Raw genomic sequence first — 137,361 nt, 5'->3', positions numbered from 1 at the left:
TTTCTCCTAGTCAGCTCTTGTATGCTTTGTGTGCATATGTTCATTGCTTACAATGTTTTCTTTTTTTTTACTATTTTTATTCTTTAATAAAACCAATTTTAATTATACGACTGCCTGTTCCTTTGAGAATTTTTCTCCCAGCACTATCCCTTCACCTGCAGCTAGGGTTGCCACTTCCTAGTTGAGAATCTCCTGGAGATTTTGGGACAGAGCTTAGGAAGGCAGGGTTTAGAGAGGGGAGGGAGCTTGGTAGGAGTGTGATACTATAGAATCCACCCTCCAAAGCTGCCATTTTCTCCAGTGGGACTGATCTCCATAGCCTGGAGATCTAGTGTAACTCTGGGACATCTCCAGGCCCAACCTGGAGGTTGGGAACCCTACATCCAGCACAGATCTTAAAGACAGTTGAACCATCAGCTCTCAACAGATAGGAACAGTACAGAACCAGAACCCACTCAACACTGCCAAAAGCACCACCCGCCAGTAGGAGATGCTTATATAGCAATAGGAAAGAGGGAAACACCTGAGTCTCTGCTCACGTCCTGATTTTGTCTTCCCACTCAGAACCCTCAATGGAGCGGAGGTCCAGGGTTTAGAGAGGTCAAGATGAAAAATTTGCTCATCACTGATGTAGAGACTCCTGTCAGGCCTCTCTTTCAAAGGGCCTTTGGAGTGATGAAAGGGAGAAAGACTTTCTTTTGATTTTTTTTTAAATACAGTTTTAAGAAGTTGTTGTTCATTAACGGCTAGATTGGAGCCCAGTAGCACCTTAGAGACCAACAGGATTTTGGGGGTATGACTCAAAGCTTTGACTCTTTTTTTTTTTAATTGCATATTTTTTATTATTTCATTAATAAGTAGATATACAAGGGAAAAAATAGGGAAAGGGAAAATAATATTATTTACATATCATTTTGTTGGTATCTAACAATCTCTACCCCTCTTTATAATACCGTCTTCCATATTTTCTTAACATAGTAGTAATTTGATTTGACTAGCTCTTTTGTCTGGTGCTTTTAATATATTCATAAAAGGATTTCCATCTCTCATGATTCTCTCGTGAATTATCTTTCATGTATTCTGTTAATTGTGCCATTGTAATATATTCTAGGGACTTGTCTAACCATATTTGAAGTTTTGGGATCTTATTAGTTTTCCAAAGTGATGCCAGAACGACTCTCGCCGCTGTTACAAGATATTTTCATACGATCTGTTGGTCCTCGTTCATGGTATCTGGTGCCTTATTCAGAAGAAAGCTTTGACTCTTGAAAGCTCATACCGCCCCCAAAATCTTGTTGGTCTCTAAGGTGCTACTGGACTCCAATCTGCAAATAAAAATCTCCATTGGCTGCATTGATCCTAGGCTTGAAGCTGAAGAGTGGAGTGGAAATGAGATTATACCCTCCTCAGGCTCCTCCCCAAAAAACTCCTGCCGGTGGCGAAGAAGGACCTGGCAACCCTACGCCTCATCCAGTGCCCCAGGGTTGCCAACCTTCAAGTGGGGCCTGGCTATCTCCTAGAATTACAGTGGATTCCCAGAGAACAGAGATCAGTTCCTCTGGAGAAAGTGGCTCCTTGGGGGGTTGGACTGGATGGCATTATACCCTGCTATCTCTCCAAACCCCAGGCTACACCCCCAAGTATCCAGGAATTTCCCAACCTGGAGGCAGCAACCGTACGGTGACACGTCTGGTGGCCGTGAGTTCCATGGTGTAATTATGTATTTTGTGAAGCAGCTCTTTCTTTTGTATCACCTGAACAGTCTGTCATGTGCACTGGGAGGAAAATTCCTCTCCCTCTCCTAAGTTCCAGTACTACTGGGGAGGGGTGTCTTTCTGTTGCCTTTCTCCCAAATATGCACAATAGCACAGCGTCCTATTAAGATCTCTCCCCACATACACAGCCTAAAAACCACATTAGGGATGCAAGCCTCCAGGTGGGACCTGGGGTTCCCCCGGAATTACAGCTCAAATTAGGGTTGCCAGGTCCCTCTTCGCCACCGGCGGAAGGTTTTGGGGTCGCAGCCTGAGGAAGGTGGGGTTTGGGGACGGAGGGAGGGACTTCAATGCCATAGAGTCCAATGGCCAAAGCGGCCATCTTCTCCAGGTGAACTGATCTCTGTCGGCTGGAGATTAGTTGTAATAATAGCAGGAGATCTTCTGCCACCAGCTGGAGGTTGGCAACCCTCGCTCAACTCCAGACTACAGAGGTTAGTTCCCCTGGAGAAATGGTATTGTAGTATCGAGGTCCATATCCTCCCCAGGCTCCATCCCCAGACATTCAGCAGTTTTCCAATCTGGGGGGGTTACCGCACTTTGTATTCCCAGCGATGTATTAAGAGTTTGAAAATGTTTTAAAAAACATCGCTTTAAAAGGGTTTTTGGATACTACGGCTTATAAATGGTTGGAAAACATCTTCACAGCTAAAGGGGCCAAACAAAGTGCGAACAGTATTTTTTAAAACGTTTTCAAACTCTTAATACATCGCTGGGAATACATAGAAAGCGCGAACAGTGTTTTTTAAAACGTTTTCCAACTCTTAATACATCGCTGGGAATACACAGAAAGTGCAAACGGTATTTTTTATAACATTTTCAAACTCTTAATACATCGCTGGGAATACACAGAAAGTGCGAACGGTATTTTTTATAACGTTTTCAAACTCTTAATACATCGCTGGGAATACACAGAAAGTGCGAACAGTGTTTTTTATAACGTTTTCAAACTCTTAATACATCGCTGGGAATACATAGAAAGTGCGAACGGTATTTTTTATAACATTTTCAAACTCTTAATACATCGCTGGGAATACAAGTGCGGTAACCCCCTGGGTCTGGCAACCCTAATCAGGGCCAATTTAGGTTTGGTGAGGCCCTAAGCTATTGAAGGTAATGGGCCCTTTGTATATAGAAATGAGCAAACCAGTGATATTTTAGTGATACCTACACTGTTGCTTTGAGTAGGTTTTATTTTATTTGTTTTTGTGATACCTACACTGTTGCTGTGTGTAGGTTTTATTTTATTTGTTTTTGTATCTTATATTTTGGAAATGTACATCCAGATTTTTTTTAAAGGGATTTTTTTCCCTTTAAATTTTTTTGGGGGTTCCCAAGAGAGTGGGGCCCTAAGCTATAGCTGTATCTGAAGAAGTGAGCTGTGGCTCAGGAAAGCTCATACCCTACCAGAAAATATTTTTGTTGGTCTTTAAGGTGCTACTGGACTCTTGCCCTTTTCTACCAATGAATGAACAAACAGCCCTCCACCTGCTCTGAGAACTACAACTCCCAAGTGCCTCTAGGGACTATACTTAAAGACAGATAGATTCACATTCCAGCTGTATCTGAAGAAGTGAGCTGTGGCTCAGGAAAGCTCGTACCCTACCAGAAAATATTTTTGTTAGTCTTTAAGGTGCTACTGGACTCTTGCCCTTTTCTACTAAGCTATAGCTTGCTTAGCTTATACGTAAATCCGGCACTGACCCCTAGTAATATAAGGGATCTCCCCCAAAGCAAAACTGCAAAAAATCAAACGGAGAAGGATCGCTGGTCTAACACAACAGATAAGCTGCCGCGCCCACAAGGGTTAATTCCATAGAGTGTCCCCCAGAGACCCTTTCCGAAAAGGGCAGAGCGGCTCTGCGGAAGCCTCGCCTGTGCCGGCGGGGGGGACAGAGAGAGAGAAGAGGATCCGAGCCAGGATGCGGGATTTGACAAGTCCACTTCCGGTTGCGGCTCCTCCTCCCCCCCCCCCGGCAGGCTGGGAAACCCTGGGAAGGAGGGTGATTTTGGGGGGACTTGGTGAGTTGTTTGGGGGGGAGTTGGGGGGGGAGTTGGGGAGGGGAGGCTTAACCTTTAAAAAATTGCATCAAAAGAAGAGGAGTGATTGGTGGGGGGGGGAGAGGGACAAAAATATGGGAAGGAGAACAGGTGAGTTGCCACCTTCCTCACCTGTCCAGGCAGAGGGTTTGCGGCTGCCAACTCTTAGACTGGCCCCTGCAGCTGTGCCTTTAAGAGCAGCTCACTCTGCATCGGGGAACCGCTGCCAATATTTCACTATGTGCTGATTTTCGCCACTCAGATCTCTGTTAAAGGCAGAGGAGCGGACCAGGCTTGACAGAGGATCCCCCCCACCACCACACACACACAGTCAGTTGACAGCCCTTGCTGGTGAGAGGGATCCCCCCCACCACCACACACACACAGTCAGTTGACAGCCCTTGCTGGGGGGGGGGGGAAAGGCATCTCTCTCTCTCTCTCTCTCTCTCTCTCTCTCTCTCTCTCTCTCTCTCTCTCTCTCTCTCTCTCTCTCTCTATGTATGTATGTATGTATGTATGTATGTGTATATATGTATATACATGTATATACATATGTATATTTTGCCTGGATGGTGCCAGTGTGACGAGAGATTTTATATATCTATATCTATCTATCGATCTATCTATATCTATCTATATCTCTCTCTCTCTCTATATATATATCGCTATCTCTCGTCACACTGGCACCATCCAGGCAAAATTAAGGATCCGTTTCAAGGCGGTGGGGCTAAGCGCATGCTAAAATCTCTGTCCTTGAAGCTGCCAGGAGCTGAACATACATGTCTTGGGCTGGCTCAGCGGGGCGGAACAAAAATGTGGCTGGTCTGGTTTCTCCCCGCCGCAGCGTGGCTCAGGCAACGATCCATCCCATCCCATCCCTCTGGAACGCTTTGCCAGGTGGCAGATCTGGGACAGAGAAAAGAAAGTATTTCTTTTTTTTTTTATGGGATTATCTGCTACAGGCTGCTACCCCGGCCTCTGGTTTAGAGGGTCTTAAAAAGTGATGCCCTGACCTGGATGGCCCAGGCCAGCCTGATCTCGTCAGATCTCAGAAGCTAAGCAGGGTCGGCCCTGGTTAGTATTTGGATGGGAGACCACCAAGGAATACCAGGGTTGCTGTGCAGAGGAAGGCACTGGCAAACCACCTCTGTTAGTCTCTTGCCATGAAAACCCCAAAAGGGATCGCCATAAGTCGGCTGCAACTTGACGGCACTTTACACACACACTAAAAGTGATTAGACCTAGTCAGACTCAGAAACCATTTAGACATGGGGAGGGGGGCAGGCTCAGTGGTAGAGCATCTGCTTGGCACGCAGTTGGTGCCAGGTTCAATCCCTGGCCTCTCCAGTTGAAAGGATGAGGTAGACCAAGGATCTAACTCAGTAAAAGGCAGGTACGTGCAGGGAGCAGGCTGTGGGTCAGTGGTAGAGCTTCTCCTTGGCATGCAGAAGTCCCTGATTCAACCCCCACTACCTCTGGCTAAAAAGGCTCATGTGTTAGGCGACATGGAAGACCTCTGTCTGAGGCCTTTGACAGCCATTGTCAGACAAGTCAGAGTAGACCTTGATAGACCAAGGGGTCTGCTTTGGTATAAAACATGCTTTAAAGCATGTTTAAAGATGGGCTAAATGGAATTTCCATGTTCAGAGACAGTGTACATCTGAATCCAAAATGCTGGAGGACCAAACATTCTGGGGAGCTCTGTGGCCTTTGTGGTGTATTGGTTAAGAGCAATGGTTTGGAGCGGTGGAGTCTGATCTGGAGAACCAGGTTTGATTCCCCACTCCTTCACATGAAGTCAGCTGGGTGACCTTGGGCTAGTCACAGTTCTCTTAGAGCTCTCTCAGCCCCACCTACGTCACAGGGTGTCTGTTGTGGGGAGGCGAAGGGGTGATTGTGAGCCGGTTTGATTCTGCCTTAAGTGATACAGAAAGTCAGCATATAAAAACCAACTCTTCTTCTTCATGCTTACTTGTGCGATTCCTGGAGGCACTTGTTGGGAGAGAGGGCCTTGGCCTGATACAGAAGGACACTTGTGATGTTCCTATGGAGAATTCCTGCATTTGATGCCCCTGTTAAAGTCACAAAATGGTTGGTCGTTACATCTTGAGCCAATGTGAGAGGGTAACAGTTTGTCTTTTTGAAGTGGATTTGCAAAGACCCGGGTTCAAATCCCCACCTTGCCTTGAAGCTCCTTGGGCCAGTCACTCAGCCCAACCTACCCCACAAGGTTATTGTGAGTATAAAATGGAAGAGGGGAGAAACACGCATACAACACTTTGGCTACTTGGAGGAAGGGGGAGGATAAACATCTAACAGAGGGCTGTCAAACATAAGGCCCGGGCGGGGGCATATCCAGCCCCCTGAGAGCTCTTATCCAGTCCACGAGCCAGACGAGGCAGCCATCCCCCCATCTGGGGGGCAGGGCATGTCCCAGCCCGACCAAGTGACATTTATGCCATATCTGGCCCTTGTAACAAATGAGTTTGACAACCCTGATCTAACATATGAAAAGAAACCATATCCAGGGTAGAGGCAAACGTGTTTCCTTCACCTCTCAAATGAATATTTATGTGCACGACCTTGGGGACCCTGGCCAGGTGGAAAGGCAGTGTAGAAATGCTTTAAATAAATAAACGATACCAATTTGATTTATTACTTTATTTACCTCAATATGTGTAATTCTCAACATGGCTCCATCCATGGATTTTATATATATTGACAACATATACTCCACATTTTGTCCCAGTTGGAACCCAGCGTGGCTTCCGTCATTCTCTTCCATTTTATATTTGCAACCGCCCTGTGAGAGAGGTTAGGCTGAGTGGCTCTGACTGGCCCAAGATCACCCAGCAAGCTTCCATGGAACTCCTAACTCTAATTTTAGTACCTTTAATATTTTTAATTTTTATTTACTTCGTTTGTACCCCCACCTTACTCCCCAGTCGGGACCCAAGGCAGCTTGCATTGTTCTGCTCTCCTCCATTTTATCCTCACAACAACCCTGTGATGTAGGTTAGGCAGAGAGGGTGTGACTGCCCCCAAGATCACCCTGCAAGTGGGGATTTGAACTTGGGCCTCTTAGATCCTAGCCTGACACTCTAACCTCCCCACCACGTTGAACAGAAAAGACAGATTTTTCTACAAGCTAGGGGAAAGTCCGAGGTTGATAGAAAAATCTGAAATCTGAATCTGTCTGTCTCAGTAGAAAAGAGCACCTTAAAGACTAACAAAATTTCTGGCAGGGTATCCATCTATCCTGGGGAGATTCCCTCTCCCAGTCATAGAAACGGTGCCTGTACATTTAAGAACTGAATGCGCTCTGAGTGGCCATTATGGGGGTTGCTAGGCAACCACAACAATATTGCCAGTCCTTCCTTTTTTTCAGAATTTCAAACAAACAGAGCAGGGATTTCATATTCCTGCACTCCTGTCCTGGAAGACGAAGGCTGTTACTTCTGTGTATTTATATCTCCCCTTTCTGATCTGCCCGTTTGCTCTCTGGTATGAATTCTCCCGTTAAGAGGTTGAGTGTTTTAGCCTTTCGGTGCATAACAGGGAGGGACGGAGGAGGAGGGAGCATCAGCCAAGTGGAGGATAAGTTTGCTCACGTGCCTGCATGCATCTTCTTTTCATCCAGGGAGAAGGTCCTCGCTCTGCTCTTGAACACAGCACCTCTCTTTCACTCCCCCCCTTTGAGAGCCTTGGATGCTGAAAGATTACCTGGGGATGAAGACGGAGGAGCAAAATCAAGGAGGCCCCAGAAGCATGGAGGGATCAGAGAGGGCCAGGAGAAGCCCTCAGGTCAGCCAGAGAGGCTGCATCAGGGAGTTCTTGCAAAGGATGCCCCCACAACAGATCAAAGAGGAAGCCGGGGAAGGTCTCCTTCAGCGCTGGGAAGTCCAGTGGCAGGAGTTCCTGAAGACCATGGAATCCTCTCACGCAGGCTGGGGGGTCCCGCAGTTGCTGGAGGAACCTGCACCCTGGGACGACACCAAGGCCTTCCTGGCCTCCTTTGAGCAAGTGGCCGAAGCCTGCCAGTGGCCCAAGGAAGAGTGGGCAGCCCGTCTCCTGCCGGCCCTCAGTGGGGAAGCCAAGCAGGCGTATAGCAGGCTGGACCCACAGGACAGAGAGGATTATGGGAAAGTGAAGGCGGCCATCTTGCGCGGGGATGCCATGAGCAGAGAGAAGAGCCGCCAGCACTTCCGGCATTTCTGCTACCAGGAGGCCGAGGGGCCGAGAGGGACGTACAGCCGGCTCCAGGAGCTCTGCTGTCGGTGGCTGAAGGTCGATAGGCACTCCAAGGAGCAGATCTTGGAGTTTTTGATCCTGGAGCAATTCCTGACCATCCTGCCGCCAGAGGTCCAGGACTGGGTGAGGGAACGAGGGCCAGAGACCTGCTCCCAGGCGGTGGCCCTGGCCGAGGACTTCTTATTGAGGCAGCGTGAGGCTGAGCAGCAGCAACTGCAGGTGAGAGATGCCTGGGAGGGTCATTATCCTGAAGGGTCCACCTCTCTTTTAGAATGGGCAGTTGCAGATTCAGGGATCCGGTCGCCACATTCCCCATTCCATCTCCTCAGATCAGTCATTTCCAGATAGTGTTGTGGAGCACCCTTTTGGGCCATGATCGATAGAATCGTAGAATCATAGAGTTGAAAGGGACCACCAGGGTCATCTAGTCCAACCCCCCTGCACAATGCAGGAAATTCACAACTACCTCCCCCACACACCCTCAGTGACCCCTACTCCATGCCCAGAAGATGGCCAAGATGCCTTCCCTCTCATGATCTGCCTAAGGTCATAGAATCTGCCTAAGGTCATAGAAAGATGCCCTCTCTCTCATGATCTACCTAAGTTATAGAAGGATGCCTTATGTAACTAAAGGATAACACCTGTGCACACAAAGGAGGCTGCCTGATGAATTTCTATGTGTTATACTGTTCTAGCTTGCTTCCTCCGAAAACTGAACGGAATCCCACTGCGATTGTGTTTTGGTAGGGGACATATCGATCAATCCCTTCCTCAGAGACACAGCAGAAATACTCTGATAGAGAGGAGGGTCCTGTTAGGCCCCTGCACGTGTTGCTTTTGTGAGCTTCTTCCAGTCAGGATGGACACTTATGAAGTAACTGATGCAGCCTCCTTTATGGGGAGTTGTTCCCATTCTTAAAATATGCCTTTTGAGTCAGGTTAGAACTTTTGAACCGATTTTCAGGCATCTCTCTGATTTTATTTGTTTGGTTTAGAGATTTCTATTCTGCCACACAACCCATCAGGCTTCCAGGGTGGCAGACACCAAGTATAAAATCCAACAACCGGTCTTTTAATATATTTTTTTGGGGGATGGGGGTCATCTAGGCACAAAATGTGTAGTTCTAAAAGAACATTTGTGAGGTAGGAGGGAAATCCTCAGAACTGGACATTTGACAGCCTCTGAATGTTACTGTAGGAAAACAAATGCAAGGAAAAGGCACAGATGTGCTACAGAGTCATGCGCCACGCTCACTAAGGGCCAGCACATTCCATTGTGCAGTTCCACTGTTTCCGAAAAGCCCTGCCCAAAGTGGGGCAGTTGAGGGGAAGGGCAGAGCAGAAAAAGCCCATTACTGGTAGTCTTCGGTGGTTGCCCTTCAATTCAACCTCAAGGTTCATGCCTCCAGCCAAGTTCTGGATTTGAAAAGAAAACGCCAGTTAAGTGACTCTTAACCCCACTCCTTTGATGAGATCGGACTAGCCTGGGCCATTGAAGTCAGGGTACTTACTGCCTGTCTACACCATGTCAAATCACTGTTTTTGCCTTTAAAAATCTTGCTGCTTTGAGTTACTCAGATTGCTATTTTTCAGGGTTTAGCTCCTTCCCAGAAGCAAAACATAAAATGAAGGAGTGACTGCACCATGCCATGAGGACATAGAATCATAGAGTTGGAAGGGACCACCAGGGTCATCTAGTCCAACCCCCTGCACAATGCAGGAAATTCACAACTACCTCCCCCCATACACCCCCAGTGACCCCTACTCCATGCCCAGAAGATGGCCAAGATGCTTACCCTCCCATGAACTGCTTAAGGTCATAGAATCAGCATTGCTGACAGATGGCCATTGCATTGCTGACAGATGTGTAGCAATGACTGTATATGAGCACCAAGGTTGCATGCAGGATGCCATGGGCCATTTCACACCCTACTGCTGTTTATATTTTGGAATATATATTTTACTTAATCATTAACTTATTGTGGGACCGTTAATACCTATGTCAACTGACCTGGATAGCCCCAGGCTAGCCTGATCTCCTCAGATCTCAGAAATGTATGTTCAGCTGACCTGGACAGCCTCAGGCTAGCCCAATCTCATCAGATCACAGAAGTTAAGCAGGGTCAACCCTGCCTAGTACTTGGATGGTTGTGACATGGAGGCAGGCAATGGCAAATCACCGCTGAAGGTCTCTTGCCTTGAAAACCCTACAAGGTCGCCATAAGTCAGCTATGGCTTGATGGCAAAAAAAAATCCTCACCTGGTTGTTAAATTACCAGGACCTACTGCAGAGTAAATTATTAGAGCCTACTACTGAGCGGTAGAGCCCCTGCTTTGGATGCACAAGTACTTGAGTCAGCCCCCAACATCTTCCATTGAAGAAGCTTGGGCTAGGAAGTGTCAGAAAAGACCATTTCTGACCAAGAGCCTGGAGAGCCAGTTAAAGTCAGAGTGGACAGAACTGAGCTAGCCAGCCCAATGGTCTGACTGTACAAGGCAGCTTCATATGTAATTGTAGGGAGAAGGAATAGCTTAGTGGTAGTGCATCGGCTTTGCTTGCAGAAGGTCCCAGGTTCGATCCCCATTATCTCCAGTTGAAAGGATGAGGTAGACCAAGGGTTCAGTGAGGTAAGGACAGGTTCATTTGCAGAGGGGGCCATGGCTTAGTGGTAGAGCATCTGCTTTCTGTACAGAAGGTCCAGGTTCAGTCCCCAGATTGTCTAATTGAAAGGATGAGGTAGACCAAGGGTCTAGCCCACAAGTTTACAAGGTTGGAAGATACCACAAGGGCCATCCAGTCCAACCCCTGCCACGCAGGATCCCACAATCAAAGCACTCCCGACAGATAGCCATCCAGCCTCTAGCTCAGTAAAAGGCAGGTTCATTTAGGGAGGTGGGTGGAGCTCAGGGCATCTGCTTGGCATGCAGAAGGTCCCAGGTTCAATCTCCAGTGTCTCCAATGGGAAGAATGAAGCCCAGGTTTGATCCTGCCCTCTCCATTAACGGGACCTCAAGTAGCAGGAGTAATGGAAGACCTTTCCGGAGACCCACCACACTTAGCTTAATGGACCCGTGGTCCAACTCTGTATAAGATAGTCTCATGCATTCTATCCCTGAAGGAGATCTTCCCTGCCATTCTAGGTAACATCGCCGTTTCAGGAGGTGGTTCTGAGCTTCGAGCCAGAACCAGTGTCGTCCGGCCATGCCCACCGGCAACTGCATGGGGAGGCAAAGGTGGAGCCCAAGAGTGGAGATGCCTCCATGCTGGGTAAGAATTTCTTGGGCCTCCAAATTACCAGGGTGCGGTGGGGGGCGGATGTCTTCAGGTATGGCTTCTTTCTGGCCAGGCACCTTTCCAGAGCGTAAGAGCCAAATCTCCCGTTTCTGGCTGAGAAAAGCAATGTCAGGAAAAAAAAACCTCCTAGAAATCATAGAATCATAGAGTTGGACGGGATCACCAGGGTCATCAAGTCCAACCCCCTGCACAATGCAGGAAATTCACAACTACCTCCCCCCCTCACCTAGTGACCAGAAGATGGCCAAGATGCCCTCCCTCTCATCATCTGCCTAAGGTCACAGAATCAGCATTGCTGACAGATGACCATCTAACCTCTTCTTAAAAACTTCTCTGGATGCCCTAGCTCCGTGTTGGCGAACCTATGGCACACGTGCCGGACTTGGCACGCCGAGCCCTCTCTGTGGGCACGCGCAGCCGTTGCATCTGCCTTCCCTGGACTCCTGCTGCCCAGCTGGGCGGCGGGGGCTTTGAACTGCTCCGCGCTGCCTGCAGGTAGCGCGGAGCAGTTCAAAGCGCCCCCCCTTCCCTGGACTCCCCGCCACTCCAAAGCGTCCCCCCTTCCCTGGACTCCCCGCTGCCCAGCTGGGAGTAACCCACCGCCCCCCCTTCCCTGGACTCCCCACCGCCCAGCTGGGAGGAAACCTCAGTATTCAGGTTAAATTGCCGTGTTGGCACTTTGCGATAAATAAGTGGGTTTTGGGTTGCAGTTTGGGCACTCGGTCTCTAAAAGGTTCGCCATCACTGCCCTAGCTATTTTGCACCCGTGTGACGGCAGCATCTGGTGCATATTATTTGCTTGTCCGCTTTTTACTGTGTAGGCCTTATGAAAGAAATGAAAATAGCAAGTAGATTTTATTAGGAGCTGGTTTCAGGGGGTGGCCATGTTGGTCTGCAATAGAAGAGCTAGAATTGAGTCACGGTAGCACCTTAGATAATTCACAGTGGGTAGCCGTGTTAGTCTGTCTGCAGTAGTAGAAAAGAGCAAGAGTCCAGTAGCACCTTAAAGACTAACAAAAATATTTTCTGGCAGGGTATGAGCTTTTGTGAGCCACAGCTCTGGTATCTGAAGAAGTGAGCTGTGGCTCACGAAAGCTCATACCCTGCCAGAAAATATTTTTGTTAGTCTTTAAGGTAGCACCTTAGAGCAGGGGTGTCAAACATAAAGCCCTGGGGGCCCAGATTCAGGCCCCTTGGGAGCTCTTATCCAGCCCGTGAGCCAGCCATGGCAGCTACCCCCACCCCCGTCCTAATCTGGGCTGGCAAGGCATGGCCTGGCCCGACCAAGTGATATTTATGTCACATCTGGCCCTCGTAACGAATGAGCTTGACACCCCTGCCTTAGAGACCAACAAGATTTGGGGGGGAAATCAGCGTTGGAGAGTCAAAGAAGAAAAAAAAGAGTTGGTTTTATATGACGACTTTCTTCGCCACTTAAGGAAGACTCAAGCCGGCTTACAATCACTTTCCCCTCCCCTCCCCACAACAGACACCCTGTGAGGTAGGTGGGGCTGAGAGAGCTCTTAATAGAACTGTGACTAGCCCAGGGTCATCCAGCTGGAAACAAATCCAGTTCACCCCATTAGTGTCCTCCGCTCATGTGGAGGAGTGGGGAATCAAACCCAGTTCTCCAGATCAGAGTTCACCGCTCCAAACCACCACGCTTAACCACTGCACCATGCTGGCTCTCCTTTCTGGCCAGGCACCTTTCCAGAGCATAAGAGCCCAATCTCCCTTCTCCTGGCTGAGGAAAGCAAAGTCAGAAAAACCCCTCCTAAGGGCCTTTGTCAGATACAAGTAGGAATGGATCTCTGAGTTCCTTCTTTGCAACGCCCCTCTCACCTTCTACTGGGATATAGGAACTCAGAGATCTCCATTCCAACTTCTGTCTGGCGATGGGAGTTTTGACTGTCAAAAGCTCATACCCTGAAAATCTTGTTGCCCTCAAGGTGCTGCTGGACTCAAATCCAGCTGTTCTTCTAGGAGCTGGATTTTGTGCACACCCCACTCTTCAGTTTCCCTTGGGTCGTTTTTGAATTTCTGTCCTGCTGCATATTGGGGATGGCAGGAAAATATCCCTCCCCCAGTCGGACCCTCCTTCCAGCCATCCAAATTCATTACCCAAATGTGCAGAAGGAGGGGAACAGGGCTGACTTTTGCCCAAGCTCCTCCTCTTCCTTGTCACTGTACCTCATCAGATCAGAGGGAAGGAAGTATAAAATTGACTTGCGGAACTCGTTGCCACAGGATGTCGTGATGGCCACTAGTTTAATGGGCTTTAAAAGAAGGTTAGACAAGTTCACGGAGGAGAGGCCAATTGATGGCTGCCACAATGACGAAGTGTAACCTCCATGTTTAGAAGCAGTAGCTCTCCAAATAGCAGAACTTAGGGGGCGTAACAACAGGGGGAAGCATTGGCCTCTGTGCCGTACTTGTGGACTTCCCATCTGGCTGATGTGTGAATGGTGGACTAGAGCTGCTCTAATGTTCTTCAAGTTGATCTTTCCTCCTTGGCTATAGACAATTGAAGTAGATGGACCACCGACTGGACTCTCTATAAGGGGTTAGATTTGCATCCACTAGCACCTTAGAGACCAACAAGATTTGGGGGGTATGAGCTTTCGAGAGTCAAAGCTCCCTTTGGCTCTTGAAAGCTCATACCCTGAAAATCTTGTTGGGTTTCTAAGGCGCTGCTGGCCCTGACTTGAATAGCCCCAGGCTATCCTGATCTTGTCAGATCTCAGAAGCTAAGCAGGGTCAGTCCTGGCTAGTATTTGGATGGGAGTCCTCCAAGGAATACCAGGGTCGTGTCGCAGAGGCCGGCAATGACAAATGACCTCTGAACGTCTCTTGCCTTGAAAATCATATGGGGTCACCACAAGTCAGCTCAAATCTAGCTCTTCTGCTGCAGCCCGAAATGACTCCCCTTGAATATCTATAAGAGAATGTACAGTAGCGAGTACCTGTCCACAGAGACCCATATTTTCTCTCCCTTTCATCCAGGCAGTAAAGAATGGATGAGCCTTGAGGGAGAGGAAGGGTATGCAGCAGAAGAGTTGGAGCGATTGCAACCGCACAGGACATCAGCATGGAGAGGAGGGGAGGACGTCACCCAGTTCTGCCAGCTGGAAAACACACCCAGGACTCAGCAGGAAACCCACCCCATGCAGGAAGTCGATCCGTCTGGTCCGTTTGGAGGATCTTTCCAGACTCTTGAGGAAGATGCATTCCAGCGAAGAGTCCACACTGGTAAGAGACAAAATATCTGCAATGCTTATAGAAAAAGATTCGGTCCGAGCTCGGTCCTCATTAAGCACGAAAGCATTCACACGGGAGAAAAGTCGTTTAAGTGCTCAGACTGCGGGAAAAGATTTGGTCAGAAATTGCAGCTGATTGGGCACCGCAAAAGATGTGAAAGTGAGAGGCCCCACAAATGCACAACCTGTGGGAAAAGGTTTTCTCGCAGCTCGTACCTTAACACTCATCAGAGAATCCACACTGGGGAGAGGCCATACGAATGCTTGCGCTGTGGGAAAAGCTTCAGCCAGAAAGCTAACCTTAATACACACCGTAGAATCCACACGGGCGAAAAGCCGCACAAATGCTTGGTTTGTGGGAAAAGGTTTTCTCGTAATACGTGCCTTAATAGACACCAGAGAATCCACACAGCACGTTAGCTATACGGATGCTTGGACTTGTGGGGGGATGAAAATTTTAGGGGAAGATTGGTATTGCTTATGGAGAACCAGTTTGGAATAAGTTTTGGTCAGAAACTATGTGATTTTTGACACTGTACAATGCAGAAACAACAACCTGTCTCCTATATTCTAACAACAACTGCTAACACAATAAAGAATATTCTTAATTTCCTCCATGGCTGTTTTGCTTTTTTAACAACATTTGGGGGAGGGAATGGGGTGAAGGTGCTTTCAAGGATAACCTTGTCCAGTATTTTCTGAAAGCCCAAATTCACTAGAAGCAGCCCCCCCAAAACCTCCATTAAAACAACCAAAATTCATAATCTGTGCGCAGAGATATACATTTAAAAAAGGCTCATGGCATGATGGATTTGTATATATTTATTGGTGATATTTATATAGCGCCTCATATTATGTCTTTCTGAAGCAGGTCACAGTGCTAAAGAATTAATCAGATAATCAAAAATATCAACATCATGAAATCAGCAGCAGATAAATCCACAAAGCTCAGCCCTGTTAAACATCAAAAGACTAGCTGGAAAGAGAATTTTTTTTACCTATCCCTAAAGAGAAGCCACAGAGAAGCCAATAAAGGAAGCCACAGCCCTCAATTTGCAAGATCTGAGCAAGGCTGTCAAAGATAGGACATTTTGGAGGACTTTCATTCATAGGGTCGCCATGAGTCGGAAACGACTTGACGGCACTTAACACACACACACACACAAAGAGAAGCCAGCCCTGACCTGGATGGCCCAGGCTAGCCTCATCTCGTCAGATCTCAGAAGCTAAGCAGGGTCAGCCCTGCTTAGTATTTGGATGGGAGACCACCAAGGAATACCAGGGTTGCTGTGCAGAGGAAGGCACTGGCAAAACACCTCTGTTAGTCTCATGCCGTGAAAACCCCAAAAGGGGTCGCCATAAGTCGGCTGCGACTTGACGGCACTTTACACACATACAAAGAGAAGCCAGTGAAGGGGACAGGCAAGACTTCTTCAGGAAGTGAATTCTAGAGAAATGCTTTCCAACTTCAGGACAGAAGGTTCCAGGGGACTGCAGAGTTATTGGAAAGGAGTCGTGAATTCACATGTGCTCTAAGAATTGTCATTTTAATCTTTTTATCATTATGTATTTTCTCAATCAATGGATACTAATAGTTCAACTGCTACTATGTGAGCGGGAGTCTGTGAAATTGTTTGATATTAAAAAGGGTCCTCATACTCAAAAAGGTTGGGAACCACTCTTCTAGAGTATAGCACCCATTACCAAAAAGGCAGATCCCTGTGTCCACCTGAGAGAGTATCTGAGCAGGTCCTCGTTAGGGTTGCCAGGCTCATGCCTGAGCCCCTGGGAGACTTTTGGGGGTGAGGCATAGTGGAAAATGTGTTGCGCAAGGCGGCCATCCTGGAAGTAACCATCACTGTATTGAGCAACCCTCTAGGAGTTTTTCCAGTCTCTATGGTAAATGCCATAGAGATTGGGGGATTCCTAGAGCATCACTCAACACAGTGCCATCTTTCCCGCTGCTCCATTTAGTATGGGTTGGGGAGAGGGAGCATGGCTGGGCAACTGCCATCCCTAGTCCTTACGAGTGGATTTTAAGCAGCAAGAAAAGGACTCATATGGGAGGAGCTTTCTTTCTTTAATGATGAGGTCATGGTAGCACATCAGCAAATCCAACACTGGTATATACCACTGGTATATACTGGCTGGCTAATACTTCATTGCTACCATATCCTTCTGTCTCCCTCTCTGTGTTGGAGACACAGGTCTCCAACAGCTGGTTTGCCTGGGAAGAGGGTGATGGTTAGACCCAATGAACCTCTTTTTACTGTATTCCTGTGCTCTCCTGGAATCATGCCAAGCAAGCAAATGTGAGAGATTGCCCTTACTATTCAACTCATTCTGCAGTTTTAGTGTGTGTTTTTTCACAATGTTTTCTGGGTTTGCTGGTCACAGCGAGGGGCTCTGGAGGACCCAGAAGACCCCCTGAGCCGCTGGAAATCTAACACATCACCTTTTCTGGATTCTGTATTTCAACTGGCACTGGCTACAAGCTTTTGAGCCCATCTCACGACCAGAGTTCGATCCCGACGGAAGTTGGTTTCAGGTAGCCGGCTCAAGGTTGACTCAGCCTTCCTTCCTTCTGAGGTTGGTAAAATGAGTACCCAGCTTGCTGGTGGTAAAGTGTAGATAATTGGGGAAGACAATGGCAAACCACCCCATAAACATAGTCTGCCTAGTAAATGTCGGGATGTGACGTCACTGCATGGGTCAGGAATGACCTGGTACTTGCACAGGGGACTACCTTTACCTTTACCAGTAGTCATGAGGATGAGTTGTGTGCTGAATTCTGTGCCCAGTACCACACTGGGCCGCCTCTCTGAGTTCCTATGGAATCTTTCTCCTGGTTTGTGAGTACATGCAGCTGCTTTGAATTGAGTCAGATCCCTGGTCCATCGAGTCCAATTTTGTGGTGGGCAGGGGCTCTCTGGGATCTCAAGCAAGGGTCTTTTCCAGCACTTCTACTTGAGATCCCCTTTTAACTGGAGGAGTCGAGCACTGAATCTTAAACCTTCAGTATGCAAAATCTGGTGCTCTTTCATGAGCAAGGCTACTCCCAGACGAGATGTCTGGTGATCTGCAAAGCAACTTTTTTAACATTAGGATTTCTACCCTATGGACAGCAGACCATGGGTGGAGAGTTGCATTTTTGTACCCTTCTCTTAGTGAAAAATACCTTTCAAGTAGAAAATTAGCATGGCAAGCTCAAGTCTGGGCCCTTTCTCCCTGCTGTGCTCATTTTCTGTTTACAAGGCAGTTTTTTTATGCAGAAGAATGTTCACAATCGAGATTCCCCCCCCAATCTGAAATGGTGCATTCCATTCTACCACCACCTTATTCACTGGCCTGTGGACAGTAGGGCCAGAGAAGCAGACAGATCGAGGAGTGAGGGGCGTGGAGCTCAAGAAAGCCAGGATTCTGCTCAGTTTATGGCATCCTTCTAGTTTTCTAGGACTGAGAGCAAAGAGTACACTTTCAGAATGACATTGTGATGGAAAGTGCCGTCAAGTCACAGCTGACTTATGGCAACCCCGTAGGGGATTTTTTCAAGGCAAGAGAACGTTTGGAGATGGTTTTGCCATTGCCTGCCTCCACGTGGGCTGAGAGAGTTCTGAGAGAACTGTGAGTAGCCCAAGGTCACCCAGCAGGCTTCATGTGGAGGAGTGGGGAATTGAACCCAGTTCTCCAGATTAGAGTCTTCTGCTCTTAACGACTACACCACACTGGCTCTTGACATTATAAAAACCCAAATAAGTGAAGTTAGCTCAATGGTGGGGAGATCCGAGTTCATATGGATTAGTATGTCTAAACTGCATGTACTTTATCCGGTATGTAAACAGTTCAAAACACCCTAATTATGAGACAAGGCTGAACATAGAACATATTCACTATTGCTGCATCATTGAGTTGGTTAATCAATTACACTAATAAATTAAAAGGTGCCTCGATTAGTAAGGGTATACCAAAATAGAAAACCTATGCTGAAACTCTTAATAGTGCAAAAGAGAACAGCACGATGGCATCAACAACGAAGTGTCTCAGAACCAATAAACATATTATAACTCATACACTAAAATCACATAATTTAATAACATAAATAGAAGACCATCTACACTCTAAATTCATAAGTATGTATCACAACAGGTTGAAACAAAGTTAGAGCAGCTGAACCTGCCCAGATCCAAGGTCGTAGATGCTGTTGTAGCTTGCTCAGAAGAGGAAGAATTCAGGGTTGTGAATTCTCCTAGCTTCACCTATGCAATGAAGTGTCTTCCAGGTATTAGTATTTCTTAGAACTGTCAAGCAATGGGCGTTTGGGGAGGGGCTAGCTATGGCTCAATGGTAGAGTGTTTACTCGGCAGGCAGAAGTTCCCAGGTTCAATCCCCGGCATCTCCTGTTGAAAGGATGAGGTAGACCAAGGGTATATAACTCAGGTATAGGCCGGTTCATTTAGGGAGGAGCCACATGGCTCAGTGGCAGAGCATCTGCTTGGCATGCAGAAGGTCCCAGGTTCAACCCCGGCATCTCCATTTAAAACAATCAAGTAGAAGATGTGATAGTCCTTGACCTAAGACCCTGCAAAGTCACTTCCAGTCTGAACAGACAAGACTGACCTTGATGGACCGAAGGTCTAAACTGGTATGAGGCAGTTTGAGTTGAACAGCTGACGGGGGAAAAGAGGGAAAGGAAAACCAGCTAGTTCACATCCCTGAGATTTTAGAGAATCCTGGAGGGGGAGATTTTGAGGGGAGGTGTAGGATTTCCAAGTTGCTGTAGCCCTCCCATGATTCCTCAGGGACTTCCAGTTTGTCCCTACATATTGGCTGGCCCCTGTGGGGATGATAAAAATTGCACAACAGGGCCACTCACAGAGACGGGGACTTTACCTGCTCAAGAGACTTCCTAACTATGCAGGGAAATTCAACTTTGTAAATTAAACAACAGAAGGAAGGGAGAGAAGAAAATTCTTTTATAACGGCACGATAAGGATTGAGCATGTTCCACGAAGCATGAAAAGTGGACAGCAGCTGGGAGTCAGTTAAAGGAACAATTCCAGGGTGGGGTGGGGTTGTGGAAGCCTCTGAGAGCACAGAGATTATTGGCAGGAGAGATTTTGGGATACCTTTTCCCAAAATGTTTATCCCTCTCCTGCAATTCCGCTCAGTCCTTCGGCTTGTTTACATATGGGATTTTTATCCCATCCTTTCTCCAAAGAGCCCAGAACACCATACATAGTACACACACACACATTGTGTGGTAGGTCTGAGAGCCTTATGGAAGAGTGGAAAGAACTCACAACCACCTTCAGTCACCCCTCCTAAAGGAAAGGAGCCATCATGGAAGCTTTATATCCACCACTGGCACCTGGTTGGCCCACTGGGGTTACCTGACACCCCAGGCTAGGAGGAGTTCTTTCTCGGCCACCGTACAGCAGGGCTTTGACAGACTGCTGGTCTAAATGGCCAGAAAACATGAATTTAGACTGAAGAGTTTGATTCATGCTGAACAGAATTACCGGGGTGTGTGTGTGTGTGGAGCCCCTAAATAAAACCCATAAGCCCCCACCCTACTGTTTTAGAAAACTGTAACGTGGCAGAATGGCTGGCTGTTTGCCCCCCTCCCCCAGCTTTCTGGAAAGTCACTGAGGGGGACTACGGGAAACAGAATTCCAGAAAATGTATTGTACATGGCCGTCTCAAATAGCTAAAACATAATAATACAACAAATAGTAGTACATACATACAATTAAGAGCCCCTCAGCGCAGTGTTAAGCTGCAGTACTGCAGTAAAAAGCTCTGCTCACGACCTGAGTTCGATCCCGACGGAAGTTGGTTTCAGGTAGCCGGCTCAAGGTTGACTCAGCCTTGCATCCTTCCGAGGTTGGTAAAATGAGTACACAGCTTGCTGGGGGTAAAGGGAAGATGACTGCGGAAGGCACTGGCAAACCATCCCGCAAACAAAGTCTGCCTTGGAAACGTCGGGATGTGACGTCACCCCATAGGTCAGGAATGCACAGGGGACCTTTACCTTTTTTACCTTACATACAGTTAGCTCAAGCATAGCAATATAGCAATAGAAATAAAATAAATCAGTGACTAAAATATTTATACTGCCTTCTTGCCAAGGGGGAAAAACTCATCCACTGAGTAGAAAAGAGCAAGAGTCCAGTAGCACTTTAAAGACTAACAAAATTCCTGGGAGGATATGAGCTTTCGTGAGTCACAGCTTACTTCTTCAGAACTGTGACTCACATCAGCTCATACCCTGCCAGAATTTTTGTTAGTCTTTAAGGTGCTACTGGACTCTTGCTCTTTTCTACTGCTACAGAAAGACTAACAAGACTGCCCATTGTGATCTATCATCAAGGGAGGTTACTAACCTGGACGGGGGACGGGGACTGGCGGGGGGAATATCCTGTGCCCTTCAACAGATATTTAATGAGTGGAAATGGGCTGCTGAAGCTTTTCACAGCATGGAGGTCAGTAACATCCACTTGGCATTTGCTTGCAGATCAAATGGTTATTAAAGAGACAGCTACAGGGACCAGTTGAAAAGGGGGCAACCTAAACACCCAGCGACATGCAGTTTCTCAAGGATTCCCATTTGCACCTTGGGGCTTTGGCCTTGCTATTTGCAGAGACCTGTGGAATGGGAGCTGGCAGTTATGGCCCTGCCCTGACTTGGATGGCTCAGGCTAGCTTGATCTCATCAGTTCTCAGAAGCTAAGCAAGGTAGGCCCTGGTTAGTACCTGGAAGGGAGACCGCCAAGGAATATCAGGGTTGTTGTGCAAAGGAAAGCAATGGCAAACCACCTCTGTCTCTTGCCTTGAAAACTCTACAGGGTCGCCATAAATTGGCTGCGACTTGAAGGCTCTTTACACACACACAGAGTTCTCCTGTTAATGGATAAGATGCCCCTTTTTAGATCAAAGTCAAGATCTACGAAAGACAAGGGGTGCGGGTAAGAGTTGGTGCAGATCCATATCGAAACCGGCAAAGTACACACATTCCCTGGTGTTCAGGCCCTGGCATCTCTGGTTAAAAAGATCTGAAGAAACAAGATCTTAGAGCAATAGGCTTATCTGAGTTGATGGTATTGATCTAAACGGACACCGGTCCAGTTTTGGTTTGAAGTGCTAGTCTTTCTCACTCTTGTGATCCAACCATGTCCACTGCTTTATTCTGTTTTTCCAGAAATCTCTGCTGTTAGATTCAAACATTTTTATCATACGTTGTAATTCGCTTGCAGATTGACTGATGAATAGTTCTGATGCATGTTTGCCTTCTGCCTGGAGTCCCAGAGGGAAAGGTGGACTATAAATGAAGCTAATAATAATTGTGAATTAAAACAAAACAAAACACAACAACCCTGCAACCCTGCAAGGAGAAAACCAGTTTCACAAGAAGATGTCAAAGAAAGGCATTTTTCTCCTTGGTGTGCAATGGTTTTACCTGCAGGGATGCAAGCCCCAGTGGTACGTGAGAATCAGTGTGGTATAGTGTTTAACGGATTAGACTAAGGGCTAAGGATACCCAAGTTCATATCCACACTCAGACAAGAAAGTCTGTTAGGGCCAGTTGCTCTCTCAGCTTACCTACCTCTCAAGGCTGTTGTGTAAATAAAAAGGGGCAAACCATCTATGAACCTGAGCTTGGCTTTTAAAAAAGTATAATTGACAGATAGGTAGGAATATTTAATATTTGTCACCTGCTTTTCCTTTTAAATGAACATTTCCAAATCAGTTTAAATGGAATGATTAAAAAAAATAAAAAAGGTCAGAAAACAAAGTAAAAATTTCAACGTACACCACAGGTGAAGCAAGACAAAAGAAAAAAAAATCTAGGTGAGGGATTGAACAAGATGTCAATCCATCCCACCAGCAACCTGTAATACCATCTGAGGACACTACCATCTTTTTCCTACTGCATATGTAGCCCAGACATCAATCTAGGGGGCTTCAATGTATTCCATTGTTTTCCTAACAACTGACTTGGAATGCAATCAGACATCATAATAAACTGTGGTTTGTTTAAACCATGGTTTGTAACAGCAAACTGGTCTACCAGATGTCAATGTCAAATCCCAGTTTGTCTACTACTTGTCTCTTCTCTGGCTCCCAGCAGAGAGGAACTCAGACAGGCGGCTCTGCAGACAGGCGGCCTTCAGTGGCAATCTGATCAAGAAATCAGAGTTTATTAATTCAGACATCACAACAAACTGGGGAGACCGCGAACATTTGTGGCGAACAAGGTTAGGCGAGTGAACATACCGAGTTCGGTGACCATGATCACTCATGGACTAAGCCTTTGAAGTCCTTGCCTCACCACTGTCCGGCATGAACATCTGCGGAACAACTTCACCACTGTGCAGTCATGGTGGGGTTTCAGGAAGCAATTTTCTTCCAGGCCAGATTGCCCAGGGATCCCAGAGGTTGTTTTTTTTTTTGGCCATCTTTTGGGCATGGAACAGGGGTCACTGGGAGTGTGTGTGAATTTCCTGTATTGTACAGGGGGTTGGACTAGATTGCCCTGGTGGTCCCTTCCAACTCTATGAGTCTATGATTCATTTTGTTCTGCCTTGCAAAAATATCCTTTGATGCCTGTTCAGTAGGTGAAACCGATTCTCTCCTAGGGTCATGGATGGTGAGGTCATTAAATGACATGGGGAGGGGGGCAGTACAATGACTCTGATAACATGGGCTTACAAAAATACCAAATGGTATGACTTAAATTTTTTTTTTAAAAAAATTATAATCACTGGCTGATTAATTGGATCACTGCTTATTTATACTGGCTGCCAAGCAGTGAGGGAAAGGGAAACTAGCACTCTCATGTGTGCTGGTTTCACTGTACCACACTGTTTCAATACATGAAAACAAACCTGATGAACAGGTTCAAGCTCCTTGCAAACAGCTGAACAGCCCATCAAAACATTGGTCCTCTGTGTGCAACCAGCAAGCAGAATGTGAGTCAAATGGGCAGTGTTCAGGCATCTTAAAACAAACAAATTAGAAGAGCCCTGTTGGATCAGACCAGCGGTCCATCTAGTCCAGCATCCTGTGCCACACAGTGGCCAACCAGTTACTCTTGAGGGCCAATGACAGGGTGGAAAGACTGAGGCCTACCCCTGATAGTGCCTCCCAGCACTGGTATTCAGAGGTTTACGTCCTCTGAATGTAGAAGTTCCCTTTAGTCACCAAGGCCACTGATGGATCTATCCTCGATAAATCGGTCTAATCCTCTTTTAAACTTGTAGTTAAGAAACCAGCTACAAACCCTGGTTTGAAATCTTGGCTTCTTTTATTGCTCTTCTGACAGATGTTTGGCAAGCAAGTGAGAATGGTGGGAGAATCAGTATCCAGGAAATCTTGGACCAAGCGGAATCACAAAGGGCATCTCCAGGAGGAGCAAAAGAAAACTTTTCCCGGGGCCAGCAACCGGCTGAATCCTCTGAGATTCTTCATAGGGCAAAGACGCCTCAAGAAAACCAGCTAAGGAACCTCACAGGTAAATCTGTGTTTTGTGGGGTGCGCAAGGAAATCCTTGATGACACCTCGCTAATGCCTAAACCCAAGACTTTCCCTGTGAGTGAAACAGCTTTAAAACAAAGCTCAGACGGGGAGACGCCATACCAGTGTACTGAGTGTGGCAAATGCTTCGGGCGCAGGAAACACCTGATCGTGCACCGAAAGACCCACATTGGGAACACCCTCTATGACTGTTCGGCGTGCGAGAAGAGGTTTGCTTGGATATCGGATCTCACCCGCCATCAGAGAATCCACACCGGGGAGAAGCCCTATGCTTGCCTGCTGTGCAGCAGACAGTTCAGCTCCCACTCCAGCCTTATTAATCATAGGAAAACCCATGGAGGGGAAAGGCCCTTCCAATGCCCAGACTGTGGAAAGCGGTTTGTCTGCAAATCGCACCTCACGAGACATCAACGAGTCCACCTTGGCAGGAAATCGTACGCTTGTTCCGAATGCGGCAAAAGCTTCTGTCAGCTCTCGCTTCTTATCCTCCACAAAAGCACGCATGCCAAAGAGAAACTCCTTTCGCAGCCCCTGGAGACACTGGACTTTCCGCCTGAATCTCTGTGACATGTGGAGGTTGAATCGATTGTATGGGTCTCCTCTTAACTGCTTGCAATCCTTCGCATTTTTGTGCCACCTTTTTGAGATCTTCCTCTTCAGGGCCAGACTACACATTTGGGTTTTTGAAGAGTTGGGTCCAGGTTCCCCTAACCCAGCTTGGGTTCCCCACAGCCACACGGCAGATGCAGGAGATGGCTTTTAAAAAATAAAGGTGAGGCCAAACAGGCTTCCCCCCATGGTTGGGGAAAAGGTCTCCTGCCTTTATTTTATTTATTTATTATTACATTTATATCCCACCCTCCCCGGCACTGCCAGTCTCAGGGCGATTTCCAATAGATAATGCAATAGGCACAAAACACATAAATCTGGCAGCATTTAAAATACAGAATAAAAACTGAAAACCGCCATTTAACAAAGAGGCCCTTGCCAAGGGGGTTTGCCAAGGTATCAATCAGAAGGCCCGTCACCTCCAAGGCCCAACTGGCCTAAGCCAAGGAGACACCGACAGTGGGGATGGAGGAGGAACAGAAGAAGGAAGGAAAAGATAAGAAGGGTAGGAAGGGGAAGGAAGGTGGGGAAAAGGCAGAAGGGCAAGGCAGCCGGCCTTCTCCCTCAACCGTTTTTCCATGTCGAAACAGCTCCGGGGGTGGTGGTGGATTATTTCCCCATCTTTGCTGCTCTATGTGCATACAATACTCCATGGGGAGAAGCAAAAATGGGGAAATCTCCCCCTCAGAGCTGTTTCAGCCTGGGAGAATGATTTGGGGGCGGGGGAGGCAGGAGTCCCTCCATCTCCCGTGGTGGCGTTCCAAGCCCGTTTGGGCTTGCCTTTACTTTTAAAAAGCCGTTCCCCCACATCTGCTGTTTGGCTGCGGGGAACCCGACTTGGGTCCAGGAAATCCAGGGAACCTGGACCCAATGCTTTAAAAACCCAGAAGTGTCGTTTTGCCCTCACGGGTTAAGAACTCTACAGAATCCTGTTTGTTTTTATTCAAATTTGACCTCTGAATTGTTTGCTAGTCCTACACATCTTTGTGTCGCTTTCCTGTTTGATACCTCCATTTCTTAATTCTGTTCTTAAGAGGCAAAATTTCGTTCGTTCTGGTTACAACGCTGGCCTGGTTTCCCCCCCTCTGCCCATCGTGGTGTTGATGTCAGCTCTGATATATCTTCCTTTCTTCAGGCTCTCCTTTTGAGGCTAGGAATAGGATTAAACGTTGTCCATCTTGATTTTAACGCTATCGGCAGTCTCTGATACGGTACAGATTTAGTCCAGTTAAAATTTTAGACTTGAAAAGTGAACCGTAGGCTTTTTGGGGGGGGGGGGGGAAGCCCGCCCTTTTAGTTGATGACACTGTGTACAGCACTGTGAAAAGGATGATACTGTACAAATAGTAATAATAATAAATTCAGAATCTTTTTTTTTTTTCCATTTGTTTTTTTGGTTTCGAAAGCAGAAGCTCAGTGGGAAAAGCACAGCTGGGAAAAGGGATTTCCAGAATTTCCCGAAAAAGATGTGTAGGAGACGGCTCTAGCCGTGGTACAGGAAGATGTGCTTCGTCTTTGTTGCTCAGAGGACTTTCTAATGTCCTGGCCTGACCCACTGTACACAATATGTGCGTAAAGTGCCGTCACCTCACAGATGATTTATGGCGACCCTGTAGGGCAGGGGTGGGGAACGTCAGGCCCGGGGGCCGTCTAAGGCCCTCGAAATCATTTGGTCTGGCCCTTCATGGGTCCTGGCTTATCTCTAGCTCAGAAGGATGCTGCCCTGCCTGAATCTCTTGGGCCCAGCTGGGGACACCAGAGCTCAAAAGCGAGTCACTCTATGTGGCAGACACTCAGAGCCGTCTCTGGTCATGCCTCTTGGCTAAATGTTTGACCAAATATAGCAGGCTAATTTTTAAGTTGATAATTTTGTATGGCCCCCGAATGATATTATAAATATCCAACTGGCCCTTGGCAGAAAAAAGGTTCCCCACCCCTGCTGTAGGGGGTTTCCAAGGCAAGAGGCGTTCAGAGGTGGTTTGCCATTGCCTGCCTCTACTGCGCACAGAAGCTGAACAAAACAGGCCCTCCACATGACACGGGGCTGCCAACAGGCCTGGAGAAATCCTTCGTGCCTCTTCAATAGAGGTTTCCTGCGTGGAAACGGACAGCTGCAGCTTTTCACGGCATGGCTGCCCAAGAAGATCCCATTCAGCCTCCGTTAAAGGGCGGGACATTCCCCCCACCCCGGTTCTTGTAGGTTATCCGGGCTGTGTGACCGTGGTTTTGGTATTTTCTTTCCTGACGTTTCACCAGCAGCTGTGGCAGGCATCTTCAGAGGAGTCACACTGTCCTTCAGATACCAAGACCACGGTCACACAGCCCGGATAACCTACAGTGGGGGGAATTTGACATTCCCCCCTCCTTCTTGTTCGCTGTGTTTGGTCCTCCCTGCCTGCTCCTTACCAAAGCAATGCCAGAGAGTGCAATAGGAAACCACAAACCATGTTCTTAAGACAGCTTCAGACCACACATTCATAGTAGAAAAAATATAGGTTTATTATAAGGCATAGAGAAGAGTAACAATAACCCACAGAGATACACACAAACAAATAACATGTAGCAAAGTACTTTGGGTCGTTCCAAAGGAGAGAGAAAATGCTTCTCCCTGGGAAGGACAAAGAACTGGGGTTTTGGGTTGTTCCTTTATAGAGAGGAGAGGGGGTCCCAAATGACCCCTCCCTGACACATTCTTAGGAAATGAGTTTTCTGCAAATCATAACTAAATTGTTTAGAAATATCTTGTTCCATAATAATTCTTTCAGTGTCTGGGTCTGCTATCTGATTGTCCATCAATGTTCCAAAACAATCTTCATGGCTGATGTCAGCTAATAGCTGCTTTCTGAAAGTCAGGTCTATAGGTGATAATGTATGGGGTCAATTTCAACCCAAACTCTTTTAATATAGATTACTAATATTTTTAATATAAACTAATGATCAATACTGAAAATTCTCGCGACACCTACAAGAACAATTAACTCTGACCTTGAAAGCCTTCGACAATATTTTTTTTCTCCCTCCGCAAAGGTGGCGACCATACACAAAAGCTGTCGTAGACCAAAATCAGGCTCTCAGTTCAACTGGTCCCTTACGGTCTACTCTGACTAGAAACAAGGTGCCCAGCCTCAAGCAAAGAAAGATCCCGCATCCTTTGAGGAGGTGGTGGTGGGAGAACAATTAAGCTTCCCCCACAAACTATTCCTGTGGCTTATTTGGTTGCCAGGTGAAAGGGTGTGGGGAGATTTAAATCCCCACCTGCCATTAAAGTGATCTTTTTTTTAAAAGTTATTTAAAGCTTCTGTGAACAAATAAAAGACATTCATTTGTGTCCCTCCGGCTTTTTCCCGAAAGCTGTGGGTTTTGATTTCCCCCTGCTGGTATCTCAAGTGCAATTTCAGAATGCCCCTTTTTTTTTTCCTGTTTTTGCCGTTGTCACACCTGACTTATGGTGGCCTCATACGGTTTTCAAGGCAAGAGACCTATGGAGGTGGTTGGTCATTGCCTGCCTCCGCGACACGTCCCCTGGTATTCCTTGGAGGTTTCCCATCCCGACACTTGCCAGGATCAACACCGAGGCCCAAGGTCACCCAGCAAGTTTCCATGGCAGGGTGGGGGTTCGAACCTGGTTTTCCCAGATCCCAGTCTGTCTTGACACCTTAACCACTACACCATGCTAGCTCTCTCTCCCTTGTCTTACTGCCAGGATGTTTGCATTTCCATTGGTCTTTGTGGCATATTTTAATGCTGCACCCTGTTATTTTATTGCTGGTTTATTGTTGGGGACTAAGCTTGTATTCTAATTTCTTTATCCTTCCTCCAAGGCATTCAAGGAAACACACATCCCTCTCTCCCCCTCCAGTTTATCCACTTCACAATGATCCTGCGAGGTAGGCTTGGCTGAGTGTGTGAGAGCAGCCCCTGGTCCTCCAGGGAGTTTCATGGCTGAGTGAGGATTTGAACCCGAGTCTCCCTCCCCTTCCAAGGCTTGCCCTAACCCAACCTGTACCCAGGAAGAAGTCTCCTCGGAAGTAAAGAAGTGTCCCATAGTTCTCACTATGCCCGAGGCTTCGTCTATTCTGGAAGTTGCAGGGGAAGAACCCCCCGCTCCCAACTTCAGTCTCCTGTTCGTGTTTCCCTTGGTAGCAGCAGACCAGGAATGCCCCCCCAAGTGGACCTGGCCCCCTTCCTATAGATTCAGAGCCCCCCCCCCCAGCACCAGAGATGGCGGTGGGCCCACGTCAAAGCCTAGATTAGGTGGAAAGTGTGTGCGTTTGGCAGCTCGGAGCCTCCCAAATTCTACCCTTTCAGATGCAGCCCTCCAAATCTTATTTACATCGAGACCCCGTCTTTCTCCTCGGATGGGGACCCAAAGTGGCTTACGTTGTTCTCTTCTCCTCCATGTTCTCCTCACAATGTCCCCATGAGGCAGGTCAGGCTGACAAGGTGTGATTGGCCCAAGGTCACCTAGGAAGCTTCCGTTGCAGAAGAATAGAAGACCTGCTGGATCAGACCAAGGCCCACCAAGTCCAGCAGTCTGTTCACACAGTGGCCAACCAGGTGCCTCTAAGAAGCCCACAAACAACATAATTGCAGCAGCATTATCCTGCCTGTGTTACAAAGAACATAATAGGACTGCTCATCTGATCCTGGAGAGAATGGGCGAGCATCATAACTAGTATCCATTTTGACTGGTAGCCATGGGTAGCCCTATCCTCCATGAACCTGTCCACTCCCCTCTTAAAGCCTTGAAAGTTGGCGGCCATCACCCCATTCTGGGGAGCTGGCTGAAAAACAGGAAGGAAAAACAGGAAGCAGAGAGTAGGAATCAATGGTCAGTTCTCACAATGGAGGGAAGTGAGCAGTTGTGTAGGGACTGGTGCTTTTTAACCTGTTTATCAATGACCTGGAGTTGGGGGTGAACAGTGAGGTGGCCAAGTTTGCAGATGACACCAAATTATTTAGGGTGGTTAAAACAAAAATGGATTGTGAAGATCTCTAAAAGGATCTCTCCAAACTGGAGGAATGGGCATTAAGAAGGCAAAAGAGATGTAATGTGAGCAAGAGTAAAGTGATGCATACGGGGGCAAAAAATCCCAACTTCACATGTCCACGGATGGGATCTGAGCTGGTTACCCTTTAAGCAGCACCTTCAAGTCCAATGACATTTTCCAGGGTATAAGCTTTTATGCTCTGACCTGGATGGCCCAGGCTAGCCAGATCTCAGAAGCTAAGCAGGGCTGGCCCTGGTTAGTACTTGGATGGGAGACCACAAGGAAGTCCAGGGTTGCTACGCAGAGGCAGGCAATGGCAAACTACCTCTGTTCCTCTCTTGGATTGAAAACTCTGTAGGATTCATCATGAGTGGGCTGTGACTTGACAACAACTCACAGACATACACTTTCATAACTCAACGCTCACATCATCAGATACTAGTGTTCTGAATCAACCAACAGCTGTGCTGTACCGGGAGGAAACTGAAAGTGAGCTTTGACTCCCGAAAGCTTATGCCCTGGACATTTTTTTTTGATTTTTAAAAGGCTACTGGACTGGAACCGAGTTGCATTAATTATTGAGAATCAGAAACCTGCTCAGTAGCTATTCTCAGTGAGGCATACATATTTTAAAGAAAGCAGAGCTAAATAAACCCAGCCCCTTCTATCTGCAAAGCAAGATACAGTTAGGGCCCCTCCAAGATCCACCAGCATCTGTACCATAGAGAAGCTGCTTTACATGCAGATGGTCCCTGGTTCAATCTCCAGCATCTCCCCTTAAAGGATCTCAGATAATATATTTGGGGGCTACTTGCCTCCGCCAGTGTAGACAAACTGAGTAAGGTGGTGCACAAGGTCTGAAGACCTAAGTAGCCCTGGTATAGAAGAAATAGCTTTTATACCCTTCTTTTCTCTACTGTAAAGACTCTCAAAGCAGCTTACAATTGCATGCCCTCCCCCTCCCCCTCCCCACAACAGGCACCTTGTGAGGTTGGTGGGGCTGAGAGAGTTCTGAGAGAACTGTAACTAGCCCAAGGTCACCCAGCAGGCTTCATGTGGAGGAATAGGGAATCTAATCTGGTTCTCCAGATTAGAGTCCACTGCTCATGTGAAGGCATGGAAAATCCAACCTGGTCCACCAGGTTAGAGTCTGCCGTTCATGTGGAGGAACAGGGAATTAAACCTGGTTCTCCAGCTTAGAGTATGCCACTCTTAACTAGTACCCCGGGGTGGTTGTCTTATGCTTAAATAGACACACATGTGCACACACATACAGCAAATAATTTTTATTTCAGCATGAAAAAACAAACAGATTTCCTTCCGCTAGAGGGCACCTGTCTTGACCAGACAAAACGTCTTCCCAGTTTGACAGAACGCAGTCCGACGACAGCTTATTGGAGAAGAGTTGCAGAGTATTGCCACGGTATTCAAAAAACAAGGTTGAACAGTGAGTGGTGACAAGCACAGTCCCCAGAGGGGGAGGGAGAGGAGAATGATGCCACCAACAGGGCACAAACTCCCTCAATTTAAATGTGGGCATTCCAGGACGATGAACCCTCTTGTAAAGACAGCCACAACCCTTGGTTCCAACACTGCTTGGCCTTACTGGCATTTTTGAAAATGGGCATAGAATGGCCAAGGTGGGGCCTCTTGGTAACAGTGCTGGTTTCTTTGGGTCTGCTCTGCACTCGAACTTCGCCGAGACCCACTTTTGACAGTGTTTTCAAGGTTTGGACATCAAGGGCTTCTCCGTCCCGTGAGCCGAGAAAAAGGGATGCTGACTTTAATCCCGAGACCCAGATTTGATGGGACTTAAGCAGTTTGCTTCCCTTGAGAAAAACAACTCTTTTTCTTAACGACATACCCTAACCTTTGAAGTGCAGACAATCCCCTCTTTTGAACATAAGAAGGGCCCTGCTGGATCAGACCAGTGAGGGTCCATCTAGTCCAGCATCCCGTCCCACACAGTGGCCAACCTGTTCCTCTGGAGGGCCACAACAAAACAAAGAGGCCACGGCCTTTCCCTGATGTTGCCTCCTGGCACTGCCTCTAAATGTGGGGGTTCCCTTTAGTCACCTTGGCTAGTAGCCGCTGATAGACTTGTCCTCCACGATAGGCTGTAAGTTAATATTTTCCTTTGCAGTCCCCACCTTTCTCTCTGGGACTTAAGGCAGATTACCAGCAAGATAAAAAACTGTCCATCAGCAGATTCGCCAGCCCTTCCCAACTGCCTCTGTGCATTTTTGTGATCATCTTGTTTGTTGGCTACTGCTAAGTTTGCCCAACAAAAATTTCTTAAAACTAGTTCTCTCTATTGACAACTAAAGAGAGGGGGGGGGAGGGAGAGAGAGAGAGCACCTCCCCAACTATGAATCTACGTAATGGCACAGTAAATTTTTCCAGGATGATACCACTTTCTGCAAGAGACAGAAATCCTACCCTTGAATGGGGGGGGGGGGGTTTAATTAAGCTGCAACCAGAAAACTACCAGATCAATGAGAAAGGTTCAGCTTAGCCTTATTCCTTTCATCCCTTTTTTGAGTAAAGAAGACCCATATAGCCCTGACCTGGATGGCTCACGCTAGCCCCATCCTGTCAGATCTTGCAAGCTAAGCAGGGTTGGCCCTGGTTAGTTGTTGGATGGGAGACCACCAAGGAATACCAGGGTTGCTACACAGAGGTAGGCGATGGCAAACCACCTCTGTTAGTCTCTTGCTTTGAACACCCTATGGGGTCACCATAAGTCAGTTACAATTTAACAGAAGAAATAAATAAATAAAAGGTTGAGCATCCCCCACCCCGGGAATGGGAACATTCTGAAATGCAACCTTTTCCTTCCCCATCAGACTAAAGTGGTATAATCCAAAGAAAATTTACCACATGATTTTCTGCCCTGGCGCTTAGTTAGTAAAGAGAACAAATGGATTAAAATCCTTTTAAAAGCTGCTTTTTGGCTATGGCTTACTCTTCTTTCTGCCCCTCCCCCCCACACTAAAACACCATAACTCTTGCCTAGCATCAGAAGCTTGGGATTGTGGCAAACTTCAATACCTTCAAGAGCAGAAGCCAGGTTTTGCACGCTGGATCATGAAACTGAGATTTTGATCTGTTCTCCTCGTTTTGTTGACAGGGAGTGGGGGACTCCACTAAACCCTCAGCATCTGAAGTCAGCTGGTGCCTTCCTTACAGGGGTAACATCAAGACTGATTTTTTCTCAGAAAAGGAATGAGGTGGTAGAATTCTTGATGGCTTACAGGCAGCAAAGAAATAAAGATCAAATTAGCTGGGTTCCAAAAAGAACTAAAACATAAATGAAAACCAAAGTTTCTCTTTTTATGTTTCAAGGGACGACTTCCCTTAAGCTCTGCCCGGCCCAGTGCAAGTCTCAGAGAGTTCCTCTCTCTTTCTTTCTGGAAAGGAGGAAATATCTCTGAAGAGTCACAAAGCTGGCCCAGGATGGAGACCGCCACGATCCACCTGTCCTCAAGTATTCTTCTGCGTGCAGCCTATAATTAACAGTAACTAAGCATCTCAGTTTGGATTGACTAGCAAAATCCTATTCATTTTTAAAGGATAAGGCAGTAGGAAAAGAGGAAGACCCAACAGGAGATGGATTGGCTCAAGCCATGTCCTTCTGTTTGCATGATCTGAGCAAGGCTGTTGATAATAGGATTTTTGAAGGTCATTCATTCATAGGGTTGCCACAAGTCAGAAGCAAGTCGATGGCACATTAACATACACAAGTATCTCAGTTTGGATTGACTGGCAAAAATCCCAGTTCCTTTTTAAGGGGATGCTCTGATCTGGGAGAAAGATGTAGCTATTTTTCCATGAGTGCTGGAAGTGCCTTTCCCCAAGAAATAAGGAAAAAGTACCGTAAAAGTACCTCGCCTTGTTAAGAAAGGAAAGGTAGAGAGGTGGTGGTGAGAGTACTACATGACCTACGGAAGTTCATCCCATGGAGATGTTCAGGAATTCCCTTCGGCGTGGATTCTCTGATGACTAATAAGGTTTGAGCTCTGAGTGAAACTTTTCCCACAGTCCAAGCAGCGATACGGTTTCTCCCCTGTGTGTGTTCTCTCATGGGCAACGAGACTGGAGCTCCCCCGGAAGCTCTTCCCACAAACTGAGCACTGGAATGGTTTCTCACCTGTGTGGATTCTCTGGTGGGTGATGAGGTGGGACTTGTAGCTGAAGCTTCTCTCGCACACCGGACACTGGAAAGGCTTCTCTCCAGTGTGGATTCTCCGGTGCGCGCTGAGACGGGAGCTGACACTGAAGCTTTTCCCACACTCAGTGCAGTGGTATGGCTTCTCACCAGTGTGAATCCTCTCATGGCTCACCACCTCCGAACTGCGCAAGAAGCTCTTCCCACAGTACGAACACTTGTAGGGCTTTTCGCCGGTGTGAGCTCTCTCATGTGCGAGGAGATCCGAGCTCTCACTGAATGTCTTTCCGCAGTCCAAACAGACGAACGGTCTCTCTCCAGTGTGGCTTCTCTGATGTTTCCGAAGGCGTGAGCTGACACTGAAAGTTTTCCCACATTCTGAGCATTCGTACGGCTTTTCTCCCGTGTGGATTCTCTGGTGACTATTGAGGTACGAACTCTGGCTGAAGCTTTTTCCGCACTCCAGGCACTTGTATGGTTTTTCTCCCGTGTGGATTCGGTGATGGGTAATGAGATTTGATATGTCGCTGAAGCTCTTTTCGCACACCGTGCATTGGTATGGCTTGTCACCTGTGTGAATTCTCTGGTGGCTAACCAGACCCGAGTTGCGTCGGAAGCTCTTGCTGCAGTATAAACACTTGTACGGCTTCTCTCCCGTGTGAGTTCGCTCATGAGCAATCAGTCCTGACTTCACGCTGAAGCTTTTGGCGCAGTGGGAACACTTATAGGGTTTCTCTCCCGTGTGGGTTCGCCTGTGGGCTATGAGACTCGAGCTCACACTGAAACTCCTCCCGCACTCGGAGCACGTATATGGTTTCTCTCCCGTGTGGGTTCTCTCGTGGACAATGAGGCGGGATCGAAGGCTGAAGACCTTACCGCAGACTGAACACTTGTGAACTCTCTCTCCAGTGCGATCTGAACCTTGGCCCAGGTTTCCCTTGAGGACTATGATCTTTACAGGCATTTCGCCCTCCTGGGCTTCCTCTTCAGTAGAGGCTTCACGGAGGTCTTTGCAGCCCCCCAGTAATGGAATGGATTTGCGCACCCTCTTCTGTGGGGGCTTTCCCCGTGGCTTCAGGGGCATCTGACCATTGGATGCATCTCCCTCCTTGCACAGCAGGGGAAGTGTCTCAACGCTGACCACAGACACCTCGTGCGGCTCCTCAGTTTCAGTCTTCTCTGGATGGGGAATCTCCACATTGTTTTCACTCATGTGTGAATCGTCTGAGGGAATATGAAGAGCACAAAATCAGAAGATACCTGGGGGAGCAAACCACTCCAACTTCCTGCAAGTCACAGACCATCATTGGGGGCGTAGACCATCTAATACATCACCCCGCCACCTACAGATGACTTACTTACCGATTTTAAATGTTTATATATGCCTCTTTCCACCTCAAGACTGAGGTGGTTCACAACTGCTTAACTCAGTAGCAGCTACTCACACGATAATAAAAACAAATTAATTAATATTACAGTGCTATTGGGAAAAACCCCAGAAACTAAAGTTGGGAAACAAAATCCATATACCCTGAAAGATCTAAAGGTAGCACAAAAGGGGGAAGGGAAAGTTATTCCACAGCTGGGGCCATCACTGAAAAGACCCCCACATTTGTCCCTTTTATCCCATGCTTCCTCATTCCCCTACTAAAGTTATTCCTTAAAAAGGATGGGAACTTGTGAAATTTTAATGGGGCAGCAAAATAATTTTTCTGATGGACCTTGCTCCCTCATGTCTAGTGGGAGGGATATGCAAAATCAGCAGAAAGTATTCACATATGCTGTGTTGTGCAGGATTGCCCCTCTCTGAGGCACATCATTTACATTGGCATGGAATTTTGATTTCTTCCTGCAAGCAGAAGGGCAGCAGAACCCTCCAGACAAATGGAGACCTTACCCAAAGAGTTGCTGTCGTCTAGAAGGCTCTCCTCTTTGACCTCCAGGCACAGCTGTTTCTGTTCAGGGTCCAGTGGAAGCCCATCTGCCTTCGGGGAGGCCACGCTTGCCACCTCTAACAGTTCGGCTGCCTGAAAGAGCAGGAATTGGGGCGTGAGTGAAAGTGCCGTGAGGGCGGAAGTTCCTGGAAAGCTCCTGCCTTTCAACTCATCCTGGGCAACCTTCAAGGAGGCTCAGAATTACCTCTTGCAACCAGAGCTGGGCAGAAACGAAAGCTCCATTTCCTTCCAAACCCATCGTAAATTGTAGCATTCATGGTGAGATGCTGAACAAGCTTCATATCTAATATTTGGCTGTAATCCCTACAGCAGCCTTGAGAGGTATGCCATTTGTTGTTGGCCTCATGGATCAAAGAGGCCAGAGAGAGAGAGAGAGAGAGAGAGAGAGAGAGAGAGAGAGAGAGAGAGAGAGAGAGAGAGAGAACGAACCATGGAGTTGGAAGGGACCACCAGGGTCATCTAGTCCAACCCCCGGCACAATTTAGGAAATTCACAACTAAAGAGAGAGTGAGAGAGAGCAACTTGCCTGAGGTCACTTACCTGAGATTCAAACTGAGGCAGTTTTGGTTCGTCACTTAAGCCTCGTATATATTTAATCTCAGAGATGGAAGGGACCACCAGGGTCATCTAATTTAACCCCTTGCCAAATAGGAACTACAGCTATAATTTCCCTAACAAATAAGTATCCAATTGACGTTTAAAAACCTCCAATGATGAAGGAACCACCGCATCAAGGAGGAGACTGTTCCAGCATTGAACACACCACATGGTCAGAAAATTCTTCCTCAAATTTAACTGACACCTCTTTTCTGTAATTTATATCCATTAGTCTGAGTCCTGTCATCTAACACAACTGAGAACATATCTGGATCACACCAGCATGCTCTCTGAAGCGCCACCTGTTTTTCACATACCTTTAATGCAAAAATTAAGCAGGTGGTACCTGAGGTATGAGCTTCTGAGTTCACCAGAATGCACAAGATGAGTTTAGGGAAGAGCAATTGTCCTTAAACATATATTCATTCTTAATCATTCTTAAACTCTTCTCATTCTTAAACTTATTCTTAAAGAATAAGGCTTGGCTTCCTGCCCTGAAAAACCTCCAGACTAACAAAGGCTACAGTCAACAATAGCCATGCAGATTAGCTTTGGATTTCACACATTAACAAATCACTTCAAGATACAATGGTTCCATATTAACATACCACACCCTCATTAGCACATTATCTTGATACTTACAGGACAATGATTAGCACATTACTTCTGCAGGACAGTACTCAGCTCAAACCCAACCCCTCTCTGACTCTCCCTACACCCTTGACACTGAGAGACACTGTCCTTCAGTGTTACTACTCTGAAGATGCCTGCCACAGCTGCTGGCGAAACGTCAGGAAAGAAAATTCCAAGACCACGGTTACACAGCCTGGATAACCTACAAGAACCAATGAACTCTGACCGTGAAAGCCTTCGACAATACATAGTTTTTGTTAATTTGGGGGTTTAAAAATCTCCTCCCCCGTCCATTCTATAACAGAGGAACAACCAAGTACTTTACAGAGCTGTCATAAGTTGTCAGGCTAGGTTTTCGTTTGCTGCTATCGAATGTAGCTTCCTGAAAAATGGATACCCTCACACAGAATTTTGCCTGTTATTTACTGAATTACCCAATAGAGACAGGAAGTCACCAGATACAAACAATCCCAGAGAGTGCATCATTTCCTGCTGCTGCCACCGCTCAATCCCACGAGACTGCTTGTTCGCAAAGGTCTTACCGGTGCTGCTGGTGCCTCAGCCTGTCGCTGCCTCAGCAGGTATTCCTCTGCCAAGATAACTGCCTGGGCACAAGTCTCCGGACAGCCATCTTTGACCCAGCTCTGGAGCTCTGGAGACAAGATGGCCAGGAATTGCTCCAAGATCAACAGCTCCAGGATCTGCTCCTTGGTGTGTCTCTCCGGCTTCAGCCACCGATGGCAAAGGAACCAAAGCCGGCTGCAAGCCTCACGAGGCCCGTCCGCCTCCTTGTACTGGAAGAGCCGGAAGTGCTGCCGCTGGACTTCAGTGCTGATAGCATCCACCCGCAAGATGGCTGCCTTCACCTTGCCATAGTCCCCTACATCCCTGTCCTCCAACCGAACTTCTTCGAGGCCCGGCATGAACTGGGCCACCCACTTTTCAGTCTGGGCGTTAGTCGCCTTCTCGACAGAGGCCGGAAAGATATCATCCCAACAAGGGGGGTCTGGTAACTGGGGGATCTTGAGTTCCGAGTGAGAGATCTTCTCTGTCCCTTTGGCGTCATTCCACTGGACATCCCCACAGGCAGGGGGCCCTTCCATTTTCACTTGGGCAACATGATTGCTCATTTCGATGTCTTCCAAAACATCTCCAGAGACCAACGGGGGCTGTGCATCCATCTTCTCAACCGCCGGCTCAGCGGGAAAACATTCCTGGAGACTCAGGGGGATGGTCACCTCCTCCTCCTTGGAAGTCATTCCGTCTCCTCAAATCAAGGAGGGCTTCAGGCCTGCTCTGTCCTCTCTGACAACTTTTTACCCCTTGCCACTTCAGTCACTTACTGCCAAAGGTAGCACGGGGTGGGGTAAGAAGAGGCCAACCATCAGCTTCTGACGTCAGCCTCACAGGTGGTCTGCACCATACAAAAGCCTAATTTAAAAAGAAAAATGGGGGAAAAAATCATTTCAGCAAACTACTATCACTTTAACACACTCGCAGAGAAGAAGCATACAAAAAGATTTGTTGACAATTTTTAGGAGCCATGATTCCTTTTTTTGCAAATAAGCTAATTAAGAAACAAAAGTTAAAATTTAAAACAGAATGTTTAGTTAATACATCTTATCTGCCTTTCCTCCAAACAGATGCAGCCGACATACACTTAAGAACATAAGAAAGGCCATGCTGGATCAGACCAAGGCCCATCAAGTCCAGCAGTCTGTTCACACAGTGGCCAACCAAGGGCCTCTAGGAAGCCCACAAACAAGATGACTGCGGTAGCATTATCCTGCCTGTGATCCACAGCACCTCATATAATAGGCATGTTCCTCTGATCCTGGAGAGAATAGGTATGCATCAAGACTAGTATCCGTTTTGACTAGTATCCATGAATAGCCCTCTCCTCCATGAACCTCACCTACCTCACAAAGTGCCTATTGCGAGGGGGAAGGGAAGGAGATTGTGAGCCGCTTTGAGACTCCTTATGGTAGAGAAAAGCAGGGTATACACACCAACTCTTTTACTTAAGGGTCTGACTCGCCACTCAGTCCCCAGGGGCAACCTCAGTGGCAGCCACGGCTGACTGGCTCCTCCATGGCGAGCGCTGCAAAATCCTCGCGCGCCCACTGCATGGCGGCCTCACACTCCCTCGGCGGGCAGCAGTTCCTAAGACTGGCTGCGCTCTGCCTCCTCTCAGCACGGAAGCTTCTGTTTTATTGGAATCAATTTAAAGATTACACATACATTTTAAAAGATTGGTTTGAGCCGCTGCGGCCATTAAAAAAACAACACAGAGGGCAAAGATTAAAACTATTTGTTGCATTGTGCAGTGAGTTGAACTAGATGACCCCGGAGGTTCCTTCCAACTCTGTTTCAGGCCAGACTTAGGTTTAGAAAGATTGCAGAGGGCCATTTCCCTACGATCAATGGTACCAAAACGGCTATTGTTTTTGCAGCAGACAGGCAACTGAAAATTGGAACCCATGCAGTCAAATATGTCCCAACTAGTATAGAGGGAAGCCACCTGTTCAGCACCACAGCAGAGTGGTGATGTGAACATGCATCACCCTCACTGCAGGACAAGGCTCTAGCCACTACACCACACAACCTCTTGTGGAGAGGTATGAGCTTTTGTGAGCCACAGCTCACTTTTTCAGATATAGCTAGAATGTGAATCCGTCTGTCTTTAAGTAGAGAGTGAATTCAGACAAGCATTAGTATGTAAATGGTAACAGTATGTAAATGTGAATAGCAGGCGTGATGGGATTAGGTGTGGTATGCAGAAGAGTCTGTGATGTCCAGGGGAGAGATGGGTGTGGAGAAATCAGCATTGGAATGCTGATTTCTCCACACCCATCTCTCCCCTGGACATCACAGACTCTTCTGCATACCACACCTAATCCTGATTTCTCCACACCCATCTGTCCCCTGGACATCACAGACTCTTCTGCATACCACACCTAATCCCATCACGCCTGCTATTCACATTTACATACTATTAACATTGACATACTAATACTTGTCTGAATTCACTCTCCTCTACTTAAAGACAGATGGATTCACATTCTAGCTGTATCTGAAGAAGTGAGCTGTGGCTCACAAAAGCTCATACCCTACCAGAAAATATTTTTGTTAGTCTTTAAGGTGCTACTGGACTCTTGCCCTTTTCTACTACTGCAGACAGACTAACAAGGCTACCCACTGTGAATTATCTTCTTGTGGAGACACCTTCGAAAAACCTGAGAGAAGCGCTACCTTGGGGATTGTTGCCAAGAGTCCCCCACAACAGGGCAACCTGCTGTGTTTTGTTTTGGGGCCAATAGCAATTATCTGGAAATGTATAATTTGCCAAGATATACGAGCTAACTGTTCAGTGCTCCATCTTGCAAGATGGGCATAGAGACCAACAAATTTGAACAGTGCAAAAATACGCACCTGACATCTTTCCTTTGGCTTTGGGTGGGGGGGTATGAACAGATCTATGTAGGGTGAATGCAATCTGGAGAAACAGATGTGGGGAATTTTACCTCCCCCCCTTTCGGGGGATGTTCACAGGAAAAACTTAATTCCAGCCTTGAGAATGAGAGGCAAAGTCGTATGTTCATTTCAGCTGCCTCCCAGTACAATCCTAAACATAGTTACACCCTTTAAGCTTCAGTGGATGTCAACAGGCATACCTCTGCTTGGCACTAATTCTCCCTGGAGGTAGATTGGTATAACTCTCCTTAGGACTGAATTCCCCCTCACCTAGCTCTGCTTCTGCCACCTCTTTACAAACAGTATTTTTAAAAAATCAACAAACGCTTCTTGTAACAAACCTTCCCTCCCACTACAATTCCTTGAGGATGGTTTTCATGTGTGTGTGTCGTCAAATCACAGCAACTTATGGCGACTCCGTCGGGATATCAAGGCAAGAGACATTAGGAGGTGGTTTGCCATTACCTGCCTCCACGTGGGTTGAGAGAATTCCAAGAGAACTGTGACTGGCCCAAGGTCACCCAGCAGGCTTCACATGGAGGAGAGGGGAATTGAACCCGGTTTTCCAGATTAGAGTCAGCCACTCTTAACCACGTTAACAAACTGGTCATCACAAATTACAGTGTGCGCAGGCATAAGGAAGAAGTAGAAGAAGAGTTGGTTTTTATATGCCAACTTTCTCTACCACTTAAGGAAGAATCAAACCAGCTTACAATCACCTTCCCTTCGCCTCCCCACACCCTGTGAAGTGGTGGGGCTGAAATAGTGTGACTAGCCCAAGGTCACCCAGCTGGCTTCATGTGGAGGAGTGGGGAAACAAATCCAGTCCACCAGATTAGCCTCTGCCGCTCATGTGGAAGAGTGGGGAATCAAACCTGGTTCTCCAGATCAGAGTCCACAGCTCTTAAACACTACACCACGCTGGCTCACTGGGCTAGTCACAGCTCTCTTAGAGCTCTCTCAGTTCTACATACCTCACAGGGTGTCTGTTGTGGGGAGGGAAGGTGATTGTAAGCCAGTTTGAGTCTCCCTTAAGTGGTACAGGAAGTGGGCATATAAAAACCAACTCTTCTTCTTTTCTGGCTTTTTGTTTTAATGTACACTCAGCCACTCCAGGTGAATGCAGACATACAAAAAGCCACTAGCATGAAAAGGCCTCAGAGTGCCAAATGTACGCGTTCAAACTGCTTTTTCCACACTGGTGGTGGTGCCGTCAGGTTGCAGCTGACTTATAGAGACCCCGTAGGGTTTTCAAAGCAAGAGATGTTTGGAGATGGTTTGCCATTGCCTGCCTCCATGTGGTATGAGATAATTCTGAGAGAACTGTGACTGGCACAAAAGTTACCCTGCAGGTATAATGCGGAGGAGTGGGGAATTGAACCCGGTTCTCCAGATTAGAGTCTGCCGCTCCTAACCACTATACCACGCTGGCTCTTTCCCACATTATGGAATATTATGTCCGTCTTCCCTTGTAGTGTCCAAGAGGAAGTCAGATTTTGCCCTCACAGAAAGTTTCTCCCCAAGTAATGGCTGCCTTCCCACCCACCATGGGAAATGATGGCAGCCAGTTCTATATTCAGGGGACACTTATTTATGCATGAGAAAGCAAAGGGGTCACCACTGGAGTGGGGGGGGGGGAGGAGGTAGCCTTGCTTTTTGGCCCAGGTAACACCAGCCCCTAAAACCACTGAGAAGCAAATCTGCTCCTAGCTGCAGAGTTCTGAAAATGTGCATGCACACTGGTGTGAGTATTGCATTGCATACAGCATAATTAACACTCCCCCCGCCACTTTCCCCATGTGTGTTGTGAACACACAGACACACTGGACACCCTCACAGACCAGCATCTAAATGGGCTACCTGCCAGCCACTGAGAATCAATTATGCTCCCAAATCCACATTTCCAGCTTGATCCTGTCTGTTGGTCACATGTGGAACAGGACATCGGGAGGCTCGGCAGACAGGCCGAGAGCCGTTTTTTAAAATTAAGGACATTTCTATTACTCCAGTCATCTGCCAAAAAAAGCCACAACAACAACACTGGGGATATTTATTTTATTTTAAATATTTATATACCTGTCTTTCTCCCAGGCAATCCAGGACCCAAGGCGGGATATCTATCCATTTAAACTTCCTCTTATCCAGATGGGAGGGGGCCAGCATGGTCCAGTGTTTAAGGTGTCGGACTAGGATCTGGGAAACCCAGGTTCGAATCCCCACTCTGCCATGGAAGCTTGCTGGGTGACCTTGGGCCAGTCACACACTCTCAGCCTTGACCCTGGCAAGTATTCGGACAGGAGACTTCCAAGGAATACCCGGGGCATGAGGCAGAGGCAGGCAATGGCAAACCACCTCTGGGCTTTCCCCCCAAAAAAATTTCTGGAAGCCAATTATGAGAACAATTTGGAGATTTTTAAAGGGGTGGGGAACAGCATTGCAAATCAGCTGAATTCTGGGATGCTATTACAGTTAAATATTCTTCTCCTCACCCCATATACCAAAAGTGTATTTAGAAGTTTTTTCTTAAAATCATACAGTACAGACCCAAAGAGTGATTGCTTTTTATTTTTAAGAACTGGAAGCAGACTCCTGTCTTCTCAAAACAAAAACGTAACGGTCAATATCCCTCCAAAGGAAACCAATGCGTTTTTTAAAAAAAATCCTAACAGTGACAGCATGGTGTTGTGGTTAAGAGCAGCTGGCTCTAATAGGGAAAACGGGGTTCGATTCCGCATTCCTCCATACAAAGCCTGCTGAGTGACCTTGGGCCAGTCACAGTTCTCTCAGCCCACGTAGAGGCAGGCAATGGCAAACCACATCCCAACATCTCTTGCCTCAAAAACCCTATGGGGTCGCCGTAAGTCAGCTGTGAATTGATGGCACTTTCCATCACCACAACACAGTTAAACAAAGTGATAATTTTTTTTAAAGGAACAAATTTCATAAAGACGAATTATAAACTATCCCCTAAAAGATGTTTCACGGAACCTTGCGTTTTGTACCGTGCTAATGATTATAACACATTGGCAAGGTCAGATGTTTTATTTATTTACATTTATACCCCACCTTTCTCCTCAAGGGGGACCCAAAGTGGCCCAGATCATTCTCCTCTCCTCCATTTTATCCTCAGAACAACCCTGTGGGGTAGAGTAGGCTGAGAATGTGTGACTTATGCAAGGCCATCCAACAAGTTTCTCTGGCAGAGTGGGAATTGGAACCCAGGGCTTGCAGATCCTAGAGCGACACTCTAACCACTACACCACACTGGCTCTTGCACCACACCATCTCACACAGAGAATGCTTAAAAGAAAACAGTCCTGGCCAACTCTAGCAAAACCCGGAAAAAATCTTGCTCCTCTCAAATCCTAACAATAGCCCTTTTAAAATATTGTCGAAGGCTTTCACGGTCAGAGTTCATTGGTTCTTGTAGGTTATCCGGGCTGTGTAACCGTGGTCTTGGAATTTTATTTCCTGACGTTTCGCCAGCAACGGTGGCAGGCATCTTCAGAGGAGTAACACTGACACAAACAGGACACAGGGTCTTATTCCAAGACACTGAAAGACTGGACAACTCTACCAACTATTTTGTCAGATTGCACAGAGAAGCCATTGAAATTCATAAACATCAGCACAACTTTAACAGAAAAGAAGAGAGTTTAAGAATGAATAAGGCTTGGCTTCCTGCCCTGAAAAACCTCCAGACTAACAAAGGCTACAGTCAACAATAGCCTTGCAGATTAACTTTGGATTTCACACATTAACAGATCACTTCAGGATACAATTGGTTCCATATTAACATACCACACCCTCATTAGCACATTATCTTGATACTTACAGGACAATGATTAGCACATTACATTTTGCAGGACAATTACTCAGCTCAAACCCAATCCCTTTCTGACTACTATATATTACTCTTCCTACACACTTGACACTGAGAGACACCGTCCTTCAGTGTTACTCCTCTGAAGATGCCTGCCACAGTTGCTGGCGAAACATCAGGAAATAAAATTCCAAGACCACGGTTACACAGCCCGGATAACCTACGAGAACCAATAGCCCTTTTATTTGCAAAACGAGGAGACCACCAAAGGCTAATATAGTTCAGTGTCCTGTTTCCCACACTGGCCAGCTAATAGCCCTTAGGGAAGGCCGAGAATTCTGCATGAGGGCAAATGTCCTTCGCCTGCCATTCCGCCCTTCCAATACGCTGTTCAGGTAGACTGCACCTAACCAAGGAAGCTTTATTTAGGCACCACGGTTCAGACCCACAGGCTGAGAGCACCAAGCCACTGCCTACAGTCCCCTCCCGAGTTTACAACTTGTTTTTTTTTTTTTAATTTCAATATTTATATTCCACTCATCTAATGGAGGGTGGGAGAGAGAGTGGAAGCAGCAATCGATCTCCTCCTCTTAGCTGCTCCGTTACAGCCGATAATCTATTAGTGTGTGCAGGACTCTGGAAAAGAAAACGTACCTAAATACAATCTATTTCACAGTGGGCAGCCGTGTTAGTCTGTCTGCAGGAGTAGAAAAGGGCAAGAGTCCAGTACCACCTTAAAGACTAACAAAAATATTTTCTGGCAGGGTATGAGCTTTCGTGAGCCACACTCACGAAATATTTTTATTTATTATCAATTGATTAATTATTAAAATTATATATATGTATGTATATGTGTGTGTGTGTGTATATATATATTAATATGCAGGTGAGCATGAGTGGCTCATGTTTTTTTCCCTCCCCCTCCTTAACTGTCCAAAAATATTATTTCTGAACCTGAACCATCTCCCCACCCCATTAATTAATATCTCACCTTTGCAAAATATATTAATATGCAGGTAAGCATGAGTGGCTCATGTTTTCTTTCCCTCCCCCTCCTTAATTGTCCAAAAATATTATTTCTGAACCTGAACCACCTGCCCACCCCATTAATTAATATCTCACCTTTGCAAAATAACTCCCTTTCTCCGAGACTTCTGCAATGCAAAAACCTTTCTTACTTGGACGCCAGTTCAATAGTGAGCCCTTCGTCCACCCACCGCCGCCTCTTTCTCCTCCTCCACCTCCCCCCGCCCCAAACAGGAAGGAACGTACTAACAATCTAACCTCCCCCCCACCCCGGTCCAGTTCCTCCCGCGATCTCTCTAGCAACTGCAAACTCGGTCGCTTTAACCCTTCGTGCGCCCCCAACGAATCCCTTAAAGCGCTGCAGGCAAGGGGGGGATCCCAAATCTAGAGCAGTGGTTCCTAACCTTTTTTTGACCAAGGACCACTAGGACTTTTTTGTTCGGTGCAGAGACCCCAAGGTTCAAAATAAAAATTCCGAGAATTTGAAAATAAACTTTAATCATAACTGTTAGTTAAACATTAAACTTAGAATAATATTTGCATATATATATTTTTATAATAGAGAACTTTTAATTGAAAATATTGATTTATTATGGGTTTATAACTTTGTTTCGTGGACCTTAATTTAGTTCTCGCGGACCCCTGGGGGTCCACGGACCCCTGGTTGGGAACCAGTGATCTAGAAAGAAGGGTTTTGCGTGGTCTAAGTTTTGGACCGCCGAAGCTCATTTTGTCAAATGCATGAGCCGGAAAGATTTTGATACAGGAAGAAATTTTTTTTTTAAAAAAAAGCATGTAAATAATAATCATGTTAATTCATGGTGGAAATAATTCACAGTGGGTAGCCGTGTTAGTCTGTCTGCAGTAGTAGAAAAGGGCAAGAGTCCAGTAGCACCTTAAAGACTAACAAGAATATTTTCTGGTAGGGTGTGAGCTTTCGTGAGCCACAGATCACTTCTTCAAATCTGAAGAAGTGAGCTGTGGCTCACGAAAGCTCATACCCTACCAGTAAATATTCTTGTTAGTCTTTAAGGTGCTACTGGACTCTTGCCCTTTTCTACTGCTTTCAGTGGGTTCGACAAGGAGTGACTGTGCATAGGGCTTGCGTTGCGGATTGCTTAAGTGGAGCTGCCGCCTAGAAAACTCCTCCGCAATACATTTGCAAGCCTCCAAGGTGTCACAAGACGCTTTGTTACCTAAAGGGCAATTACTTTGGGTAATAAGCGCGCCGTGCCCATGTCCCAGACAAGCCCAAGATTATTCATGTCGCATCTGCATACCAGATTTAACAGCTTCGGGCTAGCCTTTTCTTCCCAGGTGAAGTATGACAACTTTTAAGACTAGTACTGGATGTCCAAGGCAGATTTTTTTTTTTTTAAAGCCTGCAGGTCCCAAAAATTGAGCAATATTGGGGCGAGGCGCTGCCAGTGCCGTGGCTGACGTGCATTTTAACAACAATCACGCCTGTTGCCTGTTCTAGGGTTGCCAACCTCCAGGTGGGCCCTGGAGTTCTCTCAGAATTACTACACAAGGCTACACAAATCATTTCCCCTGGAGAAAATGAATGCTTGGGAGGGTGTACTCTATGGCGTTATATCCTGCTGAGACCTCTCCCCTCCCCAAACCTCACCTTACTCAGGCTCCACCCCCAAATTCACAAGAATTTCCCAACTCGGAGCTGGCAACTCCAAGTCTCCATTCCTCTCCTCTGTACTAACCCATCCAACGGATCCATTTCCTTTGGCCTTTCCCCGGCCGACTTTGTTGTGCCTGCCGGAAGAGCCAGCATCCAGTGTGTTACGTGCCGTCAAGTCGCTTCCGACTCATGGCGACCCTATGGATGAAAGTCCTCCAAAATGTCCTATCTTTGACAGCCTTGTTCAGATCTTGCAACTTGAAGGCTGTGGCTTCCTTTATTGGGTCAGTCAATAAGGCCCCCTTATGCACGTGCAATGTGCCGCAGCCCAATCCACATCTCAAGGGAGCAGTTTTTTGTTAGGTTCTGTTTGGGAAAGCATGTCTTCTCTGCCAGGGTTTCCCACCTGCACATGCGGCCTGAAGTTCTCCAGCTTTGGAAGAGTCTAGGAGAAACACAAGTCCTAGAGCACTGGTTCCCAACCGGGGGTCCGTGGACCCCCAGGGGTCCGCGAGAACTAAATTAAGGTCCGCGAAACAAAGTTATAAACCCATAATAAATTAATATTTTCAATTAAAAGTTTTCTATTATAAAAATATATATTCAAATATTATTCTAAGTTTAATGTTTAACTAACAGTTATGATTAACGTTTATTTTCAAATTCTCGGAATTTTTATTTTGAACCTTGGGGTCCCTGCACCGAACAAAAAAGTCCTAGTGGTCCCTGGTCAAAAAAAGGTTGGGAACCACTGTCCTAGAGGGACATCACGTTGCCACTGTGCTCCCTCCCTGAACTCCACCCTTCCCAGGCACCACGCCCAAATTCCCATGAATTTCCAAACCAGAGCAGTGGTTTGGAGCGGTGGAGTCTGATCTGGAGAACCGGGTTTGATTCCCCCACTCCTCCACATGAGCTGCGGAGGCTAATCTGGTGAGCTGGATTTGTTTCCCCACTCCTACACACGAAGCCAGCTGGGTGACCTTGGGCAAGTCATGCTCTCTCAGCCTCACCTAGCTCACAGGGTGTCTGTTGTGGGGAGAGGAAGGGAAGGCGGCTGTAAAAGTCGGTATACAAAAAACAACTCCTCTTCTTCTCTCCAAGAATATAGATGAGCTAGGTGAATCCAAGTCTGACTATCTGCTATATGTCTATCTCAACGTTTCTAGAAGCAGTTCAGAGCAGGAGAGATGGTTCTCCTTCTCCGACTGTATCCACAGTACAACCCTGTGAGGTAGGCAAGGCTGAGAGCAATTGGCCCGAAGTCATCCAGTGAACTTTCATAGCTGAGTATGGATTTGAACCCAGCACTGCCATCCTAAGAAGAATCAAACCATCTAAATCCAATGGGCTAAAAAGGGTGTAATTCTGATTAGATCTGCAAATGCCCCAGCTCCTAACTCGGTACTCTAACCATTACACAGCACTGCCTTCCAGTGTTGATATATTGTGTTTCTTTTTGTAAGTGCAGAGCCCGCTGTGTGTAAACAGTGGTAAACAACCACTGCCCGTCTCTTGCCTTGAAAATCCTATTACCCTGGGGTCGCCATGAATTGGTTGCGACTTGGCGGCATACAATCATTATTATTAGTTGATTGTGGGAAACAGTATTTTAACCTTTACACCAGACTGTAGGAAGCAGAGGAAGTATATAGGCTTGCCAATCTCCAGGTGAGGCCTGGCGATCCCCTGGAACTACAACTGATCTACACAGATCAGTTCCCTTGGAGGAAATGGCAGCTTCAGCGGGTGGGCACTAAGGCATCACATCCCTGTTGAGCTCCCTTCCCAAACCCCACCATTCCCAGGCTCCACTCCCAAATCTCCAGGTATTTCCCCACCGGGAGCTGGCAACCCTAGGCAGCATCCCGTTTCCCACATGACCCCAGGTACTATCCACGAGCAAGGCATGAAGGCAGTATTCCTTCCCTGTTCTCAAGCCACTATCACGAAGAGGCACGCTGCTTTTGAACACGGACATTTCATTCCTATCGTAGCGATCCACCGTTGAGAGAACTATCCTCTGTCTATTCCCTTCTTAAAAAACATACATCCTTTTGGGAAGGCAGTAACTGAGACGAACAAACGTAAAGCAACAAATTTACATATTTTAATTTGAAAGGGAAAAATACCCCCGTGATCGTTGGCAAAGGGAAAAAGAAAAAGAAAACTTGATCAGAGATAAAAGCATGGGAACCGATTCTCTCTCAGTCACAGTTTTTTCTCTTCATGACCCGCTTCGGACTGGCCCCGAAGGCAGCGGGTGAGGATCCGGGGACATCCTCGGGGCTGGGGATCAGCAGAGGAGGGAAAGGATCGGGATCTGAGGGGAAGCTGGTGGAAGGGCCAACGAAAGATGGAACCTTGTCAGGCCCGGTATCGTTTTGTGCCTCCACAGAAACGTGCACCCCAGGTTCATCGTGTCCCGGAGAATGCAGTGGCGTCGTGTTGCTGCCGGAAGTATCAGCCTGCTTCTCACCAGCGTTGGGAATGGAATGCTGAGCAGACCGGGGGGTGCTGAACCCTGGGTACATATTGCAGCTCGGAAAAAGGCCCGGAGAAGGATACCGCTGGGCCGAAAACGCAGTGGCAATGGTCTCCATAGCAGAGGTTTGCCTTCCCATGAGATCTGCCAGGGTCTGGTGGGACCGCTCGATGGCTGCTATCATGCGGTGGGTGGTGGCCCGGTCCTGCTCACGTTCCTGCTTCTCCAGGCGCCTCTCTTGCTTGTCTTCCGCCCTCTCCTCCCGCCTCTTGTTTTCAAACACCCTCAGATCCTGCTGGTGCAGCTGCCTGAGGGTGTCCACCAGGTCAGGACCGGACTTGGAAGTGGAGGACTCGGCCAGGCGCCGCGTGGACTCCAGGCGCTGCCTCCAGTTGCGCTCCCGCCGGAAGCGCATGCGCTCAGCGTTGCCAAGGGGGAACCGCCGGTTCTCCTCTCCAGCATCTGCAGGAGACAAAGAAAGTGCCGTCAATAATCCGGCTTTCTGCTGAGTCAGACCCTTGGCCTATCAAGATCAGTCTTGTCTACTCTAACTGGCCATGGCTGTCCAGGGGTCTCCGGCAGAGGTCTTTTGCATCACCTACTACCTGGACCTTTTAACTGGAGATGCCAGGGATTGAACTTGGGACCTTCTGCACGCCAAGCAGATGCTCTACCACTGAGCCTTCTATTGCCCCAGAAGGTCAGACCAAAAACAACGGGTTGAAATTAAATCAAAAGAGTTTCCATCTAGACATTGGGAAGTATTTTCTAACAGCTAAAGAGGTTCCTCAGTGGAACAAGCTTTCTCGGGAGGTGGTAAGCTCTCCTTCCCTGGAGGTTTTTAAGCAGAGGCTAGATGGCTATCTGTCATCAATGCCGATTCTACGACCTTAGGCAGATGATGAGAGGGAGGCCATCTTGGCCATCTTCTGGGCATAGAGTAGGGGTCACTGGGGGTGTGGGGGGGAGGTAGTTGTGAATTTCCTGCCTTGTGCTGGGGGTTGGACTAGATGACCCTAGTGGTCCCTTCCAATTCTATGATTCTATGATCCACAGCCCCTCCCTAAATGAAGGTTCCTTCAACTGAGTCAGACCTTAGGTTGTACAAAATAAGAACAATTCTATAAGTGAGTGTAATTTATAAAGGTCAGAATGTTCACGTTTCTCAGAGTAACATTTTTCTGTATACAGGCACCTATAATAACACTTAGAATTTATGCTATTGATGCTCGCCTGCGGGGACTTATGGACCCAACTGGTTTCCAGAATGCTCTGGACCTGCTTGCAGTTCTCTCCATGAGCTACCTGAGGCCTGGACTTTAGGGCTGTAGGGAGCCATCGACCAAATTGCTCCCCAACATCCAGTTGCCAGGATCTTGGCCCTAGCCTCATGTCAGGATGGCGTAGTGGACTGGTTAGGTGACAGCTGGTTGAAGTTAAATCCTTCAAAAACGGTGATCATGTGGTTGGGGTAGGTCCCGGTCCCAGGGATGGCCCAGCTTTCCCTGAACTTGACGGAGTCCAGCGCTCTGCAGTGGACGCAGTTAGGAGATTAGGGGTGTGGTTCTTGTCTTCCCTTACCTTAAACAAACATTTATCCAGGGTGGTGAATACAGTGTTTTATTACTTATGCCAGGTCTGTCCGCTGGACCCCTATCTGTCCCCCTCTGCCTTGCCACTGTGATCCATGCAACGGTCACTTCCGGATTAGACTACTGCAATGGGCTCTACGTTGGGCTGCCCTTGAAGATATTTCAGAAGTTTCAGACGGCCCAGAATGTGGCTGCTAGATTGCTGAATGGGTCTCCCTGGTCTACACATATAACATCAATAGTTTGGCATCTCCACTGGCTTCCCATCAGCTTCTGGTGCCAATTCAAATGGCTGTGGTTTGACCTATAAAGCCATAAACAGTTTGGGACCATCTTACCTGTGTAACCACCTCTCCCAGTATGACCCTCTTTAAATCATCATCACAGGGCCTTTTACAGGTGCCTGGCTTGAGAACTGCCCACCTGTCAACTGCCAGGGCAAGGACATTTTTAGTGGTGGCCCCTCCTCTCTGGAATCAGCTTCCCGGGGAATAGGGATACCTGAAATCGATGCATATTTCCCCACCACTTCCTGCTCTCTCTGCCATCTCCCTTGCATCAAATTTTAGACAGTTAACTATTCAGGACAGGGCGCCTGACTTCTCCTAACCTGAAAAATGTTTAAACACTTTAGGGATGCTACACGAATAATAAGGGATGCCAGAATATGAGTGAAGGGTTGCGGTCACTCACCAACCACCTGGACTTCAGCAGGAGTTTCTTTGGGAGGCAGCAATGGAGGATTAACCCTTGGAGGGGTTTCTACTTTTTCCACAATCTGTGCTTTGGCATCCTTCGACACTTTGGGGATTAGTGGTGCAGGCTCAACCGGGGTCACCTGCAGCTCTTTGGAAGACGCGGTCGGCACAACATATTGTTCCGGGGCTTCCGCCTCCTGAGCCTCTGGCGTGGGATTGGCAGCTTCTCGTGCGATTCTGGTGGCAGCCATGGGGTTTAGAGGCAGCCGCTTCCGCCGCTTGTCCAGCCGCTCCACCACGCCAGCGCCGCACACCTTGCCGCAAACAATGCCTTTCCGCAGGCACAGGAACTGCTCCAGGAGCTTGAAGTAAGGGGCGGTTTTGGGGGCCCGGCCGGAATTAAGATTCCCGCACTTGATCTCCTTATAGCCCCTCTTGAGGTCCTTTGCCCGGCTGCGGCACTGTTCTGCGTCGCGCTCAAAGCCCCGCTCCCGCAGCCGGTCTGCAATCCAAGCAAACAGCTTCATGTTGCGGTACTGCTGCCCCAGAGCAATCTGAACATCTTCCGCTTTCCAGATATCGATGAAGGCGATGGTTTCCTTGCGGGACCAGGCATCCCTCCGGCGCCGGGGCTCTGGAGAGGGAAGGTTCACGTCCGAGGGGCTCGGAATGGACTCAGCCATTGAGAAGTGCTCCACAGCCAGCTGAGAACTCTCAACATCCGCCTCCATCCGTGTGTGCTGGAGAAACATGGAAGGGAGAAAAAGACAGATTGGATGACAGTTTAAGGGCCCAAAGGCCCTTAAGGAACCCTATAGGCATCATTTGTATACATGAGACACAGTATGGTGTAGAAGATGAGTTGGTTTTTATAAGTAGGTGAGGCTGCGAGAACTCAAAGAGAACTGTGACTAGCCCAAAGTCACCCAGCTGGCTTCATGTGAAGGAGTGGGGAAACCAACACAGTTCACCAGATTAGAGTCTGCCGCTCATGTGGAGGAGTGAGGAATCAAACCCAATTCTCCAGATTAGAGTCTACTACTCTAGGATCTAAGAGAACCCGAGTTCGAATCTCTAATTTACCACAGTAGCTTCCTGGTTGACTTTGTTACACACACACTCAGCGTAACCTATCACACAGGGTTGTTGTGAGGATAACATGGAGAGGAGAACGACATAAGCCACTTTGGGTCCCCATTGGGGAGAAAAGCAGGGTATATGTGAATTCAATAAACAACATTTACCTGCTTACATGTCATCCTCACAAATTGGGATAGACTGCAGGAGACTGCAAGGACACCATGGTCAGTCCCCAGAGGGGTGCAGTGTGGGCTGTATGTTGAGGCATGCACCCCACCACCAATGCAAGGACACCAATGTAAAGGTCCCCTGTGCAAGCACCGGGTCATTCCTGACCCAAGGGGTGACGTCACATCCTGACGTTTGCTAGGCAGACTGTGTTTACGGGATGGTTTGCCAGTGCCTTCCCCAGTCATCTTCCATTTACCCCCAGCAAGCTGGGTATTCATTTTACCGACCTCGGAAGGATGGAAGGCTGAGCCAACCTTGAGCCGGCTACCTGAAACCGACTTCTGTCGGGATCGAACTCAGGTCGTGAGCAGAGCTTGGACTGCAGTACTGCAGCTTACCACTCTGCCCCACGGGGCTCTTACCACCAATGTAGTCCGAAGCAAAGATATATTACGTGTATGGAGTTTGGAGGGGGGTTAAGAAAGGCTCAGCATCTTGGCCGGCCCAAGCATCTTGCAAAATAAAGTCACTACACAAAACCCTAAGAAAGCTCTCATGATATACACTAAGTTCATGAGAATCAGGAACCTTCAACACAAGACCCAGAAGCAGAAAACAGCAACACAGAACTGAAATTCAATTAAGCCTTTCAGACAAGTAGGGACAAGAAATCTAAAACCTAATTTAAAAAAAGTATTTTGAAGCAATAACTGAAAAATCAAATGCCCCCCAAAGACCGTGGAATGCATCTGAACACCATCACCAGCTATTGGACAGTACCCGGCAAGTCAATTCCTCATTTACAATTTGCTTCTTGGCCCAGAGATAGAAATCTTTTCCCCTGCTCAAATGAGGCTTCAAGATACCACAACGTTTGTCCTAAAATAATAGGAAATAGTAAAAAAAAAAAAATTCTGAACAGAGTGGAACCCAAAGTTTTAGGGTCACGAGAACAGGAAGAAAGCCACGAGGGAATACATGAACAAAATTAACCTGATCCAGCCAATAAAATTGACATGGTTCCCCAGCAGCAGGGAAGCTGGATATTTTCTGTCCTTTTCACCAGGGAACGTAAAAACCAGCATGGTGTTGTATAAATGTGTTAGAAAGACAGGGTCCTTACTGCATTTCAGCCTACCCTACCTCAGGGGGCCATTGCGAAAAAAATGGGACCATCCCCAAGTATGCTATCCTGAAAATGCTAGAAGTAATTCAAGATAGGGATTATGTCGTTATACATGAAGAACACCCCTTTAAGATACATTTCATTGAAAGAATGCATCTGTCCCAAGGGCACCCAATGAGTTACTCAGCTGAGCCAGTGGTGAGAACCAGATCTTCCTATCCAATTGGTTAGCCGGACTTTCTTTGAAAGCAAAAAAATCAAGATGGGGAGCTTGGCCAGCATGCCGCTTTTGAGGTAACCACAAAGAGATCTGAGAAATGCCAGACTCCACAAAGACACATTAAAAGGTCCTTTTATTTATTTATTTATTTATTTATTTATTTATTTATTTAATTCAATTTCTATCCCACCCCTCCCCAGCTACGTTGTGCTCGGGGCAGCTTACAGTATATTCAACAATTAAAATACGTTACAATTAAAATCTCTAGTACTACAGTATATTATAGTACTATAACCTCCAGCAAAATTTCATGCGGAGGGTCACCCTTCAGCTCACCCAATGGACATGCCAACCAGCTCTCACCTTACGATCCCACTGCTTGGCTTCCTGTTGTATCTGCAGGAAATCCTCGGCCAGGCCCACCGCTTGGGCGCAGGTCTCGGGGCCATTTTCCCTCACCCAGCTCTGGAGCTCTGGCGGCAGGATGGTCAGGAACTGCTCCAGGATGAGAAGCTCCAGGATCTGCTCTTTGGAATACCTTTCGGGCTTCAGCCACCGGTGGCAGAGGTACCAGAGGCGGCCGCAGGCCTCGCGGGGCCCCTCGGCCTCCTGGTAGCGGAACTCCCTGAAGCGCTGGCGATGCGTCTCCCTGTTGAGGGGGTCCCCACCAGGGATCTCCTCCTTCGCGGCCCCGAAACCTTTCCTTTCAGCATCCAGAACTTTCCGGGGGAGCCCGTCCTCTCGAGACCACTGGCCAACTTCCTCTGCTCCCTTGACAAATGCCAGGGTCCCCTTTGTGTCGTGCAATGTCTCCGGGTTCCCTCGACCTGATTGAGGGGACTGCCCGGCCTTTGGCAGGTCTTCCAACTGGGACTCCCAGCACCGGGAGAGCCCCTCTTCAGGCTCCTGTTTGACCTGTTGAGGAGGGGCCCAACCGAGCAGCCCCCGCGTGGTCCTGAACTGGCTGGCATGCGGACCTTTCCCCTTGCCCTCCAATCCCACCAGTGGCTTGAGGCCTTCCAAGTCTCGGTCCTCCATTTTCATTCCTGGAAGAAGGACTTCCGGTTCTTCAATGGAGCTGTGAGGTCAACCCAGCCTGGGTTGCTCAGACGGGCTCCCCTTTTCTTAGGCCCTCATGTCTCCCCGCCGACCCCCAAATAGTAATTACAGGTCGTAGGTCAGGGTATGTTTCTTTCAGTGAAAAAGAAAGCAATCACAATCCTGAAGACGGGAAGTTACACAGCAGGTGGGGGTCTTTGAGGCCTACCAGGCTGGGCTTCCCCCTAAGAGAAAAAGGCATAAAATTATTAAGGCGGCTACAATCCAACAGTTGGGAGTCATAACTTTAAAAAATAAACAGTTTGATCGACATGAGTTAGCTGAGAAGAACGAGTCAACCGTTTAAAAAAATTAAAATAAAAGTCCGTTCCAAAGTTGCAGATGGCAAGCATCAACTTGGAGAATCCTGTTACAGAGGAAGGGGAACACGTCTTCTAAATATTTATCACACCAGCACCTGGGAAACACCACCTTGGGAGAGGCATTCTCTTCTATAAAAGAGAGCAGGGGAAATGCTCTTCTAATCAAAACTACAGGTGGCAAGCACCACCGGGCAGAGGCCGGGCAGTCCTCTCATTCACGTCGAGGGAACCCAGAGACATTGGACGACACAACGGGGACCCTGACATCTGTACAAGAACAGGGATCCCACTGCTAAGAATGCCTCTTCCTATAACACAAGTGTGCATCCTCTAAAAATAAAGAAAGCTTGGACCTCTGTTTAGAACTATTGTCCCCCCCCCCCCCCCGTGTGAACATTGACGGAGACCTTAACTAATCCACTAAAATTACAGTGTTAATTGAATAAAAGTCGTTGCATTGTTCTGATCAGAACTATCCATACAACTGTCAATATAGTGAGATTACTAAAGTGAAGCTTTAACTGATAATTTCAAACGCGTACACTTAATTGGGCAAGTCTTTAAAAAAACAGGAGAATCAAGAATTCTGTAGCCAAGTAAAGGGGAATTCTGAGACCTTCATAAATCATGCAGATCAGCATAATTAATATTGCAGAGGGTTGAAGAACACTGAGACAAGCATAAGACAAGCATGGCAAATTCTGCTTGCATCTTACACTGCCCCAAACCCAACTTTCCATCCTTCAGGGCTATGAACAGACCCAGGTGTGCTTTCAGACATTTATTTTAAAGGTTAGCTGTCACTTTGACTTTACAGCTAAAGCAGCATATAAATAAACTAACTGTGTGGTGTTGTTTTTAATTAAACCCTGTTCTCAGGGAGCAAACAGTTGTGCCCAACAAAAATTTTATCAGTGTTTTGTATTACTTCGAATTGCAGTTGTGAATTGCTGTGTATAAAAAAATATTTAAAAAAATACACAATCTGCACAAATTAAGGATTCATGGAGCCTTTTGGTTGAATCCTTGAGAGCTTTGGTGGTGCCCAGGGGGAATCTGTTCTGCTCTGCTTGTTGACATCAACAGACTCAGAAGAGTGTAACTCTGCACTCTTCCTTTTCAGGACCAGGACCAGGATCGATCCGATCCAGTCTCTCCACTTTAGCAGAAGAGGTCAGGCAGACATTTCTGGGAAGGCTGCAAGAGAGGGCCTGCAGCTCTCCCCCTGTTGTTTATCCTCAAAGGTATCCTGCCTTACACATGGAGGTTCAGCTCTTAGCTACAGTGGCTGCTAATAGAATTGTAGTTGACAGATCTTTCTCAGTCTTCATAGGAAGGTAAGAACTACCATGATGAATCACGCAAACCCCCAGTATTATGGCCTTTGGATGTTGGGAGTGTACCCCAGCTTTTCAAGAATCTTAGGCTGCCGCCGTTTCTCAATCTTTCAGTGCTGCTTTATTGTACATCGTACACTAGCAGCATTTCAGTACAGTAAATTCTTTCAGTACATTGTAAATTTCAACTTTTACAACACTCCAAGAACTTCCTTTTAAATTGACATAAATAAATAAATACATACATACATACATACATACATAAATGTATTGACGGAGCTGCTGAAGACCTGTCAGGTTACTTTATTAGATTTCCTTTTTTTAAAAGCTCACTCTTCTTCCAAGAAGCTCAGGGTAGCATGCATCCTTCTCCATTTTTTCCTCACAACAGCCTTGTAAGGTAGGTTATAGGCTGAACAACCGGCTCATAGTCACCCAGTGAGCCTCATAGCTAAGGAAGAATTGGAACCCAGACATCTCCTGTCCTAGCCCAACACCTTAGACCAGGGGTGTCTAACTCAATTGTTAACAAGGGCCAGTTATGACGTAAATGCCACTTCGCCGGGCCTCGCCTCGCCAGTCCCGATGAAGAGTGGGAGGGGTGGCTGTCTCAGCTGCATTGCGGGCCGCATAAGAGCTCTCAAGGGGCCAGATTCCGCCTGCGGGCCTTATGTTTGACACCCCTGCTTTAATTCACAGTGGGTAGCCGCGTTAGTCTGTTTGCAGTAGTCAAAAAGGGCAAGAGTCCAGTAGCACCTTAAAGACTAACAAAAATATTTTCTGGTAGGGTATGTGGCTCACGAAAGCTCATACCCTACCAGAAAATATTTTTGTTAGTCTTTAAGGTGCTACTGGACTCTTGCCCTTTTTGACCCCTGCTTTAGACGGTGTGTCACACTGGGCCTTAGCAATAATTATTCCAAAGCTTCAAGAAAGAAGGAACATGTAACAGTCTTCCTTACTGAAAAGATAACCTTCTGCTAGTCAAAACTGAAATAAACACAATACACCAAAGAGGGTCTCTTTTATACGCACACTTGCTTATATGAAAAGTTTTGACAGATCACAAGGACTTTTCTAACTCCTGATTTAAAAAAAAGAAGAAGATAAAATGTGTTCTTTGTTATAACAGGGCTTTCAACAAAGCCAAAATGCCAAGAATGTAAAGACTGACGTGGTAAGAACAAAGGGATCAGAAAGGAGCTTTAAGAAAATGTGTAAAATTAGGGACACTTATCCCTCCTTTTTTTAAGCCCAGCAATTCTCCCCTATTGCAGCCGTTCCACATATTCTTTTTATTACAGGCAAAAAAGGGGGTAGGGAGCAGGGGGGGGGGAATCCTTAAATATTCTATTAAAAATAAAACCGATAGGACCTTGAGATGTATTCTTACACCCCTCTCCAAAAAATACTTATTTCTGTAGGGAACTACATCACGATGGGTAGCCGTGTTAGTCTGTCACTAGCGGTAGAAAAGAATAGGAGTCCAGTAGCACCTTAAAGGCTAACAAAATTTCTAGCAGGGTATGAACTTTCGTGAGCCACAGCTCACTTCTTCAGATACTTCAGGTATCTTTTTTTTAATATATATTTTTTTATTTTTATAACATACAAAACAAAACAAATACAATAATAATAAAATAATAATAATACAAAAGAATATCAGTTATATAATCTACTTAATACATTCAAAATTAAAACATTACAAAATTCAAAATATCCTTTTGACCTACCACCCACCAAAAAAGTGACCCATCACCGGACTTCCGGAGAAGTTTAAAAATTACACTATTAATCATAAAATACATAGAAATTAAACTTGTTGCTATAACTCATTAACTAAAATAGTAAAATCCATTTTTGCCAGTTTATCCCAATATGTGACGGCCTTCGCCCATGTTTCTTTAAATTCTTCCATATCTTTTCCATGTAGGGATTTCGTTAAGATACTGCAGGTATCTGAAGCAGTATCTTCAGGTATCTTTAGGTATCTGAAGAAGTGAGCTGTGGCTCACGAAAGCTCATACCCTGCCAGAAATTTTATTAGTCTTTAAGGTGCTACTGGACTCCCACTATTTTCTCCTTTAGGGGACTGTTACTGCTGCCTCTTCCCGGGGAACCAGCCCAAGTCTCCCCTGCCAGCGCGTCACCGCTGCCACCACCCCCCTTCTCTGCTCAGCCCTGCCGGCAATCTTTGCACAGTCAGAAAAACAGTCCCCCAATAACTTTTTTTTAATATAAATTTTTATTAATTTTTATAACATCAAACAAAACAAATACAATAAAATTTATATAAAAAAGAAAGAAAAATTACAAAAAGAAAATACAAAAGAGCATCTTTCTATACTAACTGTTACATTCATGATGACTAAATTATAAGATCGAAAAAGATACCCCTTCGCCCTCCACCCACCTTAAAAAAGTGACCCATCACCCGACTTCCGAAGAAGTGTCTAAACAGTTTTTATATTCACAGTGGGCAGCCGTGTTAGTCTGTTTGCAGTAGTCAAAAAGGGCCAGAGTCCAGTAGCACCTTAAAGACTAACAAAAATATTTTCTGGTAGGGTATGAGCTTTCGTGAGCCACAGCTCACTTCTTCAGATACAGCTAGAATGTGAATCCATCTGTCTTTTAAGTAGAGGAGAGTGAATTCAGACAAGCATTAGTATGTAAATGTTAACAGTATGCAAATGTGAATAGCAGGTGTGATGGGATTAGGTGTGGTCTGCAGAAGAGTCTGTGATGTCCAGGGGAGAGATGGGTGTGGAGAAATCAGCATTGGTAATGAGCCATGAATGCTGATTTCTCCACACCCATCTCTCCCCTGGACATCACAGACTCTTCTGCACACCACACCTCATCCCATCACGCCTGCTATTCACATTGACATACTGTTCACATTTACATACTAATGCTTGTCTGAATTCACTCTCCTCTACTTAAAGACAGATGGATTCACATTCTAAGCTGTATCTGAAGAAGGGAGCTGTGGCTCACGAAAGCTCACACCCTACCAGAAAATATTTTTGTTAGTCTTTAAGGTGCTACTGGACTCTGGCCCTTTTTGACTATAGTAATGCTTGTCTGAATTCACTCTCCTCTGCTTAAAGACCGATGGATTCACATTCTAAGCTGTATCTGAAGAAGGGAGCTGTGGCTCACGAAAGCTCACACCCTGCCAGAAAATAGTGTTGTTAGTCTTTAAGGTGCTACTGGACTCTGGCCCTTTTGGACTACAGTTTTTTTTATTGCAATTCCTATTAACAGCCTAATGTAAAAATATTAAAAACCAGTTTCTATAACTCGCTCATTAAAGTGGTGAAATCCATTTTTTGAGTCCCCCCCCCCCAATAACTGAGGGCGCCAGTAAGGGCACGCGGCGGCTTCACTTCCCCGCGCCGAGCCTGCGCCAAGAGGATGCCGCGCATGCTCCAAAGGGGGAGGGGGGGCCCGGCTTCCCAGCCGGCTGGACAGCGTCACGGGACCAGCAGCCGGCCCCGCCCCCTTTTTGCTGTTGCACCCCACCGGGCGAACCGGGCTGGCTGCGCCGCCCGAGCTTTTGCAACGCCTGTCTTTGCAACGCTGGGGCTCCTGCTGCTTTGCTGCGTAAAAGCGCAATGGGGGGAAAAAGCCAAGGGAAAGCCTCTTTTAATTATCTTTTTAAAATGAGGACGGGACAGGAGTGGAACTCAAGGAAGAGGCAAAGGAGAAAGGGGGGGGGGCGAGAGGCAAGGGAGAGGGGGGCAGGAACGGGGCCCATCCCGGCCCCCTCCACTCACCCCTCCTGCGCCTCTCTGCAGAAGGCAAACTTCTCTCCTCCGGCTCCTGGGAAATCCGGACTCCAGTTTCCCACGCGCGAGGGGGAAGGCGGAGGGAGGGCGCGGCGCAGGAAGGGGCCGGGTTAGCCCCTGGCATCGCGAGGCTCTCGGTTCGCCCACCGGCCTCTCTAGGAATCGGAGTGAAGCCCCCCCCCCACTCTTTCCGCAGCTCGTCTAAATGCAAAAGGGATCCGGCTTTGGACCCGCAACCCTCTCGCTTATCCTTTCCAGCAATAGTCTTGTGCGCCTTCCACAGCCATGGGGAGAATGTCTATGCATCGCTACTGTGGGGAAGGGCTGCACCTGGGGCATTGCTGCCTGCTGTGTGTGTGTTAAGTGCCGCCAAGTCGCTGCCGATTCATGGCGGCCCTATGAATGAAAATAACTCACAGTGGGTAGCCGTGTTAGTCTGCTTGCAGTAGTCAAAAAGGGCCAGAGTCCAGTTGCACCTTAAAGACTAACAAAAATATTTTCTGGCAGGGTAGGAGCTTTCGTGAGCCACAGCTCACTTCTTCAGATACACCTGGAATGTGAATCCATCGGTCTTTAAGTAGAGGAACAGTATGTCAATGTGAATAGCAGGCGTGATGGGATGAGGTGTGGTCTGCAGAAGAGTCTGGGATGTCCAGGGGAGAGACGGGTGTGGAGAAATCAGCATTGGTCATGAGCCATGAATGCAAGGTCTTTATTCAGCCCAGGTCAATGCATTGACTTTAGTTTGAATATCAACTGTAATTCAGCCGTTTCTCTTTTCAATCTCCCTTTGAAATTCCTTTGTAAGAGAACTGCTACCCTTAAATCTGCAACAGAATGTCCTGGAAGGTTGAAATGTTCTCCCACTGGTTTTTGAATATTGTGGTTTCTGATGTCAGACTTATGTCCATTTAATCTTTCCAGCAATAGTCTTGTGCGCCTTCAACAGCTGTTTGCAAAGGGGAGAATGTCTATCCATCGCTACTCTGGGGAAGGGCTGCACCTGGGGGATTACTGCCTGCTGTGTGTGTGTTAAGTGCCGTCCAGTGGCTTCCGACTCATGGCGGCCCTATGAATGAAAGTCCTCCAAAATGGTCCTATCTTTGACAGCCTTGTTCAGATCTTGCAAATCGAAGGCCGTGGCTTCCTTTATTGAGTCCGTCCATCTCTTGTTGGGTCTTCCTCTTTTCCTGCTGCCCTCCACTTTTCCTAGCATGACTGTCTTTTCCAGTGACTCTTGTCGTCTCATGACGTGACCAAAATACGACAGCCTCAGTTTAGTCATTTTAGCTTCTAGGGTCAGTTCAGAATCTAGAACCCACTGATCTAGAACCCACTGATTGGTTTTTTTGGCAGTCCACGGAATCCGTAACACTCTCCTCCAACTGCCTGCTACGTTGCAGTTAAATGCACAGAGTTATCCCAGGTTTAAAGACAATGGCCGCGGTAGATCTTAACCAATTTAAAACGCCCCCCCCCCCCACCGGCACTCCTTTTAGCTCCTGTAGCTTTAAGAGGTGAGTGACAGGAGGAAATGTAACAGGTAAAGCTGTCCTTATCCCTATATCAGGGATGGGGAACCTCAGACCCTGGGGCCGTATGTGGCCCCCGAGGACATTTTTTGTGGCCCTCGGGAACTCTGGGGCCCTGCCGGAGAGGACCTCCTCTCGCCGACCAAGGGATGCTTCCCCCAAGGCTGTCCCCTACAGCCGCGGCATACAGGAACGCCGCGGCACATTGTAAGCCCCTCTCGCTGCCTGTCGGCTGTTGAGCAGTGAGTGGGGGGAAGGCCGGTGGCTCCCGGCAGCAGAGCATGCATACAGGAGCCGATCGGGCTTCGGGGGGGGGGGGGCTTTTGTGGACTCTAAGGGGGGGAGGGCATGGAGACTGGGGCCCTGTCGTGCAGTGCTCTGTGCGCCGCCGTGTGTGTGCGGGTGGGGGAGGTGGGGAGGCTGGGGCCCAGTCATGTGGTGCCAGCGTTTGCGGTTGTGTGTGTGTGTGTGTGGGGGGAAGGCTTTTCTCTCTTTTCGTCCTCTTTTTCTGTCACTCTTTCTCCTTTCCTCCTCTTTCACCTTCTTTTTTGTCTTTCTTTGTCTCCTTCCGTCCTTTTATTTCTTTCCCTCTGTCCTTTACTTTCTTTCTCCCCCTCTCTCCATTTCTTTCTCCCTTTCTCTCTCCCTCCCTCCCATTTCCTCTTTCTGTTTTCCTTCCTCCCTTCCTCCTTTGCCCATCGACTGCAGGCTGCACCCCCCTGGTGCCTCGTTTGCTCGGGCCCACCTCTGGCTGCCCTCCCGCCTGGGAGGAGGGAGCGGGGGCACCCTGCAGGCCTTCTCTGTGTGGCCTCCCCTGGGATTGCCAACCTCCAGGTGGTCAGTACAGGAGCGAATATGTTAGAAAATAGCAAAATGTATTGCAACTATATACAATTGTCTCAATGACCATCAACATACACAGACAGTTAGTGTCAAAAGCAACAAATAAGTGGTAAGTAAAAGTGAATACACTTCAATTAATAGTCCTTCTATTATATTCTTTTTCCACAGAAGCAGGTATTGATGGATGTAAGGATGTCAGCAGACAAATGTTCTCCAAGAGGATACGATTGTTTCAAAGTCACGTCTTCATCAGTCCTTCATTACAAAAGTCTCATAATTTCCTATGTTATCATCCATATTAGACAGTCCCCGTAGGGTAAACCTTTCGAGGTATTGCAATAATAAATATCCCAAGCAGGGTAAAATACAGAGATCCTTCCACCAGGGGTAAGGTCTGAAACAAGCTTTGAAACAATTAATACCCATCATCGCTGTCCTCAGCTGTAGGCCTGATGGAACATCTCCATCTTACAAGCCCTGCAGAACTGAGCCAAGTCCTGCAGAGCATGGGCCTCACCACACAGAGTTCCACCAGGCTGGGGCCAGCGTTGAAAAGGCTCTGGCCCTGGTTGAGGACTGCCAGATGATTGTAGGGCCAGAAATTACCAAAAGGTTGATGTTTTTAAGAGGGTGTGTGTGTGTTCTGTCATGTCTTGTGCAGCCCAAACTCTTTGTTTGGGTCTTTTTAAGTTCTAAGGAGCAAGGTGGGAGGAGGGGCTCTTACCTTGTGGTTCAGGAGAATGACTGTGGTGGGGAGCTATTTGCATAACTTCGGAGCTGCACCTGGAGTATTCTAACGACAGAATCTGGACCTGATTCATTAAAGAACATAGTTAAATTGTGGAACTCCCTGCCCCAGGATATGGTGATGGCTGCAAACTTGGAAAGCTTTAAGGGGGAAGTGGACATGTTCATGGAGGATAGGATATCCATGACTACTAGTCATGATGCATGCCTATTCTCTATAGCCGAGTTGGCGAACCTATGGCACGCGTGCCACTTCCGGCACACGTAGCCCTCTCTGCCGGCACGTGTGGTTCCTCCAGCTGCTGGCCTTTCCGGCTCTGCCCCACCCCGGATGGGGGGGGCTGTAGCCCAGGGGTTACCTCCGACATCATTGGCAGTGGCCCCCAGACTCTCCCACAGAAGCCGCCGCCATTGCTGCTGCTGGAGCATGCGCGGCCGGCCAGGCGGGTGGGAGAGCGGGGAACAGAAGCCGGGCGCCCACAACCGGCATGGCCGGCGGCTTCTCTGGCGCCCTCTGGGCCTGTGTGGGCGGAGGGGCATGGCTGGCCGGTGGGCATGAAGGAGGCGCCCTCCGCCCCACTTCGCTCGCCTCTCGCCGCTTCCCCCCCTTGGGGCAGGCACGCCGGGTGGGAGATCCCCTCCAGGCAGGGGGCTTAGGGGCCTGGGCAAGGCAGGCAGGCAGAGAGGGGCGGTGAGCTAGGCTGGGCTCCCTCCTTCCTTCCCTCCCTCTGCGCCCTTCCCTCTCCCTTCCCTCCTTTCCGCCGGAGCGCCACTCTGAAAGGGGTGGGTGGAGGCGGTGGCAGCGAGGCCCAGCCAGGCGGGGGATCCTCCTCTTGCTGCTGCTCACCCCGGGCACGTGGGAGGCGGCGGGGGGGGGGCAGCCCTGTGCACAGGCGAAGGGTGCAGCGGCAGGGCTGGTGGCTGGCGAGCCGCGGGTGGAAAGTCAGGTGGAGGCTCTGGGGCGCCTCCTTCCCCTCCCTTGCTGGCAGGGGGCCCGGCTGGGTGGGGGCAGCTGTCAGCTGGGCAGGACACTGAGCCTCCGTGGGAAGGGAAGGGTCTCCCGGCTCCCGTGTGCTACGGGCTGTTCTGCGCTCACGCCCCCCTTCTCTGCTGCAGGCTGAGGGAGGAGGGGGGCGTGTGTGTGTGTGTGTGAGAGAGAGAGAAGCGGGAAGGCTTTCCTGTCTCTGGCCATTCATGCATGGGATGTTTTGCCTTGGATTTGCCGCTCTGTAGATGCACAATATCCCCATCCAAATTCTCAAAACTCATCAGTAAGTCCCCATGCAGAGTTTTGAGAATCCAGATGGGGAAAATGTGCATCTGGAGAGTGGCAAATCCAAGGCAAAACCTCCCATGCATAAATGGCCTCTTTCTTTCTCTGTCTCCCTCTGTCCTTTTCTTTCCCTACTTTTCTTTCTCTCCCTCGCTCCATTTCTTTCTCCCTTTCTCTCTCTTTTTCTTTCTTTCTTTCTCTCCGTCCCTTCCCTTCTTTCCTTCCTTCCTTCTTTCCCTCCAGCGGCTCCTCTGGCGCCCTCTGGGTCTGTGCGGGTGGAGGGGCGTGCAGTCCTATTCCACCTTTAAAGTGCCCACAAGCCATCCTCCAAACACCTTTCCATTTGTCTTGATATGTAGAGAGAAAACAATAGTTCCCAATCTCCAGGTATTGGCTGGAGATCTCCTGCTATTTCAAGTGATCTCCAACCAATAGAGATCAGTTCCCCTGGAAAAAATTGCCACTTTGGCAATTGGACTCTATGGCACTGAAGTCCTTCCCCAAACTCCGCCCTCCTCAGGCACCACCCCAAAAACCTCCCACTCATGGCGAAGAGGAACTCTGGGCCCCTCTGGGGGTGGTATTCAGGTTAAATTGCCGCATTGGCACTCGGCGATAAATAAGTGGGTTTTCGGTTGCAGTTTGGGCACTCGGTCTCTAAAAGGTTCGCCATCACTGCTCTATAGTATCAAAGGAGCACGCCTATTATATTGTGTGTGTAAAGTGCCTTCGAGTCGCAGCCGACTTATGGCAACCCCTTTTGGGGTTTTCATGGCAAGAGACTAACAGAGGTGGCTTGCCAGTGCCTTCCTCTGCACAGCAACCCTGGTATTCCTTGGTGGTCTCCCATCCAAATACTAACCAGGGCTGACCCTGCTTAGCGTCTACGATCTGAAGAGATCAGGCTAGCCTGGGCCATCCAGGTCAGGGCGCCTATTATATTAGGTGCTGTGAAACACAGGCAGGATGCTGCTGCAGTCATCTTGTTTGTGGGCTTCCTGATCTCTATTTTAAAAAGTCATTTTTTACAATATTTATTTATGTATTTATTTATAGTCTCCCTTTCTCACAGGGACTTTCTCACAAAGTGGATTACACCGAGTGAGTCAGTACAAGCAACAAAATGGGACATTCAATACACAATGCATTAGGATTGTAGAAGTCTGGAAGAAGCATAGCATAAGCATTAACATGACATTAACATAACATTAAGCTGTATAAAAATGAGGTTCCTATCTCCCTATCTCCAGGTTGTCAATCCTAGAACTGACTGGACATGAAGTAACCAAGACTAAGTCCAGCATAGTGAAGCTAGGGACTTCCATGTGTTTTTGTGGGGTTGCCAACCTCTGGGTAGGCCTTGAGAACTGAAATTATGAATGACATCCACATGACAAGGATCAGCTCCTCTGGAGGAAATTGATGTTTTGGAGAATGGACTGGGGCATTACCCTGCTGAGGTCCTTCCCCAAACCCTGCCCTTCCCAGGCGACACCCCCAACTATCCAGAAACTTCCCATCTGGGAGCCGGCAACCCTATCACAAACACAGCTTTCCTATTTTTTTCTTCTGTCAGTGGGTTATAAGCAGACACTTCCTCCAGGGGAACTAATCTTTGAAGTCTGGAAAGAGTTGTAATTTCAGGAGATCTCCAGCCACCACATGGAAGTTAGCAAACACAAACAAAAACAGCAATGAGGGAGAAGAACCATATGCTCATGCAAAATACACTTTTTAGTATGCTTTTAAAGTGGTAAATAAATTAGTAGTAAGTGAATAAATTCTACAACAATTCTATAAAAGTATAAATCAAGTAAACAAAGGGTAGCTGACGGCAAAGTCCACAACGTATAGTAATGCTCTTGTTACTTCACAGGCATATGGACATGACAGATGAAAGGACAGATGCACGTATTGCAAGTTTTTATTACAGGTCCAAGAACTCACTAATCCATCAACAAGGTATAACTTTAAAATTACCTCCTTTAATAACTTTGTGTGTTAAGTGCCGTCAAGTCGCTTCCGACTCATGGCAACCCTATGAATGAAAGTCCTCCAAAATGTCCTATCTTTGACAGCCTTGCTCAGATCTTGCAAATTGAAGGCTGTGGCTTCCTTCATTGAGTCCATCCATCTCTTGTTGGGTCTTCCTCTTTTCCTGCTGCCCTCAACTTTTCCTATCATGACGGTCTTTTCCAGTGACTCTTGTCGTCTCATGACGTGACCAAAATACGACACCCCCAGTTTAGTCATTTTAGCTTCTAAGGTCAGTTCAGGCTTGATTTGATCTAGAACCCACTGATTTATTTTTTTGGCAGTCCACGGAATCCGTAACACTCTCCTCCAACACCACATTTCAAAGGAATCTATTTTCTTCCTATCAGCTTTCTTCATTGTCCAGCTTTCACACCCATACATAGTAAGAGGGAATATGATGGCATGAATTAATCTAGTATGTTAATATGGAACCATTGTATCCTGAAGTGATCTGTTAATAACTTGACCTCCTTTAATAATATGTTTCTTCTCTCTCATTACTGCTGTTTTTTTTTTTTTTTGGTGTGTGTGTTTGCTAACTAACTACGCAGCAGGCTAACTTAAATTTATTGCAACCGCATGGAAGCGAGCAACCTCACGCGCACTGGCGGCCCGCGGTTGAGTGACCTCGCTTTGAACTACAACTCCCAGAAGCCCTTGCGGTATTATGAGCTGGCTTGTGGCTTCTTTGTGTAGCAAAGCCAAGACGGAACCCCAAACTAAAAACTGGGACTGGGAGATGCACAAAAAGAAGGAGGAGGAGGAGGAGGCAGAACCAAGATCACCACCACCCTGTTTGCAAAAACTAGATTTGCACCCAGCAACAATACTTGGCTGGAGAGAAGCGGAGCTGTATTCCTAGAAGGGAGTGCCACAGCTGGGACAAGCCCCTTCCTGTTTTGTCTCCTCCCCAGGAAAGTCGCTAGTTTTGCCCCAGGAGTGGTGGCAGCTTGTGGTGGCAGCTTTGGGGGGCCTGGAAAGAAATCCACTGCTTTTGTAAGGAGGGAAAATATCTGGGTGAGTTGAGAGAAGAGCACAAACAGTTGAGCCTTTGGCTGGGGAGGGCGAGAGCGGGGTGAGGAGTTCTTGATTTGTGGAGCTGGCTTGCTTCAAAGCCTTGGGGGGGAGGGGAAACTTGCATTCTCTGCGGGCCAATGTATGCATTCCATAGAATCAAGTGGGGCATTTGCACTGGAATGCCCCGCCGCAGGTGGGTAAAGTTCTCTGCACTTAGGAAATTAGCAAGGAGTGTGCAGGCTAGCCTTTTCTCTGAGATGCTACTTTTCTGTGCGCGGGGAGGGTTTTTTTTTTTTTAAATCTGTAAATTCCCACTCATCCCAGTCTGAAATTATATTGTCCAGGGAAAGTTTCCCCACGGGGAGGGGCCGTGGCTCAGTGGTAGAGCATCTGCTTGGCATGCAGAAGGTCCCAGAATATTGTCGAAGGGGTTCACGGTCAGAGTTCATTGGTTCTTGTAGGTTATCCGGGCTGTGTGACCGGGGTCTTGGTATTTTCTTTCCTGACGTTTCGCCAGCAGCTGTGGCAGGCATCTTCAGAGGAGTCACACTGAAGGACAGTGTCTCTCAGTGTCAAGTGTGTAGGAAGAGTAATATATAGTCAGAAAGGGGTAGGGTTTGAGCTGAATCATTGTCCTGCAAAAAGTATCAAAGGTAATGTGCTAATCATTGCCCTGTAAGTATCAAGATAATGTGCTAATGAGGGTGTGCTATGTTAATATGGAACTATTGTATCCTGAAGTGATCTGTTAATGTGTGAAATCCAAAGCTACTCTGCATGGCTATTGTGGAACATAGTCTTTGTTAGTCTGGAGGTTTTCAGGACAGGAAGCCATTAGCACATTATCTTGATACTTACAGGACAATGATTAGCACATTACCTTTTATACTTTTTTGCAGGACAATGATTCAGCTCAAACCCTTTCTGACTATATATTACTCTTCCTACACACTTGACACTGAGAGACACTGTCCTTCAGTGTTACTCCTCTGAAGGTGCCTGCCACAGCTGCTGGCGAAACGTCAGGAAAGAAAAAACCAAGACCACGGTCACACAGCCCGAATAACCTACAAGAAGGTCCCAGGTTCAATCCCCGGCATCTCCAGTTCAAGGGACTAGGCAGGTAGGTGATGTGAAAGATCCCTTCCTGGGTCCCTGGAGAGCCGCTGCCGGTCTGAGTAGACGGTACTGACTTTGATAGACCAAGGGTCTGATTCAGTATAAGGCAGCTTCATGTGTTCAATTCTGCTGATTATCTATAAAAGGCAATTCTTAAGGGGGAATTGCTTCCTCCCAGGAGGAATTCCCCACCCCTCAGGCTGAAACAATCACTTATAAGGAATTTGGGGGGGAAGTATAAATCTTGAGGGTGTTTTTATTAAGGCTGTCTTAATTAAGAAATTGCATCTCGGGGTGAGGTTGTGGGCCACATAAGAGAGAAAGACGGCAATGCCCTTCCATAATAACAGTAACGAGATTCCCCTAAGGTGAGGAAGGATGTAGCATTCTAAGGAGAGAAGACACAGGTAACTTTTAAGTTCTGCTAGAGTATTTTGCAGATTTGCTGAATCTCAAGGGATTTGTTTTCAAGGCAGCAAACCTGTGCTTAAACCATTTCTGCAGCCCTGAGCATATAACATCTCTTTTCTCTCTACATTTCGTTAATCCTCCAAATTTGGGTGTAGATAAAAAGCTGGATTCCCTGATTAAATTTTATTGATTTTATTTTAATTTTATTCATTTATACTTTGCCTTTCTCCTCAGTGGGGACCCAAAGCTCCTCAGTGGGGACCCAAAGCGGCTTACATCATTCTCCTCTCCTCCATTTTATCCTCACAACAACCCTGGGAGGTTAGTAGTTTAAGAAAGTGTGACTGGCCCAAGGTCACCCAGCAATCTTCTATGGCTGAGTGGGGATTCAAACCTGGGTCTCCTAGATCCTAATCCAATATTCTTAATCACTATACACACTGGCTCCAAACCCTCAATATCTGAGTGTAGCTGGAGGTTCTGGAGACGGCTGGGGGCTTTTGCCAGATTAGCAGCGCAAACCTTATGAGAGTTATACCCCTCAAAGCCTCATTGATTTAAACAGATTTAGACAGATTTTAACTGCTTTGGATGGCACTGTAAAACACAGTGGTCCCCGCTTACTCTGAGAATGAGCCACTTCCCTAAGCAAGTCGGTAACCCAGGCTGCCTTCAGACTTCGTCGTATCCCAATAAAGCAGGGTCTGATCATCAGAATGCAGGCAGTCTGACAAACCAGGGTTTGCTGGTGGCCACCAAAATGGAAATTTCAAACTAAACCCCAGTTTGCTGTAGTTTTGTGGTGTTGTCTGAATTCACGACCCATAGTTTGCTGAGCATCACAGCTGACTGGTCGCAGAGCTGGTGATTGAGAAAGCAGGGTTTAGGCACCAATTGGTATTTGTTACTTAAAATCTCATGGATTAAGCAGTGTTTATTGCACAAACTGCAGCTGAACATGATGGCTGAATGCAGCCTGAAAATAAGAAAGATTCTTGTTTTGGGGCTGTGGAGGATTTGTGTCAATCCCACTGAAGATAGTCTGTTAGGTCTCTGCAACAAACCCACATTGGTTTTTATGCCTGTTGCATAACATTCCTGCACATAATCCTGTGAATTGTAGGGTGGTGAAATCACAGAGACATGAACTACAGTTCCCAGGAATGCATTTGGAGGTGGGTGGGAAGAAAAGAGCATTTCATGTAATTTAACCATAGTACATACCTTGTAAGCTGTTCACATACCTCAACCTGCCAAACCCAGAGGAGACTTGCCACTCCCCTGGATTTCTGATCTTGTGTGTGAGCCTGGGAAATACAATCCTCACCAATAGACATGACTGCGTAGAATTGGATTTATTCCGCTCAGCTGATAAATCTCCTTGTCAGTGGGACTGCTGAGCTTTTTTTAAAAAAATAACATTCTTAGTCCATTTAGTATGGTATTGAGCTGTTCCCTTGGCTGTTCCCTGACCTGCTGGTTTTCTAGGTGCAGGGATTTAAAAAAAAGGATTCCATTATGGAATAAAACCCTGTACAGTCCGGGGGACCACAGAGTCTCTGTGTGTACACCTTTTCTTATTTCCAAAATCTGCTCTCTTCCTCAGGGCGGCCTCAAGGACATTAGCCCCCCTTTTTGAATGTGGCCTACCTGATGCCATAAGGATAAGCCTGCCACGGTGACTTCAAGCCAAGCGCCTGGTCTGCAAACCCTTATTTGGTAGAGACGTTGTGGTGATTTCTGCCCCCACTCTGAGCTGGGATTAGAGGCACCTTTGGCAAGAGGGTGAGAAAGATGGCCGCCCATCAGGCCAGTCTTAATCTCCAGGATAAGAGCATGAGGGAATTCCTACGCAGGATTCCAGGAGAAGAGATTAAACAGGAGCCAAATGAGGAGCTTCTGAAACGGTGGGAAGACCAGTGGCAGGAGTTCCTGAAGACTGTGGAGTCTCCTCACTCCAGAGCCCCACAGAAGCCGGAGGAGGCTTCACCCTGGGATGACGCCAAGGCCTTCCTGGCCTCCTTCGAGCAAGTGGCCGAAGCCTGCCATTGGCCCAAGGAAGAGTGGGTGACCCGGCTCCTGCCGGCCCTCAGTGGAGAAGCAGAGCAGGCCTTTAACAGGTTGGAAGGCAGAGACAGGAAGGATTACGGGAAGGCGAAGGCAGCCATCTTGCTAGGGGATGCCATCAGCCGGGAGAAGCAGCGCCAGCACTTCCGGCATTTCCGCTACCAGGAGGCCGAGGGCCCGAGAGGGGTCTATAACCGACTCCAGGAGCTCTGCCGTCGGTGGCTGAAGGTCGAGAGGTGCTCCAAGGAGCAGATTCTGGAGCTGCTGATCCTGGAGCAGTTCCTGACCGTCCTTCCCCCAGAGATCCAGAGCTGGGTGAGGGAACGTGGTCCGGAGACCTGCTCCCAAGCAGTGGCCCTGGCCGAGGATTTCCTGTGGATGCAGAAAGAGTCTTTGAGGTGGGAGCAGCAGGTGAGAGAGCATCCCTTACTTACCCTTAAGGGTCTGTGGTGGGGATACGTGGAGGGAGGGATATGCAGGTTTTTGCCCATCTCAAGCCCCAAAATCGTCCCGCCAAGTCTCTGTAATGCTTACTGTGTCATATCCCTCTGTCTGCATTAGAAGCTCAAGCTCTTCCTTCTTATTGCCCAAGTTTGGGGCATTGGTACATAGAAACCCAAAGCCTCACACCTTCAGGTCCATTGACTCAGTCCTCCCAGGTGGGCCTCCAGTGTTTGCTCTCCTTCATTTCAGCCCCCATGCTGGTCATCTCCTTCCCCTTGTGGTGTCAGTTTAAAGCCCTCCTGATGAATCTCTCCAGAAGCAGCCATGGCTTAGTGGTAGAGCATCTGCTTGACATTCAGAAAGTCCCAGGTTCAATCCCTGGCATTTCCCTGGCTCATCCTTTCAACTGGAAATGCTAGGGATTGAACCTGGGGTCTAGCTCAGGAAAAGGAAGGTTCACTTAGGGGGAGGCCATGGCTTAATGGTAGAGCTTCTGCTTGGCGTGCAGAAGGTCCCAGGTTCAATCCCCAGCTTCTCCTGTAATTAGTAGACCTCTGCCTGAGACCCTGGAGAGCCACTGCCAATCTGAGTAGACAATACTGATTCAGTATAAGGCAGTTTCATGTGTTCATTTACTGTTTCAGGTGCTGACTGCAGGGGGGCCAGTGGAGGTGCCCCCCTCTGCTTCTGAGGTAGAACAAGCTGCGGCTGATGCAGGAAGGAGGCCTCTGTACATAGAGTTCAAGCAGGAAGTGGATAGGGACACTGTCAGCATACAGGGTGAGTGAGTGAAATGCCAGCCGATCGGTTGTCAGTGAGGTAGAGACAGGCAGATTACATTTTGAGAAAGCCCCACCAAGAGCCTGTTTGGTGTAGTGGCTAGAGCGTCAGGCTAGGATGCAGGAGACCCAGGTTCGAATCTCCTCCCTGCTACAGAAGCTCAGCGAGTAACCTTGGGCCAGTCATACCCTCTCGACCAGCACTACCCCGCAGGATTGTTGTGAGGATAAAATGGAGGAGGGCACAGATAGTAGGTGCCCAGAACAGGGCCTCAAAAGAACGTAGTTGATAGGATACCCCATCAGTTGTGTTGATCTCAAATGGTTCTCAGTCATTGGAGTTTAATGCAGGACCGCCCCGTCCACTAGGTGTACCTAGGTGATCATCTAGGGCATCAGAGGCAGAGAAGCACCAGAATCAGCCCTGTCATCACCTCATCCACCTGTAGCATCAGGGTTTGCCACAGCATGGGTTGAGCCCCTAGCCCCATTGTGTGACTCATGGTGAGCTGGCTCCTTCATCCTTTTGTCAGGGGGATCCCTTTTCTGGGGCGGTTTTTGCCCCCCAGTTGGCCCCTGTTGGGAGGTGTGGCACTGTGGCAAGCCACAGCCCTGGCCCCAGTGAGGGGAGCATCAGTGGGGGCACCTTCCCCACAATGCAGGGATGGGAAGAGAAGAAGAGTTGGTTTTTATATGCCGACTTCCTCTACCACTTAAAGGAGACTCAAACCAGCTTACAATCACCTTCCCCTCCCCACAACAGACACCCTGTGAGGTAGGTGGGGCTGAGAGAGTGTGACTGGCCCAAGGTCACCCAGGTAGCTTTGTGTGTAGGAGTGGGGGGGGGGAATTCAGTTCACCAGATTAGCTTCATGTGGAGGAGTGGGGAATCAAACCCAGTTCTCCAGATCAGAATCCACTGCTCCAAACTACCGCTCTTAACCACCATGCCGGCTCAGTAGGGAAGGGAAGGGTAGGTGGTAGAGCCTCTGCTTGGTATGCAGAAGGTCCTAAGTTCAGTTCCTGGTATCTCCAGTTGGAAGGATGAGGCTGACCAAGGGTAAAAGGTGGGTTCATTTAGGGAGGGGGCCATGGCATCTGCTTGGCATGCAGAGGGTGGCGTTTCAATCCCTCGCATTTCCGGTTAAAAGGACCAGGCAGTAGGTGACATGAAAGACCTCTGCCTGAGACCAGCCACTGCCAGTGTGACAATACCAACCTGGATGGACCAATGGTCTGATTCAGTATAAGGCAGCTTCATGTGTGTGTTAAAGAGGGTGGGCATTGGCTTCCCTGCAATGCAAGGGGGAAGTATAGACAGCTGCTTCCCTATGGGACATGGGGGAGGAGGGTGTGTGCTGGCTTCCCCACAGTGCAGTGGGTGAGGAGAGCCCTTCACCTATAGTGCCAACAGTTCTTGGGCAGGCCCTAATTTAATGTTATGCAACTGTGTTCATGTGGAGTCAAGCACTTTTCTCCTCCTCAGCCTCCCCCACTGGAATAACATTATTAGAGCGACTCTTTTTTCCCTTCTGCCTTTCTCTTTATTCCAGTTGGTGACATCCAAGAAAGTGAGAATGGAGGGGACCTGGTCGGGATCCCCTCTGCAGAAGCTGAGCGTCAAAGGATGGAGGAGAATTTCGGGAGTCAGAATGGTCACAAGAGGAGGGTAAGGAACCACCAGACAGAGAAGTGGAGGAAAAAACCCATCCCTTGTCAAGGTGGCGGGTTCCACGAGGCGCCGGTTCGGGAACAAAAACCAAAGGAAAAGTACAAGTGCAACGTGTGCGCGAAAATCTTCAGCTACAAGTCGAGCCTTAAGATACATCTGAGAATCCACACTGGGGAGAAGCCGTACAAATGCTCGGAGTGTGGAAAAGGCTTCAGCCGGAGCGACCTCCTTGCTTCCCACCAAAGAATCCACACTGGGGAGAAACCGTACAGTTGCTCGCACTGCGGGAAGAGCTTCTGCGACCTCTCAACCCTTATTAAACATCGGAGAATCCACACGGGAGAGAAGCCCTATACCTGCCTGGAGTGCGGGAAGTGCTTCAGCCAGAAGGCGATCCTGACCTCACATCAGCGAATCCACACTGGGGAGAAGCCACACAAATGCCTGGAGTGCGGAAACAGCTTCAGCCGAAACACATACCTGACTTCCCACCAAAGAATCCACACAGGAGAGAGGCCGTTTAAAACTGTAAGCTGCAGCGGGGGCTTTTCTGAGCAACCGAGCATTTCCTACTCTCAGAGGATTCACGTAGGTTGTCCAGACTACAGCGAGGGCCTGAGCCAGCCAACAGTGTGCATGACCCGGCAGAACCTGTTCACACTGAATGATGCTATCAGCGTTTACGAATCAGAGGAAAAACCTTGTCTGGAGGCAGCATCTTCTGGGACCACGAAGCCGCCTGCGAATTAGCTGCTCATTTGGTCGCCGACAGTGAGCAAAGGTTTGCCTCCTGGCGACCAGGCGAGTTTCCGTTCCTGTGTAGACAGAACCCCCATACACAACTGTTTTCTCTTAAAGAGAGGCGTTGTAAATGCAATTTCTATTCAGTGGTGATGCAAAGGGGGAGAAGGTCCATGCGGCTTCTGTTGGGTAACAAGCTGGTCTTGTCAGATTTGATGGGAAAGAGTAGAGCAGGGGTGGGGAACGTCAAGCCCGGGGGTGTTTAAGGCCTGCGAAATCATTTGGTCAGGTCCTTTGTGGTTCTTGGCAGATCTCTAGCTCAGAAGGATCTAAGACTGGCAATCCGCCCCCTCCCGCGGACAGGAATAGCCGCTATGCAAGGTGGATGTGAGCTTGTTTTGCCGAGAAAAGGAACCTTTTTTCCCCCTTGCAGAAGAGTCATTAGCTATGGAGCTGCCAGGACCAGCCAAGAAACTGTGTTAACCCTTTTCCACCTGGGCCGTGGAGAAATGTATTCCCTCTTTACTACAAGAGAGCTGAGGGCAGAAGTGGAGACACTGGAGGGGTTAAAGGGGGCAGGGCCAGAATGCGCTGGGGGAGGAAGCAAGTTCTTCATTTCATCCCTGCAGGCGGAGGTAGTAGGAGCTGGCAGTAGAATCCGGCCCCGACCATGCGGAGCAGGAACAACTCTGGCGTGCAGCTGGACGGCTACGCCTGGCTGGTGCAACAGACCATCCTGTGCCACCAGCTGGGCGAGTGTACCACTGGTTGGATGCCTGCCTGCTTGTCCGCACCGGTGGGAGTCATCTGGGGCAGCTGCCTGCTTGGGGCTTGGTTGGCTAATTTTTGATAATTTTGTATGGCCCGCGAATGATGTTATAAATATCCAAATGGCTCTTGGTGGAAAAAAGGTTCCCCACCCCTGCGGTAGAGGAAGGAGTGGGGGCTGTGCTTTTTTTCTCCAGCCACATGGCGTTACCACTGCCTCATCACACATGTTCCCTATGATAGAGGAAGTAGTATGATCCCTTAACTTTAATTTGTGACTCAATGATGAATGGGGAAATCTGGAAAATGACAGGGCGAAGAGCTGAAAAGAAGGTAATAATGCGCCTCCCGCCCCTATCTGTGTTCTGCTGCAGGACGGGGCAGAGGTGATGACCTCTTTGTCCTCCTCCTGGCTCTTGAGCCCCTTCTCTGCAATCCTGAAAGGGGAAGAACACATTTCTTCTGGTTCATTTTGGCGATGGTGGGACCAGCCGGAGTCAAGGAGCAGTTTGGTCTATGCGGCAGATAACACTTGAACTTCTCCTGAACGGCTTCCATGCACTTCCACGGGAGGAAATGGGGTTCACATGAGGCCGATGGTGGAGTAGGGGTGCGGGTAAGCCTTCTCCCAGTCCCAGATTCCTCACCTTCCCCCCACTGCAGCTCTCAAACATCCTTCTATTTATTGTCGAAGGCTTTCACGGTCAGAGTTCATTGGTTCTTGTAGGTTATCCGGGCTGTGTAACCGTGGTCTTGGAATTTTCTTTCCTGACGTTTCGCCAGCAACTGTGGCAGGCATCTTCAGAGTAGTAACACTGAAGGACAGTGTCTCTCAGTGTCAAGGGTGTAGAAAGAGTAATATATAGTCAGAAAGGGGTTGGGTTTGAGCTGAGTATTGTCCTGCAAAAGTATTGTCCTGTAAGTATCAAGATAATGTGCTAATGAGGGTATGGTATGTTAATATGGAACCATTGTATCCTGAAGTGATCTGTTAATGTGTGTAATCCAAAACTAATCCCTTGACACTGAGAGACACTGTCCTTCAGTGTTACTACTCTGAAGATGCCTGCCACAGTTGCTGGCGAAACGTCAGGAAAGAAAATTCCAAGACCACGGTTACACAGCCCGGATAACCTACAAGAACCAATCCTTCTATTTGCTTTTACCCTCTTTGGTTTCTGTTTCCTGCTTACCCTCTGAAGGATGAGAGTATGACCTGTAGAGAGAGTTAGATGGCATCAGGTGTTTGCTTTGATGCTTTTATTTCATTTTTCTTTTCTTTTTTGCTGTCATTTGTAGTTGTTTTAAGAGGGAGTGGAATTGTCCTTCTGCAGCCTTGACAAAGCATATAGCCCCCCCACGCACCTTTGCCCCTCTTGATGACAAAGACTTTGATCAATAAAATGATACGAAGTTTTTGCAAAAGGTGTGTTCTTGGTTTGCTCTGTAACACACGGACTTGAGAATCTCTCATCCATTTTCCACACGGAAGTCTTGCTCCACCTGGACTTCTTTACCACTTCAGCATTTGGGGGAGTGTTCGCATGACGCTATGCTTAATTTCTCGAATTTGGTTTGGTACGATCTTTTTTTGGGACAGATTGCAGTCAAAGTGCTTTTGGGTGCCATGTGGATGGGAAGCTGCACATTTTTGTAGATTTCAGCTGCATCAATATTGTTTTCCTTACCTCGTTTCACATGGCCACCATTTCCCCCACACACATACACACACACACACTGGAGGCCTTTTTCAAGCTTTTTTACAAACTGGAAAGAGTTAGATTGCCTTAGCACTATAACATTATAGCAAACTATTGCAACAGTGTACTAGTTTCCAGCTTTCTTTATCTAGGCCTTTTTTGTTGTGCAGCTATAAAGGGAAAGGTGTAGGTTGAACCTTTCCCCTTAACTCTGCCAGAAAGATGCTACAGACATTTTTTAAAAGGAAATTGGAAACTGGCAGATGGTTGCTACAGCATTATAACCATCTATTGCCACCTAGCTTTTTGTAATTCTTTTTAAAAGCCCACATAAAGATCTCTGGTTGTATGGAGGCAGTGTCAGCCACAGAGGGAAGGCAAGTGTAGGGGAAATGTCTGTTAGGTAGCTTTGTTTCCACTGCAAATGCCTAAGCAACAGAATCATCTCCATGCGAATGCAGCTCAAGAGGTGCCATTTGGTTAGAGTGTTGGATTAGAATCTGGGAGACTAAGGTTCGAATCTCCACTTGTGGAAGCTCGCTGTGTGACCTTGAGCCAATTACAGGGCCTCAGCATAACCTGCCTCACAGGACTGTTGTTGTAAGGATAAAATGGAGGACAGGAGAATAATGTAAGCTGCTTTGGGCCCACACTGGGGAGAAAGGCACTACACCTGGGAACATATCCCCTCCTTTACAAAGGAAAGGTGGTTTAAGGACTTCCCTGACCTGTAAGAGCCAGCTTGGTGTAGTGGTTACAATGTGGGTCTAAGATCTGGGCAACTCAGGTTCGAATCCCCACTCTGCCACCACAGCTTACTTGGTGTCCTTAGGCCAGCCTCACGCTCTCAGCCTGCCCTGCCTCACAAGGTGGTTGTGATGGTAAAACTGAAGAGAGAAGAATGATGTTACAAGCCGCTTGGAGTCCCTATTGGGTAGACATTTAGGGTACAAATGAAGTGAAATAAATACAACATCTGAGTGAGGATTGGCCAATTTTTTCAGCTTGTGGGGCAGGAGCAGACTGTAATGTGCAAAGCTCTTGAAAGATCAGAGTAACACACCTTCCCCCACCCCCGTTTATCACTCCTCCCCATCTGCTAGCAGCTTAGAGCAAGTCCCAGGAACAGTAGAAAATCCTGACAGGTGCCTCTCCTCTAACAAAATCATCAGAAAGTTCGCTAAGGTGAATTCTGAGTACTCAATAAGAGGGACACCAATCCTATTAAAAGCTGCACACCCAATATGGAGAGACGAGAAGAAAGCAGGACAGACTTGTATGGACAAAGGATCCTTAGTTAGAAATCCCTATGTTAAGCTTAAAATTTGATCAGACTCATAGACTGACTATGGTCAGACTTCGTGATCACCTGTGGTTTTCTAAACCATGATTTGTTGATGTCAAATGCAGAGGGCCCACCAAACCAGGGTTTTTTGGGTGGTGTCAAACTGAGGTTTGGGTTTCTTAGCCACAATTTAAATGAATTGTTTTTTTTAAGGGTTTCACAACCCACACACTTTGGGTCCCCACTGGGGGGGAAAAGTGGGGTATAAATGAAATAAATTAAATTTGTAGCTAGTGTTGCCAACTTCCAGGTGGGACCTGGAGATCTCCCAGGATTACAATTGATCTCCAGAGAACAATTCCCCTGGAGAAAACGGAGTCTTTGGAAGGTGGACTCTGTGGCATTGTGTCCCACTGACGTCCCTCCCAAAACTTCTCTCCTAATATCTCCAGGAATTTCCCCAACCTGGAGTTGGCAATCCTATTTGTAGAGCAGCAGCATACCTCACAGCAGAAAAGAGAAGCAACACAGGTTTTGTTATTTATATGCGACTGTTACCCACATCAGAATTTATTATAACTTCTGAATGCAGCCAGTAACTGACTTCTATGGGTATTGAAATGGTTATGGTCTTAAGATATTGTTACAGTACTTCCTCAAAGTGCTATCCCTCCACAGCACACATGAATTATGAGAAATAAATAAAAAATACTTATAATTTCTCTCAAAATGGGTTAAGCCGCACCAGATAGAAAGCTAAAATTATGCAGCCCAAGACACCCTGATTGTTAGAAAAAATCAGAACGGGATATCTGGACATCTCTCCCTCAAAATGGAGGCATGCACATTACCAGCAAAATGGGGAAGTTGTTGTCACTTGACAGCAGATGTGATTTCAAATGCCACCTGTGACTCTTCTGAGCACTGTTCCATTGTGGCACCTGCCCCATATTTCAGGAAACTGCACAAGGCTGTTACTTGGTGTGGTTTTTGGGTGAACTGGATTTGTTTCCCCACTCCTACACACCAAGTCAGCTGGGTAACCTTGGGCTAGTCACAGCTCTGATAGAGCTCTCTCAGCCCCATCTACCTCACAGGGTATTTGTTATGGGGAGGTGAAGGGAAGGTGATTATAAGCTGGTTTGATTCTGCCTTAAGTGATAGAGAAAGTCATCATATAAAAACCAACTCTTCTTTCCTGTTTCAGCCACCACTGAAGCTATGATACTCATGCCTACCACTACACTAGATAGAAAGTTGGATTTCAGTGTACACAGAGCTGGAGACGAAAAACGAATGAGGCTGAAGAGGAGGTACATGGATGTAATAACTCCACAGCACCTGGTACCAAAACAGAATAGAATTTTATTAGATCTGGACCCCGCTAGGCCACAACCAGCCTCAGCCAATGTAACAAGTGAAATGTGAAACTAAAGCAAAGGCTTTTTCCTTGAGGGGTTGTGTTAAAATAACTATACAATAAGGTAACATCACCAAATTCGTGACTCTCCGAGATATAACAATGTACAAATCTCTCTCAAAGTAGGGTGGTGGTGGGGAAGCATGATATGGGGTTGCCAACATCCGGGTGGGGCCGGGGGATCTCCCGGAATCCCAACTGATCTCCAAGAATCCCAACTGATCTCCAAATAGGGTTGCTAGGTCCCCCATGGCCACCAGCGGGGGGATGGAAGGGTAGGTTGGGATCCAGATCCAGGTTGGGAAACTCCTAGAGATTTGGAGATGGAGAATCGGGAGGGCAGGGACCTCAGTGGGGTACAATGCCATAGAGTCCACCCTCCAAAGCATCCATTTTCTCCAGACTAACTGCTCTCTGTTTGGAGATGAGCTGTAATTCCAGGGAATCCCCAGGTCCCACCTGGAGGTTGGCATCCCTATCTCAAAATGACAGGCATCTATTCCACTGGAGAAAATGGACGCTTTGGAGGGTGGACTCTATGGCATTGTACCCTGCTGAAGTCCCTCCCCACCCCAAACCCCAAGATTCCTTCTAAGGCTCCCATTGCACACTATTAAGAAGGAAGAAAGGGCAAGGGGTCAGCAAACAGTGAGAAACATTAAATAAGCCCACCGACTTCAGTAGGATTTACACCTCCTTTCTTGGTGGTGCAAAGTGCCGTCAAGTTGCAGCAGACCTAAGGTGACCCCATTGGGTTTTCAAGGCAAGAGACATTCAGAGATTGTTTGCCGTTGCCTGCCTCAGTTTCATGACCCTGGTATTCCTTGGAGATCTCCCATCCAAATACTAGCCAGGGCAGATCCTGCTTTGCTTCTGAGATCTGATGAAATCAGGCTAGCCTGGGTCCTCCAGGACAGGGGCCTTCCTTCCTTACTCCCTATCAAAATGCCAAAACAGAGAAGGAAAAGGAGACTTCTTACACATGTACTTTGGCAAAAAGAGGGAAGGACCCTACCCATGTTTAAAGGAGAAGATTAGGAAAAAGCCTCTCTAGAGATCCAGATTCTCTATAAAAGACAGCAAGAGCTCTTTTGCTGTAAAAAAGCAGTTGGTTTGACTTTGGGTCCAGCAAAGGGTTAAGGAATATGATTAAGAAGTACTAGAAAAGCTTCAAAAGTCCCAAGATTTTTCCGACAACATTAGGCAATTGTGCTGACTCAGCTGTTCCCTCACGCATGGCAGAAAAATGAGGCAGGTGGACCCCCAGAGTACCTCAGGCCCTGGGAATTTTGTACCCGGCTAGACAAATAGTCTCAGGGTTGGATGCAACCCATTACTTCTTGGTAGTTGCCCATTCCCTGCTCTCGAGGTGGGATTCAACATATTTCAGCCCTGGACTGGACAAATAGTTTCAGGGTTGGATAGAACCCATTATGTCTTAGTTGACTCTTCCCTGCTTTACAGGTTAGGATCAAATAAAGAATGCACCTTTTGAGAAATGTGATATGACTTTTATTGTTTTAGAATTTCAAGTGTCCGAGAAGGCGTATCTGCAAGGCAAAGAACCACACCATTTGCAACAGCACATAGGGAATAAATACTACTCCCTCTGAAAACGACTATTGGTAACAACGAAGAAAGCACAGAGGTGTCTCAGCAAGCAGAGGAAACATTTTGCTAACCTCGTACATAACTGATCTCTTATGTATGTATATGCTCTCAAGTCACAACTGATACATGGCATTCCCAGCAATGAGCTTTCGAGGCAAGTGAGAAGCAGAGGTGATTTGCCATTGCCTTCCCCTGAGCTCCCATCCAATACCGACCCCTTAGTTTTCAAGATCTGATGAGATCAGGATATACCATGCCACTTTTCCTCCACTGACCTCTTAGGTAAGGAAAACCAAGTCCTTTGTCCAAGCACCGAGTCCTTACTGACCCCTGGGGTGACATCACATCATGATGTTTACTAGGCAGACTATGTTTATGGGGTGGTTTGCCATTGCCTTCCCCAGTCATCTCCACTTTACCCCCAGCAAAGTACCTTGAGCTGGCTACCTGAAACTGACCTGTCGGGACTGAACTCAAGTCATGAGCGGAGCTTAGTACCAAATTAAAAACAGCCAATAAGGTTGGCATTAACACTGAACAATGGGAATAATGAAAATATTTCTAACCAAGCCTTCCACTGCAACGGCAGCCACACAAGCTGCTTTATCTTGGCAAGAACTGGGAGGTCACCCAGTGTTTGGAAGACAACACATATGACCTGTGCATAATTAGGCAGGCGGCAAGATGGGCATCTCAAAATGTGGTCAGGATCCGACATCTTTCCCCACCCTAAAACCATCTACACATTTGTTGCTCACGATTAAGTGTTCTGATATGCAGAGCACAGAGCGCTCATCGACTGAATGTTTCATCACGTTTTGAGCGATTTCTCCATCTTTCAGTTAATAAGGCTTGAACGCTCAGACTGCCTTCACATGGCTTCTACTCAGAAAGGATGTCTTGATGAGAAGTAAGGTGGGCGTCTTTCCCACATTCTGAACATTTGTACGGTTTCTCCCCTTTGTGGATTTCTTGATGCGAAGCAAGGTAGGTGCTCCACCGGAAGCACTTTCCGCACTCCAAACATTTGTATGGCTTCTCCCCTGTGTGGATTCTCTGATGCGCCTTCAGGCTGGATTTACTGCAAAAGTTCTTGCTACAGTAGGAGCAGATGTACGGTTTCTCCCCCGTATGGATTCTCTGGTGCGAGGTGAGATGTTCACTCCGGCTGAAGCTCCTTCCACACACCAAGCATTTGTAGGGCTTCTCTCCTGTGTGGAGCCTCTTGTGCGAAGTCAGGTTGGTGCTTTTACTGAAGCTCTTCCCGCACTCCAGGCATTTATGCGGTTTCTCCCCGGTGTGGATTCTCCGATGCGCGTTAAGGCTTGATTTCGTACAAAAGCTCTTGCTGCAGTCTGCACAGTGGTACGGCTTCTCTCCCGTGTGGATTCGCTCATGGGAAGAGCAATGGTGCCTCTGGCTGAAAGTCTTTCCGCAGTATGAACATTTATAGGGCTTCTCCCCGGTGTGGATTCTCTGATGCCTTTTAAGCCTCGGCAGATCAGAAAAGCTCTTGTCACAGTTTGGGCACTGATACAGCTTCTCCCCTGTTTGAACCCGCTGATGCGATGTAAGGTTTATGCTCCAGCTAAAGCTCTTCCCAAAGGTCAAGCTCATGTTTGTTTTCTCCCCTGTGTGAACTCTCCAGTGAACATTAAAGCTGGTTTGACGGCAGAAGAGTTTCCCACAGGCAGGACATTTAATCCATCTTTTCCCTTTGTGTTTTTTTGGCTGGGGGTTGCCACTGTCATCAGTAACAGGCTTTTTCTTCCATTTCTCCATCAGTCGCTTTGTTTCTCGACTCTCCGGTCCCTCTGGATCCCCAACACTCTCTTCCGTCTCTTCACACTCTGCCGTTTCTGATGAGGCCCTGCTTCGCTCTCCCTCATGTTCACACTCCCATGCGTTATCGCCTAGAACAGCAAAAAAAAAAAAAAACTGATCTCGTAAGGGAACTCCCTTCTTGGGGCAAGTTGGCTGGCTCCCTCTGTCATTGCTTTACGGCAGCAGGGAAAGGCTTTAAGAGGGGAGAGGACATGTTCATGGAGGATAAGACTACTAGTCAAAATGAATACTAGTCACAATGCATACCTATTCTCTCCAGGATCAGAGGAGCATGCCTATTATAGTAGGGGTGTGTGTGGGGGAAAGTAGTTGTGAATTTCCTACATTGTGCAGGGGGTTGGACTAGATGACCCTGGTGATCCCTTCCAACTCTTATGATTCCATGATTCTAAGGTGCTGTGGAACACAGAAAGGATAATGCTGCTGTGATGGTCTTGCTTGTGGATTTCCTAGAAGCATCTGGTTCGCCACTGTGTGAACGGATTGCTGGACTTGATGGGCTTTGGTCTGATCCAGCATGGCTTTTCTTCTTATGTTCTTATGCTTTTATGTTTTTTGCTTTCTATTCCCTCACTAACTCTTCTTAGCCCTCCTCCATCTTTGTGTGTTTCTATGTGTTTTCTTTAACTGTTTTAAATATTATATATACTGTTTTAAATATTATATATAATACAAATATTTGTATTTGTATTTTAAATGCTGTTCATCAGTATTTGAAACCAAGAAATTAGAAGGAGATTGAGACTGGAAAGAACTGCCATGAAGGAGCTAGAGTATATTTTTTAAGTGTAAGGATGTGTCACTGGCGACCAAGATCAAGTTAATTCATGCCACAGTATTCCCTATTACTATGTATGGGTGTGAAGGTTGGACAATGAAGGAAGCTGACAGGAAGAAAGTAATTTCCTTTGAAATGTGGTGTTGGAGGAGAGTTTTACAGATACTGTGGACCACCAAAAAAGACAAATCAGTGGGTTCTAGATCAAATCAAACCTGAACTCTCCCTAGAAGCTAAAACAGGGGTTCCCAACCTTTTTCAGCCCATGGACACCTTAGGAATTCTGACCCAGCATGGTGGGCGCAGTCACAAAATGGCTGCCAGACAATATCTGCCACAGGAAGCTGAGCCGGCCACAAAATGAGAAATGCAGCTTGCTTTCAGTCACTCAGTGAAAAACCTTGTGCTGGGGTGGCCACCGCTGCCAAAACAACATTTTAAAAAATCTGCACTGCCAATCAAATCTCCAATGTCCAATCAGAAACCCTGCTGGACAAAAGCCGCAGCTGACCCCAACTGCTTTCTAAAAATACTTAGTGAGCACCAGGAAAGGTGTCATTGGGGACCCCTGAGCTTAAATTAGTAAACTGAGGCTACTGTACTTGAGTCACATGAGACAAGCGTCACTGGAAAAAACAATAATGCTAGGAAAATTTGAAGGAAGCAGGAAAAGAGCAAGAGCCAGCATGAGATGGATTAACTCAATCAAGGAAGCCACGGCCCTCTGTTTGCAAGACAAGACCTGAGCTAGGCTGTCAACAACAGGATGCTCTAGAAGTTGTTACTTCAAAGGGTCACCATAACTTGATGGCACGTAACACACACAATGTTTTAAAGTTAGACATGTTTGAATATGTGCCTCCTTGAGGAACCTGAATTGGGTGGAAAGGTGGCACGGAAAATGAATCGAACTTCTGTGCAAATAAATAGGAACTAGAAAAAATGATGCCAGCCAAAGTCCAGCAGAAGGACAAAAAAGTCCATTTTACAGCCTGTGGAGGGGCTGTGGCTCAGTAGAAGAGCCTCTGCTTTGCATGCAGAAGGTTCCATGTTCGATCCCCAGCATCTCCAGTTAAAAGGTTCTGGTAGAAGGTGAAGTGAAAGACCCTCCACCAGACACTCTGGAGAGCTGCTGCCAGTCTGGGCAGACAAGACTGACTTTGATGGATGAAGGGTCTGATTCAGTAAAAGGCAGCTTCATTGAGGGAAGGGGTCATGGTTCAATGGTTAAATCAATCCCTAAATGAACCTGCCAAGTCAGATCACTGTAGTTCAGTGCTGTTTGCTCTGACTGCCAGCAGCTTTCCTGGATCTCTGGCAGAGAAAGGTCTCTCCCAATACAGGCGACTAGAAATCCTTTCCAGTGGAGATACTGAAAGCTGAACACAAGACCTTTTGCACACAAAGCAAAAGCCTAACCCAGGGTCCCCGTGTGGCACCCATGGGCCCCACAGTGCCCACCAACACCTTTCCTGGTGCCTGCCAAGTGTCTTTTGAAAGCAAGCAGGGCCAGATGGGGCTTTTGCCCAGCAAGGCTTCTGATCGGCCTCTGTAGGTCACATTGGCTGCGCAGATATTTTAAAAGTTGCTTTGGCAGCAACTGCAACCCCAACACAAAAGTCTTCACTGCATAACTGAAAGTAAGCTGTGTGCATGCAAGAAAATATACTTAAACACCATGTTAATTTTAATGGGCAGACTGTTTAACAGAATTTCTGCCTGGAAACTTGAAGAGTTACTATTACAAGAAAAGGAAGAGTTGGATTTTTATACCCCGCTTTTCTCTACCTTTAAGGAGTTTCAAAGCAGCTCACAATCGCCTTCTCTTCCCCTCCCCACAACAGACACCTTGTGAGGTAGATGGGGCTGAGAGAGTTCAGAGAGAATAGTGACTGGCCCAAGGTCACCGTGCAGGCTTCATGTGTAGGAGTGGGGAATCAAACCTGGTTCTCCAGATTAGAGTCCGCCACTCTTAACCACTACACCATGCTGGAGTTATGCATGACCATTCCCCAGCATTTTGTGATTGGCTCAACCTCCTGCAGCAGCCATTTTGTTGCTATGCCCGCCATCCTGCGACAGACTTCCAAAGGTGTCCACAGACTGAAAAAGGCAGAGGACCCCTGACATAACCCATGAGTCCTGGCCCCTTCTCGAGATTCCTGAAGTGTGGAAAATTACACAAAATGTAAGAGGTATGAGAGCCGTACCCCTGCTCCACCTCAGAGTTGGTCTTGAACTGGGGCACCTGCACACACAAAGCTTCAAGTTCCAAGATAAGCCACGTGGAACCAAGCAAAACTTTACAGAGGAGAGTCCTTACCCAGCTGCTCCGTGTGTGAGCTTGTATCTCCCTCATCCACTTCCTGTTTTGCTTCTCCACACAGCTGCCTTGTCCCCGCATCAAATGGAGCCTGCTCGGACTCGGAGAGGGGATCAGCCACTGTTGGTGTCTGCTCCTGAAACATAAGAATTCCCTATCAGCACAGACAGGCCAAGGGAGGAAGATGACGGAGGGCACACAAAAGTGAGAAGCCTGGCCAGCATTTCTTCCCATCAGACCAAACAACTGAAGGCACATGTAAAGTTGCTAAATAACCATGTCAGGGTGTGCTGAACCAGGGAGCCCTATGAATACCCATGAATTGGAAATGGTGGGGGATTAAGCCCAAAATCTTCTGAATACCAAGCATGTCTTCTACCGCCAGGTCATGAGTATTAAAGTCAATAAAAAATACAGCCAAGGCTGATGATGCAAAATAAGGTAATATATATATATAAGGTAATGTACTGCCTACCCTGACTGGGAGCTGCTCTCCAAAGTCCCGGGCACATAAATGTCATTTCCAACCCCTGGATTTTAAATTTTCAGCGGGAGATACTGGGGATTGAACATGGGATCTTCCGCATGCCAAGCAGAAGCTCTACCACTAAGCCATGGGCCCCTTCCTAATTGAACCTGCCTTTTACTGAGATAGACCCTAGGTTTACCTTACCCTTTCAACTGGAGATACCAGGGACTGAACCAGGGAGCTTCTGACAGGGCACAGCTCTCCAAAGTCCTGGGCACAGAAAAGTCATTTCCATCCCCTGTGATTTGAGATCTTTTAACTAGGTACTGGGAATTGAACCTGGGACCTTCTGCATGCTAAGCAGATGCTCTACCACTGAGCCACAACCCCTCTCCTATCCAAGACATGAAAAACTCAACCAAGACAGCCAGCAATTCCTGTTTATAGCTGACATGGGCCAAAAACTGGGGTGTCGGGGAGTGGTAAGAGTGTTGTATGAGGATCTGGGAGACCCAGGTTTGAATCTCCACTTTGTTTCAGAAGCTTGTTGGATGACAGTCACACACTGTCAGCCTAACCTACCTCACAGGGCTGATGTGAAGATAAAAACGAAGGACAGGAGAACAGTGTAAGCTGCTTTGGGTCCCCATTGGTAAGAAAGGTGGGGTATCAATGAAGTAAAATAAATAAAAAGATGAAATTCTCCCCTGGTCCTGAGCCTACATTTTAACAGCTTTGAGAGAAAATTAACCTTAGCAGAGGATAGGATAACATGGGAAGTGTCACCCATCAAGTGATTATCAAAAGCAGAGAAGTAGAAGAATCCTCCCTCCGGCTGCCTAAAATGCTCAAGATATCCACCATAAATCCCCCTTACTTGTTGCTCTGGTCTCTCCTCAGCCTCCCGTTGCAGCTGCAGGAACTCTTCGGCTAAGGCCACTGCCTGGGAGCAGCTCTCGGGGCCATGCTGCCTCACCCAGTTCTGGATCTCCGGGGGAAGGACAGTCAAGAGCTGCTCTAGGACCAGCAACTCCATGATCTGCTCCTTTGAGTGCCTCTCCACCTTCAGCCACTGGTGGCAAAGTTCTTGGAGACGGCTGTAGAGTCCCCTCGGCCCCTCGGCCTCCTGGTAGCGGAAATGCCGGAAGTGCTGGCGCCACCTCTCCCTGGTCAGGGTGTCCCATCGCAAGATGGCCGCCTTCACTTTTCCATAATCCTCTCTGTCTCTGGCCTCCAGGGTGCTGAAGGCCTGCTCCGCTTCCCCGCTGAGGGCTGGCAGGAGTCGGGTCACCCACTCATCCTTGGGCCACCGGCATGCTTCAGCCACTTGCTCGAAGGAGGTCAGGAAGGCTTTTGTGTCCTCCCATGGCGTGGGCTCCCCCAGTAACTGCGGGAGTCGCCAGCCTGTGTGAGGGGACTCCACCGTCTTCAGGAATTCCTGCCACTGGACTTCCCACTGCTGAAGTGAACCCTCACCTGGTTCCTGCTTGACCTGTCCCTCTGGCCTCCTCTGCACAAGTCCCCTGATACTCTCCCCCTGAGTGACAAGAGGAGCTCTTCTTAAGCACCCCAGTTCCTCTCCCAAGTTGAGCCCTGCTGCATCTGGACCCTCCCTTTTGAACCCCGGCTGCCTCCGTTGTTCCAGATCCATCGGGATCTGAAGGCTGGTCTCCTGCTCTGTGGCCATATTCTGCGGCTTGCCAAGAATCTGGATCCCGAGGCCGTAACTTTCCTAAGGAGAGAGGAAAAAAATTGAGAAGTGAGAAAGAAATGTACAGAGGCCTTCAAGTGCCCAACAATGAGAACCTCTGTGAAGCACAAAGCAAAGAGGGCAGCAACCCACCAGAACACTGGTTCTTGTAGGTTATCCGGGCTGTGTAACCGTGGTAACCACGGTTACACAGCCCGGATAACCTACAAGAACCAATGAACTCTGACCGTGAAAGCCTTCGACAATACCACCAGAACACCTTTATCAACTGGGGAATACTTTTTACAAAAGTTAAGGTGCTGAGGGTCATTATACTGACTTCCTGAACCACTGACTTCCTATATCCTAAGGGAAGAAATTGTTAACTAATCAATATGCTGGTCCCTGCAGGAATCGAACAACAATAACAAAAACTAGACCACAGGTCAGCAAACTTCTTAAACTGAAGAGCAAAACTACACCAACATTTGGCGCAAGAGGTCAACGAAGAGCCAATATAAGAAAGAAGCAATGCAATTTAACTTAACATTAACATGACCGTTAATAATCCATCCATCCCTGGTTAGAACTTAGATGGGAGACCACCAAGGAAGCCCAGGGTCACTCCGCAGGGGAAGGCACTGGCAATCCACCTCTGAATGTCTCTTTTCTTTTGACCTACTGATTTCTTAAACCCAAACAACATAATAAGGGGAATGTGGGGGGTGGAGAAAAACAAGTAGGACAGTCACTGATCTAGGACCGGCCACATCCATGCTGAGGATTTTTTTTTTTTTAACAGCAAGCCCCTTGGAGCTGACTGCCTCACAGAGGACTAGCCACTTTCCTGTTCAACATGTCCCTCCAGACACAAGCACCTGAATGAATTCCATCCCCAAACCCGTTCTCCTAAACCCGCCCCCTCTGACAACATTGTGTCTTGAGCATAAAATCTCTTATCACCCTTGAAAACCGTGCGGACCCTTTAGGGCTCCCAAGTGCAAATCCCCCCTGCCCCCAAACCCCCACCTTAGGACATGCTGCTGGAATGGTTGCCAGGTTTGGAAATCCCTGGCGTTTGGGGGGTGGATTTGGGGGAGGGCAGGGTTTGGGGGAGGCCAGGGACCTCAGTTGGGTAGGATGCCACAGTCCAGCTGCAATGCCAGATCTCCAGGGCAACCCTTCACTCTCCCCCAAAAAATTGCTTTTTAATGCAGAAGGCACCAATTCCTGCAGAAGGTACACACCAATTTAATGCAGAAGGCACACACACACCCCACAGCTCATTGCCCTGTGCTGAGATTGTGGAGGGAGAGGAGGAGGGAAAAGGGGGGGGGAGTCGGGGTCTCTCTCTTTCTCTTCCCCCCCCCCCAATTCCTGGCTGTGATTTCTTTGCTCCTGCTTCTCTCCGGAAGTGCAAAAGTTACTCACCCAGAACCCCCCCCCCAAAAAAAAGCCAAAAAGAGAGGAATATGCAGAAAAAGCAGCCCCCTCCACGGGCTGTAATGTACATTCAAACGAGCAGTCAACGGGGGCAGATGTGGGGGAGGGGGCCTCCCTTCTAGGACTCCAGGCTCTATGTCTTCCATAGACTTTACAGCCAAACTCCCAGACAGGCACTTCCTTTCTTCGCAGGCGGCACTTCCGGGTTCATGGGAGGCTTTTGGAGGAGGAGTGGGGGGGGGCTCAGCTAATTATGAGCTACGGTGGAGAAATATGGGATTTTGAATTTGGCAGTAGAGGGTTATCCATGCCACTTCAATTCTCTCTCTTTTTTTTATACATATATATACATATACATACATATATATACATACATACACACACACACATACATATATATATACACACATACACATACATACATATACATACATATATATACATATATATATATGTATATGTGTGTATGTGTGTATATATATATATGTATGTGTGTGTGTGTATGTATGTATATATATATGTATGTGTATATATGTATGTATATGTGTATGTATGTGTGTGTATATATATATATATATAATTTTCTTCATTAAACATATATATATGTATGTATGTATATGTATGTATGTGTGTATGTATATATATATATGTATGTGTGTGTGTGTGTGTATATATATATATATATATATAATTTTCTTCATTAAACATATCAGCAGAAACAATGTAATAGTAATAATAAAAAGAAAAGCCAGTTGCAATGACTACTGGAAACATAGGCCATTTATTGGATGACAAAAGCTTCAAAGTTACCATTTAAGTAGCCGAGTTCCTGGCCAAGGTCCTAAAGGAGGGAGAAAGAAGGAGGGGAACCCTCATTTAATTCACGGTGGGCAGCCGTGTTAGTCTGTCTGCAGTAGTCGAAAAGGGCAAGAGTCCAGTAGCACCTTAAAGACTAACCAAAATATTTCCTGGCAGGGTAGGAGCTTTCGTGAGCCACAGCTCACTTCTTCAGATACAGCTAGAATGTGAATCCATTGGTCTTTAAGTAGAGGAACAGTATGTAAATGTGAAAAGCAGGCTTGGTGGGATTAGGTGTGGTATGCAGAAGAGTCTGCGATGTCCAGGGGAGAGATGGGTGTGGAGAAATCAGCATTGGTAATAGGCCATGAATGCAAGGTCTTTATTCAGCCCAGGTAAATGCATTGACTTTAGTTTGAATATCAACTGTAATTCATCAGTTTCTCTTTCCAATCTCCCTTTCACATTCTAGCTGTATCTGAAGAAGTGAGCTGTGGCTCACGAAAGCTCATCCCCTACCAGAAAATATTTTTGTTAGTCTTTAAGGTGCTACTGGACTCTTGCCCTCATTTAATTGTTTATTATGAAATTTACTGATGAACTGTGCATTCATTCTTTTTTTAGATCCATATCTAGCTGCTTTACCTGTTTGTTTTGTTACTGTAAATGCCAATAAAGGTTCTGTTTTCTGTAAAGAAAAGCAAGTAATATCACTAATTTACTAATAACATGACTTCCCCCTCTCCCATCTAAAAATGAACTGTATAAACTTTTGCTAACGGAGCTAATCCCAATATTATTTTAATTAACCGGTTCTTATCCTAGCCAACATATTAAATCAATACCTAATATAAAATTAATACAAAGTGTAAATAAGGGATTAGATCAAAGAGTGTCCTTTAAATGGTCCCATTAAAAATAATTTTCACAGTAAGTTCTCCAAGCCTCCCATTCCCCCCAAAATTGTACATTATCATTCTGGGTTATCAAAGCCGTAAGCTTCGCCATCTCTGTCAATTCCAGCATCTTTTTTATCCAGTCTTTTTTTTCTGGTATCTCGACTGTCTTCCATTTAGCTGCATATATCAATCGTGCAGCCGTGGTGGCATAAATTAAAAAGGTTTTGTAAATAAAAATGGTACATGCCACTTCAATTCTCAACGAAAAGTTTAATGTTTTGATTTTTATTCTTTTCCCTTTTCTTTTTTCTGCATCCTATAAAATTTAATTATTATTATTATTATTTTTAAAAAGAAAGGTTTAAGCAAAACCAGGAGTTCATTCTCTTTCAAAATCTAGCCTGTGTCTTCTGTGGGGTTTTTTTTGGGGGGGGGTTCTCCCCCCGCCGTTGTTTAATCGTTTAATAAATGTGTCCTGCAATTGCAGCTGTGGGGGCTGCCAATTTCCCAGGTGGGACCTGGAGTTCTCCCGGAATTACAATTGGAATTACAAACAGCCTACAGAGATTAGTTCCCCTGGAGCAAATGGCAGCTTTGGAGGGTGGACTCGATGGCTAGGGTTGCCAGCTCCAGGTGAACTGATCTCTATCGGCCAAAGATCAGTTGTAATAGCAGATCTCCAGCCACCCCCTGGAGGTTGGCAACCCTATTTATGGCATCACAAGAGAGATCGGTTCCCCTGGAGCAGGGGTTCCAAATTTGGCACGCGCCGACACCTTTCCGGGTGCCCACCAAGTATTTTTAGGAGGTGGGGCAGGTGGGGCTTTTGCCCAGCAAGGTCAGCCGTTGGCAATTTGATTGGCTGCGCACATTTTTAAAAATGCTAGTTTGGCAGCAGCTGTCATCAGAGCACAAGGTTCTTCGGTGTGACTGAAGCTAAGCAGCAGAAACCATTTTTTGGCAGCCATTTCATGGCTGCACCCACCCTGCCATGTCAGAATTACAAAGTTGTCCACAGGCCCAGAAAGGTTTCCCCCACTCCCTGTTCTGGATAAAATAACAGTTTTAGAGAGTGAACTCTACCACTTCACATCTCTGTTGAGCTCCTTCCCCTCCCCAACTTCTGCGCTTCCAGACTCCACCCCAAAACTCCAGGAATCTCCCAACATGGAGGTGGCAGCCCTAATCTTGTTGGTCTCTAAGATGCTACTGGACTTGAATCTAGCTAATCACATTATGAGATTGCACAATAATGGACTGGATCCAGCCAGCTTTCTCAAACAAATTCACCCACTTCCTCTCCAGCCCCACCCACATGGCTTTTTCCCAGTCCTGTCACAGGTATTACTGTGTGCATATACCGATTTTTGTAATCCACTTTTTGCACTATTTATGGTATGGCATATCTTATGAGAGCCACTCTGGTGTAGTGGTTAAGAGCAATGGACTGTAATCTGGAGAACCAGGTTTGATTCCTTGCTGCTCCACATAAAGCCTGCGGGTGACCTTGGGCCACTCACAGTTCTCTCAGAACTCACTCAGCCCACATGGAGGCAGGCAATGGCAAACAGCCTCTGAACCTCTCTTGCCTTCAAAACCCTACAGATTCGCCATAAGTCAGCTGTGACTTGATGGCACTTTCCACCATCACCACCACAAAGAGCAGGTGGGATGCAAAAGAGGAAGGAATGGGAATGACTTAGGGAAATTCTACACCAATGGGTTGACAACAGTTGTCAGATCACTGTCATAGGCAACTGTATATAGGCCTTAAGATGCTCAGGCCTTACATATGAGGCTGGAAGTTTACTCTTCTCATAGATCGCTTCCTACTGTAACACAAAGGGTAACAAAAAAAATTGCTTCCGTGGAGTTTCTTACTGCAGGATGACTTTGTCAGCATTCATGATAGTTTTGCTGACAACTATCCAGATGGCTGTAAACACAAAGTAACCAGTCTGTAACCTGGAAAATGGGATTGTATGCAAGTAATTGCCATCTACAAGCAGCGATGCAATTAACTTGGTTTTTCCCGTTAACAACTGTTAAGAAACCTGTTAATAGTTGCAACGTAATTGTTTGAGCATACTACATTGACCAAATAGACACCAGGAAAAGATCTCACCTGTTGCACCTGCAACATGCCCAGAGGAGGGCAATGAAGCTAGTGAGGGGTCTGGAGACCAAGTCCTATGAGGAAAGGTTAAAGGAGCTCGGAAAGTTTAGCCTGGAGAGGAGACAACTGAGAGGGGACATGATAACCATCTTCAAGTACTTGAAGGGCGGTCATATAGAGGATGGTGCTGAGTTGTTTCCTGTGGCCCCAGAAAGTGGAACCAGAACCAACAGGTTGAAATTGAATCACAAGAGTTTTTGGCTAAACATTTGGAAGAGCTTCCTGACAGGTTCAGCAGTTCCTCAATTGAACAGGCTTCCTCGGGAGATGGTGGGCTCTACTTCTTTGGAGGGTTTTTTTAAAATCAGAAGCTACATGGTCATCTGGCAGCAAGGCTGATTCTGTGAACTTAAGCAGATCATAAGAGGGAGGGCAGGAAGGGTTGCGTCAGTGCTTGGCTCTTCTGGCCCTTTCTTACATGCCCAGGTTAATGCTGATTGCCACTTTGGGGTCAGGAAGGAATTTTCCTCCAGGCTGGATTGACCAGGGATTTTTTGCCTTCCTCTGAGCATACAGCTGGGGTGACTTGGGGGAGTGGGAGGGAGGTAGTTGTGAATTTCCTATGTTGTGCACGGGGTTGGACTAGATGACCCTTGAGATCCCACCCAGCTCTGTTTCTGTCTCACCAATGTGTTTCCAAAAGGGCCCCCCTGTAATGGACAACAGGCTGTACAGCCCCTAGCTGCCAAGCAACCAATCATATGTGTATGCCTGAGCCAATTTGAATATGGCTATGACATCCAATCAACTTGTAGAGAAGAGCTAGCAGATGAGGTCTGACTCCAGATGAGAGCAGACATGTGCTATTTAGGTCCAGCCCTGGGAGTCAGCAGGTATGTTAGTTTGGTGTCTGACTCTTGTAAAGGAAAAAAAAAACCACAGAAAAAATAATAAAAATATTGTCGAAGGCTTAACCTACAAGATAAAATATTGTCGAAGGCTTAACCTACAGCCCGGATAACCTACAAGAACCAATGAACTCTGACCATGAAAGCCTTAGCACATTACCTTTGATACTTTTTGCAAGACAATGATTCAGCTCAACCCAACCCCTTTCTGACTATATATTACTCTTCCTACACACTTGACACTGAGAGACACTGTCCTTCAGTGTGACTCCTCTGAAGATGCCTGCCACAGCTGCTGGCAAAATGTCAGGAAAGAAAATACCAAGAACCACAGTCACACAGCCCGGATAACCTACAAGAACCAAAATAATAAAAAGTCTGACTCCAGCTTGGAACAGATAGGGTATACTCGAAACCTGAGTATCAGCAAGTCTAATCTGCATCAATTCAGTCCTTCAAAAAAGTGGGAAATTGGCTGGAAAATCTCTGTGAATTCTTAAGTGAATTCTATACACCATTCTCTTACATTGTTACTTGGGAAGAAAATCATATTTTACTTCAGCCTGAGTTGAAGCATTACTCTGTGACCTGTTCATTGTACTTCTGACATCTTAAACACTGAAATCCTACTGACAAGGAGAATGAAAAAGTCTGTTCTTTTTAATTTTGTCTCAAGAGCCTCAGTGCCCTGACAGAAAAACAGACTGTTTTTAGGTCACATTAGGGAACCCACAATTCTGCAGCCCTTGAAACTAAGCTTTACTTGCACTACCATAGAATATTACCTCAGATGATGAAAGAGGCAGAAGGTCAAACAAAGGGGTCCCCCAATGTGGTGCCTGTGGGTGCAATAGCGCCCACCAACACCTTTTCTTGCCAGTGTTTTTAAGAAGTGGGTAAAGCCAGATAGGGCTTTTGCTCAGCAAGGCTTCTGATAGACTATTGGAGATTGGATTGGCTGCACAGATTTTTTTAAAACATTGTGATGCGGTGGCAGCTGCTGCCAAAACACTGTTACTGAAATTAAACTGTGGAAATCATTTTGTGGCCGGCTCCACCTCCTGCAGCAGCCATTTTGTGGCATTCATTTTGTTGATGTGCCCACCATGCCATGTCAAAATTCCAAATGTGCTCATAGGCTCAAAAAGTTGGGGACCCCTGGTCTAACAGTATTCACCTAAAATCCCCCGAAATTACAGGATGCTGTCACACCACGCACAATGGCTCAACTTACAAATCAAGTTTATTAACATCCACTAATCAACAACAGTAGACCAAAATTTTAAACGCTTGTCCCTTGCTAAAGTCCTGTTGATAAAGCTTCCCTGCTGTGACATGGTGACATGGAGTAACATGGTGGGTAATTAGATGGTGGTTCTGATTGCCCCGCCTCAGAGCCAAACTACACATATGGGTTTTTAAAGAGTTGGTCTGGATTACCCGCCTCAGGTTCCCTGCAGCCACACAGCAGATGCAGGGAATGTCTATTTAAAAAGAATCTATGGCTTCGGAACACTGCCCTGGGGGGAGGAAAGTTTCCTGCTGAAGTGCCCCTGACTCCCCACCCCCAGCTGTTTTCTGGCACTGAAACAGCACATCAGCAAAAATGGAGAAGTCACTCCACTCAGCACTAATTCAGAGTGGGATAACAGCTGGGTGGGGGAGGAAGGGACCCTTTCAACCCTTGCAGCAGTGCTCCAAGGCCAAATGGCCTCCTTGAACAACTATTCCCCTACAGCTCCTATATGGCTGCGAAGAACCCAAACCCAGCTTTTTAAAAACTTGCATGTCTAGTTTGGCCCTTAAAAGAAAAGAATCATGGACATATTTTGTTCCCCATGTAGATTCATTGATGTTCAAGCAGCTCAGTGACGTTCCTGATATTTCTGTTACATTGCAAACATTTCAACACCCCTGATCTAAATTCTATGTTGTAAAGTACGGTTTGAGATCCAGCTGAAGGTGTTCCCATGTTCGTAGTATGTTGGGTATCTCTCGTGTGTGGGTTCTCTGATGTTTAGTAAGATTGCCACTATCATTGAAGCCCTTTCCACACTGCAGGCATTTGTAAGGTTTCTCACCTGTGTGGATTCTTTGATGCTTTGAAAGGCTGCCGCTGTTACTGAAGGCTCTTCCACACTCCAAGCATTTATAAGGTTTCTCTCCTGTATGAATTTTTTGATGATTTGTAAGGTGGTCAATTCGAAAAAAGCTCTTTCCACACACCGAACAGTCATAAGGTCTCTCTTCTGTGTGAATTCTTAAATGCTTAGTAAGTTTCTCGGTATCATAAAACCCTTTTCCACACTCAAAGCATTTGTAAGGTTTCTCTCCTGTATGTATTTTCTGTTGTTGAATAAGGCCGTTGAAGCTCTTACCATCTTCCACACATTTATATGGTTTTGCTTCTGTGTGAACTTTTTGATGATTAGTAAGGTGTTCACTCCGGAAAAAGCTCTTTGTACACTCCAGGCATTTATATGGTTTCTCTCCTGTGTGGGTTCTTTGATGCCTAGCAAGTTTAGCACTATCACAGAAGCCCTTTCCACACTCCACGCATTTATGTGGTTTCTCTCCTGTGTGAATTCTCTGGTGTCTAATAAGTTTACCACTATCAGAGAAGCTTTTTCCACACTCCAAACATTTAAAAGGTTTTTCCCCAGTGTGAACTCTTTGATGCTTAACAAGGCTGCCACTATCATAGTAGCTCTTCCCACATTCTAAGCATTTATAAGATTTCTCACCTGTGTGAATTTTTTTATGCTTAGTAAGGCCACCACCATCACGGAATCCCTTTCCACATTCCGTGCATTTATAAGGTTTCTCTCCAGTGTGAATTCTTTGGTGCATAACAAGTTTGTCACCATCACGGAAACCTTTACCACACTGCATGCACTTATAAGGTTTCTCACCTGAGTGAATTCTTTGATGCTTACTAAGGCTGCTACCATCACGGAACCCCTTTCCACACTCCAAGCATTTATAAGGTTTCTCCCCTGTGTGGGTTCTTTGATGCTTACTAAGGCTGCCACCATCACGGAACCCCTTTCCACACTCCAAGCATTCATAAGGTTTCTCCCCTGTGTGGATTCTTTGATGTAAATTAAGCTGTTCATTCCTACTAAAGCTCTTTCCACAATCCAGGCATTTATAAGGTTTTTCTCCTGTGTGAATTCTTTGATGCCTATTAAGTTTGTCACTATCCTGGAAGCCCTTTCCACATCCCAAGCATTTATAAGGTTTCTCCCCTGTGTGGGTTCTTTGATGTAAATTAAGCTGATCACTCCTTCTAAAGCCTTTTCCACACTCAAGGCATTTATAAGGTTTCTCTCCTGTATGGATTCTTTGATGTATCTCAAATTTTGATTTAAAATTAAAACTCTTTTCACACAATGAGCACTTATATATTCTGTTTTTCATCTGTATTTGGGCAGAGATAGGCATTTCCTGAAGGTTTGTGCCGTGACTAGCAACTGATGAAGCCATCCACTTTTCTTTGTGTTCAGTTTCCTTCCTCTGCTCCTTCTTTAGTTCACATGGATTCCTAGAATTGTCTTCCACCACTAGGTACTTGAGTCTTTCCACAGACATCATGTTTGATTCCTCCTCCTCAGTCTTACACACACCTCCTGATGGAATAAAGAGAGATACCCAATTAGTAAGCAAGCAACTGAATTCCAGGCAGCTCACACAGACATTAATGAATGGAGCTTTCTCCAACAAAACCAGGGAATCCAGAAAAGCCACTGCAATCTATAGCAAGAACCAAGGCCTTCTAAAGAAGTAGAGGGAACAGCCCCAAAATGGGAGTCAAAAGACAAAGGCTGTAACAAATACATCCTCAGAGGAAGAGAGCCGGCCAGGGATGGGGGAAGGAGGGGGAGAGAGAGAGACAGAGACAACCTATCATTGCTTCTTGTACCACCGAGGTAATTTTCACTGTTCTGCCTGTCACACTTAGGGTTTCCCACTTTTTCCTGGGCAAACCATTTTATTATTGAACATATATTACTTAAAAAGTTCAAATGGAGCTTTTAAACGTAGAAGGATAACTATTTGAGAAAAGTATCACTAATAAATGCTTGAGACCCAAGAAACATGCATAGCGATTATTATCATACGATACAATGGAATCTATAGATGTAAACCAACTTGCAGTTATACTAAAAACAGTGACTTTGGAGAAAAAATATTGCCTATTGATTTATTTAGATAATTTATACACTACTTTCCCCAACAGGGATTCAAAGTGGCAACACTGTTATCTCCTCCTCCATTTTATCCTCATAACAACCACTCTGTGAGGTAGGTTAGACTGAGAAAGAGTGTATGGCCCAAGGCCACGCAGTGAGCTTCCACGTCAGAGCAGGGATTAGAATATGGATCTGTCAGCCACATCCTTTTCTGACACTCTAACCACTACATAATGCTGTACTACACCATGCTTTTGTATCTTGTCCATATTTCTCCCAATAACCAATAGATGGTGAGAACTAGGGGTTTGCATTCGGATATGCTGAACCCAAAAACTAACATGCTGAACCAACAAACTTGGGGGCTCTTGTAAGGAGAGGCACCCGCAGCTATGCTGAAAATCTGGTGCTTCTACATCAAAAACCAGCCTTCCAGAGCCCCACAAAGTCTCCCCAAATTAAAAATTTTCCTACTATTGCGAGAACGGTGGAAAATTTTGTCTCAGCTCGATTCTCTGGTGGGAAAATTTATCTCAGCTCAATTCTCCAGTCTAAAATTGCTTGATTGGAGTCTGAATTAAAAAAAAAAATTGGTGCACACACCTAGTGAGAACGTTTTGTATACATTGCCTCTTCAATATCTCTTGGATATCTGATTTTTCAGTCTATCTCAATTAATTATCCATGCTTTAACATTTGTAGAACAGTATCAAATCTCTGCAGTACTTGATTTAGCTGCTATCAAATCTGAAACGATTGAACTACAACAGACATCCTCTTTTACAAAACCAAATAGTACATACTCCCCTCAGATCAAGAGGTCCTTTACTACCTGAGATTGTGTTAATTCACATGCCATTAACTTGTGAAAAAAATCAGCTAATATGCAGATTTCCATCATTTGTGGTGGTCAATATGGTTCTGTTCATGGGGAGATTTGGAATAATTTTCTCTCATATTACTGAATAACTTGGGGTTCACTAAAAAATGACATGGCGTGATTTGTTAATACCCCCAACAACCAAATCTCCTCCTTCCATGTCTGTAAAAAATTGAGGGTATCAGAGAACAATTCCTGCCATTCTTTTAGCATTTGTATACGAATCTTCATGGGAACCTTTTTTAAAATTAAAAAAATTGGACTACGAAATTAATGACTACTGAGGAATTACACAATTTTAAAGTTGATGATGAAGAAACTGAACTTGTTAAAGCGTTTCTATTCCAGGGCTCAATCATCAACCAAAAGGGAGACTGTAACCAAGAAATCAGAACATTGAGTCTGGGAAGGGCATACATGAAGGAGTTAGAAAAGATCCTGAAGTATAAGAATGTGTCACTGGTGGCCAAGATCAAGGTAATTCCTACCACAGAATTCCCCATTACAATGTACGGGTGTGAAAGTTGGACAATGAAGAAAGATGTTCATGGATAGGGCTATTCATTGCTACTAGTAAAAATGGATACAAGTCATGATGCATACCTATTCTCTCCAGGATCAGAGGAGCATGCCTATTGTACTAGGTGTTGTGGAACACAGGGAGGATAATGCTGCTGCAGTCATCTTGTTTGTGGGCTTCCTAGAGGCACCTGGTTGGCCACTGAGTGAACAGACTGCTGGACTTAATGGACCTTGGTCTGATCCAGCATGGCTTTTTTATGTTCTTATGTTAGTTACTCTTTTCTGCACCTTCTCAAGCTCTGCAATATCCTTTTGTAGGTTTGGTGACCAGAACTGTACATAGGATTCCAAGTGTGGTCTCACCATAGATTTGTATAAGAGCAGAATGACAGCAGCAGTTTTATTCTCTATTCTTTGTCTAATTACGGCCAGTGTGGAATTTGCATTTTTCACAGCAGCCACAAACTGGGTTGACAGCTTCATTGAGCTATCCCCTACCACCCCAAGATCCCTTTCTTGGTCTGTCACTGCCAGCACAGTGTATATGTGAAGCTGGGATTTTTTGCCCCAATTTGCATCACTTTACAGTTGCTTACATTGAATCCCATTTGCCACTCTAAATAATTTGGTGTCATCTGCAAAATTGGCCACCTTGCTGTTCACCCCAACAGTCATTGATGAACAGGTTGAAAAGCAACAGTCTCAACACAGATCCCTGAGGGACCCCACTGTTCACATCCCTCCATTATGAGAAGTGACCATTGATTCCTACTCTCTCCATCCTATTTTTTAGTCAGCTCTCTGTCTATAAGAGGACATCCTCTTATCCCATGACTATGAAGTTTGCTTAGCAGTCTCTGGTGGGGGACTTTGTCAAAAGCCTTTTGGAAATCCAAATATACAATGTCCACAGGCTCATTCCTGTCTAGATGCTTACTGACATTTTCAAAAAACTCTACAAGGTTAGCGACCTACCTTTGCAGAAGCCATGCTGGTTTTTGCTCAGCAGGGCTTGCCCTTCTATATACTTAACAATTTTGTCTTTAATAACGCTTTCCAACAATTTACTTGGAACACACATTAAGCTAACTGGCCTGTAATTTCTTGGGTCCCCCCTGGAACCATTTTTATAAATGGGTGTTACATTGGCTATTCTCCAGTCCTCTGGGACAGAGGCTGATCTTCAGACACAAGACCTTTCTCTGTCTCCAGCAGTCTCTCTTCCATTCCTGGCTTCTTGGAGGGGGGGAGGGAGAGAACAGGGAGAATCTTTATATGTTGAAGAAATCCAAAGAAGAGGAAAAAATTCTTCTGGAAGGATGAAAATATGGTAAAGTTCAAGGCCCATAATCCTTATTGGAGGGGGGGGAGGAGAAGAGTTGGTTTTTATATCCCGATTTTCTCTACCTTAAGAAGTCTCAAATAGGTTTACAATCCCCTTCTCCTCCCCACAACAGACACCCTGTGAGGTAGGTGGGGCTGAGAGAGTTTGGAGAGAACTGTGACTAGCCCAAGGTCACCTAGCAGGTTTCGTGTGTAGGAGTGGAGAAACAAATTCAGTTCATGAGGAGGAGCAGGGAATCAAACCCAGTTCTCCAGATTAGAGTCCACCGCTTTTAACCACTACACCACACTGGGTCTCCGGAGGATGGATCCATCCCAGATCATATACAGAGTGGATGACTGTATTCCTACCCAGTGGGAAGGGCATGTTGTAAAGGTCAACAACTGAGGAATTGGGATGTGGCCCCTTTCAGAGTCTTTCTGAGGGCCTCTCAGCCCCTCCCTGCTTTGATGGTGGCCACAATACAGGCCTCAGTTGCCCCGGGCTTAGGTTGCTCCACTACAGCATTCCCTGCCACCCCCAACTCCTGCAGGTCCCCAGTGAGGTGGGCCTCACAATGACATATTGCTGCTCCATATTTTGATTCATGCATCATCCCATTGGCAACAATTCGTACCTTTGATAACTGTGAAAAGGAACCCCTTACCCAGAGAGGCCACGTTCCCACAGTTCTCTAGCATGACTTCCCTGTAGAGAGCTCTTTGGCCTGGATCCAGCAGGGCCCACTCCGCCTCAGTGAAATACACGGCCACCTCCTCAAAGGAAAAAGGACTCTGAAAGAAAAATCACCTTCCCTAGTCAGAGACCTTGCCAGGCAGAGACTGCACTCTGGAAGGGGGCATTCTGGGAGGGTGCAAAGATGTGTTTATTTATTCATTCACCAAATTTGGATCCCGCCTTTCTGCCCTTACAAAGGCCACCAAGGTGGCTAGCAATTTAAAATATACATGATTGTGAGCACTTGTCCCATGACAATCCCATAAACAACATCCGTAGACAAGTAGTCCAAAAGAGAGTTGATTTATTGGAAGATCCACAGGTTTACAGCAGCCAAGAATCAAGTTGGCACTAATGAGAACTATAAGCATGGCGCAGGGCTTATATGAAAGAGCATAGTACAAATCAGGATGCCATGGCAACCCCCCTCCCATTGAGGTAAGATTCCCACAGAGTCCAGAGTCAAAACACATAGTTGGCAGTTGTTAGAGCTGACCTTGGCCAGCACCTGGAGAAAGCACAACATCCTCTGTCAGACCATGCCTGGCATTCTCTGCACACTGCCCAGGCTAGGCATGACAATGATAAAATCACATTATAAAACAATTAAAATAAACTCCCCTCCCAAACACACGTTAAAACAATAAAAAACAGTTACAAAACCAAGTTATATTACATACAAAACAGAGTTGCAACACATAAAAAAGATTTAAATTTATACTAAACGTAAAAACGTAAGGAAGAAGGGATCATTGAGGACATGCCAAACAAAACAAAAGTCTTCACCCACTAGTGGAAGGCAGCAACAGAAGGGGACAGAAGACACATCTCGCTGGGGACAGTGTTCTAATGTTTTGGCGCCATGACTGAGAAGGTACTCTCCTGGGTTGCCACTTGCCTAATCTCTGAAAGCAGGGCATTCGAAGCAGGGTCTCCAAAGATGACCATAGTAGTTGGGCAGGTTGATAAGAGATTAGGCAGCCCTTCAGGTATGTTGGTCCCAAACCATATATGGCTTTAAAGGTCAAGACTAACACCTTGAATTGCACCCAGAAACAAAGTGGAAGCCAGTGTAGATGGACCAAGACTGACGTGATACGGTCCCTAGGACCCACTCGAGTCAACATACCGGTGACAGCATTCTGTACCAAGTGAAGATTCCAAACACTCTTCAAGGGCAACCCCATATTGAGTGCACTGCAGTAATCTAATCTAGATCACAGTAGCCAGATCTTTGCTGTCCAGGAAAAACCGAAGCCGGCTAACCAGTCAATGCTTATCCAGCAGTAGTCCTTGGTCCAAGAGCACCGCAGACTATGGAGTTGTTCCTTCAAGGGGAGTGTAACCCCTTCGACAATGGGCAACACCTTAAATCCCGGGTCAAACCTTCCACCCACCAGTAGCACTTCTGGCTTGCTGGGATTAAGCTTCGGTTTATTACCCTGCATCCATACCAAAACTGCCTCAAGGCACCGGTTTTCTACAGCCTCCTTAGGATCAGCTAGAAGTGTGAGATGGAGCTGCATGTTATCCGCATATTGGATGACTTCACCCAGCAATTTAATAAAGATGGAACCTTGCGGGACCCCACAAGCCAAGGGCTGAGAAGCAGCACCCTCCCCCCCACCCCGGCACTCCCTTCTGAGACCTACCCTCCAGTTAGGACCGAAACCCCCACAGAATGGCGCCTCCCAATCCTAGTCCAGACAGGCAGCCCAGGAGGATACCCTGATCAGTGATATCAAAAGGTGCTGAAAAGTCCAGGAGAATCAACAGAGTCACATTCCCTCTGTCATCCACCAGGGCAACCAACACTGTTTTGGTCTCATAACCAGGCCTGAACTCAGACTGGAAATGGTCTAAACCAGGGGTGTCGAACTCATTTGTTACGAGGGCCAGATATCACATAAATGTCACTTGGTTGGGCCAGGCCATGCCTCGTCATCCCAGATCAGGACTGAAGGGGCTGGCTGCCTTGGCTAGTTCCTGGGCCGGATAAGTACTTTCAAGGGGCCGAATCCGGCCCATGGGCCTTACGCTTTACACCCCTGGTCTAAACAATGTAGTGCTTTACATGTATAAAAGGAGTGGCACGCAGAGCCTCTTGTGTGGCCATCTTAGCAGCAACTGCAGGAGCAAAAGCCGCCCTGAGAAAGAAGGGGGGACCCAGGCTCTCCCACACTCATCCTCCCCATACCTGGACTGGAGGTGCAGCAGCCATTTCCACTTCTTTGCAAAGACGATGGATCAACACCATCTCTTCATCGACTGTGAGGGAAATTGGAAGGAAGGGTGTTAGCCTAGACATCCTATTTCATTTGCTTGTTTGAATCCTGCTTCACAACTCCTGTTCCCAGGGTTGTGAAACCTTGCTCTATGTACACTCAACAAAATTTGTAACGATTGTTAATGAACTGTGGAAGAGGCGGAAGAGGAGCACCAGGTACCCATGACCCTCAGGGGATTACAAATGCTGCCAGCACGCTTCAGACTTCTGTGAGACTTGAAATGTGCCCTGGGGAGCTCAGAAATGTAACAGCATCTCTGGACCACACCAAAGGACCACTTAGCCCCAGGCATATCATTCCCTTGAAGGCTGGGCCCTCCCACATGCCCTTGTGTCCGGAATGGCAGGAGAAATAGAAGGGGGCAGAAATGACATCATACGACATCCAGCCAACAACTTGGATGAGATGGCAGCGCATCAGCTGATGTCCTGGAAACGCTATAATACCTAAAAAATTCCAGAGTGTCTGCTGACGTGCTGATATCATGTCCAGATTTTCACTCAGATGCAGCATCAACGTGACATCACATTTACCCCATGCCCGATCCTCAAAGTTCCCGGGTTTGCTGGGCCACAATCTTTACGCCTTTACGCAGGGTCACAGAACCCAAATTCCTCCACTATTATTGGCTCCAGCCACTGGTTTTCAGAGGTATGCTGCCCCAGCACATGGAGGTTCAGTTTGTTCAGTATGTTGAATAGCTGGGCCCAGATTTGTCTACCTTTCCTTTTCAGAGCCACCTGGAGTCCCCTCTAATGGAAGGAAGGTGAGGTAGGAATATTTTAATTAATGTGAACAAAAAGACACCTGTCCTCCAAAAATTTGCTAGTTCCCCTCTAAAATCGTCTTAGTCGCCATCAAAGCAAGTGCCACAAGTTAACTCTGTGTTGTATTTCCTTTTTCTCCTATCCTAAACATTCTATCCAACAACTTCATTGTGTGCCCCAATCCCATCTGGGCACGAGACGGTCCTTACCACCAGAGAGGGCATCTTGGGCATGCTCCTGAGCCTGCGCCCTCTGCCACTCCTCCGACAGAGCTATTTCTGACTCACAGAAGTTTGCTTCTATCTTCACGGATGGTCCCCAAATCTGAAACAGCAGGGAAGAGAGACAGGTAAGAGAAGGAATGGGACAGGCTGAAGAGATGTATCCTGCCCCTCTCCCAGATTCCTCAACCCTGCATCAACCAGCAGAGCAGCTTCAGGGTTAGGTTTTCTTCCCAGCCTAGTGAATTTTCTAGATGCAGAAATATCTGGCAGGGAAGCCTTAGGATAAGGTCATTGCTTGAACAGAGTGAATGAAACCCCCTCACCTGCTCTGCCTGCCTCTTCTCCTCTGCCTGAGTCAGGAGGAAACCTTCGGCCAGGGCCACCGCCTGGGAGCTGGTCTCCGGCCCGCATCCTCTGACCCAGTGCTGCATTTCTTGGGGCAGGATGGCTAGGAATTGCTCCAGGATCACCAGGTCCAGGATCTGCTTCTTGGTGTGCCTCTCTGGCTTCAACCAGTGATTGCAAAGTCCGTGGAGCTGGCTGCAAACTTCTCGGGGCCCATCGGCCTCATGGTAGCGGAACTGCCAGAAGCATCGCTTATGTACATCTGTGTTCACAATGTCCTGAGGTAGGATCTCTGCCACAGCATTTTCCCAAAATTCAACAACACTCCCTGCTTGGAGGAGATTGAGACTGTTCCTTGATCTCTTGCCAATTCCAGGTCCTTCTGGGTCCTCCTCTTCCATCTCCTTCCCCTTCTCTTGGGTAGCCTCCGACTGTGGAAAGATACCCTTACTCACGTGGCTGTGAAGAGGGAGAGGGAGAGATATCTAAAAGGGAGAAAGAAACCAAAAGTGAAGGGGGCTACATCACTGACCCTGGTCAAGAGACACCTAAGGGTTGCCCCGGTGGATCAGAAAGGGTGTCCTTGTTGTTGTTTGTGGGTCGGGATTCATATCATTGTAGTATATAACGCCTAAACTACTGTGTATAGTTTCCTCTGGGTTGGCTCCCATAATGTAATTTTGCACCATTTAATGTGTCATGTAACACTTATGCTTTGTTTCAGTTCTTTTTTTTAGATTCCTGTTTGGTTCTACAACCCACAGAATCATAGAGTTGGAAGGGGCCATACAGGCCATTTAGTCCAACCTCCTGCTCAATGCAGAATCAGCCTAGAGCATCTCTGACAAGTGTTTGTTCAGCCTCTGCTTAAAGACTGCCAATGAGGGGGAACTGACCACCTCCCTAGGTAGCTGATTCCACTGTTGAACAACTCTTACTGTACATTTTTCCCCTAATATCCAGCCAGTACCTTTCCCCCTGCAATTTAAACCCATTATTGTGAGTCCTATCCTCTGCTGCCAACAGGAACAGCTCCCTGCCCTCCTCTAATTGACAGCCCTTCAAATACTTTAAGAGAGCAATCATGTCTCCCCTCAACCTCCTCTTCTCCAGACTAAACGTTCCCAGCTCTCTTAGCCTTTCCTCATAGGGCTTGGTCTCCAGGCCCTGATCATCCTCATCGCTCTCCTCTGCACCCACTCCATTCTGTCCACATCCTTTTTGAAGTGGGGCCTCCAGAACTGCACACAATACTCCAGATGCGGCCTGACCGATGCTGTGTACAGCGGAACTATGACTTCTTGCGATTTGGAAGTTATGCCTCTGTTGATGCACCCCAAGATCACATTAGCTTTTTTGGTCGCTGCATCACACTGGCTGCTCATATTTAATTTACGGTCCACTCGTACCCCAAGATCTTGCTCACACACACCGCTACCCAGAAGTGTATCCCCCATCCAGTATGCATGTCCCTCAGTTTTTTTATCCAGATATAGAACTCAGCACTTATCCTTGTTGAACTGCATCCAAACCCTATTTCATTGTTTGTTTATTTTTTCATATTTGCAGTCCGCCCTCCCCAGCAAGCCGGCATTTACTGAGCGTTGCATCCTGTTGATTGTAATGACTCTGTGAAGTCTGCCTTGAGTCCCAAGGAGAAAGGCAGGCTATAAATAAATAGATAAGCGTCAATACCCCCCCCCAAAAAAAAAAACTTCAGTTGTGGGGAGCTCTGGCCAAAACGCCCAAGATCGCATTTGCCTTTTTAGCTGCTGCATCACACTGCTGACTCAGGTTCAGCGTTTGGTCTACTAAGACCCCAAGATCCTTTTCACACACTACTGCTAAGAAAAGTCTCCCCCATCCTATAATTATGCATTTGATTTTTTTAACCTAAATGTAGAACTTTACATTTATCTTTGTTGAAGTGCATTTTATTAGTTTTAGCCCAGTCCTCCAGTCTGACAAGATCATCTTGTATCCTGGCTCTGTCTTCGACTGTATTTGCTACCCCTCCAATTTAGTATTATCTACAAATGTAATAAGCATCCCCTCTGTTCCTTCATCCAAATCATTTATAAAGATGTTGAACAACACGGGGCCCAGGACAGATCCCTGAGGCACTCCGCTAGTCACTTCTCTCCAAGTGGATGAGAAACCATTAACAAGCACTCTTTGGGTGCAATCTGTCAACCAGTTGCAGATCCACCTAACAGTAATAGGATCTAAACCACATTTTCCCAATTTGTCAACTAGAATGATACGTGGGAACCTTATCAAAAGCCTTACTGATTTGCATGTCATGCCTGTTGATTGCACGGACTCTGTGAAGTCTGCCTTGAGTCCCAAGGAGAAAGGCAGGCAATCAATCAATCAATCAATCAATCAGCGTCAATTAAAACATACATAAGCAAATCACATTGCAAAATAATGTGAAACCCCAACACTAAAAAATGTACACGGTAGCATTATTTCTCTCTTCCAAGTCTTACTTGTGAGCAAACCTTCCTAGGATCCGGCTGCAAGGCTTTTCCCTGCTGTTGCCTATTGGAAGCCCTTCCTGGTCTCTTTCCCCCCATTCAGCAGCAAAGCCTCCCCCACCCCCCAGCACCGGAAGAGAGCCTTTCTCTCCCCCCCCCCCAATGCTCGGCCTCTCCAGCAAACAGCTCCGTCGGTTTAACCCTTTCTGTGCTGCAGATGCATGGAAAAAAACGCTCCCTGCTCTTTCCACGAGGAGCAGCGCCCAGACCCGGGCTTTCCGAGACGCCCCGTGCAGCTCAATAGGGCTGCTCTGGAGCAGTGCCGGATTTAGGTATAAACTAAACAAGCTAAGGGCCCCACTCTCTTGGGGGCCCCCAAAAAATTTAAAGGAAAAAAAAACACTGGATGTACCATCTTTTACACTCGCTAAGTGTAACAGGGTACAAAGGTCTGCTGTCCCAATGAACAGTGTGGACTACTTAATTTCACATTAACAAAGCTGTTTGTAATAATTAGTAGTTTGCATCATATAGTTACACCTATTGTTATTTCACGTTATAGCAAGTTTCTAGAGACTAGATTATGAGTCTTTGTAATTTGTTTCTAAAGGAACTTTTGTTTTCGCCAAATGCCAATGTGTTTGCATTATTAAGTTTGTTATGAATAAAAAAATCATTTTAAGTTAGAGCTTCGTAATTATTTCTCTATTAATAAACTTCTTCTTAATTGTATTTCAGTTCAACAATTACTTTGATAAAATACATATTTTGTTATGTGCAAATGGCTTTAGATACCTATTAGGTCCATACATTACCATATAGCAGATATTCAACACAAAAAAACAGTGACAATTTGTTGTTGACAAAGGACAGCTGGACATATAAAGGGCCCCATTACCTTCAATAGGTTAGGGCCTCATCAAACCTAAATATGGCCCTGCTCTGGAGTAACTCAGCACAGGGTTGCGTTACAGGGGTATCCCACGCTGATCATAGAATCATAGGTCATTTATGCATGGGAGATTTTGCCCCGGTGTTTCTGCTTTCTAGATGCACATTTCCCCCCATCCGAATTCTCAGAATTCTGCACAGGGGCTTATTGTTGAGTTTTGAGAATTCAGATGGGGGGAGATGTGCATCTAGAGAGTGGCAAGTCCAAGGCAAAACCTTCCATGCATAAATGGCCACAGAGTTGGAAGGGACCACCAGGTCATCTAGTCCAACCCCCTGCACAATGCAGGAAATTCCAAACTACTGCTGAAAGTTAAAAGAGAAAGTGCCAAGGCAGGACTGCAGCTGAACATCAAGAAGACAAAAGTAACGACTACAGGAGAATTACACAACTTTAAGGTTGACGATGAGGAAATTGAAATTGTTCAAGACTTTCTATTCCTTGGCTGCATCATCAACCAAAAGGGAGACTGCAGCCAAGAAATCAGAAGGCGATTGAGACTGGGAAGGGCAGCCATGAAGGAGCTAGAAAAGATTTTGAAGTGTAAGGATGTGTCACTGGCCACCAAGACTAGATTAATTCATGCCATCGTATTCCCTACTACTATGTATGGGTGCGAGAGCTGGACAATGAAGAAAGCTGTTAGGAAGAAAGCAGATTCCTTTGAAATGTGGCATTGGAGGAGAGTGTTACAGATACCCTGGACCGCCCAAAAAACAAATCAGTGGGTTTTAGATCAAATCAAGCCTGAACTGATCCTAGAAGCTAAAATGACTAAACTGAGGCTGTCGTACTTTGAACATATTATGAGAAGACAAGAGTCACTGGAAAAGACAATCATGCTAGGAAAAGTTGAAGGCAGCAGGAAAAGAGGAAGACCCGCCAAGAGATGGATTGACTCTATAAAGGAAGCCACAGCCTTCAATTTGCAAGATCTGAGCAAGGCTGTTCAGGACAGGGCACTTTGGAGGACATTGATTCATAGGGTCGCCATGAGTCGGAAGCGACTTGACGGCACTTAACACACACATACACACACAAACAGACCAAGAGTCCTCATCGATCTTTCTAGTGTCTCAGCTCTATTTCCACCAGCCTCCCAATCAGACCATCTCTGGCTGGGTCTAATGTGTGGGGAGGAGGCTTCCCATCTGGAGTCCCGAAGCAGAAAGGGGCCTCTGCTGCCAGCCCCCCCCTCCTCTGGGGCTCCAAGAAGCCTGGTGAATCTGTGCGGGGGGAGGGGGAACGGGGGGGCTGGATCCTGCTTGGGGAGGGGGCTTCCAGGGGGAGGGGAAGAAAGAAGGGGCAACATCTCACTAGAGATGTTTGATATTCAAACTAAAGACAATGCTTCTGCTCAAAACCAACCCCTTTCTGACTATATATTACTCTTCCTACACACTTGACACTGAGAGACACTGTCCTTCAGTGTGACTCCTCTGAAGATGCCGGCCACAGCTGCGGGCGAAACGTCAGGAAAGAAAATACCAAGACCACGGTCACACAGCCCAGATAACCTACAAGAACCAATAAAGACAATGCATTGACCTGGGCTGAATAAAGACCGTGCATTCATGGCTCATTACCAATGCTGATTTCTCCACACCCATCTCTCCCCTGGACATCACAGACTCTTCTGCAGACCACACCTCATCCCATCACGCCTGCTATTCACATTGACATACTGCTAACATTGACATACTAATGCTTGTCTGAATTCACTCTCCTTTACTTAAAGACAGATGGATTCACTTTCTAGCTGTATCCGAAGAAGTGAGCTGTGGCTCACCAAAGCTCCTACCCTGCCAGAAAATTTTGTTGTTAGTCTTTAAGGTGCTACTGGACCCTTGCCCTTTTCTACATCTCCCCAGAGGTAATTCAAGGCTGGCAGGGGGGTGGAATCTGCCCCTTCCCCAAATGCCTCTGGCCTCCCAGCACCTCCTTATCTTTCTCCCCCCCACTCCCCAAGCAAATGCAAAACCGTCTTGCAGAGAGAAAGGCGAGGGAGACAAGCCTGTGCTTTGCACGCACCCCTCCACCCCCACAGAGGGGCAAAGCTTGGTTGGAGGGTGGCCTCTGCTGGCTGTCTCCGCCCCACAGAAACTAAGGCCGCCGAGTCTAAAGCCCTGGAGGAGCAGCTTCCTCCTTCCCCCGGAGTCCGCACGTGGGAACGCGGCGTCCTTTGTCCTGCGGATGCAGCAGCTCCTCCTTCCCAGTGAGTCCAGGGGAATCCCGGGTCAGGGTTGGGGGGAACCCTTTTTTTTTTAATTATTTTTTTAAATTATTATTATTTTTCAAAGTAGTCCCATTCTATTATATCATTCAATCCATATAGTCTATGATTGAAACATTTTCTATCTGATCTCTAAACAAATGCATATCGTTGACTTCCCCTCTCCCCCCCTCTGCCCATTTAATATCCTTGTTTCTCTCTTTGTATTCAAAGTCTGATTCATTATAACAAGCCATAGTTATCGTTCTCTTAAAATCTAAACTTTAACTTTGGTAACTTAATTACTACATTTTGAATTAGATCAACCCATATCCCTTAATGTTTCCCAATTTAAATACAGTGACACAGTATGTTACCCATGCCTCCCATTCTCCCATAAATTCAGTGTTTTCTTTTATTAATGCAGTTAGTTTTGCCATTTCAGCCAGTTCCATCAAGGGTTGGGGGGAACTCAAGGGTGGGGGAGAGGGAGCGAGGTCAGAGGTAGGTGGGCCCCGATCCAGAAGAGGGAGGGAGACCCCCCCCAAAAAAAGCCTGGGTAGGTGGGTGGGTGGGCTGCACCGTCTGGTTCTCCTCTTTCCTCCCTCCTCTCTGCATAAGGAATTGGGGGGGGGAGATGCAGCCCCTTCCCCGCATTGCAAAGAGCTGGCGAGTGATCCAGATTCTAGTAAATGTGGAGAGGATTTATAGTAGTCTCATAGTAGGAGGATAAGTAGAAAAGGGTCCAGTAGCACCTTAAAGACTTAACAAGAATATTTCCTGGCAGGGTATGAGCTTTCGTGAGCCACCGCTCACTTCTTCAGATACCAGTAGGAGGATAAATAAGATTAAAGCAGGATAAATAAGATTAAAGCAGAAGTATTAGATATGGTTTGTAAGGCTAGAATTTGGATGAATCAGAAGATCGGCAGCGTGAAAGAACAGAGGGCCTCTATGAAAGAGAAGCTAGAACACTGTATCACCAAGTAGAAATGATAATATAAATTAGTGTATTGCTTACCTACAGTGTTATTTAGAATTGTTAACTGAGTTCCTTGGAAGAAGCCTAATCTGTTCGTGTATGTTAAGTGTTTGTAATGTTTAAAGCGTTAATAAAAATATATGTTTTTTGAAAAAGGGAGAGTGATCCAGATTCGATGTGGAGGCATTTTGGGCTGGAAAGGATTAATAGAAGCATTCTCATTTTGCATTTTGATTTCGAAAATATTGATCCGGAGGATTCCTGCTTTGTTTGGCAGCACCTTGCAGCAGTGAATGTGTGATTGTTGTGGTGCTGCCTGTGGCTAAGACATGATCTACAACATGACAGTGGTTTTCTTTTCTTTCAGTGTAAAAATCATATGATCTTCTGAGGACCCGTTTAAACTCTTTTACCCACTCCTCTTTTTCATGCAACTGAGGTCTGGTATTGTATTTCTATAATCTATAATCTTTTTGGTCAATTTCCTCTCTGTAGGGCAACCAACAGGATGTGGGTTGGGGGGGGTGGCTACCTAGGTATGCAGAAGAGTTTGGGAATTGAAAGAAAAGGATCCTCCCCCCACCCCAAAGCACCCCAGCAGTGAGGCCTGAGCATGCTTCTCACGCTCCAGGAGCTAGGGGAGATGGAAATCAGTTGAGCATTATTTAATGGGCACGGAAGGGACACGGAGACAGTGGGCACCCCCTGACTTCAACTCCCCACTCCAGAGACTGACCCCCCCCACACACATATACACCAAGGATGCTTTGTGGCAAAGGGGGAAGAGACCGCTATGCGCTTTGTGTAACCCTGAGTCCACGGGGATGGGGCTAACAACTTGGGTACTTTACAGAAGGGAAAAAAGGCGCAATCTTCCCAGAGTGATTGGAGGGCCTGAAGTTGCAGGTAGCTTACCTCCGAAGGACTTCAGCCCTTTAAATGTATTTTTATTTATTGATTTGATTTGATTTCTATTATAAAACTGCCCATTAGTATTCTAGGTATGAGAATTTCTTATACTGATTGCTGGAAGGGGAGCTGTGTTAATGTTATTAATTGGCTATTAGTCTGTACAGTGATAGTGGTTGTGAATGTTTGCAATGGATATTTTTTAAACCACTTTGGATATTTTTTAAACCACTTTTTAAAGAGTTGAGAAATAAAAAAGACTCATTGTGAGTTGTTGTTATTATGGAATTCAGAGAATTCTCTTTAATAGAGTTAATTAGAAATTTGTATGTTTTTCCACAGCTCATGTTTTGTGCTTATGTGTCTGTTTTTCATTACTTCTACATAAAATAATTAAATATATATATATATATATAATTAAATTTTTAATCCTAAAGTGCCCCAACCATTAGCAGAATGATTTCTAATGAATGTTACTACTTCTGTTTTTAATGTATTGCGCCTAGCTGCTTTCCTAGTATTTGAGTTTTAAAAGAGGGGAAACATTTCTGGCCTCAAGGGAGCAGGGAATGCATGGGGAATTCAAAATAAGACTTTTTTTCATCTAGTTCATTGTTTTCACAAAGGCCAACTATGACAGGGCGGTATAATAATATCCCCCCCCAAAAAAAAGAAAAGAAAAAAAGACTCATTTAAGAAGTGGAAGGAGGGCCTTATAGCCAAAGCGGAATGCAAACAAATAACTAGTGCTTGTAGGGAGAGTGTTAGGAAAGCTAAAGCTCAGTATGAGCTAGGCTAGCGAGAGATGCTAAATACAACAAAAAGGCGTCCTTTTCCTATGTACAGAGTAAGAACAAGGACAAGATAACCCCATTGAGGGGACCGGAAAGTGAAATTGTAACAGGAGATGAAAAGAGGGCAGAACTCCTCAATTCCTACTTTTCCTCAGTCTTTTCTTGCGAGGGAAGCGGTGCTCAACGTGGCATGACATGGAGGGCTTTAAGAGGGGAGTGGACATATTTATGGAGGAGAGGGGTATTCATGGCTATTAGAATGGATACTAGTCATGCTGCATACCTATTCTCTCTAGTATCAGAGGAGCATGCCTATTATTTTGGGGGCGGTGGAACACAGGCAGGACAATGCTGCTGCAGTCGTCTTGTTTGGGGGCTTCCTAGAGGCACCTGATGGGCCACTGTGTGAACAGACTGCTGGACTTGATGGGCCTTGGTCTGATCCAGCAGGGCCTGTCTTATGTTCTTATAAATAGAACACGTGATGAGGGAAGGGATTTGCATCCTACGATTGGCATTGGGGCAGTGCACAAACTCTCTCTAAATGAAACAAAGTCCTCTGGGCCAGATGAATTGCATCCAATGGTACTTAAAGAACTTTCAAATGTAATTTCTGAGCCTCTGTCCATTATTTTTGGAAAGTCTCAGAGAACAGGTGAGGTGCCAGAAGATTGGAGGCGGGCAATTGTTGTCCCCATCTTCAAGAAGGGGGAAAAAGGAGGATCCAGGTAAATACCGACCCATCAGCTTGACGTCTATACCAGGAAAGTTTTTCGAACACATCATCAAACCGTCAGTCCTTGAGCATTTACAAAGGATGGATCTGATCACTAAGAGCCAGCACGGGTTTCTCAAGAACAAGTCATGTCAGACTAATCTAATCTCCTTTTTTGAGAAAGTTACTACCTTGCTGGATCAGGGGAATGCTGTAGACATAGTTTATCTTGATTTCAGTAAGGCTTTTGATAAGGTTCCACATAGTATTCTAGTTGACAAATTGGGAAAATGTGGTTTAGATCCTATTACAGTTAGGTGGATCTGTAACTGCTTGACAGATTGTACCCAAAGAGTGCTAGTTAGTGGTTCCTCAACCACTTGGAGAGAAGTGACTAGTGGAGTTCCTCTGGGATCTGTCTTGGGCCCTGTGTTGTTCAACATCTTTATAAATGATTTGGATGAAGGAACAGAGAGGATGCTTATTACATTTGTAGATGATACTAAATTGGAGAGTAGAAAATATGGTCGAAGACAGAGCCAGGATACAAGATGATCTTGACAGGCTGGAGAACTGGGCTAAAACTAACAAAACACACTTCAACAAAGGTAAATGTAAAGTTCTACATTTAGGTAAAAAAATCAAATGCATAATTATAGGATGGGGGAGACTTTTCTTAGCAGTAGTATGTGTGAAAAGGATCTTAGGGTCTTAGTAGACCAAACACTGAACATGAGTCAGCAGTGTGATGCAGTAGCTAAAAAGGCAAATGCGATCTTGGGCTATATCAACAGAAGTATAGTGTCCAGATCACGAGAAGTGCTGGTATCGCTTTACTCTGCTCTGCTTAGACCTAACCTAGAGTTCTGTGTTCAGTTTTGGCCACTGGAATTTAAGAAAGATGTAGACAAGCTGGAACGTGTCCAGAGGAGTGTAACAAAGATGGTGAGGGGTCTGGAGACCAAATCCTATGAGGAAAGGTTGAAGGAGCTGGGTATGTTTAGCCTGAAGAGGAGAAGACTGAGAGGGGATATGATAACCATCTTCAAGTACTTGAAGGGCTGTCACATAGAGGAGGGTGCCGAGTTGTTTTCTGTTGCCGCAGAAGGTCGGACCAGAACCAATGTATTTAAATTAAATCAAAAGAGTTTCCGTCTAGACGTTAGGAAGAATTTTCTAACAGAGTGGTTCCTCAGTGAAACGGACTCTGTCCCGAAAGATCCAGGAATCCCCTGAGCAGGTGATGGCAACCCTCTCCGATTGGGCAGAATCATAAAGGAGTAATAGGGAGCAGTCTCGCTGGCATGTTGTTTAGAGAAACAGGGAACATGCTACAGGAACACAGATGTTCAGTGCAGCCCTAAAACCATTTTGCTGGGAATGAGCCCTATTGAATAGGAGGATTATGGGTGGGCCTGCTTTGGATTGCTTCAGGTGAGCTTGCTTTAGATCGCCTGAGTTTTCTTCTCATCCCCAAAACCGTGAGGACGGATTGGTGCAAAGTAATCAGACACAAGCTTATAGCATCTTTAAAGAGCCAGGGGCATTTAACTTTCCCAGAGAACCTAACAGGCATCTCTAAAAAAGCTTGGTATGTCACATAACAAAATGATATTACAAACCACAAGTGGCACTTTCGTTCTGATTCATCTTGTGTCTCCATTCTCTTTTGTTTTCCTTCTGTCATGTTGCTATCTGTCTCTCCCCCCTTCCCCACAGGGAGAATCCTCTCTTCATAGCCAAGTGAGTAAAGGGACCTTTTCACAGTTGGAAGCGACCCGATAGAAGCGGAAGGAGATGGAAGGGCAGGACCCGGAAGGACCTGGACCTTCCAAGAGAGCAAGGAAAGGTCCCCTGCCCATCCAGGCTGGGAGTGGCATCGAATTCTGGGAGAGAGCTGTGCCAGAGATCCGGAATCAGGAGCCCCTGAACTCAGAGGTATATTGCCAACGCTTCCGGCAGTTCCGCTATTGGGAGGCCGATGGGCCCCGAGAGGTTTGCAGCCAGCTCCATTTACTTGGCAAACAATGGCTAAAGCCAGAGAAACACACCAAGAAGCAAATCCTAGACCTGGTGATCCTGGAGCAGTTCCTGACCATCCTGCCCCAGGAAATGCGGTGCTGGATAAGAGGATGCGGGCCAGAGACCAGTTCCCAAGCAGTGGCCCTGGCTGAAGGTTTCCTCCTGAGTCAGGCAGAGGAGAAGAGGCGGGCAGAAAAGGTGAGGGCTTTTCTTTCCAGGTATTCCAATTCAAGAAACAATATCTGACATTCCCTTAAAGTTTCCCCGTCCAATATTTGTCCAAGCGTTAATCATCCGAATGGAAGGTTTAGGTTTAACAACCTGATTCAGCAGACACTTCTTCTAGGGAATTTCTTATCCATCCAGGTAATTCCCCAGGGTCGGAGGAAAACCCTACCTAGTCTGCTGATAGAAAGGTGCAGTCTGGGAGTGGGGCAGGATCCATTCCTTGGTGTCTTCCGTTCCATCTCTTACCCGTCTCTCTCACTGCTGTTTCAGAGTTGGGGTCCATCTGTGAAGATGGAAGCTAAGTTCTGTGAGACGGAACGAGCCCCTTCAGAGGAAGGGCAATGGGCCCAGTCCCAGGAGTATGCCCAAGATGCCCTCTCATGCGGTAAGGACTCACTGTACCTGGATGGGATTGAAGCACCCAGTGAATTTGATGGGTAGAGAGTCAGGATAAAAAGAGAAACGGTCCTCCATGCAACTTGTGGCACTCAGCGTTCAATAATTGTGATGCCAAGAAAAGGGGATTAGACAAATTCATGGAGGCCTTTGGTCTGATCCAGCAGAGATGCTGCCACGTTTTTAATCTCCACCATTCACAGAACAGGTTTCATGTATCAGAGAAGTCCGAAACGTGTCAGCAGCTTTTTGAGCACCCTCAGAGGCTCATTGGTTCCTTGTGCTTCTCTTCCACCTCTCCCACAACTTACTACAAAGTGTTACAAATTTTTTTGAGCGTAGATAGGGCAAGGTTTCACACCCTTGGAAAAGGGAGGCATGAAGCATGCTTCACACAAGAAAACAAAACAAGCAGTCAAGGATTTCTTCCTTTCTTCCACTTTTCTCTCCCTTGCAGGCAGCGAAGAGACAGTGTTGATCCGTCCTCTTTGCGGAAGTGTGGAAACAGGTGCTGCGCTTCCAGACTTGGTAGGCGAGATGACCGTTCCAGAGAGTTGCCTCTGCCATGCATGATCTCTGACGAAGGAATCTGCTTTTTCTTTCAGTCTCCAGTTACCTTTGAGGAGGTCACCATGTATTTCACTGAGGCAGAGTGGGCCCTGCTGGATCCAAGCCAAAGAGCTCTCTACAAGGAAGTCATGCTGGAGAACTACGGGAGCATGGCGTTTCTGGGTAAGGTGTCAAAGGTGCAAATTGCTGCCATTAAAATGGGGTAATGGAACCAAAACTAGATAGAACTGCCAAAAAGAAAAAAATGGACTGTGAGGGAAAGTTGCCTGGTACGTTTAATACTATTGTAGATCAGTGGGAAATGTTTGATATATGGAGATTATTAAATGGTCCTAAAAAGGGTTTCACATATTTCTCAGCCAGGCATCTAACTCACTCTACAATAGATACGATATGGGTATCCAAAGCGTTATTGAATATGTCCGAACGGCCGGAAATATTATCCAGAATATTATCTGATCATAATGCTATTAGATTAACATTAAAAATAGGAGACAGGAAAAATAGACCCTGGTCAATTAATGAATTCTTATTGAAAAATAAAAATATTACAGACAAATTGAAAATAGACATTAAAAATTATTTTATGGAAAATATGGCTAAAGGAACAGATGATACAGTAGTTTGGGATGCAGGGAAAGCAGTGATAAGAGGTTTACTAATCCAGCAAAATACAAGGTGGTTTAAAAAGGAGATACAAAAGAAAACAATTTTGGAAGAAATTAAATTAATGGAAAAACAGATGAGAAAGGTACAAGATAAATCCTCCAAAACAGAACAGGTTAAAAAACTTAAAATCTTACAACAACAATATGAGTTATTGATAGCCCCAGAGATTGAAAATAAAATAATGTTTAATAGACAGAATTTTTTTGAACATGCTAATAAACCCGGTAAACCAATAGCTTGGCAGCTTAAGCAAAAGGAGAAAAAGAAACCAATATTAAGACTTAACAAAGATGGTAGAGTAATAACAGATAAACAAAAGATTATGGAAACTTTTGTAGGGTTTTACACAAAACTATATAAAAGAAATTTGGTTTCAGATAGGGAGATAGAGGCCTATTTGAGGCAATTCCACTGGGAGGGCTTAGCCCAAGAGAAGAGGGACCTCTTAGATTCTTCTATATCTCCTGAAGAACTAAGCAAATCAATATGTAAAAGTAAATTGAATAAGTCCCCTGGTCCGGATGGCCTTACAACACTATATTATAAAACATTTGAGGAGCAGCTATCACCATGTTTATTGAAGGTAATGAATTTATGCTTGCAGAAGGGTTCCATTCCTCAAACCTGGAAGCAAGCAAACATAACACTAATACCCAAAGCAGATGCAGATTTATTGGATGTTAAAAATTATAGACCAATCTCATTATTAAATAATGATTATAAACTTTTTGTTGACATTTTAGCTACAAGATTAAAAAAGATATTAAATCAGTTCATACATGAAGACCAATTGGGATTCCTACCTGGCAGATTGATTAACCACGTTAGGACGGTGATAGATCTGATTGAATTTAGCTGAATATAATCCAGATACCCCAGTTGCTATGATATTTGTAGATGCGGAGAAGGCTTTTGATAATGTCAACTGGAGTTTGATGAAATTTTTTTTACAATTTATGGAATTTGGGGTTGGCTTTAAAAGAGCCATTGAAAGTATATATACGCAACAGACGGCCAGATTGCTTATCAATGGTGAACTATCACAACTAGAAATTCAGAAGGGAACCAGGCAGGGTTGCCCTCTTTCACCATTATTGTTTATTTTAGTTTTAGAAATATTGTTAAATAAGATTAGATAGGATGATAACTTAGTAGGTATAAGGTTTGGGAGAAATCATTATAAGGCTAAAGCTTATGCAGATGATTTAGTATGTTTTCTGACTAACCCTAACTGTCAAATTGTAAACTGGAATAACATTATTGAGGTCTATGGAAAGCTCGCAGGATTTAAAATAAATAGAAATAAGACAAAAATTTTGGTTAAAAATATGACTATCACAACAAAGAGAACTGATTAGTAAAACAGGATTTTGCATTGAAAGCAAAGTAAGGTATTTAGGAGTATGGTTAACCTCAAACAATTTAAATCTGTTTCAGAATAATTATGTTAAAATTTGGCAAAATATAGAAATGGATTTTAAAAAGTGGGAGAAGTTACCTCTATCGCTCTGGGGACAGATTTCAGTAGTCAAAATGATGGTTTTACCCAAAATGCTTTTTTTATTTCAGAATTTGCCAATCATAAAAGGAGTAAAAATTTTCAAACAATGGAAGAAATACATTTTGAACTTTGTTTGGGGTAATGAGAGGCACAGGATAGCTTATAATAACTTGAGCTAAAAGAATCAGGGGGATTAGGTCTCCCAGATTTGAAAATGTATTATGAAGCATCTTGTTTTGGCTGGTTAAAAAATTGGATACTGTTAGAAAATCCTAGGCTATTAGAACTGGAAGGATTTGATCTTAGATTTGGTTGGCATGCTTATTTGTGGTATGAAAAGGATAAGGTAAATAGGGATTTTAATCAACATATTATTAGGGCCAGCTTGTTACAAGTTTGGAAAAGATATAAGAGGTTTTTAGAATATAAAACCCCAGGCTGGCTCAACCCCATTGAAGCATTTATGGAAAAGAGGAAATCAACTTAATTTAGATTTGGGTAATTATAGAGACATTATTGACTGTAGTAGAGAAGATTGGCAACTTAAAACAAGATAAGAGCTTAAAATTAGAGATTGGTTGAACACACATGAACACATGAAGCTGCCTTATACTGAATCAGACCCTTGGTCCATCAAAGTCAGTATTGTCTACTCAGACTGGCGGCGGCTCTCCAAGGTCTCAGGCTGAGGTCTTTCACATCACCTACTTGCCTAGTCCCTTTAACTGGAGATGCCAGGGATTGAACCTGGGACCATCTGCATGCCAAGCAGATGCTCTACCACTGAGCCACAGTTCATGTATTATAAGTTAAATGTTATATTTAATAAAGATAAACGTATAGGATTTAATAGAAACAAATCCAAATTGGAATTAATATTAAGCTTGGGAAATAAAGGATTGATAGGTAAGGTATATAGAACTCTAACAGAAATGAACTTAGAGCAAGAAAGGATTAAACCGGTAATGATAAAATAGATGAGAGATTTAGGTTATAATATTAATTTAGAGGTATGAAAAATACTATGGAAAAGAGAATTTAAATTTACAATCTCTAGTGAAGTTAGGAAGAACATGTATACAATGTTCTACAGATGGTATATCACACCTGTGTTGGCAAATAAAATGAAAATAGGAACTACAGATTTATGTTGAAAATGTGGAATTGAAAGTGGAACTTTTATGCATGCTTGGTGGTTTTGCAAAAAGATTAAAAATTTTTGGAGAAAGGTAGCAAAAGAAACCAATAATTTGTTTAATATTAAGGTAAAACCTGATCCGGCTTTTTGTTTATTGGGGATTGCAATACATAAAATCAGTAGAAGTGATGATCCTCAATTAAACACTGGAGAGAAAAACTGTGGTTTTATGTGTGAATGGCCAAACTAACAGATTCCCTGCATGGGAAAGACTTGGAAGAATTTAAAAAGTCTTGGTTAAAGGCCTTTGCATATTGGGATAAACTGGCAAAGATGAATCTTACTAATTTCGTGAACGAGCTATAGATACAATTTTCTTAAAGCTTAGTAGTATGGTAAGCTATTGTAAAATTAATCTGTTAAGACACTTCACCGGACGTTCTACACGGTGGTGGGAGGATATAGGGGGAGTACACTATGGGTGGGTGGTGGGTATTATATATGGATTCATTTACTATTTGATTCAACCAATATAATTTAATGTTTTGTACTTTTTTATTCTGTATCTTATATTGATTTACTTCATTTTTTTCTTTTCTGTTTTGTTCATATATAAATATTTTTTTAAAAAATAATAATAAAAAAAACAAATTGCTGCCATTAGGATTGTGCCATTGGGCTGATGTGTGAATCAAAATCTTAAACAGCAATACCTTGTTTTGAGGCCTGCTTTGTTACTTGATCCCTTTTGGGAGCCTCGAGGTGGTGGGGTGGCAGTGAAAGCAATATTCAGCATGGCCAGGTAGAGTGACCCAAGTGTCCTGGCTGGCCCAGGGGCAACAGAGACCAGTGTTGTGGCCATCGCCCAAGCCAGATAGGGTGTCCTGGCCTAAGGCCAATGCAGGGCTGAGAGGCCCTCCGGAAGACTCTGGAAGGGGGCCCCATCCTAATTCCTCAGTTGCCAACACACTAGTCCCCCAGATGGGATTATCGTCATCTGCTCTGTCATCTGGAATGCAGCCATCCCCCTTACACTGGTTGGGATTGTGGGCTTTAATCCTGACCAGGTTTCCCTTCTTCCTTGGATTTCTTTTCCTTCCCCATTTAAGAACCATCTCTCTCTGTGTGTGTGTGTCTCTCTGTCTCTCTTTCTATCTTCTTGCAGAGAGACAGCTTGGTGTATTGGTTAAGAGTGGAATCTGGAGAAAAGGATTTGATTCTCCATTCTTACACATGAAGCCAGCTGGGTGGCCTTGGGCCAGACATTGTTCTCTCAGAACTTTCTCAGCCCCACCTACCTCTCAAGATGCCTGTTGTAAAGGAATTTTATTTGTAAGCCTCTTTGAGACTCTTTAGGGTAGAGGAAAGCAAGGCATAAAAGCCTTCTCTTCTTGTTCTCTTCTATTTAATAATCAATAGCAGAAAAACAATGGAGCTGCACAACAAGTCAAATGTGAACAGTGGGGGGAACAATTCTTTGCCATTTTAAGGAGAAAAAGTACATATGAGGAGTAGGAGGAGGGAAGGAATAGGCAGAATATAAAAACTCCTCTCCTGGGAGGTCTGGCTGGGAATTAGGTGTGACCAGCAGTTCAGTTGGGGGGAAAAGAAGGTCTGATCAAAGAAATGCACACTCATTAGTGAACAGTGCCTGATGGGTGGCTTGACTTCTTCAGTAGATGCTGATTGGATGTCTTTCTTTATTGCAGAAGCACATGTAAAAGAGACTGTTGGGGGATTCCAGGGGTTCTCTTTGGAAAAAACCAAGAATAACGATTCCAAAGGAAACTTGACAGACAGAGGTGGACCCCAGAAGCAGGAGGGAAGCCACGCAGACAAGAATAGGGATAAGCCCATTCCATACCAAGGAGGGGTTTCGCATGAAATCCCAGTCCAAGAAGAAAGGTCAACCAAAACAAGAAGGAACAAAGGCCTCCATGCTAACCAGACATTCCGCTCCAGGGAAATCGACAATAAAAGTGAGGCCTTTGGAAAGACCTTCATTAAGAACATGAGTATTATTTTCAAGATTCAAATTCCCTCAGGAGAGAAACCATATGACTGCGAGGAATGCGAAAAGACCTTCCAACAGAAATCAGCCCTTACTTCCCATCAAAGAATGCACCCAGGTGAGGAGCTGTATAAATTGTTAGATTGCAAACCAAACCTTTCTGATGCAAAAGGCTTTCATGTCCCTTTAAAGTGTATTTTAATGTACTTTTCAATGTGCAGCCGGGAAAAGCCACTGAAAAGTTTTGCGTGTGGGTAATCTGATCTCCTTGCATGGGTACTAATGGAATCTGTCTTTTCATTCCAGCAGGGAATGATCAGTGGAATGAGCGTGATCGGGAAGTGCATCAGCTATTGCCAGATAAAGTGAATAGTGAATGTTTGGAAAGAAACTCTGGGAGTCAAGGCCAACTAAAGAAGCAAAAAGAAAGTCACATGGTCAAGAAGAGAGATAAACCCATTCCTGGCCAAGAGCAGAATGTCTGTAAACTAGTCCACAAGGTGGAGGCGGCGTGCAAGTGCTTAGAGTGTGGAATGAACTTCTCGGATCAAGCCCAGTATGAGAGCCATTTGCAAATACACAGTGGAAAGAAGACCCATCAATGCACGGAGTGTGGCAAGAGCTTCCTTCGCAGAGCAGAGCTCCTTAGACATCAAAGAACACATAAACCTTATAGCTGCTCAGACTGTGGCAAGAGTTTCTCAGAGAAATCAGACCTTTTTCAACACCAAAGGATTCATTCAGGAGAAAAGCCATTTATCTGCATGGAGAATGGAAGGATGGTCTTTCGTGGAAGAAAGGGTAATGTACTTTTTCGAAAGCCTAGTGTAACGGGGGCACATAAATGCTTTCCTTGTGGAAATTACTTCAGATACAGATCACACCTCCTTGTGCACCAAAAAGTACATACAGGAGACAAACCTGAATGCTCAGAATGCGGAAAGAGATTCAGTCACAGTGGCAGTCTTCAAAGGCATCTAAGAACCCACACAGGAGAGAAACCTGTTGAATGCTCATGGTATGGAAAGAGATTCAATCAGAGTGGCAGTCTTCAACAGCATCAAAGAATCCACACAGGGAAGAAACCTTTTGAATGCTCAGAGTGTGGAAAGAGATTCAGTGACAGTGGCAGTCTTCAAAGGCATCGAAGAACCCACACAGGGAAGAAACTTTTTGAATGCTCAGAGTGTGGAAAGAGATTTACTAGCAGTGGCCATCTTCAAAGGCATTTAAGAACCCACACAGGGGAGAAACCTTTTGAATGCTCAGAGTGTGGAAAGAGATTTACTAGCAGTGGCCATCTTCAAAGGCATTTAAGAACCCACACAGGGGAGAAACCTTTTGAATGTTCAGAGTGTGGAAAGAGATTCAGTCAGTGTGGCCATCTTCAACTGCATCTAAGAACCCACACAGGGGAGAAACCTTTTGAATGCTCAGAGTGTAGAAAGAGATTCAGTCGGAGTGGCAGTCTTCAACAGCATCAAAGAATCCACACAGGGAAGAAACCTTTTGAATGCTCAGAGTGTGGAAAGAGATTCAGTGACAGTGGCAGTCTTCAAAGGCATCGAAGAACCCACACAGGGAATAAACCTTTTGAATGCTCAGAGTGTGGAAAGAGATTTACTAGCAGTGGCCACCTTCAAAGGCATTTAAGAACCCACACAGGGGAGAAACCTTTTGAATGTTCAGAGTGTGGAAAGAGATTCAGGGAGTGTGGCCATCTTCACCGGCATCTAAGAACCCATACAGGGGAGAAACCTTTTGAATGCTCCGAGTGTGGAAAGAGATTCAGTCGGAGTGGCACTCTTCAAAGTCATGTAAGAACCCACACAGGGGAGAAACCTTTTGAATGCTCCGAGTGTGGAAAGAGATTCAGTTGCAGTGGCACTCTTCAAAGTCATGTAAGAACCCACACAGGGGAGAAACCTTTTGAATGCTCCGAGTGTAGAAAGAGATTCAGTCGGAGTGGCAGTCTTCAACAGCATCAAGCAATCCACACGGGGGAGAAACCTTTTGAATGCTTCGAGTGTGGAAAGAGATTCAGTCGCAGTGGCAATCTTCAACGGCATCTAAGAACCCACACAGGGGAGAAACCTTTTTAATTCTCCGAGTGTGGAAAGAGATTCTGTAAGAGTGGCAGTCTTCAAAGGCATCTAAGAACCCACAAAAAGGAACAACCTCTTTGAATGCTCAGTGTCAGGCCCCTGTCCCCTCCTCAGTTGAGACACTGCTATTTGATCCCCGATCTTTTCTTAGTTTTTTTGAAGGCCACCCCATTGAAAGTGTAAAGTGCAATGCGCAGATCTTTGGGATAGGTTTGAGAGAGTGCGTCTCCCTGCCATGTCCAGAGCACATTTCCTTCACAGAGGCAGGATGCCACTCAGACTTTTATATAGCTCCCCCCAGCTTCATGGCCTGTGAACACTCATATCTCTACTTCAAGAGAATTTTAAAAAAGGTTTTTTTGAATTATGCAAAATATTACAGAATATGCCAAAATATACAAAATTTGCAAAAAAAAGCTCATTCATCTTAGAAAATATCACAAAAAAAGCGAAGAGAAGAAAGAAAAAGTGAAATATAAAACAATACAGAAATCGACTTCAACTCTCCTCATACAGTACAGATTATTATATATATTGTTTCTTTTGTGAATAACACTTTTATCTGTTTTAACTTTAGTTATTATTTAGTTCTTTTCATCTTAATCTAAAATGTAGTATGTTTAGGTTCTAAAACCTTGGGTCATTTTTCTATCCCTAAAATACTGATTTATATATATTGACCATACCTTCCAGGATTGGCATTGGGATAGTGCACAAACACCTAGTTTCTTTAAATGAAACAAAATCCTCAGGGCCAGATAAACTGTATCCAAGGGTACTTAAAGAACTTGCAAATGTAATTTCTGAGCCTCTGTCCATTCTTTTTGAGAATTCTTGGAGAACAGGTGAGGTGCCAGAAGACTGGAGGTGGGCAAATGTTGTCCCCATCTTCAAGAAGGGGAAAAAGGAGGATCTGGGTAACTACAGACCCATCAACTTGACTTCTATACCAGGAAAGTTTTTCGAACAAATCATCAAACAGTCAGTCTTTGAGCATTTAGAAAGGATGTATCTGATTACTAACAGCCAGCACGGGTTTCTCAATAACAAGTAATCTTAGGTTAATCGTATCTCCTTTTTTGAAAAAGTTGCTACCTTGCTGGATCAGGGGAATGCTGTAGACATCGTTTGATTTTAGTAAGGCTTATGATAAGGTTCCCCATAATACTCTTGTAGACAAATTGGGAAAATATGATTTAGATCCTGTTAGTGTTGGGTAGATCTCTAATTGGTTGACAGATCGCACCCAGAGAGTGCTTGTTAATGGTTCCGCATCCGCTTGGAGAGGAGTGACTAGTGGAGTGCCTCAGGGATCTTTTTTGGGCCCTGTGTTGTTCAATATCTTTATAAATGATTTGGATGAAAGAATAGAGGAGATGCTTATTAAATTTGCAGATGATACTAAATTCGGAGGGGTAGCAAATACGGTAGAAGACAGAGCCAGGATACAAGATGATCTTGACAGGCTGGAGAGTTGGACTAAAACTAATAAAATGCACTTCAACAAAGATAAATGTAAAGTTCTGCATTTAGGTAGGAAAAATCAAATGCATAATTATAGGATGGGGGAGACTTGTTTGAGCATTAGTGTGTGTGAAAAGGATCTTGGGGTCTTAGTAGACCAAACACTGAACATGAGTCAGCAGTGTGATGCTGTAACTAAAAAGTTTTAAAAAGTATATGATCAGTTAGAGTTTTGTCTTCTGCCTAATTTTCAAATGCCAATATGCTGCTTGGCCTCGATCTCCTGTATCTGAGTAAATATTACTACGTGTCTTTGACTGGCAAGTATTCCAAAAGAAACAGGTTGATACAGGCTGTTGAACTGGAAAAGAAAGACATGTTTTTTGTCAGCTCATTACCATAGTTCTTTGCAAGCCAATAGCAGGCAGGTAATCACTGGGGAAAAATAGGAATAATTAGCAGAGCTTCCAGGAGAGTGACTTGTGGGACGTGTTCCTCAAGGATAAACATCGGAAAGGTTTAATGCAGCATGAAGCTGTCAGTGAAGGTTTATGGAGGGTGGGAGAAAAGGGAATGGAGGGAGGCCAGCACTGGGCTGGGGATCCCAGTGATTGGGGGGCAAGAGAGGTATGGTGATGGGAGAAGGTATGATAATGGAAGGAGATGGAGATATAGTTATGCTTGCTCTCCCCTTCCAGCCTTCATCCTATAATTTTGCAGCACATGAAGTGGACCTGGCATGTGTGACCAAGACTTGGGTGAGGAAGATGAGACAGGTGCCTTAAAAGAATCCCCCCCCATTCCCAGTTTTTCAATCCTTTATTTGGGAGTCTTTCTCTTTCAGGGCACTCCCCACCCCAAAGATCTCTAGTATTGATTGTGTTGGTCTGGTGTGGGATGCTGAAGAGAGTTTGGCTATCTGGCAGGTGTACCAGCAGCCTAGCGCACTGGCAGATACCCTGTTGAGCCTTGGAGTTCCCCAGGTTGATAGTTCTGGGGGACTTCAATGTCCACGCCAATGTGGCTGCTTCTTTGCAGGCTGTGGACCTAATGTCGACCACTGGGACTCTCTCAAACTGTATCAGGTCCCACGAATGAAACAGGCCACACACTGGATGCTTAAATCTTAAAATTAGAACAGCACATTATAGGGTAGATTATAAGATGACAACAAACTTCTGTATATTCACCCCACTAAAGCTTGCTTTGGTATATAGTATTTTTTAATGTTTGTATTGTTTTGCATCTGTTTTATTGTTATGTATTGTATGCTTGTTTGTATTTTAATGAAATTTTATGTGGCCTCAATTGCATCCACTAGCTGGCTCCCAGCATAATTATTTAGAGTCATTAGATCTTTAGCCTTCCTCACAGAGGGACACTTCCCTCACCAAGGAACTGGGGGGGACCAACCCTTTCTTGTTTACAGACAACCTGCTAACTAGTGTTGTGCAAAAAAGAAAAAAAATTTGGTAAATTTTGGGTCTATTGGGCCCGATTTTTTTCATTACACTTGCAATAAGCCAAATATCCATGCCGGTAAATTTTGGTATTTGGCTTATTTTCAGGTTTACCAAAAATATTCAGGCCCGTTATAGTCGATGGGAACTTTTTTCAAAGTTCCAGGGGGGGGCATTTTTGGAGGTAGAGTCACCAAATTTGCAGCGTGGCTGCTACAAGGCATTCTCCTTAGATGGTCACCAAAGTTTGGTGAACAGTGTGACAGGGGGTCCAATTTTATGGGCCCGCAAAGGGGTCACCCCCATCCTCCAGGCATTTGTGAGCTGAGCTGTCCATCGGTTTTCAGTTTCAAAAGTTCAGCGTTGCTGAGGACTGGCAGAAAGATCTGATTGGTAGGCTGGCACCTCAAAGTCTGGGAGCTGCCTCTGTTTCTAGGTCACTTTGCACTATGTCCATGAAAATAAGCTTCCAAACCAAGGAAAAATGCTTAAATGCAAGAGAAATAAGGCATAGAAAACATTCCTTTTGGTGGCATATGACATCCTGTGAACCATCCTTTATTGCGGTCATGAAAAATCTGATTTCAAGAGATGGTCACAGTGTGGAGAAATGAAGCCTCTACTCAGGGCAACCTTCTTTTGGAAAGCAGGTTTTCATGTGGTGGTGGTGGTGGTGATATCGGAGCCGGCTGAAGTCATGACCACAGGAGCAGTCTGAAGGAGATTGCTAACCTACGTGGATGAAGAAGTCTCCTTTGGAAGCCTGGTGGTCAGCAGCTGTTGAAGTTGACTCTTTTTAGTTGGAGGGTATATTCCTCCGGATGGGACTTGGTGAGCCCCGTCTTTTTAAAAACCCTTATGCTTGTTCCAGATCAACCCGCTGAAAGACTGGTCAGACAAAGTTGGCTTCGATTACATGATCCCCATCTCAAAAGGGCCCCAACTACGGAGGAGAAGAAGAGTTGGTTTTTATATGTTGACTTTCTCTACCACTTAAGGGGGAATTAAACCGGCTTACAATCATCTTCCCCTCTCCTCCCCACAACAGAGACCCTGTGAGGTAGGTGAGGCTGAGAGAGCTCTGAGAGCTGTGACTAGCCCAAGGTCACCCAGCTGGCTTCATGGGTAGGAGCGGGGAAGCAAATCCAGTTCACCAGATTAGCATCCGCCGCTCACGTGGAGGACTGGGGAATCAAACCCAGTTCTCCAGATCAGAGTCCACCGCTCCAAAACACCACTCTTAGCCACTACACCACACACACACACATGATCTATAGGTAAAAGGGATAGAGGGAAGTTGTATAGCTACCTGTCCGAAGGAGAAGGACGATGTCCAGGGAAGCAGTTGCTTGGAGCAATTAACTACCAGCGTATCTTGCTGGGAAGGAGCCGCAACACACGGAGCACAATGTTTCGATCCAAATTGAAGTATAAGGAATGGTGGTCATTGAGAGTGGTCAGATTCCTTCTTGATTAAATTAATCATTTGAGTAAGAAAAGATAGGAAGCGAGGAAAGGAGTGAGATAGTACCCTAGTGGTTAGAATTAAGTATAGTTAAGTACCTGTAACAGGTTTTTAGAGGGTAGCCACATTGGTCTTCAGTAGAACAGGTAGGTTCGAATCCAGATTTCTTGTTGGTCTCTAAGGAGCTACCCCACTCAAATCTGGCTGCTCTGAGGTTGATTCCACAAAGCAACCACATGGCCTCATCTCCAAGTTGGCCACTTTCCATGCGGCCCCTCCCCACTTTACTGCAATGTTTTCCAAACTTGAAATCTTTTGGGAAAACACCTTTTCTCACTGTAATTTGTTCCTCTTTTTAATTTCCTTCAAAAAACTGGGGGGAAACTTCAACCAAACCTATTAAAAAGGATTTACATAAAGATAAAAATATAACAACAGTGGTGGCAGATCTTCACATAAGTTTCTATAAATGGTTTCCAAATATCTACAAATGAATCCATGCACCATTGCCGTGTATATGCCAAGCATTCAAATACTGATAAAATTCTAAGGTCCACAAACTATTGGTTTACTGGAGATGGGCTTCTATTGTCCAGTGTTGTAATATGAGTCCTTCAGCTGTAGTAGGGGTATAGTGGCAAAAGTGTTGGATCATTTTTGTTGACCATTAGTTAGCCTCCGGGAGACAGGCCAATAGTTTTAAAGTACAGAGACATCCTCCAAAATCAATGAATATTCTAATACAAAACTTATATGAGTAATAACTTCTTTCTGGAAAACCAAATGACTGGATGTGCCCAAAGCATACATTTAAGGGACTGTCCTGCAAGTTACACCACCAGCAATTAGATACTTTTCTCAGTCCTTTGCTAAAGAGTTACTGTGGTGTCCAGTATATCATATATATATATTTTTGCTGAATAATTCTGAAGCTCTATAGAGAGAGTGGGTATAAACTTTAAGGCCATTGGTTTGGCAAAACAGGGTGATCTAACTCCTTATTCCATTCATTCCAGAGACTATGCATATCATATTGATTAATCGATACGAAACATTTATAAACCAATATTGTAGGTTTTGTTTTCTGCCTTGATTCAATTAGCATTTCCAGGAGCAAAGAGACATTTAATGTCGCAGAACCATGTTTAGATACCAACAGATGTTGCAACTGTAAGAACTGCTATTCTACATAAGGTGGCCAGTCATGTCTAGACCTCCAGTGTAAAATAAAACCCCTATTGGTCCAAACCTTCTATAACAAAAGATTTCTTCCCAATTTTTAGCTCTGGATTGTCACACAATGTTAATTTAGCCCAGCCCATTTCCACACACTAAGCCTCTATGAAAGGGACAGGATATTTTTCTCTGGGCCAGTTGGCAATCTTAACAATACTTACCAAGGTCAGGCTTGTCTGCCCTGACTGAAAGCAACTCTGAAGCTGGGACCTTCTGCATAATGAAGAAGAAGAGTTGGTTTTAATATGCCGACTTTCTCTACCACTTAAGGAAGAATCAAACCGGCTTACAATCACCTTCCCTTCCCCTCCCCACGACAGACACCCTGCAAAGTAGGTGAGGCTTAGACAGTGTGACTAGCCCAAGGTCACCCAGCTGGCTTCATGTGTAGGAGTGTGGAGCAGATTCTGTGCCCCTGAGCTGATACCCCTCCCCCAAATCCACCCATGTGTACACAGTTTTTCAATTCATATCACCAGGTCATTATGTAAAGGTAGTTAATATCCAATCAAATTAGGCTTTTTTCGTCTCCAAAAAAAATGAAGATGCCAAATACAACTTGTTCTGCATCAGATGCACTGTTTTTATCCTACTACTCTGGATTTTCTTGGGGGTCAATTTTAATTAGGCCATTTTGAGAGCAATTCATTCTCTTCTGTCCCACCTCTCCCCTTCCAACTGTCATTTCCCAACTGCCATTTTGCTTCCAAGGGAAAAGAAAACTCCCAATCCTGTCTGGGAAGCTACATTGCATCCAGTCAACACAAGCTCTTTTGTGTTACTTTCTCTTCAAAGCCTTCCCTTATCCACTCTACTAAAATTAGCTTTTTGTGGTGGTTAATTTTTCTGAAACACAGAGCACTTCATCTACCTTTTATCTGGTGGCCCATATGGAGGCTGGGGGAACAGTGTGGTGTAGTGGTCAACCGGAGCTAGGGCTCACCTCTCTCCGTAGCATCTCTCCCCCCGCCCGAGCTCCCCACCATTCATAAGTCAGTTGCCAATGTTGTCAGCTGGCGTTCCTCCATTGTCCCCCCCACTGCCCGAGCCTTCCTCCATCTTTGAGTATGGTGCCACCTCCAGGTTCGGGGGCATCTGCTGTTCAAAGCCCCACGGCACCAGCCTGTTTGTCTTGGGTATTGGCAGTGCCATGCCCAGTGCTGCATGCTCATTCGATGGGGGTGAAGGGCCCAGAGCCACCGTCTGTATCTGTCTTCCACGGCTCTCTGACACTGGCCCGGACTCCATTGGCAGTGCCTTGAAGGATGTCCACCGGATCTGAGACAGTTGTGGGTAACAACTCTGGGATCAAAGGCTTCAGCAGACACTCCCCTATGTGGGTTTTTCGATGATGTTGAAGGTGGCATCTCCCTCTGAATTTCTGTCCACACTCTGAGCATTCAAAAGTTCGCTCCCCTGTGTGGATTCTTTGATGCTGTTGAAGATCACCACTCAAGCTGAATCTCTTTCCACACACTGAGCATTCAAAAGGTTTCTCACCTGTTTGGGTCCTTAGGTGCCGCTGCAGACTGCGACTTTCACTGAATTTCTTTCCACACTCTGAGCATTCAAAAGGCTTCTCACCTGTGTGGGTTCTTAGATGCCGTTGAAGATGGCCTTTCCAGCTGAACCTCTTTCCGCACTCGGAGCATTCAAAAGGTTTCTCCCCTGTGTGGGTTCTTTGATGATGGTGAAGAAGGACACTGCAATGGAACCTCTTTCCACACTCTGAGCATTCAAAAGGTTTCTCACCTGTGTGGGTTCTTAGATGCCGTTGAAGACTGACACTCACTCTGAATCTCTTTCCACACTCAGAGCATTCAAAAGGTTTCCCCCCTGTGTGAGTTCTTCGATGCTGTCGAAGATCACCACTCGAGAAAAATTTCTTTCCACACTCTGAGCATTCAAAAGGTTTCTCACCTGTGTGGGTTCTTTGATGCCGCTGAAGACTGTGACTTCCAGTGAATCTCTTTCCACACTCTGAGCATTTAAAAGGTTTCTCCCCTGTGTGGCTTCTTAGATGCTGTTGAAGATTGCCTCTCCAGCTGAAGCTCTTTCCACACTCTGTGCATTGGAAAGGTTTCTCCCCTGTGTGTGTTCTTTGATGATAGTGAAGAAGGACCCTGTAATGGAATCTCTTTCCACACTCTGAGCACTCAAAAGGTTTCTCATCTGTGTGGGTTCTTAGATGCTGTTGAAGACTGACACTCTGTTTGAATTTCTTTCCACACTCTGAGCATTCAAACGTTTTCTCCCCTGGGTGGATTCTTTGGTGCAAAAGGAGCTGTGATTCATCTGCCTTCCCTTCAGAAAAATTATTTCCATTCTCTAAACAGACAATTGTTTTCCCTCCTGAATGATGGGAACTCTGATGTTGAATAAGGTTTGAATTCTCTGAGAACCTCTTGCCACAGTCTGAGCAGCAATACAGTTTCTCTCTTATATGGATTCTCTGGTGTCTCATGAGCTCCTCTCCTGAAAGGAAGCTCTTTCCACACTGGAAGCAATTATGGACCGTCTTTTCAGGGTGCTTTTGCAAAGTGATATCATACTGAGTTTGAGCTGAGAAATTCAGTCCCCAGTCCAGCCATTCGTAAGTCTTCTCCACTTTGGGAATTCCTTCATGGAAATCCCCTACTTGGCAGGGAATGGGTTGTTCGCTCATCTTCTCTCCACATCTTCCTTCCTGCTTCTTTGGTCCATCTTGATCCTTGAACTTACATTCAGACTCTTGCTCCTTACCTCTTTCCAATTCCCCAACTGTCTCCTCAACATCTTCTGCTGGAATAAAGAGAGAGATCCAATCAGCACTTATGCAAAGAGACAACCATAAATCACCCTTGATCAGTAGGTATGCACTTTGTTTCCATTTAAGAGCTTCTCTCTCCCCTCCTCTCAACCTGAGCTGCTGCTCACAACTATTTCCTGCTGCTCACAACTATTTCCTGGCCTAGTGCTGTTTTGATATTCTGACTATCCTGCCCCTCTCCCTAACTTCCCAATATGTACTTTAAGGAAAAAAGTTGAAAAGAATTGGTCCCTCACTGTTCACATTTGACTTGGCGTGAAGGTCTTCTGATGATTAAATACAAGAAGTTATTGTGATATCTAAGCCTTCAAGTATACATCCTTCCTGGTGTGACCAGAGCCATGAGGAGCTGGTTTTCAGCCTCCCACAACACTTGTTTCCTGGGGTCTGGGTGGGGAGCCTCACCCAGTGAACCCCAGATTTCAAAGGGGACCCCCATCATTTTTGGAAGAGGTTCCAGTGGTTGGTGGGGTAGATTACACCCAGATGAATCTAGCTGAGTGCTGTAGGGAAGGGTTGATTCTTAAATAACCCCCCCACACATACACACCTTTCCCTGGAATTCTGACACTGAATGGTGGATACAGAAACAAAATGGCTGCAGCAGGAGGCAGAACCAGCCACAAAATGATTGCCACAGCTTACTTCAGTAACACAGTGCGGATTCTTGTGCTGTGGTGGCAGATGCTGCCAAAACAACATTTTAAAACAGACAATCAAATCTCCAGTAGTCAACGAGAAGCCTTGCTGGGCAAGAGCCCTGCCTGGCTCCATTGATTTCCTAAAAACACTTCATGGGCACCAGAAAGGTTTGGTGGGCACCTCAATGGGGACTCCTGATCTAGCTACCAACTCTAGGAAACAGGAAATGGGGCTTTGTCTTCATCCAGTAGGGGTGTTTTCAAGTTACCAGCCCATTCCTCTTGAATAAGGATACCACAGCCCCTCAAGAGCCACAGCTGAGTTCAGCCCCAGAAGGAGCTTTCCTACCTCCCAGATTTCAGGCCCCAGAAGGCTTCCCTCCCTCAGTAACCAGAGGGCTTTATAATTCTACCAGACCAAGGGTTGCTAAGAAGTAAATCAGAAATTCTCCATGGCTATTCCTTGCCTGTTCCCTAGATGGAACTGTGAAGGATACCCACTTGTAGCCAGCTCATTTGGGAAGAAAATTCTCTCTTGCAATCCTCTTGAAAAACATTCCAGCCCTCTTTCGGATGCAAGGCTTTTGTCGGTCTCTGCTGGATTCCTGGCTTCTTTGGCAGAGAGACAGAAGAAGAGATGAACGTAAGAACATGATTCTTATATCAGGAAGGAAAGACATCCAAGGAAGAGGACAATTTCTTCTGGAAGGATGGAAACATGGTTAAATCAAAGCCCCAACCAGTGTAAGGAGGACAGATCTATTCCAGATCACAGTCAGAGAGAATTACCGTAATCTCATCTGGGGGAAAGGCATGGTTAGCAAGTGATAAATTAATGAGAAATTAGGATGTGGCCACTTCCAGTGTTTTTTGAGGGCCTCTCATCCCCGCCTTGACCTCAGGACAGGATAGCCTCTCTGGCTTGGGAAATGGCCACAGCACTGGCCTCAGTTACCCCGGAGTCAGCCAGACTGCTTGGGCAGCTCTACCCAGCAATGCTGAACATCTCTTTCACTGTCACTCAACCTGAGGCCCCCAGGGGAGGAAAGTAGTGGGGCCGACTTCAAAGTGATGTATTGCTGGTCAAGCTTTTGAATCATGCACGATCCCAACGGCAGCAGTTTGCACCTTTGGCACCTGTGAGAGATCCTTACCCAGCGAGGCCACGCTCCCATAGTTCTCCAGCATGACTTCCCTGTAGAGGGCTCTTTGGCCCGGATCCAGCAGGGCCCACTCTGCCTTGGTGAAATACACAGCCACCTCCTCAAAGGAAAATGGACTCTGAAAGAAAAAGCAGATTCCTTCCTCAGAGATCATGCCAGGCAGAGACTGCACTCTGGAAGGAGGCATTCTGGGAGGGTGCAGGATGGAGAGCTTTGGCATCTGTAAAGGGAGTAGAGTGGCATTCAGAACCTCTCTTGCTTGGACTGTGGGAGCGAAAGCCTCCCTGAGAAAGAAGGAGGGTCCCAGGCTGTCCCCCTCTCATCTCCCCTACCTGGACTGGGGGTGCAGCAGCCGTTTCCACACATATGCCAAATTGAAGACTCGACAATGTCTCCCCACTGCCTGCAAGGGAAACAAAATTGGAAGGGAGAGTGTTA

The 137,361-nt window shown here is 46.2% G+C and overlaps 6 protein-coding genes across 6 annotated transcripts; 3 read left to right on the top strand and 3 right to left on the bottom strand.

The window, feature by feature from the left end:
• Window positions 1-7,544: 7,544 nt before the first annotated feature.
• On the top strand, window positions 7,545-24,719 carry LOC130493245 (zinc finger protein 397-like). The gene is made up of 4 exons (XM_056866947.1): window positions 7,545-8,285; window positions 11,208-11,334; window positions 14,365-14,610; window positions 23,941-24,719. The coding sequence occupies exons 1-4, from the start codon at window positions 7,545-7,547 to the stop codon at window positions 24,717-24,719; spliced, it is 1,893 nt and encodes a 630-aa protein (XP_056722925.1).
• Window positions 24,720-71,714: 46,995 nt separating this feature from the next.
• Window positions 71,715-75,676, top strand: LOC130487143 (zinc finger and SCAN domain-containing protein 31-like). The gene is made up of 3 exons (XM_056860589.1): window positions 71,715-72,442; window positions 73,120-73,255; window positions 74,808-75,676. The coding sequence occupies exons 1-3, from the start codon at window positions 71,759-71,761 to the stop codon at window positions 75,674-75,676; spliced, it is 1,689 nt and encodes a 562-aa protein (XP_056716567.1). The 5' UTR covers window positions 71,715-71,758.
• A 7,657-nt stretch (window positions 75,677-83,333) lies between these two features.
• Window positions 83,334-94,839, bottom strand: LOC130487052 (zinc finger and SCAN domain-containing protein 30-like). Its single transcript, XM_056860467.1, has 4 exons — window positions 94,822-94,839; window positions 88,744-89,598; window positions 87,398-87,533; window positions 83,334-84,364 (listed from the first exon to the last, which is right to left on the bottom strand). Exons 1-4 carry the CDS (start codon window positions 94,837-94,839, stop codon window positions 83,334-83,336), a joined length of 2,040 nt encoding a protein of 679 aa, XP_056716445.1.
• A 2,807-nt stretch (window positions 94,840-97,646) lies between these two features.
• Window positions 97,647-109,305, bottom strand: LOC130486978 (zinc finger and SCAN domain-containing protein 2-like). Its single transcript, XM_056860343.1, has 7 exons — window positions 109,291-109,305; window positions 107,457-107,486; window positions 107,076-107,237; window positions 106,642-106,756; window positions 105,575-105,645; window positions 98,465-99,074; window positions 97,647-98,053 (listed from the first exon to the last, which is right to left on the bottom strand). Exons 1-7 carry the CDS (start codon window positions 109,303-109,305, stop codon window positions 97,647-97,649), a joined length of 1,410 nt encoding a protein of 469 aa, XP_056716321.1.
• Window positions 109,306-118,665: 9,360 nt separating this feature from the next.
• LOC130486884 (gastrula zinc finger protein XlCGF57.1-like) lies at window positions 118,666-126,682 on the top strand. The gene is made up of 4 exons (XM_056860218.1): window positions 118,666-118,680; window positions 119,297-119,428; window positions 121,716-121,742; window positions 125,609-126,682. Exons 1-4 carry the CDS (start codon window positions 118,666-118,668, stop codon window positions 126,680-126,682), a joined length of 1,248 nt encoding a protein of 415 aa, XP_056716196.1.
• A 6,796-nt stretch (window positions 126,683-133,478) lies between these two features.
• Window positions 133,479-134,975, bottom strand: LOC130486774 (zinc finger protein 501-like). The gene has a single exon (XM_056860109.1). The coding sequence runs from the start codon at window positions 134,973-134,975 to the stop codon at window positions 133,479-133,481; it is 1,497 nt and encodes a 498-aa protein (XP_056716087.1).
• Window positions 134,976-137,361: the final 2,386 nt, after the last annotated feature.

This window comes from Euleptes europaea, chromosome 1, assembly GCF_029931775.1.
Source record: "Euleptes europaea isolate rEulEur1 chromosome 1, rEulEur1.hap1, whole genome shotgun sequence".
Lineage (NCBI taxonomy): Eukaryota > Metazoa > Chordata > Lepidosauria > Squamata > Sphaerodactylidae > Euleptes > Euleptes europaea.
This window is presented reverse-complemented; position numbering and strand designations above follow the sequence as displayed.

Excerpts from the sequence above, each read along its gene's own strand:
- LOC130493245 (XM_056866947.1), top strand. The coding sequence starts at position 7,545 with ATGAAGACGGAGGAGCAAAATCAAGGAGGCCCCAGAAGCATGGAGGGA. Across the intron at positions 8,286-11,207 it reads CTGAGCAGCAGCAACTGCAG|GTAACATCGCCGTTTCAGGA; the intron begins GTGAGAGATGCC and ends CTGCCATTCTAG. Across the intron at positions 14,611-23,940 it reads CCAGCGAAGAGTCCACACTG|ATGTTTGGCAAGCAAGTGAG; the intron begins GTAAGAGACAAA and ends CTCTTCTGACAG.
- LOC130487143 (XM_056860589.1), top strand. The coding sequence starts at position 71,759 with ATGGCCGCCCATCAGGCCAGTCTTAATCTCCAGGATAAGAGCATGAGG. Across the intron at positions 72,443-73,119 it reads CTTTGAGGTGGGAGCAGCAG|GTGCTGACTGCAGGGGGGCC; the intron begins GTGAGAGAGCAT and ends TTACTGTTTCAG. Across the intron at positions 73,256-74,807 it reads GGACACTGTCAGCATACAGG|TTGGTGACATCCAAGAAAGT; the intron begins GTGAGTGAGTGA and ends TCTTTATTCCAG.
- LOC130487052 (XM_056860467.1), bottom strand. Across the intron at positions 87,534-88,743 it reads AGGAGAGACCAGAGCAACAA|GAGCAGACACCAACAGTGGC; the intron begins GTAAGGGGGATT and ends CTTATGTTTCAG. Across the intron at positions 84,365-87,397 it reads CTCACACACGGAGCAGCTGG|GCGATAACGCATGGGAGTGT; the intron begins GTAAGGACTCTC and ends TTGCTGTTCTAG.
- LOC130486978 (XM_056860343.1), bottom strand. Across the intron at positions 99,075-105,574 it reads CTGCTGCACCTCCAGTCCAG|ATACATCAAAGAATCCATAC; the intron begins GTATGGGGAGGA and ends TCAAAATTTGAG. Across the intron at positions 98,054-98,464 it reads GCATAAAAAAATTCACACAG|GAGAGAAACCTTACAAATGC; the intron begins GTGAGAAATCTT and ends AAATACATACAG.
- LOC130486884 (XM_056860218.1), top strand. Across the intron at positions 119,429-121,715 it reads GCATGGCGTTTCTGGGTAAG|AACTGGAAGGATTTGATCTT; the intron begins GTGTCAAAGGTG and ends CTAGGCTATTAG. Across the intron at positions 121,743-125,608 it reads AGGATTTGATCTTAGATTTG|AGATTCAATCAGAGTGGCAG; the intron begins GTTGGCATGCTT and ends TGGTATGGAAAG.
- LOC130486774 (XM_056860109.1), bottom strand. The coding sequence starts at position 134,975 with ATGAGCGAACAACCCATTCCCTGCCAAGTAGGGGATTTCCATGAAGGA.